The following is a 144179-nucleotide window of genomic DNA, read 5'->3' as shown; positions in this document are numbered from 1 at the left end:
GTACAGGACAGTAACAAAAAATGTATAAATAACACTTACAAATCCAGGAGCAGGACTGCTAGGTCTCCATCCGTTTTGCAACCCGTTGCCTGTTGCTGCTCGCGCCACCGAGTGTAAGCCCGTCCGATATTGATTCGTGACCGGCCTCATGTCCGATCACTCTCTCGCTTTCTTTTCTTTGCTTCCTCCGACAAAACCTTCGTTTCGTCTTACTGTTAGCTCTGCTGTTGGCTAACTTCTCCCAGGCTACGAGTAAAACGTGATGCATGCCGTAAAGCAGGGGATAGGCGGGGCTTGTACCGGCCGAACACCAAAGTTACAAGTGCAATTTCAGCCGATAGGAGGCTGCTTAGGTAGCAACGGCAGTAAAATTCGTCCAGTTAAAAGTTGACCTAGCACTAAAATCATTTTAGAGACATTATTTTAAGGTCAAAAAGTTGCTCGTTGTCGCTTTAAATTTCAGCATTAATTGCGGGCACAAAAGTGATATTGATTCAATGCAATTAACATTGACAAATCAACTATTTTTAACACGGATTCAATAGTTTTCGTCCTCTATCAGAGAGTCCCTCTATTTTTAGGGGATAAAATACAATTGGATAAATTATAATAACCATAAAAAATATTAATTTTTGTATTTAGCTGTGAATAATTTACTTTCAAAAGTTTTTCAGAAACGTTTGTGGTATATGTTTGGGTCACTTATCCCTCTGTACTAAGAAACACCATCCAATCAACTTGCAGCATTTGGCTGGGCAGACAATATATTCCTATACACTTCAGAATGCATCCAGCTGCTTCTGTCTTTTGTTACGTCATCAATATGCCAAGCCCATGCCAATACACTGCCTGTGTTTTCCTGATGACATGGTATGCTTTGGATCATAAAATGTTCCAAGCTTACGTATTTAAGGGCTGTAAGTCCTAAATCCGTCCTCGAGTCTGGATATACCCCGAATTCCCCTTAAATTAAAGCAGAGAGTGCGTACTTTAAGCACATGTTCAATATATAAATGTAGCTTGAATATGTATTGATAAACAGATAAAATATTGTGCCTGCTTCCAAAAATAAATGGACCAAACTTTATGGTAACACAATTAAAAAGAAAAAAATGAAGACAGATGATATAACCATTCTGTTTATTTATATTTTCCTTTTTTTAACGTTCTTTTAGTATTTGTGGGATTTTTTAATTTTTGTTTCCTTGGAGTCCTGTGGCCCTCGCTAATTGTATTCACCAGTATTTTGTTAGCACTGATTAGCCTTTGTAAAGTATAGCCCTTTTGTTTGGTTGTTTGGAGATTCAGGGCCTGAATCTCTAAATTACTTAAACAATACTTTAGTGATATATCACGATGCAATGTACCTAATGCAGTTATACTTGCTTACATTTTTTGGAGTCCTCACCACTTATTGTAGACAAATAGTGCATACTCTGTGGTCTGAAAATATTAAATCTGACTGTTTCATACTGCTGCAGGTGTTCTTTTCTGGATGATATGGCTCTTTCAGTAGAGCAAGGAGGAGAAAAAAGAGGAAAAGCAGCACACAGACCATTTAATTGAAACAATTTGCTGTTTGTTTTCATACATGTACCACATATTACCAAATAAATTCATTTGTTAAAGATTCATTTTTATGTGAATTAAATTCCTTTAAAATTATTTTTTATAGAGCTTTTAACCATTTTGCATTGTTACAAATAGCTTTACAGAAAACACATTATGGAACACATAGAAATAAGGAAAGAGAAATAATGAAATATTATAGAATACACAGCATTATTGCAAGACTTTCATAAGATGTAGATTAGCAATACTATCTGTATAAATAATGGTCTATAGGATTTGTTAAAGTGCCATCACCCTTCCCTTAACTCACTGTAAGAAATTAAATCCACAGTTTTAACGGAAAATGCTGGCAGCTGTGGTTGCCAGGAAAATTCAGGAAAAGCAAAGGGAAACATAAACAGCTTGATGTTTTAAAATTCAGGGCAAAAACAAAAACAGATTGGACAGGGCTTTCCTGTATTTTCCAAGTGAGAGATGTCCTTTGGGGCAACATCATCTTGACCCTGGGCCAACATTTTAATCAACCAATCAGATTTAAGAGCTACGTTTACAGTTCATGTGAAGTTTAATCTTACAAACAGGGTTAGGGGCTTGCACACCTATCATTTCCCTCCCTCCAGCCCCAAGTATACATCTCTCACTTGGCAGAGTTGGAGCAAAGCTGTGCAGAGCTGTGGCTCTCCAGGAATTGAGTTTAACACCCCTAATGTAATGTATCAAATTTATCATCCTGGCTGGCTGGCATGAAAATGCCCTCATCACATTCAAATATATAAATCAGTCAATTAAAACTTTAGAGCTTTAAAACCAGCAGATGCGTGTAATGGCCAATAATAGGTTTAGATGAGTTGCCGGTATTTCGGTGCAGTGCAAGCTCTTTGGCTTTGTTAAAAACAACATATATAATGTAAGTCATACTCATTTATTATATCCTTGGTTTAACACAATCAGCTTTATTTATTATTGTATTCGCAAGATTGTTTAAAGAGTAATTATTACAAGTCCTTAAAGTTACATTGCAGTTTGTAATGTTGCTGTGTGTGCATGTAAGCAGTCTGCCAAGTTGTAAAGCCAAAATTGAACGATTTGGAAAAAATGAGTCGATTTACGTCACTCCGTGAAACGCCCGCCTACGTTCCATTTGCGACGCTGCACGCGGTAGACCAATCACAGCAGACTAGACCATCTGACCAATCAGATCAGTGTAGGCTGACAGAAAGGATGGGATTAGACAGATGAATCGTTGAACGAGTCAATTAAGAAGTGAGGTAATAACATCTGCCTATTATTAGAAAATGAAAGTGTTTTTACACCGTTCATAACACCGTTGGGTTCTTCTCCTCGCTGCCACACCCACATCCCCCCCCCCCGTCGTGACAGATCGTGACAGAGCCACACCCGAACCTAGTAGGCAGCATGAATGCTGGACGAACCCACCTAGCTCGCCTCCTCTGCGGACTTCGCCAGGGGAGCGAGAGTGTCGACGAGTACGTGGAGAGGTTCCTAGATGTCGCCGAGAATGGCGTCTTCGGGGAGGAGGAACTCGCGGTGCTGTTTAACTCCGGTCTCAGGGACCCACTTTCGCGGGCGGAGATGAGAGCGTTGAGGCCGCTGGACTTCGACGCCGTGTGGCTGTCCGCCGCGGAGCGATCGGAGTCCACGGCCTCAGCACATACCAGCTACCCATCTCCACTGGTCACGATCCCTGAGGGTGGTTCCCTGCAGATCGGGGTTGTGGGCACCGCCACGCCATCCTCCTCATTCTCTGCAGCCTCTCCACCGTCCTCCAGCCTCGTTGGCAAGCGGGGGAGGCGAGCATCCTGGGGGTCCACCTCCAAGGAGTCCCAGCCAGAGCCAGCTGTGCCTTTTGCCTCTTTTCTTCAGCCGACCTCCAGGCGGGTGGCTCAGCTGAAGAAAAAGATGCAGCGGTGGGCAGCACGGGCTCCATCCCAGCCGGTGTCCCAGCCGGTGCAGCAGCCGGCGTCCAGTCCAGTGTCCAGTCGTGTGCCCAGCCCGGTGCTGCCGGGATCCAGTCTGGTGTCTAGTCCGATGTCCAGTCCGGTGTCCAGTTCAGTGCAGCCGGTGTCCTGTCCTGTCCAGCCGGTGATCCAGCCGGCGTCCCAGCCGGTGCAGCAGCCGGCGTCCAGTCCGGTATCCAACCCGGTGTTCAGTGTCCAGCCGGCGACCAGTCCGGTGCAGCCGGTGTTCCCACCGGCCTTCCAGCCGGTGACTCAGCTGGCGACTCAGCCGGTCTTCCAGCCAGCAACTCAGCTGGCGACTCAGCCGGCCTTCCAGCCGGTAACGCAACCGGTCCCCAGCCTTGTGCAGATCGTAATTTACATATCACGCCACTATAAATTCAGGGTGTAGACGCCTCCCCCAAGACTTTGCGACATGGTGAAACGTAATCCGGCCAAAAAGAGGAACTGTTACGATTTAGATATGTAAACTTTATATTGTAAACTTTAACCTAGAAAAGCGAAATCAGAAGAAGTGAAAAACAGTTTATAAAGAGATCACTGCTGCGGGCAACAGCGAACCGAGCTCCAGCTGAGGTTTGTATTTTTTATCGGACATTTACTGGATATTTATGTTTTGTAAAATGACCGCAATGATTAATTATTTTTACACTGAAAGTATTGTTGTTGCTTTAAATTACTTTGGTTGTAAAATGCATTTAAATTTAAACAAAATTAATCTGACTTCAGTCTTCAAGAACTGTGTTTGAGTTACATTAAAGTGTTAATGTAAAAACGATTGTAGGCGTAAATTCCCTACTGATCATTTCTGTGGCGCAATTAAATTTGTAAGAGTTTTTTTATACAATTTTCTTTCATTTAGGTGAAGAGAAAATGGTCTGTGGTGAAGGAGACAGATGCATGTTTCTAAACGTTATCTAATGCTGCAAATCTTGCATTCCAGGCTGCTTAAATGAAGCACACGCTGTTTTATGTTTACTTAACATACATGGTTTTATGTTTACTTTATGTTTTTCTCTCTCTTTCAGATGTTTCAGAGGCAAGAACCAAAACAGCGGTCCTCTACCCCCACAAACCTGGAGCCTGCCACACAAAGCCAGGCAATCCCGAGCTTTGACCCAGTGCGCATCTTCCACCCCCAAGCGAACGTCACACAAATACAAAAACATTAAATCATGCGTTTTGTCTGTTATTATTAGAATGCACATTTGTCAAACAAAGAAGCTATGGTCTTGCAAATAGGTAAACTAACCCATTGCATAACAATATATTGATTAGGCCTATTGTAGTTTTTTAAATGTTTTACTTTTACCTAAAATTTAATTAAAGTTTTGTTCAGTCAAGACAGGGTGCCCTTTTTGCCCTTATAGTCCGAAGTGCCCTTTTATGGTGGTGTATTTTTTCATTAAATCAGTGCTAATGGTAACCCTTTATGTCTGTCTGCCTGTTTTAGAAATATTTAGCCAATGAAAGGTTAAAAAGAGCTTGTGACTAAATCTTGTTGGATACATTCAAACTGTCAGTAAAACTTCATGGCTCCAACCCCCTCTGTCTTGACTGAACTTCAGTTCTTTCCACAGCAGCTGAACGTCTTGCATGTTGTCATTAAACAAGGGTCTCGTTGTTTGAACAAGTACAGCGCTTTCTTTACGCAAGAAACATTACAGTATGTCTAAAATGTTCATTTTTATGTATTTGAGGACTGAGACATTTGGGACCGGAGAGAGAGGGCTATCATTTGCGTACGCAATAGCCTGTTCACACAGTAGCATTTCATCTTTTATAAATTAGATTTTGGCCAAATGTATTTTACAACAGGAAAACTGAGCACCCATACACAACAACGTTGTAACCTGTTGATTAAAACGGTGATGTCGGTGTTTTTTATGATGATGGACAAAAAGCACATTTGGACACATTTGCTGGTCAAAAACCCTGTAACGTTAACCGCATTTGAGTTTGACGAGTGATCCTCATCACCTTGTTAAAATATAAGACATTTATTTTTTAATTTATGATTGATGATACACTGTATTCCCGAATAGTACAATCTACTCAATAAAAACGAGGTAACAGTACTAAAAACTGAAATAGTTCCATTAAATTAAAACTTTAAAGTGTCCCAGATAGCAAGCAACCATTGAATTAAAATTTTAAAAAGCTTCAAATTTAACCAGACTACCATTATTGTGTGTTTATTATAAAGTTACCATTATTATAAGTGTTTGCTTTAGTTGGGCTCTTGACTCTTGTGTTTTACTACTAACATTTACTTAGTTCCCTTTCTGTCAGTCTCTCGACGTTGTGTTGAGCCGACAGATGGGGTTCGTCCCTGAGAACCAATCGCTTCCGACTTCTTAGAAAAGGCCAATGAAATTGGCGAATGAAATTTGCATGCCGGACTCCGCCCCTGGATATCCAGGTATAAAAGGGTGACGGCGTGCCTCATTCATTCACCTTTTGTTCTTCGGAGCCTTCGCTCATGATCAACAGACTTCGCTACAAATAGCAACTACAAGACTGCCGGTTCTACGATGTGGTGCAGCGGACTTGTCCCTTCCTGCGGCGACTTCTCCTGGGCGTCTCGGCGGTTCCAGAAGTGTTCGAGTTTTTTCTCTAAAAGATCAAATTTCTCCAGCGTGGCATGTCCCGCTGTTCTCGTGGGTGCAACACACTCATTGAGGAGGGGGACGGACACGATGTCTGCTTCCAGTACGCTGGGGCAGATGTTGTGGATACGTCCTGCCCGCACTGCGGGCAGATGACGATTCAGACGTTGCGTCACAGGTGGCTGTGTTCCCACGGGACTCAGCCACCACCTCGTCTGCTTCCCGTTCCGTGACGGCAGGACTACGGCCCTGCCGCCCGCTACGGCGAGCAGCGAGGGTGATATGAGGATTACTGTGAGCGCTAATCCGTCAGCCACTGGCTAACGGACCGTTCGCACCTCGTCTCACTCGTCTGACCGTTCCCCATGAGATGGTGCCACCGTCTTGTTCCTCAACCACGTATCGGAAATGATACGTGATGATGAGCTGTTGCAGCATCGAAGGGTGACTTAATGGCTTCAGACTCAGATGATTCGTTTAAGCTCCCTCCCTCGGAGGGTCGAGCTCAGGAAGAAGCGGACGTCGAAGTGTCAGCCATGCTTTCCCGGGCCGCCGGCATTGGGTTGCAGTGCACCGCACTGCCTCTCCCAACGCTTGCGGCTGGATACACGGTACCTCGGGCTTGAGAGCGGCTCCAAGCCGCACTTGCCCCCAGTGCCATGTTCCCCCGGAAGTGCATGAGGAACTTAGTACGACCTGGAACGCCCCCCTTCGGCGCGTACACGTCAACTAGTTCCATCACCCTTTCTTCCCTCGATGGTGGGGCAGCTAGAGAATACGTCGATGTCCTCCAGGGGCTCGACCTAGACTCCCGTCCAAAGCACGTAGGCTTTACGGCATCTGAGGTGTCGAGAGCTTACTCTGCTGCGGGCCAAGCTGTCCCCTCTCTCCACGCCATGGACATCCTGCAGGTCCATCAGGCCAAAGCGCTGAGAGAGCTCCTCCAAGGTGACCGCTCGGGCCCTGGGTCGGGGGATGTCCACACTTGTGGTCCAGGAGAGACACCTCTGGCTGAAACTTGCACAGATGAGTAATGCCGAGAAAGTCCGCTTTCTCGACGCACCCATCTCGCAAGGGGGGGCTGTTTGGTGATACGGTCGAGCCGCAGCTCGACAGTAAAGGAGCAGACAGAGGATATCAAGTATATCCTCCCCAGCCTCGACTCGACCGCCCTCTGGCCGCCGAGATCCTGGGAGACCACCACCCCATCAGCAGCCGCGGTGGAAGCCAAAGCGGCCCTCATGGGAAGACCCCAGGGAGATCGAGAATACCTTCGGGCCCGACCCCAGCCATTCCTTCGCTGGTTGGTCGATCCGGGACGGTTCCTGCCCCATTCCAACAGCCCACTTCTAAGAGTTTTCTCTCTCTCTGGGCGTTTATCACAGCCGCTCTCACCTTCTACACGACGGTGTTCGGCAACTCGACGTTGCGACACGGCGACACCCAATGTCGAGGATAATTAGCAGCCTAAGCACTCTCAATCGACGGTGCGTTGTGCCACATCATCTTCTGGGTATTATCACAGCTGCTCTCACCCTCTACACGACAGTGTTCGGCAACTCGACGTTGCGGCAAGACCCAATGTTGAGGATAATCATCAGCCTAAGCACTCTCATTTGATGGTGCGTTGTGCTACATCATCGCCAGGCAGGTAAAACTGCAGAGCCGATCTCCTCTCTGGGGGCCCCTCCACGGCGAGGGATCTGCACTGCCAGCCATCGAACCACCCCCGGGAGGTTGATGAAGCAGAACGTACCCCTAGCCTCCCTGTCTCGGTCCCTGGGAGCCTGATAAGAGCTTCCCAAACCGTCACGGTGACTACGGGATATGGTCCGTCTCGGCTACGCGATCCAACTCCCCAGACGCCCGCCCAAGTTTCGGGGCATCCTCTCAACCTCAGTCAGAGGCAAGGATGCTGCCGTGCTTCGGGCCGAGGTCGCCACCCCTCTGGAGAGGAACATCTCTAGCCGAGACGTTCAATGGGTTTTACAGCCCGTACTTCATCGTCCCCAAAAAAGCGGGGGTCGCTAGATCTGCATACCCTGAAAAGGCACCTACTCAAGCTGCCATTCAGGATGCTCACGCAGAAGCACATCCTGGCATCTATCAGATGTCAAGATGGATTCATGGCAATCGACCTGAAGGACGCTTACTCTCATGTCTCGATTCTCCCTCGTCATCGCCCGTTCCTACGGTTCGCTTTCGAGGGTCAGGCATATTAGTACAGAGTCCTCCCTTTTGGTCTGTCCCTGTCCCCACGAGTCTTCACGAAGATCGTGGAAGCCGCCCTCACTCCTCTCAGGGAGAGAGGTGTGCGGGTGCTAAACTATCTCGACGACTGGCTCATTTGACACACTCGCGAGATTTGTTATGTACACACAGGGACCTAGTGCTTCGGCACCTAGATCGATTGGGACCACAGGTCAACCGAGAAAAGAGCAGGCTCTCCCCTGTGCAGAGAATCCTCTTTTTTGGTAAGGAACTCAATTACAGCGCGACTGACTACAGGAAGCGCTCAGTCAGTGTTGAACTGCCTGGGATATTTCAAGCAGTCAGCAGTCCCCCTGAAACAAATTCAGAGGCTCCTGGGCACATGGCATCCTCGACAGTGGTGATACCCCTCGGACTGATGCACATGAGACCGCTCCAACACTGGCTACAGAGTCGAGTTCCCTGGAGAGCGTGGCACACCGGCAGCAGGCGGATGGTGATTATGCCTCTCTGCCGACGCACCCTAACCCCTTGGTCTTCAATGACCCTTCTACGGATGGGGGTCCCTCTCGGGCAGGTCACAAGGCGCGTCATGGTGACGACAGATGCCTCCCTGCAGGGTTGAGGTGCCATGTGCAACGGGAACGCAGTGTCGGGGCGATGGACGGGCCCCCGCCTGCAATGGCATATCAACTGCCTAGAGTTGTTGGATGTGCTACTTGCACTGAAGGGGCTACAACCTCTCGTGCAGGACAAGCACGTGCGGGTCCGGTCGGACAGCACAACTGACATAGAGTATATCAACCGCCAGGGTGGCGTTCGCTCACGGCAGCTAACACGACTCGCCGAATGCCTCCTCCTGTGGAGTCCGCAGGCGAGCAGATTCCTGCGAGCCACAGATATCCCAGGCGACCTGAACCAGACAGCCGATGCGCTCTCTCATCAGTTGATGCCTCGCGGAGAGTGGCGACTCCACCCCCGTGCAGTCCAGCTCATTGGGTACAGTTCGGGTGGGCTCAGGTAGTCCTGTTCTCCTCCCTGGACACCACCCATTGCCTGCTAGGGTACTCCCATCCGAGGCCCCCCTTGGCACGGATGCTCTAGCGCACAGCTGGCTGTGGGACAAGCGGAAGTACGCCTTCCCCCCAGTGAGCCTCATTGCACAGACTCTGTGCAAGGTCAGGGAAGAGGAGCATCAAGTGTACTAGTTGCGCCATACTGGCCCAACCCGACTTGGTTCTCGGAGCTAATACTCTTGACGACAGCTCCACCCTGGCCGATTCCCCTGACGAAGGACCTGCTTTCCCAGGGGAAGGGCACGTTATGGCATCCCAGGCCAGACCTCATTAACCTCCATGTCTGGCCCCTGGACGAGGCGGTTAGGACCATCACTCAGGCTAGGGCCCTGGCCACTAGGCGGCTATACGCCTGTAAGTGGTGCCTCTTCTCATCCTGGTGCTCTTCTCGAAGAGAAGACTCGCGGAGTTGCTCGTTTGGGAACGTGCTGTCCTTCCAGAGACTCGAGAGTAATCTCTCTCCTTCCACACTGAACGTGTATGTAGCCGCTATTGCCGCTCATCATGACCCAGTTGCTGGTAAGTCTCTAGAACAGCACAACCTGATAAATTGGTTCCTAAGGGGTGTGGGAAGGCACTGCCTCACCCGCGCTCCGTAACCTCTTGCGACCTTGATGCGGTCCTGGAGCCCCTCGGAGATGCCGCTCTTTCTCACCTCATGATGAAGACGGCTCTCCGGATGGCGCTCAAGAGGGTAGCGGACCTAAAAGCATTCTCCGTGTCCACAAATTGCCTAGAACTCGGGCCAGATGATTCTCACGCTATCCTGAGACCCTGGCCCGGCTACGTGCCCAAAGTTCCCACCACTCCCCCTACACCAGGTGGTGAACTTACAGGTGCTCCCCAGCGGGGAGGAAGACCCAACCCCATCCGTGTTGTGTCCAGTACGCGAATTGTGCCTCTGCTTGGACCGCACGCAGAGCCACAGGAGCTCTGAGCAGCTCTTTTTCTGTTTTGGAGATCAGCAGGGAGGGCTGTCTCAAACAGAGATTGGCACACTGGATCATGGACGCCATACTGCGGTGTACCTGTCCTAAGATCATCCGCGCCCACTGGGTGAGAGCTCTCTCCACACGGAGTACAGCCTCCTCGTGGGCACTGGCTCGAGGCGCCTCTCTGGCAGACATCTGCAGAGCTCCGGGTTGGGCTACACCCATCACCTTCACGAGGTCCTACAGCCTCCGCGTAAAACCGGTATCAGCTCGAGTCTTGCAGGCATCAGGCAAGACTGGCGGCCGGTAGGGTGTATGCCTATGACAGTACCTTGCCCCCTTTCTCCTAAGGGGGTCAGCGTACTAAACTAGCCTCCCTTCTTCCCCCACTGGGTGAAGAACAGGCACTCCATCCATCACTAAGCAAGCACCTCCTGCGGGCGGGCTGGGCAGAGCAGCCCTGCCCCTTAGGCCGGGTACCAACTGAGTTATCCACAACATAGCTCTAACCGGATCTAGTGCTACCGGACGTTGTAACCCCCCAGCAGGGCGGTTCCCTCTGATGTATCTCATGATTGGTTCCCACCTTGGTAACCCATGACCTTCCCTAGGTGGACCTCCACCTCTGCGGTTAACTCCTTCAGTCCGCACATTCTTCCCATGAGTTCTCCCCCATCGGTGAGACCATGTTGGTATCTCCTATTGTTTTGACATAGGAAACCCCATTCTGTCGGTTCGACACAACCTCGAGAGACCACAGAAAGGGAAGCTTATAATTAACTCAACTCAACTCAACTTTATTTATATAGCGCTTTTACAATTTTCATTGTTACAAAGCAGCTGACATGAGACACATTGACTACAAGCAAAACAATCAAAGTTGTACCTGCAAAAACAAGAAAAGGTTGAAAACACAGAAGACAGACACACCCACACACAAAACACTCCACACACACAACACGCACACGCACCAACACACACAGACACAGAGACACACACACACACACACACACACACACACACACGTACGTACACAGACAAGTACGCACACACACACACGCTCAGTGAGAGCACACATTTAGGATAAAGGAGAGAGAAGCACAGGTCAAATATAACAGATAATAAATTCCTATATGCAATATTAATTAAGTAAAACTTTAAGATTCTAAAGCAGCCCCCCCGGTCAGGCAGATAGTGCAAAAACAGTATGCAAACGGTGGCGAGGAACCCAAAACTCTAATCGAGAAAAAAAACCTCAGGAGAACCCAGGCCCAACCAGGGGATTCCAGTTCCCCTCTGGCAAAAGCTGCTGCCTCTGCACAAGCTCCAGAGAACTTGCACAACAAGGCTAAATAAAATAAATAAACTTAATAATAAAATAAATTATAGTTTAAGATTATCATTAATAATCTAATAGCATTTGAAGTTTTGTGGTGAAGACATGTCAAGAGACCGCGTCCTTCTTTATCCAGCTCTATCATCTCAGCTCTTGTCAGGTCCCCACTTCCCATTCTCCGCTCTACCATCAGTCAGGCCATGAACTGCATCCTCTCGCTGTGGTAACCTTGGAACAATGAGACAAGACTGGCTGAGAGTAGAGTACTGTTCTGTACTCTTTGATGCAACAAGTACATCAGTTGTGTTTTTGGTCCGGTTGATCTAACTAATGCAGCCTAAACCCTCTGAAGATTTATATTATGGAAGAGTAGTGTATGCAAGATTAAAAAGATGCGTCTTTAGTCTAGATTTAAACTGACAGAGTGTGTCTGCCTCCCGGACAGTGCAGGGAAGACTATTCCAAAGTTTAGGCGCTAGATAGGAAAAGGATCTACCACCTGCACTTGATTTTGAAATTCTAGGTATTACCAACTGACAGGACGCCTGAGAGCGTAATGCACGTGAAGGACTGTAATACAAAAGGAGTTCATTCAAGTACTGAGGAGCTAAACCATGTAAGGCTTTATAGGTAATAAGCAAGATTTTAAAGTTAACGCGATGCTTTATAGGTAACCAGTGCAAGGTTGACAGAACCGGGCTAATATGTTCATACTTTTTTGTACGTGTAAGAACTCGAGCTGCCGCGTTTTGGACCAATTGGAGTTTTTGTAATAAGCCTGCAGGGCAACCACCTAACAGTGCATTACAGTAATCTAGTCTTGATGTCATGAATGCATGAATTAACTTCTCTGCATCTGGATTGACAGCATATGACGTAGTTTAGATATATTCTTAAAATGGAAAAACGCAATTTTACAGGTGTTGGCGACGTGGCTCTCAAATGACAGATACTATCGAATAGAACGCCAAGATTCTTTGCTGACGACGAGGGTTTTATGGAACATCCGTCAATAGTTAAACAGTATTCTTGGTTGTTACTTATAGCAGTTTTCGGTCCAATAAGTAACACTTCCGTTTTGTCCGAGTTCAGTAATAAAAAGTTGTTACTCATCCAGTTTTTTATATCGACTATGCATTCCATTATTCGATGGAACTGCTGTGTTTCATGAGGCTTCGAGGAAATATAAAGTTGAGTATCATCAGCATAACAGTGAAAGCTAACTCCGTGTCGCTTTATTATATCTCCTAGAGGTAGCATGTATAATGCGAAGAGCAGAGGCCCTAAGACTGAGCCCTGTGGTACACCGTACTGGACTTGCGATTTGCGTGACACCTCATTGTTTATTGCTACAAATTGAAAACGGTCGGATAAATAAGATTTAAACCATTTCAAAGCTATTCCCTTAATGCCGACATAATTTTCGAGTCTATGTAGGAGTGTGCTGTGGTCAATGGTATCGAATGCAGCACTAAGGTCTAGCAGCACCAATAACGAGATACAACCTCGGTCAGACGCCAATAGCAGATCATTTGTAACTCTGATCAAAGCAGTCTCTGTACTGTGACATGCTCTAAATCCAGACTGGAATTCTTCATTGATGTCATTCCTTTGGAGGAAGGAGCATAATTGAGTTGAAACTACTTTTTCCAGAATTTAGATATGAAAGGTAGATTCGATATAGGCCTGTAGTTCCTTAGTTCTCTAGGGTCGAGTTGGGGTTTTTTGACAAGGGGCCTTATAACAGCCACCTTATATGCTTTAGGCACATGTCCTAATGTCAGAGATGAGTTAATAATACCAAGAAGAGGATCTATAATTCTGGGAGCATCTCTTTCAGTAGATTTGTAGGTATAGGGTCTAGGATGCATGTTGTTGATTTAGATGATCTAATATTTTAGACAGCTCATCTTGATCTACGGTATAAAATAATTGCATTTTCTCCTTAAGGGCGCTGTAGTTAGTTTGTTCAGCGGGTTTCACTTCTGATTGCATTGTTATAATTTTTTCTCTAATATCTTGGATTTTATATGTGAAGTAGTTCATAAATTCATCACTGTATGCTGATATACAGGATCAGAAGTCACTGACGATTTATTTTTTGTTAATTTAGCCACCGTGTTAAATAAAAACCTAGGGTTGTGCTGGTTTTCTTCTATTAGTGATGAAAAGTAGGCGGATCTAGAAGTTATTAGGGCTTTCCTGTATTTTCGAATACTATCCTTCCATGCTGTACGAAATACCTCTAATTTAGTTTTCTTAAAGTTGCGCTCCATTTTTCGGGCCGCTTTCTTTAGAGCCTGAGTGTGTTCATTATACCACGGTGTGGGGCTGCCATTTTTAATCTTCTTTAAACGTAGTGGAGCAACTTTGTCTAGCGTTACCGAGAAGGTGGAATTAAAATTTTCAGTGGTAATGTCAAGATCTTCAACGTTATTTCTCATGATTTGAGACAATTCGGGCAGATTATCGAGAAACGCATCTTTGGTAGTTGAAGTTATTGTTCTACCATATTTGTAACAATGAGTTTTATTTGCAGCCGTAGGCCAGTGAAGCAAACATAATACCAGATAATGATCCGAAATGTCTTCACTCTGCTGAAGGATTTTAACGTCGTCCACATTTATACCGTAAGACAGTATTAAATCTAAAGTATGATTACGAAGGTGAGTGGGTCCTGACACATGTTGACTAATGCCCATGGAGTTAAGAGTGTCTTTGAAAGCCATTCCTAAGGCATCTGTAACGTTATCTACGTGGATGTTAAAGTCACCAACGACAAGGAGTCTATCTGCGGCCAGTACTAGTTCTGATAAGAACCCACCAAATTCTTTAATAAAATCTGTGTGGTGCCCTGGAGGCCTATATACAATAGCTAGAATCAATTTAAAAAGTGTTTTATCTTTAGTATTAGGTGTTGAAACATGAAGAACCATGACTTCAAAAGAATTATATTTAGAGTTCGACTTCTGGGAAATGCTAAGAGAGTTATTGTAAAGTGCTGCGACACCTCCCCCTCTGCCTTTTAGACGAGGCTCGTGTTTATAATAATAATCTTGGGTTATTATTATAAACGTAACCTCGTAACCTCAGTTCCCTGATGGAGGGAACGAGACATTGTGTCCTTCTTGCCACAACACGTACTGCCCACTGCAGCAGTCGTGAGAGGTCTCAAGCTCCTCAGAACTAAAGGTGAATGAATGAGGCACGCCGTCTCCCTTTTATACCCGATATCCGGGGGTGGAGTCCGGCATGCAAATGTCATTCGCCAATTTCATTGGCCTTTTCTAAGAAATCGGAAGCGATTGGTTCTCAGGGACGAACCCCATCTGTCGGCTCGACACAACGTCTCGTTCCCTCCATCAGGGAACTGAGGTTACATCCGTAACCAAGACGTATCTCGTTAACCGCTGAAACTGTGAGTTAAAACCCGTTTGTTTGGGGTAAAAAGCAAAGAAATCTGGTTGCTGTTTTCAATTGGTGATTTAATCTTTATGAATCACTGGTTAAGAGTGTGTTGTGTTTATTACTTTGCGAAGTGCTTTCATATTACACATTAGTGTTATGACTGTCATATCCTCAGAGACAAATTAAATATGCTAAAAAAACATTTAACTAATAAATCAATTAGACATGAATAATCAGTGTATGAAACTCAACAATGGTGACAATCAACAAAATAAAACTTCATGCTGCAATGCATGCTGGGTAACATCATAATACAAAACTCATTCATAATTCCCAGCATGCGTTGCAGTTGATCTGTTTATCTGAATTTGTTTGATGATTGTCACCATTGTTGAGGTTTGTATGTTGAGTGTCGTTTGTCTAAGTGTGTCAGTAAATCATCCTTTAATTTGACACAACCCAATCATTTGTAAACTGAAACATTTTCATCAGTAAGAAAAGGATCAAACTCATTACTATTTACAACAGCTTCTGTACTTTATTAAAAATTGACACCTATTATGAAATCTACTCCAAACTGACCTTTTTAAAGATTGACCTACTCCAAAAGACCTTTTTTGTTGGATGAGCTAAACATTTTAAGTTCACTTTACTCAAATATCAAATACACATTACTTAACTTTTTTAAGGCAACCAGTTTCCACAAAATGTTGAAGTACACTCAACTTATCTGGGTTTACAGTGTAGCTGCGATGCAACGCTACAACGGTCCCGTCTGGTGTAGCCTATACACCTTATATATACACGGGCTAAAGGATGCGTCACTGATCTCTTTCAGAATGTGTCAGACAGCGCACCAGTATTACGTTCTCCTTCGTGCATGAATGAACAAAAATACACAAGATTATGCCTTAAAGCACATTTTGTTTAGTTTTTTTGTAAGCACAAAGCAACGGTTAACGTCTAAATGATGCGACCGCGCGGTTCTTTGCAGAACAGAAAAGGTGCGTGCACCTGTTTAACAGCTGTCAGAAATCGGATTTATTGCATTCGTCTTGACATTATAACAGATTTTACTCCAATCATAAATTTTCCACACAAAAACATAATAAATAGAAATGACCAGATTCATTAATCAAATGACCAGTGTCCAGGTTATCTGAAGACAAGTACATCACGTCGCTACAAAGTTCTCCATGGGATTAATTCACGACGTTATTTGAGGACGTGGCTAGGACGTTTCTGGAACGTTAGCAAAAATGACCAAATTCATTAATCAAATGACCAGTGTCCAGGTTATCTGAAGACCAGTACATCACGTCGCTACAACGTTATCCATGGGATTAATTCATGACGTTATTTGAGGACGTGGCTAGGACATTTCTGGAACATAAGCAAAAATTCTAAGAAACGTAACGTTGCAAAGACGTTCTCAGAACATATAGTCACAAAGTAATGTCACGGTGACCAAATGAAGACGAACTGGCGACGTCATCAGAACGTACTGTATTAGCTGGGTAGGGTCACTAATAATTACAAAGCATTGCAGCATGCATTGCAGCTGATCTATTCATCTTAATTAGTCTGTTGATTGTCACCATTATTTAGATTCATACACAGATTCTTGATGTCTGTGTGCATCTAAACGAGTTTACAGGTGTATTTGCTTCCAGTTTCCACAAATCTTTATAGACATTATAATGCAATCAAACTACGCTATAATTTTCTTTCAGCAACACAGCACGCAACCAAGATGATCAGTGATTCAAACTACACGGCGATGCCATTTTAACTTCTAACACCACTTGTTTTGATTCACATTTGCATTGTCATAACAAGTGTACATTAAAAGCACACAGTTACAGCATGGCAATAAATTTTGCATATAAAAGTCAAAGAAACACTGATCACCATAATGATGACTTCCAACAAAACTGTTTCCATTAAATTATGAACTGGAGCCAAATCTGTAAATTTTCAGTTATTTTCAGTTGATTTCAGGTATTTTGTATTTGTGGGGAAAGCATTGATTGTTCTTCATATTTCTAAATAATTCTGTTGGTAAAGATCAGGTTTCATCACTATTGACTCAATCATCACTTCATTAAAAAGATAATAACACAAATTCACTTAAACAGGATTAGGGAAAGGTGCTGGTCAGGGTTGAATCTGGTTCAGAATTAAAAATAAAAGTTTTTCTCATATTTGGGTCAGTTCTGCTTCATTTGTTTTGTTTTTGGCTGACATGCGGCATTGCTTTGGCTTGCTTGTGGCCCAAACCTGGCAAACAGGAGTGGACCACCCAAGTGCCATCATCCATGCCATATGTGGGCCAGATGAGGGGGTATGGGGTGTAAGAAGGTGTGGGCGGGATTTTGGCCACAAATATTTGCTATCTGGGTATGCAGAAACTATTTTGATGCATTCTATTATTTGGTATTAATTTCCAAGAGCAATAATATCAAATCTAAACATATCTTAATCTTGCGATGCTCTGAAAAGCTCTGATATTCTTCAGTTTCATATTCAGTTTAAAAACTATTGCATCAACCTTAAACTTTTTGTCCTTTTATTATTTTTTTATTATGTACACTCAAAAAAATATATTTTTTGATGCTGTTCACTTTACTTGAACAAATCACTTTCATTTAACACAATTGTATAGGTTTCTAGCTCAAACTTGCACTAAAAAAGAAGCTCTTTGGTTTAACATAATTCAATCATGGACAGTGGTTCCACATGTTTGAGTAATGTTTTCTTAACATGAAATTAACATGTAGAGAGAACATGAATGAATCAAGTAACTCAACATGAAATTAACATATTGCAAGAACATGACTGAATCAAGCAAACCCAACAATATACTCTTCTCCACAACTCCTAAAACAGACATCACTAAAACTCTTTAAAATGCCAACACAACAGAATACTAAACTGTAATACCCTGATAGCAAGCAACCATTAAATCAATGTTAAAAAATATTGATTCTGTTCTCTTTTATTGCTTATGAATTTGTTTAATGAAAGCACATGTAAAGTATAGAAAAAGTGATGCGTCACAAGAGGACTGTTATAGTTGTTTGCTTTTTTGGTGTGTTATAAAATAAAGAAGCTGCTTTAAATTTACAGTAAGATTGATGAATAATAGATGTGTTTTGGTCCCAAATGCAACATGTCTGGGGCAAAATAAGCAAAGATTTACGGACACATTTAAACATCACTACTCATCATGCATACCTCAACAATGGTGACGATCATCAAACTAATTCAGATAAACAGATCAACTGCTATGCATGCTGGTAGTCATGAATAAGTTTTGTACTATGATGTAACCCAGCATGACGCTTTCTTTAATTGATTGTCACCATTGTTGAATTTCATACACTGATAATTGATGTCTAATTGATCCAGCAGTGTAACAACTTTCGAGCCTGCTTTGATCATTCTTAGGAATATGTCAAACTGTGATTTCACTCACATTATACATGATAATATGATAATAACACAATACACTCAAGAGCAACACATTAACCCCAGTTACTTCACAACAACAGCACATGGTTCTGCAGGACCCTCTTTTCTTTGCCACAACAAATGTATAGCAACACACTTTCAATAAGCAAAGAAAATTGAACATTATAAGACGAATCAAGAGCCCAACTAAAGCAAACACGGAGCACAATAATGGTGATTTGTTCTTGCTACATGTTAATTTCATGTTGGGTTTACTTGATTCATTCATGTTATCTTTACATGTTAATTTCAAGTTAAGAAAACTTGACTCAAACATGTGGAACCACTGTAAACAGAGGCTGGAAACAGAGACGCGCAGCGTCAGCATTGAACTTTGATTTATTTGTTAATAAAACATACTTCTCTCTCTGCAGTAGTCAACCTGTCCCCGATCTCTTCCTTCTCACCCACACGAACTTTGTTACAGTGGTGCTGAAACCCGGGTGAAGGAAGTAGGAAGCCGTGGCCAGATGCAGGCTCCGCCGGCAACCCCGTTTGCGGACGTCATCTCGTCCCTCGCGGTCCTCCACCGTGAGCAACACCAGGCGCTTCTGCAGCTGAGGGCAGACCAGGAGGCCCGCTTCCAGGCTATCCTCCAGGCCCAGAAAGAGGACCGCGAGGCGTTCCGGAGCTGGGTGGACCGGGAGGTTCAGGCTGGGGGCCGTACGGAGGCGGCATCGGGTTCCCACCTGTGGCTGACAAAGATGGGACCCCAGGATGAGCCGGAGGCGTTCCGTGGGCAATCCGGCTCCTCCCCCTCTTGTCCGGAGAGTCACAGGTGGCGGCACAACAACTGCCCCCAGAGAGCCTCCTGGTTTACGATGAGCTGAGGAGGGCCATTCTACAGCGGGTCGGCCGGAGCCCAGAGGAGCATCGCCAGCGTTTCCGGACGCTGGGCTTGGCAGAAACCGGCCGACCCTTCGCCCTCGCTCAACAGCTCCGGGACTCATGCCGCAGATGGCTGAGGGCCGAGGAAGGCGACGTGGAGAAGATCGTCGACCGGGTGGTGCTGGAGCAGTTTGCCACCAGTCTTCCCCGGCAGACAGCTGCGTGGGTCCAGTGCCACCGGCCGTCGTCGCTGGAATAGGCCATCCAGCTGGCGGAGGACCATTTGGTCACGTGCCCCGGGGTCGGGGAGGCAATTCAATCGGCCTCGCTCTCACACACCCCCACACCTCCTCCAAGTCGACCAGTGCCGGCTCCTCGAACCCGGCCACCGGGTCCACCGCGGTTCCCGCCTCGGGGGCGAGGGGGGACTGTTCCTCGGCCCGATGATGGGTCCAGCGGGATGCAAGGACGCTCCGGTGGATCGGCGCTGGAGGAACACCACCCCATGTCTCCATCCTCCCCACACCAAGCACCGCCCCCATTTTCTGCCGCCCGGGCGGCGGGTAGGCCTGGGCCGGACTGTTGGCGCTGCGGGGACCCGGACCATTTCCTCGACCGATGTCCCATGATGGATGTGGGGTTAATGGTCCGGGTCCCGGACGCACCTCAGGCTGCCCCCGGTCAGGCTGGCGAGTACCAGATACCAGTGAGTATTGGGGGGGTACCTATCGGGCTCTGGTGGATTCGGTTGCAACCAGACCTCGATCCACCAAAGCCTGATTCGATCCGTGGCATGGGATAAAGGCCGCGCGGTTAAGGTACGGTGTGTGTACGGGGATGTGGTTCAATATCCCCTCATGTCACTGCCAATAAAATTTAAAGGGAAAGAGTTGAGGTGGTTGAGGTAATCCGCACCTCCGACATCCGTTAATTCTAGGGACGAATTGGCCTGCTTTTCCAGAATTATTAAGGGTTTTATGCACGGATGTTGCTTGGGGAAAGAGAAATCGGGGAAGGCGAGGGCTCGTGCAGGCGGGCAGTGCAGAACCCGGCTCGCAGAGGTCTGACTCCGGGGGAGGAGAAAGCGGGATCGAGAGGCTGATCCTCTCGGACCGCGATGACTTTCACATGGAGCAGGACCAGGACGAGACCTTAAAACGGGCTTTTGAGCATGTCTCGTCCATTGACGGGCAGCCGGTGCAGCCTGCCCGACCTCTCGCCTACCCCTATTTTGCACTTCGGAACAATCGGTTATATCGAGTGGCCCAGGACACTCAGACCAAGGAGGATATAACCCAATTATTAGTTCCAAAGAGCCGCCGGGAAATGCTTTTTCAGGCGGCTCATTGTAATCCAATGGCAGGACATCTGGGGCAAACTAACACATTAAATCATCTCATGGCCCGGTTTTTTTGGCCGGGCATTCACAACAACGTGCGCAGGTGGTGCGCGTCTTGCCGTGAATGTCAGTTGGTGAATCCACCGGCCACACCAAAAGCGCCATTGCGCCCTCTTCCGTTGATGCAGGTCCCCTTCGAACGAATTGGGATGGACCTCATCGGGCCATTGGAACGATCGGCATGGGGACATCGGTTTGCTTTAGTCGTAGTGGACTATGCAACCCGATATCCCGAGGCAGTAGCCTTGCGCAACATTTCGGCAAAGTGTGTTGCGGAGGCTCTGTTTCGTATCATCTCCCGGGTGGGGATCCCCCGCGAGGTCCTCACGGATCAAGGCACGGCGTTCATGTCACGCACACTGCGCGAACTATACGAATTATTGGGCATTAAATCGATCCGGACCAGCGTCTTTCACCCACAAACAGACGGCCTGGTGGAGCGGTTTAATCGCACATTAAAGACCATGATTCGTAAGTTCGTACACGAGGACGCCAAAAATTGGGATAAGTGGTTGGAACCCCTATTGTTCGCGGTACGGGAGGTCCCGCAAGCCTCCACAGGGTTTTCCCCGTTTGAGCTTCTTTACGGGCGGCAACCTCGAGGGGTGCTGGACGTATTGAAGGAAACCTGGGAGGACGGGCCGTCCACGAGCAAAAATGAAATTCAGTATGTCATGGACCTGAGAACAAAACTCCATACACTGGGGCGGCTATCTATGGAGAATTTGTTACAGGCCCAGGACAAGCAAAGCCGCGGGTATAATAGGGGAACCAACTTGCGAAAATTCACTCCGGGAGAGAAGGTACTTGTATTACTCCCTACTTCCAGTTCAAAATTACTTGCAAAGTGGCAAGGACCCTTTGAGGTTACACGGCAGGTAGGGGATCTCGATTATGAGGTCGTACGAACAGACAGGCGGGGAGCACGGCAAATTTACCACCTCAACCTCCTTAAAAAATGGAGTGAGGAGGAGTCCGTGATGTTGGCGACGGTGGTAACGGGAGAGGATGATCTCGGGCCGGAGGCGAATGTTAAACATCAATCCCTCGCCCTGGCCCCGGGGGGAGATCACCTCTCACCCTCGCAGCTCACGGATGTGGCCCGCCTGCAGGCGGAATTTGCGGATGTGTTCTCCCCCCTGCCTGGTCGCACGAACCTTATTCAGCACCACATTGAGACCGAGCCGGGGATAGTGGTACGAAGTAGACCCTACCGGTTACCTGAACACAAGAAAAAGGTGGTTCAGGGGGAATTAGACGCGATGTTGAAGTTGGGGGTAATAGAAGAGTCTAACAGTGACTGGGCGAGCCCGATAGTTTTAGTCCCTAAAACGGACGGCTCGATACGGTTCTGTGTAGACTATCGCAAGGTGAATGCCGTGTCGAAATTTGACGCGTATCCCATGCCGAGGATTGACGAGTTGTTAGATCGGCTAGGCACCGCTCGTTTTTTTTCGACACTGGATTTGACGAAGGGATACTGGCAGATCCCCCTTTCCCCAGTGTCTAAAGAGAAGACAGCCTTTACCACGCCGTTCGGATTGCACCAATTTGTCACCCTTCCGTTCGGCTTGTTCGGAGCTCCGGCCACCTTCCAGCGCCTCATGGACCGCATCCTCCGGCCACATGCAACATATGCGGCTGCCTATCTGGATGATATTATCATCTACAGCAACGATTGGCAGCGGCATATGGAGCACCTGAGGGCGGTCCTGGGGATGCTGAGGGAGACCGGGCTCACGGCCAACCCGAAGAAGTGTGCGGTTGGGCGGGTGGAGGTCAGGTATCTGGGCTTCCACTTGGGTCATGGGCAGGTGCGTCCCCAAATTAACAAGACGGCAGCGGTTGCGACCTGCCCGAGGCCTAAGACCAAAAAGGAGGTGAGACAGTTTCTGGGGCTGGCGGGATATTACAGGAGGTTTGTGCCCAATTATTCGGAGCTTGCCAGCCCGCTGACTGATCTCACTAAAAAGGAGGCACCAGATCCGGTCCAGTGGACGGAGCGGTGCCAGCAGGCTTTTACCCAAGTTAAGGCTGCCCTGTGCGGCGGGCCGCTCCTACACTCGCCTAATTTTTCTCTTCCCTTTTTTCTGCAGACCGACGCGTCGGACAGAGGGCTGGGGGCTGTCCTGTCCCAGGAGATGGGGGGAGAGGAACGGCCGGTGCTGTATATCAGCCGCAAGCTCTCAAAGAGGGAGGCGAAGTACAGCACCATCGAGAAAGAGTGTCTGGCGATCCGGTGGGCCGTTCTCACCCTCCGGTATTATCTCCTGGGGCGGGAATTCACCCTCTGGTCGGATCACGCTCCCCTCCAATGGCTCCACCACATGAAAGATACCAACACGCGGATCACCCGTTGGTATCTGGCTCTACAACCGTTTAAATTTAAGGTGATCCACAGGCCGGGGGCACAGATGACTGTGGCCGACTTCCTCGCCAGGCGAAGGGGGAGGGGGGAGGCTGCAGGCCGGAGGGCTCCCCGGCCTGAGTCGGGCGGTGGGGGTATGTGGCAAGGGGGGTGTGATTTAGCGAGGTCTGCAGCGGGAGAGAAGGCTGAGAGAAGAGTGGTGAGTAAATGGGGTGCGAAGTGCAAATGATGATCAGCTGTCCTCTATTCCAGTAATTGGTGTGGGGATGCATATAAACAGCTCGGAGACAAGAGCCGGGTGTGTGAGAGCCAGCAGAGTCTACTGCGGAGACGGAGAGAGAGAGAGAAAGCTCGAGAGAGGAGTGCTTCACGAGAGGATCGTCAGCTCCAGTGGAACACGGAGGCTGGAAACAGAGACGCGCAGCGTCAGCATTGAACTTTGATTTATTTGTTAATAAAACATACTTCTCTTTCTGCAGTAGTCAACCTGTCCCCGATCTCTTCCTTCTCACCTACACGAACTTTGTTACAACAACATTTAATAAGATAATTATAAAAATTGTCCTCATGGAGAAAATATAATGCCCCTGGAAATCACTTCCTAGAGGCAAATTTTTCTCAATAATGAAAAAGTTAATTTCTCAACTCATCTTTTATTTATATAGTGCTTTTTACAATTTTCATTGTTACGAAGCAGCTGTACATGAAACATGTTAACTATAAGCAATAAATTAAATTTATAAAAAATAGAAAAAGTATCAAGAGCTAAAAATTAAATAGATACACTCTCATTTACACATGACACAGAAGCACAGACACAAGCACGCACTTACACACGTTCACACAGCGCAAATGCACGAAACACATGCACACAAACACACACTCAGCGAACACAAACAATCGCACACAGAACACAGACACACATGCAGATACATACAGACACACAACCCATATGCTTGAAACATAGACACTCAAACCCGTGCACACCGAACATAGCACACGCACTGACACACACACTTATGAACGCCAAACACATAACATGCCAGACACATAACCATGCACACACAGCAATGTATCACAAAAAAGCACAGAAGACACAAACGCAGACAATGTTGCATCTCTGAACAGCTGCATCTCTACAAGCTCAACAGTGCTTGCACAACCAGGTTAAATAAATGAAAAAAATAGTAGATGATAGATTTAGTAGTATGTTAATGTTCTACTAGTTAATTGCAGCTGCAGTTTTATAATGTAATGGGGACATGTCAGGTTGCCGTCTCCCTCTTTCATCTCCACCATCTGGACTGGTTACGGACTGCATCCTGCTAAACCATGGTAACATCAGACCAACGAGAATAGACAAACTGAGAGCAGAATTTCATTCTACATCCTTTGATGCAACAAGTACATCCGTTGTTATAGGAAGTGTTCTGGTTCTGACTGATATAATGCAGCCTGTCGCTTAGGGGATTTGTATTGGTCTTGTGTATACAAGGTTGAAGAGATGTGTCTTTTAAACTGACAGAGTGCCTCCCGCACATTCCTCGAAAGACTGTTACAAAGTTTAGGCACTAGATAGGAAAAGGATCTACCACCTTCACTTAATTTTGAAATTCTAGGTATCACCAACTGTCCAGAGGCCAGTTAACGTATTAAACACGAAGGACCGTTGATGTAATAAAAGCTCACTCAGGTACGGTGGAGCTAAAACATGTACCTTTGTCGAATCTACATTTGATTTCTAAAGTGCTTGAAAACATTGTTTTATCACAGCTATGTTCCTCCTCCAAAATAATGACATCTGTGAAGAAGTCCAGTTAGGATTTAGAGCACATCACAGTACAGAGACTGCTCTGATCAGAGTAACAAACAATTTGCTTTTGGCGTCTGACCGTTAGGTGGCAGTTGTGTCACAATCACTGATTGTGCAGCTGTAAAGAACAAAAGACGTGGCTGCTTGCATCAGAATGAAGGGCCATTTATCACTTTACCTTATTTTACAAATACATTCGACAGCTAAATGAATACTATATGAGAACCCCACACTCAACTGCCTATTTACACAACACTGTAAACAAATCAATTTATTGATGTTATTTAAAAGCTAAGTGTGGCAGGAAGAGAGGCGACACGCAGACAGAACAGAGTTAACAAGCCCGGAGGGGAATTTATTTAAATAAGCCGTTTGTGGTGTGGGGAAAACAGGTCAACAAAGGGCTCCGGGTGCGAGTGTAGCTCTGTGAGGAAGTGCTCCGTGTTCGGTGAGTCTTTCGTGGGTGTGTGGTTTTAGGAGTCAGCAGCCGGTCGTCAGTTGTCTGAGCCTCAGCCTGAGAGGGAGAAGAACAAATGAAGGTTAGCGATCTCTGACATTGGAGTCGTAGCTCACCGTGTTTTCTCTATGGCTGGCTCTTATGCCAACCAGAACGAGGTGCTGACGACCGGCAGCTGTGTATCGTTGGTTTCCATGGCGATGCTGATAGCGCGAGGGGAGACTCGCCACCCTAACGCTCAGATATTGGACGAATGTTTTATTGTAAAAGTTTTTATAAAGTTCATAACTTCGTTGAACTGTAATGGAGGCCAGCTGGTGCATTACAATATTGGCCTACTGTACTGTACACTGTATGTGGTTAACACAGAGGCTTCCTATCAGTTGGCATTGGTTCGATACCCTCCCGAGTCAAAGCAAAAAGACAACTTACAAATCATTTTTTACAGTGTAGGCTAAACACTCAAGTGATTATGATGTTAAGATTATTTTAGATGTTCTTGTTGAGGAAATGCAAGCATTATGCTCGGATGAAGGTTGGCTCAATGTTTGAGAACAATAACTCAGTCCGAGGAATCTGAGCAAACTCTGCAAGGACACTCATTTTTTTGTGATAAACATTAATCAAAGAATCTTCAAAGTTATGTGAATCTAGAAGCTGAGGCATTCCGCTCAAGGTGTGCTCAAGATGCATTCACCGCATTTACAGCTCAATCTGCCATCAAATAATGTCAATCCGTCTTGATGCATTGAATTTTAAATATTAAAATATTGAAATCATAATTAAGTAATTGTTAACATAACTGAATGTAGCTTTAGATCACTGTAGCAAAGCTCAATAAAAGGGAAGGGAGGAGGAAGAAACCGGTGCACATTCAAAAGACTCAAAACAAACAAACAAAAATCCAGCAGTAAAAAAGGCCACACAAACATAAACAAAACTTAACGTATGTCCGGGCCGGTCCTCTCTCGCCGTATCCTCCTGTCGCTTGGCCTTTTATGCTTCCGATCTCCTCCATGAGAGATACGAGGCCGGTGTGGCACCCAGCTGACACTCATTATCGCTCGCGCCACCGGCCCCGCTTACGCCTCCCACGGCTCTCGTCACGCCTCCCTCATCACATACCCCCATCGCCCCTCACAGGCCGGGGGGTACCCACGAGACTGTGCTTACTCCCCCCCCGGGAGGCCAGTCTCAATGGCCCCAGCACCTGGGGGTATGGACAGACGAGATGAGAGAAGGGAGACGGAAGCACCAGGGGCGACAGGGGCAGGAGAGGGGAGAGAGGGAAAAAAAATTGGTCAGGCTCCCCGACACGCTGTCGCTCGGTCCTCAGCCAGCCGAGAGGCTCTTCCTCACAGTGCCATGCGGTGGTACTGGACGCTCCCTCGCTCCTCCTCCGCCCCCTGGTGGCCGGCGATGGCTTCTCCGGCTGAGGGCAGCTGGCAGCAAGTCCCCCGCTTCCTGCTCCTCCCCTGCATGGCGGACGGCAGCAGGCTCCGGCCCACGGCCAGCGGGGCTGATTCCTCCACTCCCTCCTGGATGGCAGCCACCCCACCTCGGACCCAGGGGCACGTCAGGGAGGTCCTCTCTTGCCGTATCCTCCTGTCACTCTGCCTTTTATGCTTCCAGTGTGGCGCCCAGCTGACACTCATTATCGCTAGCGCCACCGGCCACGCTTCCTCCTCCCACGGCTCTCATCACGCCTCCCTCGTCACAATCATTATCTACATTTCCGTTTTATGTCTGCATTCCGCGCTTCTGTCCACGTTTTCCGCATTGTGGCAATAAGAAACCAATACAGTATGGTTTCGTATGGGTCCAGTGGAATTATTATTATGCCACTTTGATATGACATAGTTTGCATAAAACCTACTATTTTCTTAACTTTATCTTATGACGCGAAAAATATCAGCGCAGACAGAAGAACCCAGCTAAAAGTCGGACGTTTCTTGCCTTGCACCGAACTGACCTGATTATGGTCTGTTTTTAACTTTATGGTGGTAAAACAGTTGTTTCTAAAATGTAGAGACCAGCTCATTCGAGTCAGAGTCAAGACTGAATCCAGAGAGGGTTGAGTCCGAGTCAAGACTGAGACCAGAGAGGGTTGAGTCCAAGTCAAGTCCGAGTCCACATAAGGTTGTGTCTGAGAAAGGACCTAAAAAATCTTTAAGAATATTTTAAATGTTTGGTGGAAACAATAAAACTGGCACCAAACTCATAGAGTACATTAAATATACCATGGCATGTACACTGTGTTTTATTTACTCAGACGGATATTAGCTGAGGGTAAAAAAGGCCACATAGTAAGTGGTGTAAAGGTAATTTTATTACAATAATGACTTGTCAATATTAAGTGCTCCACATAACATTATGGTACCACTACATAAGTCCACATACCATTACTTCCCCCCCCCCTATACAGTATAAATCCACTCCACATAACAATTCTAGTCCATATAACATACTATCTCAATTTTTAAGTCCACATAACATTACTTTCTCCCTATACAGTATAAGTCCACAACATTTCCAGTGCAAATAACATTACTGAACCATTAACTGTAACAACTTTTAACCTTAATTAATGACTGCTGATATGCACATATCCTTACAATGTCTTGCATTATGTGCAGTTATAGAAGTTTTGAAAATTACACATGGGCATAATTACTTTTCAAATATATAAGGGAGGAGACCATCCTGTTACCTAAACGAGCATGATGTGGTCTCATTATTCCACCCCAACTAAAAATTCTCTCTACTGCTGCAGAGGACGCGGGGACTGACAACAGTTCCCTTTCTGTCGGTCTCTCGACGTTGTGTTGAACCAACAGAATGGGGTTTGTCTTGAGAACCTGTTATCTTCTGAGTATTTAGAAAAGGCCAATGAAAATTGGCGAATGAAATTTGCATGCCGGGCTCCTCCCCGGATGTCTGGGTATAAGAGGGAAGCCGGCGTGCTCATTCATTCACCTTTTGTTCTTCAGAGCCTACGCATCTGATGAGCTTCTCTACGATCTTGGTGATCATTCTTTCTGCTGGAATCTACGACGTGGACAGCGGACGGTCCCTTTCTGCAGTGACTCTCCCCTGGGCGTCTCGGCAGTTCCGGAGGTGTTCGAGCAAATTTCCTTTTCTACAAGAGCAAATTTCTCCAGCGTGGCTTGTCCCGCTGTTCTCATGGGTGCAACACACTCATCGAGGAAGGGACGGACACAATGCCTGCTTCCAGTACGCTGGGGCAGACGTTGTGGATACGTCCTGCCCGCACTGCGGGCGGTGACGATTCAGACGTTGCGTCACAGGTGGCTGTGTTCCCACGGGACTCAGCCACCACCTCGTTTGCTCCCCGTTCCGTGGCGGCAGGACTACGGCCCTGCCATCCGCTACGGCAAGCAGCGAGGGTGATATGAGGATTACTGTGAGCGATAATCCGCCAGCCACGGGCTCACGGACCGTTCACACCTCATCTCGCTCGTCTGACCGTTCCCCAGGACACGGTCCGCCGTCTTATTCCTCAATCACGTATTCGGACACGATGCGTGATGATGAGATGTCTGTTGCAGCCTCGGGGGGTGACGTACTGCCATCCGACTCCGACGATTCCTCGGGCTCCCTCCCTCGGGGGGTCGAGCCCAGGAAAAAGCGGACATCGAGATGTCGGCCATGCTTTCCCGGGCCGCCGTGAGTGTTGGGTTGCAGTGCCCGCACTGCCTCTCCCGGCGCTCGCGGCTGGCTACATGGCACCTCGGGTTTGAGCGCGGCTCCAAGCCGCGCCCGCCCCCAGTGCCGTGTTTACCGGAAGTGCATGAGGAACTTTGTAAGACCTGGAACGCCCCTTCCCGGCACATTTCACGTCAAACAAAGTTCTGTCACCCTCTCTTCCCTCGAGGTTGAGACAGCTGGAGGATACGTCAGTGTCCCCCAGGTGGAGTATGCCGCCGCGGTGCACTTGTGCCGGGGGCTCGACCTAGACTCCCGTCCAAAGCATGTGGTGTCTCGGCATCTCTGGTGTCTCGCTTACATTGCGGCGGACCAAGCTGCCTCCTCTCTCCACGCCAGGCCAGGGCATTGAGAGAGCTCCACGAGGGTAAGACCGACCCAGCGCTTATGCAGGAACTCCGCGCCGCCACCGACCTCGCTCTACGGGCGACCAAGGTGACCACGCGGGCTCTGGGTCGGACGATGTCCACACTTGTGGTCCATGAGAAACTCCTCTGGCCGATCCTTGCGCAGATGAGTAACGCTGAGAAGGTCCGCTTTCTCGACGCACCCATCTCGCAAGGGGGGGCTGGTTGGTGTTACTGTCGAGCCGCAGCAGCCCCGCTCACTCCCCGCCCGTCGGGGGGGCGCGAGACACGCACGCGGCCTCCCCCGGAGGGTTCTCGACATTAAAGAAGCAGTCCTCCGTGCTGCGACTCGCGCCTCGGCCGTCGAGTCCCGTGCACCGTCTGCTTCCCAGCAGCCCTGGTCCTCTTCGACGCCCTCCAGCTCTGGTGCCCCCACTCAGGCGGCCCCCCCTGGAGGAGACAGCGAAGAGGAGACCATCGCCCCATCAGCAGCCGCAGCGAAGCGGCCCTCATGGGAAGTCCTCAGGGGGATCAAGGCTACCATTGGGCCCGACCCCAGCCACATCGCTGGGAAATCGGATAGGGACGGATCCTGCCCCGTCTCTCCATCTGCTGGCCCCCTCCGGGGGGCTAGCACCCACTTATTCTCAAAAAGGAGAGTTTCCCCTCTCTCTGGGTTATCACAGCCGCTCCCACCCTCTGCACGACGGTGAACGGCAAATTCGACGTTGCGTCACGGCGAAGCGCAATGTCGAGTATAAACACCAGCCCTCACCACTCTCAGTCAGTGCGTTGAGCTGCGCAGTCTCCAGGCAGGAAAAGCAGCAGAGCCGATCTCCTCCCCGGGGGACCTCCCCTGGCAAGGAATCCGTACTGCTAGCCATTGAACCACCCCCCGGGGGACGATGAAAAAGATCGAACCTTTAGTCCCCCTGTTACATTTCTGGGAGCCTGGGCTTCCCAGACTGTCAGGCTGGCTAGGGAAGACGATCCGTCTCGGCTACGCGATCCAGTTCGCCTCACGCCCGCCAAGTTTCAGGGCATCCGTTATACCTCAGTCAGAGGCTAGGATGCTCCTGTACTTCGGGCCGAGGCGCCACCCTTCTGGCGAAGGGAGTGATCGAGCCCGTCTCACCAGCCGAGATGTTCAATGGGTTTTACAGCCTGTACTTCATTGTCCCCAAGAAAGCGGGGGGCTGCGCCCTATCTTGGGTCTGTGTGTTCTGAACAGGCACCTACACTATAGCTGCCTTTCAGGTTTATCGTGCAGAAGCGCATCCTGACGTCTGTCAGGTGTCAGGACCGGTTCATGGCAATCGACCTGAAGGACGCGTACTTCATATCTCTATCCTCCCTCGACTTCGGCCATTCCTACGGTTCTCGTTCGAGGGACGGGCATATCACTACAGGGTCCTCCCCTTCGGTCTGTCCCTGTCTCCATGACTAAGGTCGTGGATGCCGCCCTCCTTCCCCTCAGGGAAAGAGGTGTGCGGGTACTAAACTATCTCGACGACTGGCTCATTTTGGCACTCTCGAGATCTGTTGTGTACACACAGGGACCTGGTGCTCCGGCACCTAGATCGGTTGGGGCTACAGGTCAACTGAGAAAAGAGCAAGCTCTCCCCAGTGCAGAGCATCCTCTTTCTCGGTATGGAACTCGACTCTGTCCTCATGAAGCAGCGCGACTGACTTCAGAGTGCGCCCAGTCAGTGTTGAACTGCCTGAAGCCTGAAACTTTTTCAGAGGCTCCTGGGATACATGGCATCCTCGGTGGGGGTGGTCCCCCTCGGGTCGATGCACATGCGACCGCTCCACTGGCTACAGAGTCAGGTTCCTTAGAGAGCGTGGCACACCGGCAGCAGGCGTATGGTCATCACGCTTTTCTGCCGACACACCCGAACCCCCTGGTCTCCCATGACCTACTTGCAGACAGGGGTCCCCTTAGGGATGCCTCCCTGCAGGTTTGGGGTGCCATGTGCAGCGGGCACGCAATGTCGGGGCGGTGGACGGGCCCCCGACTGCGTTGGCATTTCAACTGCCTAGAGTTGTTGGTTGTGCTACTTGCATTGAGGAGGCTACTACCTCTCGTGCAGGGCAAGCACATGCTGGTCCGGTCAGACAGCACAGCTGCTGTGGCGTATATCATTTGGTGGCATTCGCTGCTAGACATGACTCGCCCGGCGTCTCCTTCTCTGAAGTCAGCAGGTGATCAGTTCCCTGCGAGCCACACACATCCCAGATGTCCTGAACCAGACAGCCGATGTGCTCTCTCGTCAGTCGGCGCCTCGCGGAGAGTGGCGACTCCATCCCCACACAGTCCGGCTCATTTGGGAGCAGTTCGGTCAGGCACAGGTGGTCCTGTTGCCTCCCCGGACTCCACCCATTGTCCGCTTTGGTACTCCCTGTCCGAGGCAACCCTTGGCACGGGTGCCCTTGCACACAGCTGGCCGCGGGACAAGTGGAAGTACGCCTTCCCCCCAGTGAGCCTCATTGCACAGGTGCAAGGCCAGGGAAGAGCAGCATCAAGTGGTACTAGTTACGCCCCATTGGCCTAACCAGGACTTGGTTCTCGGAGCTAAGGCTCTGACAACAACTCCCCCCCTGGCAGCTCCTGGCTGAAGGGGCACGTTACGGCATCCCAGGCAGAACCTGGTCTCCATGTCTGGATGGGACGAGGAGATCCTGAGTGACCCACCCCCGGTCTGGTTGGGACGTCACTCAGGCTAGGGCCTCGGCCTCTTCTCGTCCTGGTGCTCTTCTCGGCGAGAAGACCTGCAGAGTTGCTCATTCGGGTACGAGCTGTCCCTTCCTCAAGAGAGACTGGGGAGTAACCTCTCCCCCTCCACACTGGGAGTGTATGTAGCCGCTACAGCCGCTCATCATGACCCAGTTGCTGGGTAGCCTCTGGGACAGCACGACCTGGTCATTAGGTTCCTAAGGGGCGTGAGAAGGTGACCAGCTTATCAGCGCTCCGTACCCTCTTGTGACCTAGGTGGCGGGCCTCAAGAGGCCCCACCCCCTTCGAGCCTCTCGGAGTTGCCGCTCTTTCTCACTCTTGATAAAGATGGCTTTCCTGATGGCGCTCACCTCCAAGAGGGTAGGGGATCTGCAAGCACCTTCCATGTCCACAGATTGCCTAGAACTCGGGGCCGGAATTCTCACGTTATCTTGAGACCCCGCCTCGGCTACGTGCCCAAAGTTCCCACCACTCTCCCGAGAGACCAGGTGGCGAACCTGCAGGCGCTCCCCACAGGGGAGGAAGACCCAACCTATCCGTGTTGTGACCAGTGCACTGCGCCTCTACTTGGACCGCACGCGGAGCCCAGAAGCTCTGAGCAGCTCTTTGTCTGTTTCGGAGGTCAGCAGAAGGGAGGGCTGTCTCCAAACAGAGGCTGGCGCACTGGATCGTGGATGCCATCGTTATGGCATACCGATCTCAATTCGCCCCTGCCCGCTGGGAGTGAGGCACACCCCTCATGGGCACTGGCCAGGGCGCCTTTCTGGCAGACATCTGCAGAGCTGCGGGTTGGGCTATGCCCAACAACTCCGTGAGGTTCTAATACCTACGCGCGGAACCGGTGTCAGCCCGCATCCTGCAGGGCAGTGTGTAGGATCGGCAGCCGGTAGGTCATACGCCTGCGAAAGCCCTTCCCCCTTCCCCTAGGGGGCTATTACGCCTCCCCTCTTTCCCCCACTGGGTAAAGAACAGGCATTTTATCCATCACTAGCACCTTCCTCGGGGCAGGCTGGGCAGAGCAGCCCTGCCCCCTTAGGCCGGGGAACAGTTGAGTTATCCCACATAGCTCTAACCGGACCTAGTGCTCCAGATGTGGTAACCCCCCCTCCGTGGGCTGTTCCCACCTCGGCAACCCATGACCTCCCTAGGTGGACTCCCACCTTGCGGTTAACTCTAGTCCGCACATTTTCCCATGAGTTATCCCCTGATGGTGAGACCATGTGGTGTCCCTACGGTAGGTAGTGGTTTCTGCAGCGTTTTTCCCCCGGGGGGAATAATGCTTACCCAGTGGCCCTTACGGTGCCGGGCGGCTTCTCGCCGTTAGAGAACTAGACCTCCGCCCGTGACGGCCGGTGGCAGGGGCTTCCCAACTTTGTGGTAAAGCTCTGGGGCCCCCTTCCTCTCCACTGGATGGTCATAATTTCGCGTTAGCGCCTACGTCTGACTCGCCCAGGCCATTCAACGTCGCTCCGCAGAGATTGTGATGCGGCTCAGTGCTGTGGTGTCTTACATAGGAACCCCATTCTGTCGGTTCGACACAACGTCGAGAGACCGACAGAAAGGGAATGTCTTGGTTACGGATGTAACCTCGGTTCCTTGATGGAAGGAATGAGACGTTGTGTCCCTCATGCCACAACACTGGCCGCCCACCACAGTGGTCGGGGGAGGATGCTTAAGGCTCCTCAGACCAAAGGTAAATGAATGAGCACGCCGGCTTCCCTCTAATACCCGGACATCCGGGGAGGAGTCCGGCATGCAAATTTCATTCGCCAATTTTCATTGGCCTTTTCTAAATACTCAGAAGATGATAGGTTCTCAAGACAAACCCCATTCTGTCGGTTCGACACAACGTCTCGTTCCCTCCATCAGGGAACCGAGGTTACATCCAGAATCCACCAAAGCCTGATATGTATCCCCCTTTGTACTCACAGGTATTTGATACAGGCCGGCTGGATCGGGGGCAACCTGTGGGGCGTCGGGGATCCGGATAACTGTACCGACCTCCATCACGGGACAGCGGTTGATAGAGTGCCCCGCCTCCCCGCCAACAGATCAGCCCAGACTTCCCCGCTGCCCCAGTGGCAGGAAGTATGCCAAAGGATTGGTGAGGAGAGGCTGGAGCCTTGTTGTATCATCCCGGTCCTCGAAAGGGGAACCTCGCAGCTCCTGCTGATTCCTGGGTCTGAGGAGCTGGTCTGGGGACGAAGCCCGTCTGGGACCTGGGAAAGGGAACAGGTTTGGGGGGAGGGGGGAGACATAGAGGAAGAGAGAGAGATAGATGGTCGGGGTACGCCGACCCCGGGGCACGCTACCATCTGGTCCTCCACCAACTGGATTGCCTGACTCAGCCTGCCAGTGACACTGGACCCACTGGCCGGTCTTCGGCGGTAGCCGCCCCACAAACTGCTCCAGTGTCACCTTATCAATGATTCCCTCGACGTCGCTTCCATCTGCCATCAGCCATTTGCGGCAGGCGTCCCGGAGCTGTTGGGCCATCGAGAAGGGCTGGCCACACTCCCCAAGCTCCAATGAGCGGAACCGCTGCCGTTGTTGCTCTGGGCTCAGGCCGACACGCTGGAGGATGGCCTTCTTGAGGTCCGCGTATACGAGCAGATTTTGGACTGGCAGTTGCTGGGTGGCCAGTTGGGCTTCCCCCATTAACAGGGGGATGAGCGTCGCTGACCAAACGTCCAGCGGCCAACCCGAAAGCTCCGCTGACCTCTCGAAAAGCTCCAGGAAAGCCTCAGGGTCATCCTGAGCTCCCATCTTGTGGAGTGGAAAGCAAGCGGCTGGGGGTGCGGCTGATGACTCCCTCACGGCTCCTTCCCAAATCAGCCAGCTCCGGAACGACTCGCGGTCTTCCTGCGCTTGGTGTTGCTCGCGATGAAGACCGGCGAGCGTCTTTCTCTCGCCTCCTCCCCTCGGTGCAGACCTCGCTAAACCACACCCCCTCTCCACAATGAGAAAAACTGTCATTAATACACACTGAATTCATGGGAATGAGTTAACACAAGCGCTTTCATTATGATTTAATGTATTGTTAAAAGAATAGTTCACCCAAAAATGAACATTCTGTCATCATTTACTTACCCTCAGATTGTTCCAAACCTGTATACATTACTTTGTTCTGCTAAACACAAAGTAAGATATTTGGAAGAATGTCAGTAGCCGAGCAGATCTCGTCCACCATTGACTCCCATAGTATTTTGTCATGAAAACATAAAACATTTTCGTCATAAAAACGTTCATTCTGGCTCCTCAGGGAATGTCTTTTCAACATCCTCAACAACATAGAAAATACGTCTTTTAGACATGTTTTTGTTTGGTGGGTGTTCTTTTTTCCTTGTTTGTCACATACAGTTAGTAGAAAATACGTCTTTTGGGCATGTTTTTGTTTGGTGGGTGTTCTGTTTTCCTTTTTTTGTCACATACACAGTTATATAGAGAATTTACAACCAGCAGTGAAATGTAGGTCAGGTATGAAGGTATTTCAGTAGCAAAACTTGAGAGCTTGTACATCTTAAATTGAAAACTTGTAAATTAAGTATTTGTACTTGTATGCTAAAATGTACACTCGCAGCCCCAATGTGAAAACCCGTAAAGTAAATATCTGAAGTTGAATGTCGAGATTTGCACCCGTAAACAATAATCACAAACCTGTGTTCTGAGTTTAAAGCTGAAGACAAATAGACCCAAATGTATAAAATGGCATTTGCAAAAATAAATCGACAAGCACAAATGTGTAGTGCACATTTGTACTTACTCATAGATTCAGATTCGCAGTGCAACCACAAATAGGCACCTACAACTTCTCAAATCTGTCACTGCAGTTTCAAATCTTCCCGCCTTGACTTTTGCTACTACTTTCGCGATAAACCCGTTGCAAAACTAACTTGTGCACTTGAAAGCTCAGAGGCGAGAGAAAGAACGGCATTTGATGACGTCATGCGGCTGAGCCACACCGCCCCCTAATGGCAGGAAAAACCACTATTTAAATCACTAATACAGTATTTAATTTAAGATGAAACTCTAAATCAATAAATACATTTTCCTTAACAAAAATACTACTTACGGCCACTTTTTTACTATAAATTAACTTTTCTATTTTATTCTCTTTTATATTTACTGCAGTATATCTTTGTTCTATGTTTGTCCTTTATTATATATTTATTGCTTTTCTACCCCATCTGCAAAATATAATTTTTTTACAGGTACATACTGTATGACAATAAAGATCTTGAATCTGATAAGGGTGATGTATAAATTAGCAACCTAATTAACAACCTAACTTAGCTGAAGCAAGTTCGCTGACGATAATGATCAAAATTAAAAACAGAAAATGTACAGTCAGCCTGTCATTGTGTAAGGCTCCTATATCAGAATGATCAGAATCAGTTCTTGTATAACACTGAAGAGGTTTATTCGGCAATAACAACCGACTGGATGCATTATCCTACGGCTAGTAATTATCACATGAGAAAATAATTGTACACTAAATATTGATTAAATATGTTTAAGCTCATCTGTTAAAAATCCAAACCTTCCATGAGAAAAAAAACTTCCAGGTAAACCCACAACCCCAATACTGTATATGGTGGCATTGCACAGTCCTGCATACAATTTATGTTCATTTTCAATGTCTTTAAATATTGAAAATAACAAAAAATATAAAAAAGTAGAAATATCTTAAAAGTGCAATAATGGTCAATAATACATTATAACTAAAGAAATAATAATTCTCAAGGGTTAGGCTATAGAATCATGTTGAACTGTGTAAATGTACATTTTTATATAGTATATCAATGAACATTATAGTATACATAACGGAAAATGTAGTCAGCCTGTCATTATATCTTAAAACAAACAATAGTACACAACGGATTATCGATGGTATACAGAATGATATCATTAAAATACATTACGAAATGATATATATACAAGATAGTATAAGTCATGGAATAGTTATACATGATAGTATACATAAGTGTGATGGTTTCGCTTTAGTTGAAAACTGTTTTATTTAAACATTATTTAAACGATTATTTGCTAGATCCTTTCATTGTGATTTTCCAGCCATTAGGGGGCGGTGTGGCTCAGCCACATGACGTCATCAAATGCCGTTCTTTCTCTCGCCTCTGAGCTTTCAAGTGCACAAGTTAGTTTTGCAACGGGTTTATCGCGAAAGTAGTAGCAAAAGTAAAGGCGGGAAGATTTGAAACTGCAGTGACAGATTTGAGAAGTTGTAGAAGCCTATTTGTGGTTGCACTGCGAATCTGAATCTATGAGTAAGTACAAATGTGCACTACACATTTGTGCCTGTCGATTTATTTTTGCAAATGCCATTTTATACATTTGGGTCTATTTGTCTGCAGCTTTAAACTCAGAACACAGGTTTGTGATTATTGTTTACGGGTGCAAATCTCGACATTCAACTTCAGATATTTACTTTACGGGTTTTCACATTGGGGCTGCGAGTGTACATTTTAGCATACAAGTACAAATACTTAATTTACAAGTTTTCAATTTAAGATGTACAAGCTCTCAAGTTTTGCTACTGAAATACCTTCACAGTCAGGTCAGCTCCAAAGACACTGCAATTATTATAAAAAAATACAACACAAAAGGAAAATATAAATAATATAAAGTTAAAAGTATATATAGTCTATGATAAACTTTAAATATTTACACGAGCAGCAATGTGACTGAGTTTAGGATATGCTTAGCTCTATATAATGGTGCTTGGTGTGCGTGCGTGCGTGCGTGGTTTGTAGATATAGTACAGTGTGTAGCTTACAAAACAATAATTTCACAAGGCAAGTATATAACAACACAACTGGAGTTGAAAACATAAACATTTATTTATTGATTAAGAGGTTATACGTACATTTTATGATAAACATTGTTTTATTGTATTATTGGCAAATATACTATGATTCAAATTTCATTTCTATACATAAATAGAAAATCTGAGGTAGGGCCTCAAGGATGAATGACATTTTAAATAAAATATGCCTTATCATATTTGTTTATTTTCTCTTTTTATATTTCAGTTGTTTTTTGTCTTGCACACAATTTATCATATACTGTATATATATACTTTTTTTTATAATTATACTCTATAATTCAAATCAAAGTATGCCATTTTGGAGGTACACATCTGTGTACATAGGCAGATTTACCTCATGTAAAACACAGCGATACATGACATTATCCAAATAATAAGAAATTTGACCTATGCTATGATAGGTCCACAGTGAAGTGCCAAATGACACAACATACATTGTAATATAGAGTAACCACATAATGACTGATTGGAAGCTACTCTGTGTCATTATTCTAAAATACATACAATAGTTTATTACCAGAGGACATCTATAAGGCCAAAGGCTACCTGAAGATGTCATATATTGACACACATAAAAAATGACCACTAAATGAAGGATGAGTGGCAGTATCTCTCCTAAGTCTCCTAAGTACAAAGAATAATATTTTAACTCCCATATGTGTATATATATATATATATATATGTATACGTGTATGTGTATATATGTATATAATTATTAAAGGTTTTTTAGAACCTTTGAGAAGTTCTCCTTCTTTGGTTGGCTACTGCCCAGTGTCGCCTGTAGGTAGGAAAAGGTGGTAAACTCTAAGTGTGGGGCAGATACACAGGAATAGGAGTGTAGAGGGGGTACGTTTACATGGACAAATGATCCACAGCAACACAAACACTACATGCAAGACTTGTTTTTCACTGAATGTTTGTTAGATAAAGTGTTTGTAGTAATATCTCTCGAACAGATGTACAGCAACACAGACTAATGAAATGACCACGCAGAACTTTAAATATTGCAACAATAATCACATAATCACAGATCATCCAGACATTGTCTACTCATACTCAGACGTTAATATGTGCTTTGTATATTGTTGTGCTACAAAACCCCTATTACATTGGGACATTCTGTTTGCATAAGAGGCAGTAATGCTTCTCGTGTCTTGTGTATTTTTTTGTAATGGTTGATATAAATTGAAGCAATTAGCGCTGCACAATATTCCACACATTCTCAAAAGCAAATACATATAGTACACAGAGAGACTGACTAAACAATTAACAACATCTCTTTTGTGGCAATGTTATATTGAAGAATATATATTTTTTCTGTGTAACTGCTTATAAATAAGTGTATGATTAGTGTAGTATACTGTATTACTATAACTGCAAATTACATGGCTTTTAAAACACTTTACTCAGTTATCCCAGGCAAAGTAGTTATTCTTAGTATCAATAGTACTGGATTACAGGCATTGCCTGAGCAGTGTGTCTCTCAGGCTTTACTTGTAGTAATAAATCAGATGAATACACATTTTGCTAATCATTTAGCTGAAAACTACAATTAGCCTTTTTACCAGCGTTTATGTATAATTGTGGTTGAAAAGCCCTACATATTTTGTATGATGATCGAGCAATGTGCTTTTAATATTTTATATGTTTCGTCAACTTTGACTGATCAGCTCAACAAAAATACTGCAAGAGTAACCATATTTACATTTCAGATGTCTTGCAATGTTTCTAAATGTGGGATGTCAACATACATTATGGTATAATATTCAAGGCATTATTTGCACTTTTACACATTGTATAAGGGATTTGTCTATATATTTAATCACAAAATACATATGATGCTTCTATACACTCTAATTAAACATCTAATAAGGTTGATGAAACTGAGTAATTCCTGAGACCCTGTTTCATGACGACAAACAGCAATGGAAAATGTTGAAGGAGCATGATCCCCAAACACATATCATAGGATGAACAAAGTTTGCTTTTTTCTATTCTTCTATTCTATTTGTCCTCTGGAAGAAATTGTTAAAATATTACAGAGGGTCAACAATACTAACAGTTATTTTCTAAAATTTCACAATATTACATGAAACAGTACTTCTTTCACCTCATGTTTGGCCAGGCATATCACACGTCTGTCTTTATCCTCTATTTTTCATATGTATACTCCACCATAAATGTGCCCTTCATAAAAATATGAACAGATTATAACACACTTGAAAGAATACTCTAAATATTACTTTTCTGTGTTTAGAGTAGTACTCAACAACCAATGTATTGTTCCAGTTTTGCATGGCTAACCTTTTTGACTTCACTAAAGAATGACACAAATCTGACCTGCAGGAACATACGAGTTTGACTTCTGTAACTTTGTAGAGAAAGTTCTGCAAGATTAGTAAATTGTTAGAAAGAGTAGAATATCTTATAATTTACAAAGGTGCTTACGTCCCTCCACAATGTAGTATGATTTGTTTAATTAGCACTGTACTATGGAATACTTTATTGACAGAGAAAGTCTGAGGCACAAGGTATGGCTATAAGTAGACACAGATAGAAAGCCCAGGAAATATACCAGAAAAGTTCATTGAGGACTACACAGCAGTTGTTGCTACATTTAGAGATGACAAGCAACTAGACAATAAATAAAGTTAAGTCTCCTATTCAATTGTTTTTTTTTTATCAGCAGTTACTTTGTCATGGAAAAAATAACAACCACTGCGTAATGCATAAGCAGTCAAATATTGCATCAACAGCATCATCATATTGCCTCTGAGAAAAAGGTTGAGCTGTGACTGGTGTATCAGAATGTGCAAGAAACCTCCACTGTCACACTGAATACTAATTCTTATTCAGGAAAAAAGACACAGCAACACAAATCATTGGAAGTTGTCTGTGCTTTCCACCTGAAAAAAACCCTCCAAAGTGCCAGAAGAAGGGGACCATGGCTAAAAGAAAACATTAAGGAAAAAGGGGCGTGTAGAATGGGGAAAAGTTTTACGTGTGCACAGGTCTCACCCTCGTAGGCTGTGGGAGATTTTGCACTCGCAGGGAAGTAAGGGACTACTGATATTGGGCTGATAGCTGGAAATCTTTGGGGGGGAGTTTGAGGCCGAGGGAGTTTGTACCAAGTGGGTCAATCATGTTCTTGTAGCGTTCACCTCGATGTTTCATCAGGAACGGACCCCAGTCGGGCTGAGGAGAGCATACTAACTTCAAGCGCTACAGCAAAAAAATAATAATTCTTAAATCAATTCTAAAATACATGTTCAAAATATAATGCTCTTATTATAGTCACTGGAATCAAAGCAAAGCTGAGTTCTTTTCAACAATGTACAAAAATAAGTGCAAAATAAAACAGTCTGCTCTTTACCTCAACGAATGATCCGGGTGCAAGGTGCATCTTGATAACAAACATAATCGGAATCCATATAACAGAGCAAATGACCATAAGCCAGCCCAGTACCATAGACCAAGTTGGATATGTGTAATTCTCATAAGTCATCACCTTCCACTGGTACAGACTAATTATCAAAATGAACTAGGAGAAAGAAAGAGTTAAGGGGTATTACATGTGCAGCAATATGTATGTTGTTCTCTAGTAGTGTTTCTCAACTGGTGGGTTGCGAGACCGTTCTAAGTCGGTAACAGAGTGTACAGTCAAAGAAAGAAACAACATCAAAACATAAATGAACATTAGAATAAGAGGAGACATTTATTTTGAAAGACTTGCGTGAAAGCTGTTGACAGAAGCCGTAAGTGTGAGAGTGCCTGTGTAAAACGTGCTATCCCCGTTGTATCCCCTTATTATACAGTATATACATATATATAAGATATATATAAGAATAGGGATAACATGTGTTTCACAGGCACTCTCACACTTACTTAAACGGCATCTGTCAACAGCTTTCATAAATATATCCATATATACAGTGAGGGAAATAATTATTTGATCCCCTGCTGATTTTGTAAGTTTGCCTGCTTACAAAGAAATGAAGGGTCTATAATTTTTATGGTAGGTTTATTTTAACTGATAGAGACAGTTATCAGTTTACAGTTTTCCTCAATAATCTGAGGAAAAAATGTTATATAAAGTTATATAAAGGTTATAAATTGGATTGCATTTCAGTCTGTGAAATAAGTATTTGATCCCCTACCAACCAGCAGTAAGCAGGTAACCTTTGTAAGCAGGTAAACTTACAAAATCATCAGGGGATCGAATAATTATCTATAGAGAGAGAGAGGGGGGGGGGGGGGGGGGGGGGGGGGGGGTCGCGTTTGATGACCATGGGAGAATGTGGGTCCCTTGGTCAAACCAGTTGACAACCACTGCTCTATTAGTAGACTTGGTATGTATAGTGTATAAATCTAAGTGTCTGGTAGGTACAGGAACATACTGTAAGAATTGTAGGTGTAACAAAGGCCCAGCAGATTCTCCAAAACCTGTTTGGCTGGAACCCAATCATCATCTCAATGTCCTCACAAAACCTTTTTAGACCTGTATTACACATTAACAGAGGAAATGGAGTTTGATTAGCATGCACTTTGGAATCTCAATAAACTGCAATAGAATACAAAAATAAAGAAAAAGAAAAATCATTACAAAGATGCTTGAATTTAAAGATTGAAATATTTCTTGTTTTTAACTTTTTTGCTCGCAAATTTTATTTTGCGACAGGATTTAAAACTCAAAATATATAATATGTACTTTCTGGGCTGTGTTTCAGTTAACCGTATTTGTTGCTAATTGTAATTTACTTTATCTTTCTAAAATAATTATAAAAATTGGAATGATCTGAAGAAATATTACCGTCATGATAAACTCACCATAAATGTACGAGACTCCAATCAGTTCAAATATTGCAATGATGACCAAAGAATAAGAGGCTGCATATGTGTCCACCAGCTGAAGCATGTACATTCCACTCTGTAGATAAAAGGAGAATTGTAAGAATGTTACCTGTCATATTAATCTATTTTACTGTTTGTTTTCCAGAGATCCAATTTAATTAGGTCCTACTATTCGCTTGTTAAATCTGACGTCACGTACCACTGCTTCCACATTCAATTGATCCATCAGAAGCCATAGGCAAACAACGAAAATCTACAACAATAATGTCACATGACATGCTTTGTCTTGGTTTAGTTCTGTGTTTCTATTCTCCTGCCTCATTAGTTTCCATAGTTGTTAATTAGTCCCACACCTCTTTCTGTTCTGCCTGATTTTGTTCTCTTCCCTGTATTTATACTTCATGTCCTCCTTAGTTCATTGTCCGGTTTTGAAGATTGTTACTGTGCATGTTGTTCTTCTTTGGATTAATTAAAAGACACCTCTTGTGGATTACCTTCTTCGTTGTGCGCTTATTATACTACAGCATTCCGTGACAAATAGCCTTTATTTAATATTTATTTCTTTATTAACGAAATCCTGGATGTCCAGACGGTTCATTTTTGCAGTTTATTAAAATATTGATGTTCTGTGAGAGCTTATCAAAGTTGCGTGTAAATATGTCATATGAATAAAAATGCTCATAATTGACTATTTAAAGGGTTGCCTCCAGTGTTCGAATAGTGTTAAAGCTCTTGGAGGGTCATCTAACCAGCCCCCAATACAAAAATTGATGGAGCTGCCAGTAAAAAAGAAAATCACATTATAGTTTGGATCACAGTAATTTGATCACATTAAACGCAATAAATGTTCTAAACATGTTGACAATCCATTAAAATATTTCACTTCATATGAGCGAGAGATTGAAAGATATATTTCTTTATTTTTTTCGCTGCAATCTGGCTGCAAAATTTTGTAATAACATTGTATTTTTTATTTGCAAAAACAAATTTCATGTTTGAAAAAAAACATGTTTGCTTATTGTAAAATCTCCTAAACTTACGGATAACAAAAGTTATGATAACATTTTTCTTACTAATTGACATATTGTTTTTTTTTTTTTTTTCTTGTCCTTTGACTCTTGTTATTTATATTATTGTAATGAGGTGCTGTTCCTTTTTTTGGAATATTAATTTAAAAGAGAAAGAGCAGGAGAGGACACGTCAAAGTCAAAGACAGCGAAAGTGGCTGTCTGTACAGTGCTGCCAAACCAGCGAGTCATCATTTGAGCTTTTATAAGGTCAACAATCTTCTGATAATATTGCTCAAGTATATAAAAATAATCCATATGAACCAATGCAGAATATGAAAAACTAATGTCATTCATTTGGGCGAGAGCAGGAGGGTAGCCTTCTCGTCAAAGTCAGAGCTCGTGTTTGCAAGGGAGAGCAAAATAATCTCAAGGGAATGCGAAAGTTTTCTGAGGGAATGAAAAATACTCTTAGGGAATCACAAAAGTTTTGCAAAGAAACGCAATATTCTCGGGGAGAGCAAAAGCTTGAAAATGTTTTCGCTCTCTTTCATTTTTTTTTCCACCACCTATGTCGTGGCTCAGAACCGCGTCACATTTGGTTTGACAGTGTGAGATTACGTCGTAGATAAAGAAATATTACAATTATAGTAACTGTTGAGTTTTAAGATAAACGCTTTTGATATGAGAGGATGTGCACGCTGCCAGTGTTTATTGAACTGTGTGACCCGCTTGAGCATGCATGGATTTTTCAGATAAAATTGTCATTTTAATTAATGTCTTATGTAATTTGGACAAATAACAGACAATAGTGTTCTGTTTTAGCATGATAATTTGACAAAAAATAATTAAGGGTTTTTAGTAGTCTATTTTGAAGGAAAAACCAGGCAATCCACGAAGTTCATTATTTTAGATTTTATGGGGGTCCAGGAAACCCCCAGTCCCCATCAATTTGAACCCTCGTCGCCTCAATTGAAATGAGTGGAGTCTTGGACCTGGAAAAAGTATTCCTTACGTCACAATTTAACAAGCGGATGGTGTTTCATCTTGGAATAAAAGTACAGTTTGTACCTCAGTGATCATGGGGAAGCCCAGCACAAAAAAGGACAAACAGCAAACCAAAGTGAACAGAGGCTTGTGTTTGCGCAGGTACTTGGGGAACTCATCAGAAACCGAAGTCACTATAGTTTCTATGGTGGCAAACTAATCAGGAAGAAATAGGATACACACAAAAAAATTAGTCATTGTATCTTCAGTATTTAGTGTGAATACTTAAATCCAAAGATTCTAAATTAATTATTGCAAAAGAAATGAAACTGAAATCACTGCCATTACCATAGTGTCCAGGCCAAGTGTAAGCAGCATGAGAAAGAAGATAATTGCCCAGAATGGTGACAAGGGCAGTCTGGTCAGAGCCTCTGGGTACACCACAAATGCTATGCCTGGACCTACAAAAAGACAGTATTTACAAAATATAGTTTAATATACAGTATTCCTACTATAGCACCAACAATCCACTCATTTGATAGTTATTCATAGTCACACACACACACATGTCTGGTTTACTATCTCCGTGGGGACAGTCCATAGGCGTAATGAGTTGTATACTGTACAAACTGTATATTTTATCCCCTACCCCTAACGCAACCCCTAAACCTAAAGATCATAGAAAACTTTTTGCATTTTTAGATTTTTAAAAAATATTGTTCTGTACAATTTATAAGCTTTTTTGCCCATGGGGACCTCAATTTTGGTCCCCACAGTGACATGAGTCCCCTTTGAGTTGGTGTGCATTCAGGTTTAGGTCCCCACCGGGATATACAAACATGAACACACATACACACACACACGCGCACACACACACACACACACACACACACACACACAAACTCTACCTTCGTCTGCCACCTTCTCAATTGGAACTTTGAGCTCATGAGCCATGAAGCCAATTACTGAAAAAATGACAAAACCAGCAAATATACTGGTTGCACTGTTAGTACACGTGACAATGAGAGTATCCCTGCAAAGCAAGAGACAAGAAACATGATTTAATATTATTTCTATACAATTCTTTATTAAGAAATTTTAATAAATTTAAGAGTTAGAGTTGTTTTTTGCATTGTGTTCCCAATTACATTTTAAATAAATGTAATAACACACAACAAAACACATTTTTTACATTGTTAACCTCCGAAATTACTTAATTCATTTGAATATAAAATTAGCATTTTTATGTAATTTTGACTTAAACATATTTACATAAATATTTACACAAACATGTTAATTCCACTAATTACACCACAAGGAAATCTAAAAAAAACGAAGTCATCTGGATTACGTAATCAGACTTTAAAAAACAAATATTTGTAATTAAATTACATGACATTATCAGAGTACAATTACTATTTAATTGTTATAGACCACATTAGATTACAATACATATTACTTTTTTATTTTGGTAAGCCTATCCACGACATGCTGCTGTGAGCATGTAAGAATACTGCTGCTGCACATGTAACATATATGAATACCCCCCAACATAGCAGGAAATACAGAAACAGAATATACAAGCCAGCATATGCATGCCGCTGAGTGCAATAATTTACATACTACAGTACATAAGCAGACATGCACACGCGCATGAAAGATGAAAAGACAGATAGAAGCAAAACAGCAGATCTACCGCCAACATATACTGTATGTACTGCTGCTGCCATATGAATTGCATGTATTACTATCTACTGTATGTGCATATACATGCTGACTGGCTTAACGCTAATGGTATGACTATGTGAGCCTTGGCTTCCATGCCGACCGGCTTAAGGATAGTGCTTATGACTATGTGAGCTTGGGCTATGATGCTGACCAGCTTAACGCTAATGGCCTATGACTATGTGAGCCTTGGCTAGAATGCCGAACAATTGTGCAGACATTCCTAATGTGATAAGACAAATAAACTGCACCAGAAGACTTCGTACACTTTGAAATAATAAGAACATCTTTATTACATATTTATGTCTATTATATACCGCTATTTCATACTATTTATTGCAATATTATTTGTTTTACCATATCAAATATATGTTTTACTGCTGTAACTGTTTTACCAGATCCATAAAACCAGATCCGGGGCTGAGCTCTGACACGTAGGTCTCGCTCTGCTCCGTGTCAGTGTGCTCCTCTTCTAATGCATGTTAAGCTGTTTCCTTATAATGGACTTCTATGGGGGAGAAAACGCTTAACGTGATATTCACTTTATCCGCGGAACAAGAGCTCGTTCTTTTGACAGCAGCAAGTGTTTAATACAAGGAAGGTTTGACAGAAATTTGGTTTTCCTTGATCGCTGTTTAGGTACGTTAAGCTACGTTAAGCGTTTTTCACGTTAAGCGTTTTAGAATGTCCCACATTTAGTTGTGAATGAGGCCTTCCACACTGCTTGATCAACGTCCGGCATTTCTCCCCTTGGGTATTAGGTTTCGGGAAGGGAAAAAATTCCACCACCCCATCCAAACTTTTAGGATACTAGCTATCAGATTTACACAATCCATACGCACAACGCTTCGGCATGTTTCCCTCGCTCGAAAGCTTGACAGACCTCCCGCGCCTAGTTACGGTTGCTAAACCACGATTGGCCTGTGGCGGTTTTCGGGCGTGGCTTAGCGAAGGGTCAATTCAGGTTTGTAACAGATTAATTGTATGTGCGCGCCTGTTTCCTTCCTGTAGCGCCCAGCCCCGAACTGCCTATTTATTGCTTAAAGTTTAAGAGCCACATGTTTTTTTTAACTAAAAATGATAAAAAATAAGGTTAAATCCGGCCCATCCTGCATCAGAAGTGGACACTGAACTTGAGCTTGTCCATTGCACGTAGTGATGGGAATTATGATTCATTTGAGTGATTCGTTCTTTTTGAGTTCGTTCATCAAAACGATTCGTTCAGATTCGTTCACTGATTCGTTAAGTGACCAGTTCTATAATACGCCAGCAGGTGGCGTGAAGGAGTTGTGTTATGTCAAATAATGGACGTATAAACTGATTACAGGCTTTATCTAAATGTGTCTCTGATCTACTCATTAAATAAATAAAATAAGTCTAAATAAGTGGTTCAGATGACCAACGCACAAGGTTTTTCTGCATAATTAAAAAGCTAATTGTTTGGTCATTTACACATTCATAAATCTGGGATTATGTTAAACGTAAGTGTATGTATTTTAAATAAACAAGCGTGCAAAGTAGCCTACTTGTATCTGCGCCCCATGCAACCGCTTTCTGCTGATTGCTGAACGAGACTCACATGCTAAATGACCGACCTACAGTGTACACTCTCGTTCATTTCGTTCATGAACGACATGTGCCAGTTCGTTCAATTCGTTCACGAACGAGATCTCTCGTTCAGACTCAACAGCGACTTGGTCAGTGTGTGCGTATTCGTTCAGTGGAGATCTAACCAATTACATGTCCCTTCACAGCCGGAACTGGAATGCTATTTGCTGACGTGACGCGAATGAGAGCTAACCAATACTTTTTTGTTTTACAGTTTTTAGAGTGCATGACATGAATTAAACGTAATGAAGTCGTTTTTATTTGAAAGAACAGTAAATGATACAAAATGCACACAAAACACCTGTGCTTGCAGTACAATAACTGAGTAAACAGGGCTTGACATTTTCCATGCAATAAAAATGACAATGTTAATTTGTCTTTGTTACATTTAACCACCCTGCAAATAAACCTGCAAAGAGCCGCATGCTCGCATCATTTAAACGTTAACGGTCATTTCTTTTTTCGTCACTGCCTGATATTCCTTTAGCAGTTTATTAATGTTCTTTCTATACTTTATGCCTTACAGATGTGAGAGTAAACACATATTTTAGTGATTTTCGATCGATTTGGCGCGTTTAAATGAACGGACTCTGATGTTTGTGAATGTCACTAAGAAGCTTTTGATTGTTGTTTTTAAAAAGGACAACCTGCTAAAGGTATGTGGCAAGACAACAATACAATGTTAATCTTAAACAATGTTTATTCATCTCTTTCAGTAAATATCTGCTTTAAATCCTCTATATTGTGCTGAAGTCTTTGATTATTTATGTCATCTACTACAGTATAAATCAAATATCTGATTGTGATGTACAGTGCTGCGTTGAGTTTTATAATCGTTATACTGTGCTTTATACATATTTGAATAGAGAATTACTCCAATTATGCATAAATTTTCATCTTTAACGCACAGATTAAATCACAAATTAATTTAATCCTCCATGTGAGGGATGATAATTGTTTAAATTAAATAAATAAAAAAGATTTTAACAACGTGACTGTTTGGTCATTAGGACGTGCTCATCACGACCCAGAAATGTTATTTGGTACGTAGCTGCGACGAATATGGTACGTTCCAGGTATGTCTTCAGGCGGTAATCACCATGTCCCAACAACATCCAATGTTCTGTCCTCAGGACGAATATGGGAATCACAAAGTTACGTCGCTGGAACTGTGTTAGCTGAGATTCAACCAATCATATGCTCTGTCAAAGCTCACTCTCAAACGCCACTGGCTTGTGCTTTAGAAACTATTTTAAGCAAAGACATTCTGTGCTCGAGGGAGAGATTTTAGTGAACGAGAAATATAAGTTATTGCATTTCGTGAACGAGAATGATTCATTCACTTAAAAGATTAGTTCAAAAAGAACGATTCGTTCACGAACGAAACATCACTAATTGCACATTACTTGCGAGTTGTAGATGTGACACGCAGCGCTGTGCATTTAATCCAGTGCCCACTGCCATTTTTATAATTTATCATTCATAATGAGCTGTTTGTGAAGAAAGTCTTGACTTTCAAATTATGTTATTTTAATAAAATTCAAGCATTAAATGCGTTTTTGTTCATGGTGTGTGCAGGAATGATACACAAGGTGATAGATCATCGTAGTCAGGGCAAATGTTGTATGATGTTTTGACAGAAAATAACTGAAAATTCACAGGTCATACATAAAATTCTGTATATGTGTGATGGAGACTCCGAGCCGTCAGACTCCTGATTCTGAATACTGATTCACAACACCTGCACTCGGTAATCAGCACCCTATAAAACTCTCTCCACTCCTTCACGCCAGCGTCTGATCTCAAGTTTGCTACCTAGGCACTTACCGGACCCTCTTACCTGTTGTCCTCTTCATTTTTGGAAACATCCGTCTTCTCGTCTGTGTTCGCCAGTGTACCTGGAAAGGAAAATGAAGGACAAGTACCGCCAGCTAAGTCATCTGAACTCTTTAATACAAATACTTACCTGTGCTTATACTGCTGTTGTTCCACGTTTTCATTCCTGTAATAAAAACCCTGCTCTTACCTGTTGTCCACCTGTGGTCCTCTTCTGTGTGCTAGACACAGCATGGAACAAACAAACCCTACCTTATTCACGGATTTTGTCAGAGCACTACAAGCTGCACTCTCCACCTGATCTCTCTGTTGCCGGGCCCGGCTCTTCGCTTCGCAGAATCCCTCTGGAATTCCAACAGTTCCGTCTTCCAGTCACTAGATGATTTCATGCTCACTCACTGCCTCACTCACGTCTTTACTCAAACACAAATCCAAAGCCCTCATCTGGAATCTTGAAGCCTGCTTAAGGAAGTCTTTTGCACTGCTCCCACTAAGGTACTTCCAGATCCCCAGCGGCCATTCATCGCCGAAGTCGACACCTATAACATCAGTATGGGAGCAGTGCTGAGGTGTGGCAAGATGGTGCCGGTGTATGTGGCATGCTGTCGACCTGTGGCTTTGTCTATGTTTTAACAGTTTACTTCTGATAACATGTTTTTTTTTTAAATACCTCCCCATTGTTGGTTTATGATCGCTCTCAGCTTTTAACCATTCAAGCAACGGTTGAAGCTTTTTTCAAGAATTACTCTAATGGATTGCATTTCCCTCCACCACCTCTGTTGGAAAATATTCCCATGTACCTGTGTCGCCCTCCCTTAACCTTTGAACGGAGCAGAAGCAGTTGGAAGCAAGGGAAGCATGGTGGAGTCATTACTAGATTCAAGCAGGGCTTTGGAGCTTGGAATTACGGGATGTCAACATGCAGGATTCTGAATTCTATCGAGGGCAGAATCATCGCTCCGCGGTCGCTGGAAGCATCAGGTGGATGGATCCTGCTGGTTGTTCCTGAAGGTGTTGCCATTCCTGGCCACACTGGTGTGTCTCTGATTTACTCAAGAAGGGTTGACCAGCAAAATCTTGAGCAGCTGACGACCAGCAGTGAAGCTCGAATGCATATGGCGTTACTAAATGTTCAGGCTGTTGGAAACAAAACTTTTCTTCTGAATGATTTCATTGTGAAGAACAAGGTGGATTTCTAGTTTCTGTCTATGACGTGGCTGAAGGTAGGAGACTTTTCCCTGATGTCAGAACTTTTGCCACAGGTATATTCTTGACTCTTGACTTGCAGTGTTGATCAACATCGCTTGGCTTGTATGACAGTTTTGAACTTCAGTTGTTTCAGATATGTTTGATTAATCCTGTTCAGGTTGCACTTGTATATTGCCCTCCAAAGGTAAACAAAGACTTTAATTTATTAACTCTTTGGCAGACTGGCCACGCAGTTCGATCGCTTTCTAATCCTTGGGGACTTTAATGTGCATTTATGCTGTGGCCACGATGCAGTTTCGAAAGAGTTTTTGAACTTGATTGATTCGATTGATTTGAGACAATGGGTAAATGGGCCAATTCACAGACTGGGCCATATGCTAGATCTGGTTTTATCATACAACTTGCCCATCCATGACATTAATGTTGATGAAGTGACATTCTCTGATCACAAGTCAGTGTTTTGGACTGAAAAGGCGCCCGCTGCGGAGAGATTTGTAGAGCTCATTGATACTTATTGAAACAAGCACATTGATACTCAAGACAGCAACATTAAATACAGTGAAAACGACAGAGAAACACCAGATTATTGTTCATTACCCCCCCCCCCCCTCGTAACATCCAACATAAATGACCTTGCTGCTAAAGTGTAACAGCAAAGAAAGTCTTTATCTGAAATCGCGAGCTTTGGTCATTCATACAACACAAGTGCTGTGTGTTTAAAAGTTCACAAAGCAGACACAGGGAGCCAGGTGTCACCGAAACGGCTATATTATGAGGTAAAACAGTCCATCTCTCTCCATCATGCGATTCTTATGCTCTCAGTTTCTCAATGAATTACGGTTAAATGCCACCACATACGAAATCCAGAGGGCACTCTTGCACAGAAACTCTGAATATGGGAGACAGAAGAATGATTACAGGAAATGCCAATGATCATATTCTATCGCTGTTCTTCAAACCTTTTCAGGTATTTTCATAATAAAGTATATTTATGGTGATGATGTTTGACGAGTGTTGTTTTTTTAAATGCATGTTATAAATGACTCGATCTTGTAGTTATTTTAGATCGAGCAGTACTTCCTACTGATCAAACAGCCGTAGTTCACGGAAGAGCTGTGCATAAAACACAGAATCGATTTCAGAATCGATTTAGACATATATAATTAGTGTGAATCGCGATATATATCACCCAGCCCTAGTGTCACGTGACCGGTTGCATGTGAGTGTCCTCCGGTTCAGAGACACGATAGCACCGAGGTGATCGTATCCGCCGATCATAGGCGCAAATCCACAAAACGTATCTGACTCATTTCAATTCTACTGTAGAGTCTGGTATTGCCAAATGTTGGATCATGTCATGTCATAAAACTTCCCCCTCACCAGAGTTTTGCAGAACTCGCTTGGGGGTCGCCTGGATCACAGAGAAGTCGGCTCCAAATAGCCTGATACCTGGTGCTTCTCCAAAGTTATATGACCATCATCTCTCCAGGGGTTCCAGAGGTTTTTTGTTAGCAGTACGTGTCATGGTTTGGTGGAGACAGAACCCAAGTGCAGGCAGTGAAAGGGTTAAACAAAGATTTATTGTAAATAAAAAAGGGAAACAAAACCCACGATGGGAAAACACGATATAAATCAAAACAAGAGAACAAACCAAACAATAAGTCCACAATGACAGGGCACGGGAAACAGGAACAGGGTAAACCAAAACACCAGGGAGGGTAACGCAGGGCGAGACTAGATACAACAATGAACCGACAAGGACTGGGAATAAAGACAGGACTTATAAAGGGGAAAACTAACGAAGGATAATAGGACAGGGATGGTGAAGGACAGGTGACAAGACTTAACATAATGGGAACTGGCGGGAAGATGATTGGGACAGGTGAGGGAGATCAAACACTGATGGGAGACTAACGGAGAAACAAGGGGGCGGAGCTAAACGAAAGACAGGAGGACACGCGGCGAAATGTCAAAACAAACCGCCACGTGTCGCCACACAAGACGAAACACACACACAAGACATGGTACTGTCACGACCCTGTCCACAAGACACGAAAACTGCGAATAGGAAGAACAGGACCCTGACAGTACCCCCGCTCCAAGGGCCGAACCCTGAACGGCCCAAGGGGAAAACATTCAGCGGGACAAAACAGACAGGAACGAAGAAAGACACCACACAGACAAAACAGAACATACTAGGGGCAGGGCCGACAGAACAACGGGTTGGACAATAAGAAAAACATTAACGGGAAGGGAGGGGGGGAATGGGCTGCAAAAAACTGGGAACACTAAACTGGGGTGGGACAGGGGGTGGGGACCTTGGAGGGACATGGGTGTGTTTCCTAGGGCGGGGAGGGGACTTGGGAGGGGCAGGACAGGAAGGGACAGACATGGCAGGGGAAGGCTGGGACAATAATGGCTGGACAGGGTTGGACGCCGGCTGGAAGGCCGGCTGGAAGGCCGGCTGGACTCGACTGGACGCCGGCTGGAGGGCCGGCTGGATGGGACAGGACGCCGGCTGGAAGGCCGGCTGGACGGGACTGGACTGGACACCGGCTGCACCGGCTGGACTGCCGGCTGAAGCACCAGACTAGACGCCGGACTGGACGCCGGCTGCACCGGACTGGACGCCGGCTGGAAGACTGGCTAGGACGCCGGCTGGATCGCCAGCTGGGACGCCGGCTGGATCGCCAGCTGGGACGCCAGCTGCATCGCCGGCTGGATAACCGGCTGGGACGCCAAATAATAAGTCCACAATGACAGGGCACAGGAAACAGGAACAGGGTAATCCAAAACACCAGGGAGGGTAACGCAGGGCGAGACTAGATACAACAATGAACCGACAAGGACTGGGAATAAAGACAGTACTTATAAAGGGGAAAACTAATGAAGGATAATAGGACAGGGATGGTGAAGGATAATAGGACAGGGATGGTGAAGGACAGGTGACAAGACTTAACATAATGGGAACTGGTGGGAAGATGTTTGGGACAGGTGAGGGAGATCAAACACTGATGGGAGACTAACGGAGAAACAAGGGGGTGGAGCTAAACGAAAGACAGGAGGACACGCGGCGAAATGTCAAAACAAACCGCCACGTGTCTCCACACAAGATGAAACACACACACAAGACATGGTACTGTCACGACCCTGTCCACAAGACACGGAAACTCTGAATAGGAAGGACAGGACCCTGACAGTGTCGTTAAAGACCATATCACCTCTTTCCCCTTCTGATGCTAGCCAGAGGAACTTCTGTGACAAAACTACACTACACTGTCCTTTTCTATAAATATATGTAAATATCCTTGTTGTATGTTGGCACTCATGTCATCTTAAGTTACATGTAACCAGTAATTATTCAAGTTTTGATATAGGCTTCGTTGTATTCATACAATTGGATGATTCACAACTTAACATAGTTCAAGGCATAGTATGTTTACTATGTAACTACTCTTCTCCTAATTCCCTATCTGATGAGCTATGTTATAATACTATAGCATTCATCATACTATGTCCATAACTAAGTTCAGTTATTAGGTGCAATTAACCATACTGTCATAGCTATGCAAATAAGGCGACATGAGAAACAAAGGAACTTCTCTGGCACTTATTGTCCTCATGGCATTGGCCTGGAGGCCACCTAGGGGCAGGGCCTGTATGCACCAAAAAACTCCATCACCCATACATTCTGGGCAGTAGAGAGTCCAACAGACACCTGGGCTTACGGCTCCCAGCTGGGAAGGTCACTTAGGCCCTGCAAGGTTCGGACAACTGGGCTATATCCTAAACTCAGCGTTTCAGCAGGACTGGATTCTGAAACCATTGAAGAATTCCATCTCCACGTGCATAAGGGACATTGTTCAGCACAGAGCTTGCAAGTATCTGATTCTATAATCATATAATATGTAGTGCCTGAGACCGATCAGACACGCAATAACTAGTTATATTTCTTAAATATAACAACAACACCCCTCACCCAACCAGCAAGCTAGTCGCCAGGGGGTCTACCGCCAATCTGCAACTAACACAAGGCGCAGGACCAGATCTCTGGTGACCATAGCAACCCACACCAAACCATCAAGATAAGACTATTTTACGACTGAATGGAATGTAGGGAGATGAACTCTCTTTACACACTTTGGGGACAGATATACAATCCTAAATACATCTCTATAGAAATGTACATGTATTCATTTATAACCTTTCCATGTATTGATGTTCTTGTTTTTATGTCTTAAACATTAATCCAAAGTAGTTTGAATGAATGTGTGTACAACTACTAGAATTATATTAGATTTGTAGTAACTCATTTAACCAAGATGATATGTAGATCATGTTTGGTGTCTATGAGGCGCATTTGTGATTTCTTTAATGTTAATGTTTGTGTCTTGGTAACTCTTTTCATATTAGTTTTATTAAACTCTTAGAAGTTTTCTTAGCGAACATCCAATCAGCTTCCACATGCAAAACACCATGTGGAAGACAAAGACAATTAACTTTCCCTCCGAAGGTGCCATCTCCTGATTGGGTCAGTCACGTCTGTAGGAAGTAACATCCTTACAGTCTAAAGGAGACCACAAGAAGAGTCCCTTAGTGTTCGAGGTGTTCGTTCTTTCTCTTCTCTCTCTCCTTGCATTTTGCTTTTCTTTTTGTCCGGGTACTGTCCGTGCCACATCTACAAGGTGTAGGGTATGGCCAGATCAAAGTTTACCATCTGTGATCATAAAACACAGTAACCTCTCAGCAGGACTTCGAGCAGGCACTGACGAGTCTGGGCAAATGGGCCTGTCTAAACACCCCCCCCCGGACTTCAAAGGAGGTTCGGGGGGGGGAGGACAGGGCTGTTCACCAAAGTGACAAAAACCATGTTGCCCACAAGCTGAGAGCCTCGGTTTATTCCAAAAGAATCTCTCTTTCTCTCTATTTAGCAACAAAATACTGGTTTAAAGTGCATATCCATATACCCCCACGTTGTATGTTTGTCTCCCCGTTATTCACCTTCAATATATATCCTCCAATGCATGTGTGCTTCGTGGTATTTCTGTTTATATTTACATTCTTGTACAAACTACAGGTCAATGTGATTGTAACCCTTTCATGGGTCATATCAAAATGTTCCTCTTTTCATTTCTTAGAATATGGTGTATAGCACAGTAATGTATTTTTATACCATGTTCACTTTATTTTATTCTAAGACTATCTACTGCTCCAAACTCCCAGGCAACCATAAATGCAAATGAGCTGGCGTGCCGGACAAAGAAACATGTTTTCGCGCCCAAAACTATCTCATCACATTGGATCGCCCACATCGGAGGGGCGTGATGCCCTCGGGGTTAAAACATCTGTCCGCTCGCTTGTGTTCGGTCGCTCGTGTTCTTTCTACCTCTCGAGACCTGTCTCTCCTCGGAGACAGCTTCTTCTAAATCCGACGGACTCACAGCTTGCCCTGAACACACCAGGACCCTTTGATACGTGCCAACACGTGTCCCGAGAAACAAAGAAGCATGCAAGTATCTGAACTATTGCTAACTAGTTGCGTATAAGCTTTGCCCCTTTTAAATAAGGAGATTGTCCTCGATGGTTCATGCAGATGTGAATAGCTGATTTAATACTGCCATTTTCTTTGCTTTATCTATTTCTTTCATTCTCTACTGTTTTACGTTTTTATGTTTGTTTGTTAATGTTTGATTTGTGTTAGCTAGTTGATTTTAGTTCCCCCGTAGTGTAGATAAATAAACCGCATGTGTATCCACGCTTGAATTGTTTCTGTTTATTTATCACATATCAACGTCACTTAAACTGCTTGATTTCGTTAAGATTTCTGTAGTGGTACTGTACTACAGTAAGAATATAGTTTTTCCAGGCCAGGGGAGTAATATTTCTTAGAGTTAATATACGATCTGCTGATCACTTGGTGGACGAGTGTATTTAGTTTGTCGCTGTTATTGGCTCTGCTGCATCAGGTAAAGTGTCATGGCTCTGCTTCCTTAGTCATGTTTTTCTTGGTCCTGTAGCAGAGCCATGGCAAAGCCTTAGGTTTTATGTGAGAAGACCATGAGATGTTTGTTTTTTGACATCTCATGTGTTTTCTCCAGTGTCTCGTCATTGGCCCCGCTCCTCTCGTTTCCTTGTGATCTTTCCCTGAGTGTTTAATTAACCACACCTGCCCCATGTCGTTATCCCTCGTTTGTGTTCCCCTATAAATGCCTTCATGTTACTTTGTCTTGTGCTCGTGGATTGTACTGTTTACCCGGTTTGTTATGTCGTGTTATGTGAGTACTTTGCCTTGCCCGTGTTTTTCCCTTTCTATGTTTATTTGAGACGTTGTTTTCTAGTTTAGGTTTTGTTTTTACCCAGCCTGTTTTTGCCCCCTCGTGGGAAGTACTTTTGTTTCTGTCTTTATATTTAGTTCAGTCCTCGTTACCCCATTGTGGGTCTTTGTTTTCTGTTTTGTTGTTTTATAAATAAATACCCTTTGTTAACCCCTTCACGTCTGCCTGCGCTTGGGTTCTTCTGCCACAGTCGTGACAGAATCCACGAGCCATAACGAACCCAGCAGGCATGAACGGAATTCGCGGGGTCAGAGACTTCGCCCGGGAGTTTGTGGCTGCTGCGGGGGAGACTGAGTTCGGTGAGGCAGAGCTCAAGGTTATTTTTAACAGCTGCCTCACCGAGCCTCTCAAGTGGGCCGAGGTGGAGATGTTGAGCTCCCCGTGGTTGGGTGACATGATCAGGTACGTGGTCAACCGGGATGATCCCTGGCCTTTAGTGCCAGACTGGGTATCCACTCCCTTGGCTACCGTCCCGGAGGATCGCGTCCTGGCCACCCTTACCCTGGGGAACTCTGCACCTCCACCCGCCTCACCCCCCGCAGTCTCTCGACCACCTGCTAGCTTCCGTGGTAGGCGTGGACGGAGGGAGTCGTGGGACTCCCCGTCCGACTCCTCCAACACGGAGCTAGTCGTATCCCCCACCACTTCCCTGCAGCCGGCCACACGTTCTGTGGGCCGGTCGAAGAAGAAGAAGCCGAGGAGGGGGGCACCATCCAGTCCGGTGGTGCTGCCGATGTCCTGTCCAGTGTCCAGTCCGGTGATCCAGCCGGCGTCCAGTCCAGTGATCCAACCGGCGTCCAGTCCGGTGGTGCTGCCGATGTCCTGCCCAGCGTCCAGTCCGGTGAAGCCGGCGTCCAGTCCTGTGTCCAGTCCTGTGTCCAGTCTTGTGTCCAGTCATGTGTCCAGGCCGGTGATCCGGCCGGCGTCCAGGCAGGTGATCCGGCCGGCGTCCAGGCTGGTGATCCTGCCGGCGTCCAGGCTGGTGATCCTGCCGGCGTCCAGTCCGGTGCAGCCGGCGTCAAGCCCTGCTCAGCCGGCCTTCCAGCCGGCGTCAAGCCCTGCTCAGCCGGCCTTCCAGCCGGCGTCAAGCCCTGTCCAGCCGGCCTTCCAGCCGGCGTCAAGCCCTGTCCAGCCGGCCTTCCAGCCGGCGTCAAGCCCTGTCCAGCCGGCCTTCCAGCCGGCCTTCCAGCCGGCCCCTATCCCGGCAGCCAATCCGGCCCTGGGGAGACCCCCAGGGTCAAGGACTGTTCCCCCCAGGACGCCTCCTAAGTCCCCTTGGACTACGCACCCTCAGGTGCAGCCGGGGACTGGGACTTCTCCCCACCCCCATGGACTGCCCCCTATGGGCTCTGGTTTGGCCCCTCCTCGCCCCCTTCAGTGCAGCCGGGGACTGCAGGCACTTCTCACCGCGCACTCCCTCCACTGACTCGCCCCACCCTTATGGGCCTCTGGCCTCCCGGTGACCCCCTCCACTCCCCTCCCGTGCTTTTGTTCGTTACCATTTGAGCTCGTCTCCCCACTAGAACTCCAATCCCTTTCAGCTTACATATCTGTCGTCTTGTCTCGCCCCCTTGAGTTTTTTTCCCTCTCTTCGCTTTTGTCTCTGTCCGTAGTCTTGTCTTGTACTCTCATCGTCCGTCTACCCCTTGGTGAGCACCTGGAGGTGCTCATTAAAGGGGGGGCTTCTGTCATGGCTCTGCTTCCTTAGTCATGTTTTTCTTGGTCCTGTAGCAGAGCCATGGCAAAGCCTTAGGTTTTATGTGAGAAGACCATGAGATGTTTGTTTTTTGACATCTCATGTGTTTTCTCCAGTGTCTCGTCATTGACCCCGCTCCTCTCGTTTCCTTGTGCAGCCGGCGTCCAGTCCGGTGATCCAGCCGGCGTCAAGCCCTGTCCAGCCGGTCTTCCAGCCGGTCTTCCAGCCGGCGTCAAGCCCTACTCAGCCGGCCTTCCAGCCGGCGTCAAGTCCTGCCCAGCCGGCCTTCCAGCCGGCCTTCCAGCCCTGTCCAGCCGGCCTTCCAGCCGGCGTCAAGCCCTGTCCAGCCAGTCTTCCAGCCAGCCCCTAGTCCGGCAGCCAATCCGGCCCTGGGGAGACCCCCAGGGTCAAGGACTGTTCCCCCCAGGACTCCTCCTAAGTCCCCTTGGACTACGCACCCTCAGGTGCAGCCGGGGACTGGGACTTCTCCCCACCCCCATGGACTGCCCCCTTTAGTTCAGTCCTCGTTACCCCATTGTGGGTCTTTGTTTTCTGTTTTGTTGTTTTATAAATAAATACCCTTTGTTAACCCCTTCACGTCTGCCTGCGCTTGGGTTCTTCTGCCTCAGTCGTGACAGTAAAGTGTATAAAATAATTAATGGTTAATCACCATTAAATATTTGTAGGTTACTGTGTTTAAACTCATAGGCCCGGTTTCACAGACAAGGTTTAAGGCTAGTCCCAGACTTAAATTAATGTTTGAGCTGTCTCAACTGAAAATAACTTGCCCTAACATATCGTAAAATAGGTCAGTTCCATTGTTTTGTCTAAAGATGCACATAGGTAATGTTTCTTTCTAAAGCATTTTTCAAAAACTGACTCAAATATCCTAATCCAACTAAGGCTTAGTCCTGGTTTAAGATAAACCTTGTCTGTGAAACCGGGCCATAGTTTCCCCGAAATACACTACAAGGTAGAACTATCTCTAAAGGATGGACTAGAAGACGACTTCACCTTTGACCCCTAAGTTTGTGCCAGGCTGCGGCCTCGTCTTTCCAGATACAGATCCCATGCATAAAACTGGTTCTCTCTGATCACTTCCAGCCAAGATCCACTGGAGCCTCAACAAACTGCATCAGGACACTTTCTTTCTTTTGATGGGCCAGACATGCAAGTATCATACTTGGTCTTATTAATAGATGCATAGAGCATCATTAATCCATTTAACAAAGGTGCTTTACAAGAAGAAACTGATGTTTTGTTCAGGCCATTGGTCTTCTGAATATCAAATACTGCCATAAATCCATGCTCTGTTCTTCTCTCTGCTTCAACTTCAGCCTTCTTCCAATGCTAAACTGTAAGTGTGTGTATGTTAGATTAGTATGTGTCTAGTGTCTAGGTAATAAAGTCCTGTTTTATTTCACACTTGACGTTGTGTGTAGTTCATGCTCATAATCCGGAGTCCCTAAACATGCAGATTCTTGCTACCTGCTCGCAGAGATGGCAAAAGTACACACATCCTTTACTTAAGTAGAAGTACAGATACTCATGTTTAAAAGTACTCAAGTAAAAGTTGAAGTACTGACTAAACTTGTTTACTCAAGTAAAAGTATAAAGTATGGGCTCTAAAATGTACTTAAGTAAAAAGTAGCCAATACTACTACCTGTTTTAGAGTCACGCTCGTACCTCACAACTGAACTACCATTATGTAGAACACAAGCATAAAAAAGACTGATGGAATAAATCTATTTGCCACTACCTAGGTAGTGGAAAAAAACACAAATGTATAATACAATTATGATGTAAGATAAGAGTGTAAAGGACAAGCGTATTGATAATAATTGTGACAGAATTCCCTTTGTCTCAAGTTCTCAACCATAATTTTAGCTATTCTTTGTGTTGCCTTCAGCCTTGGTCCGTGGCAGCTTCTTAGACTACTAGCCTATGTCTGCGATGCGTAATAGCCAGGAAATGACTGTTTGGTACTGTGATTGTCAAAACATTTTATAACAGAATTTCACCGCATTCAATTTTAGATTAACTGTCCCTTTAAATTTTAAGCACAGACCATTCATGGACATATCATTATACAAAGGTTGTAGACACTTGGGAGATCTTGTCAAAAAGAGAAAACTGAGAAATAAAGAGATAATTAATTAGGCAAGTCAATTTACTTGGTAACCATTACTGTATTTCTCGATTGGTTAAACACATTTCTTGAAATTATGCCTCGCTTTAAAATATTAAATGTTTAGCCTCTTACATTGTACGTTACACTCGTTCAACATTAAAACTGATGTCAGTGTTGCTAGATTAGGTGGATGATTTCCAGCCCAAAGGCTCACTAAAGCCTACTCACTCCAACAAAAACCAGCCCAAAATTTTAACTGCCAAAATAATGTGATAGTATTTTATTGCAATGTCAATCAACGTTGATAAGGATCGTTTTTTATTTCCTTATAATTTTAATCATGACAAGATGAAAGAATATAATAAAAATCAGGAAAATAGATCAAACAGATCAAACAAGGCAAATGCATTAAGAAAATTAGAAAATAAGACTAATAGGATATGTCCAGAAACCACTTCAAATGGCAATCAGGAAATTAGCGCATTTTTGTGCAAAAGTGCCCACTATAATTAGTTCATCGAAAGCAACGCAATGAGCAGGTATTTTTCACTCGTTCATGAACTTAACGCACACACCACGATAGCAAAAAATATGCAATTAATACATACTAATGAACAACAATAATGCGCTTACCTTAACGAGCTGCCTTAACTTCTGACAGAGCTACAGTACATCTTTCGTGAAGTATATGTTTGTAGAACATGCGAATAGCTAAATTACATATTTAAAATCTGGTCCTTTCGCGCTAAAAACCCTACCATTCACGAGTCACCACATGATGCAGAATATCACGCTCGAGATCTGAGAACAGTTACTCTGTCTTCTTTGATTTGATTGGTCACCGCTTTGCTCTGTAAACAGTAACTCCCACCTTCTTACATTTGATTGGCTAGTGGCCACCTCACACAGAGCTTCGGCTTTTAGGCAGACATATCATTAGATTGAAAAAGTCACGCAATGACAAGAAATAATATTGATTGTGCATCAAATACAGATTAAAACTAAAGTAACGAGCCTGGTTTGAAAATGTAAGAAGTAGAAAGTACAGGTATTTGCGTAAAAATGTAAGAAGTGAAAGTAAAAAGTCGTCAGAAAAATAAATAGTGGAGTAAAGTACAGATACCAGAAAAATCTACTTAAGTACAGTAACGAAGTATTTGTACTTCGTTACTTCCCATCTCTGCCTGCTCGTAATGCTAAGTGATTTCCCCAAATCATGAATTTGATCCAGATAAATATAGCTGATCATAATCAATTAAATTCATCCCAATTTGGGCTGATATTTGTTTCCCTTACAAAGGGTGGTGGAGAATATATTACTTATAATTGTGATCAAAGCTCGTGATAATTCTTACAAATTTGGTGAAGAATAGTGTTTAAAGCTGTGTTTAAAGTTTGTGCCTCTTTGTTAAAGATGATTTTACTGGTGTTCAGAATGTTTTACCTGCCTTGCTGATATGCACCCCCCCGCCCCACCCCCTTCTCTCTCCCTCTCTCTCTCTCTCTCTCTCCACGTTTCCCTAGCATGTTTGTGTTTCATGTATGTATTGTTTGTGTTTATACGATCGAAATTATGTTCACCATGTAGAGTAGTTTTAATAAACAACCATATATTCACTTATGATGGGTCTTCTGTGCTCAACGCTCACATACTCGGTCTCTTAAATTGTGTTTTCAATCTATGCTACAGCTCTAAATCCTGTTTGGTAAACTCGTGTTACTTATGGCCATGAGATAACGTTAAAGTGTATAGTATCATGCATTTGCTGGACAAATACATATAAGTCGATATTGTTATCACTACTGCTAATCAGAGACTGATTATTATACGTATTTTCCTTTGAGCTCAATTAATTCCCTGACTTAAATTGATGTTTTAAATAACTTGTTTCATGGATGTGATCTTCAGTGTTGGGGAGTAGCTAACTACAAAGTAGCGACGCTACTAACTTAACATTTTTTTCAGTAGCTTGGCTGTAGCTCAAATACTTTTAAAACAGTGTAGCTTTTCCAGTAGTTAATTACTTTTTTAAGAAAGTAACGGTGTAGCGCGACCAAAAGCTACATTCCATTCTGCCTTCAGAGCAGCGCTGTGTCACGTCTTCTTCTTATTACTGTATCACAAAATGAAGTGGTTCATTATCGCCATCTACTGCAGTAATTATGTATTGCAGCTTTACGCATCACTGAGAAGAGATCGCAAAGGACATACATGAGTGGGTAAATATTTAAAGTTCGAAACACCCATCCTATTAAGTATTAAATATGAATCTTATGTATTGAAAATAATAAATAAACAATACAATGATAATGGTATTGTATTTCATTGTTTTAAACTTCTCTTTTTATTTAAAATAGTCAATAACATGTGTCACACATCACAAAATATAGTATTTACTATAGTAAATTGTAGTATATTACAGATGTCGAATAACATATACTACAGTATTTTGTAGTATCTAGCTATAGTAAAAACATACACTTTATAAATTCTGTAGTATACTTTAATATTTACTAAAGTAAAATAAATGGTACTGTACCTAGGAAATGTACTATACAGTTTGCTATAATAAATATTACACTCCTGTATTTTATTAATGTGAGAAAAGGTTAAAAAGTAGTTTCAAAGAAGCTAGCTACTTTTTTATAGTAACTTGTAGTGTAGGTAACTACTTTTTCAGATGGGTAGCTAGGCTGTAACTTAACTACTTTTATTCATGAGTAGCTTGAAGCTTATCTAACTACAATTTCAAAGTAGCTTCCCCAACACTGGTGATCTTGATCGATCTGGTGGAGAATCATATTTGGTGAGCTAAGTTCATCACTATTTTAACAAGAGCTAAAACCGCTACACTACACAGAATATTGAATGCAGAACTACAGACCTTAAAGGATAAGGTCTGGTCACAAATGCAAAACTTCTGGCTCAAAATGTACAAAAATGTCTTGACACATTTAGACATCAACGCTCGTCGTACAAACCTCAACATTGGTGACAATCTTCAAACTACATCAGATGTATAACAAGACGATTTCAATAGGCAAAGAAAATCTAATGTTAAAATATGAATCAAGAGCCCAACTAAAGCAAACACTGATCTCAATAATGGTGATTTGTTCTTGCTACATGTTAATTTCATGTTGAGAAAACATAACTCAAACATGTGGAACCATTGTACATGATTGAATCATGTTCAACCAAAGTGCCATTTTTTGAGTGTGTGTTAATTATTCTGTTCGTACTCTCAGAAGACATACTAGGCAAGGAGATGGAAAAAAATAGACTTCAAGTGCGCTATGACACCTTTAGAGAATCTTTGGTAACATTTCAGAAGGCGTCGAAAGATGCAAAACATCAATTCTACTCATAGGTCATTTCTGGAAATGCAAACAATCCCAAAACATTTTTTGCCATGATAAATGTGGTTATAAATGTGGTTCTAAACTTCCACCTGGATCCCTCAGTTATTAGCTGTGAGGACTTCCAACTAGTTTTTAAGGGGAAAATTGTGATCCTGCGCTCAGAAATACCACAGCCACTGGTTGCTATTTTAACTCCGCCAATTCACAATAATTCCACAGAGTGTAGGGATTTTCAACTACTACTCTACCAGATTTTGCTGACATTGTTGCTCACCTCAAGCCTTCCTCTTCCAAGGATGATGTTATGCCATCCCTTCTTTTTAAGCATTTTTGGGTGGGTTTTCAATATTCAGAATTTAATTAACAAATGCCTCAGTCAGGGCATCTGCCCAACTGATTTTATACATGCTGTTATTTTTCCACTGTTAAAGGGACTTAATCTACCTGTGGATGATCAGAATAATTTTAGCCCCATTTCAAATTTGCCTCTTTTAGCTAAGATTTTAGAAAGAGTGGTCCTTAAATACCTGCAAGCCCACCTAATATCTGACTCTATAACCAATAGATTCCATCTAGATCCTTGAGATCACAAAAACAAAGCCTACTATTTTAAGAACAAACTATAAACGAAAGGGCGACAAAGCTTTCTCCCAAACCGGTCCCAAACTTTGGAACGATCTCCCTCCTCGGCAAAGTCCTTGCCTATGTTTAACGCCATACTAAAAGCCCACTTATTAAACTTATCCTAGGGGTCTGTATGATGGGGGTGGGCCAGTTGTCAGTTGTTGGATAGCTTTTATGATGTCTTGTTTGTTTTTACAGTTTTTTTTGTGTGATTGTTTGCTTCGTATTATTATTTTAAAGCACCTTGGGCAACAAATGTTGTATTATGTGTGCTATATAAATAAAGACGAAGAAAGAACGTGCTGTCCCAATACTCCGGAGAGCCTCCTACTCTTCACCCATGCGCCTACTTCTCCCGCAAACTGTCCCTGCAGACGTACGAAATTGGGAACAGGGAATTGCTGGCCATTAAATTTGCCCTCAAAGAGTGGATGCACTGGCTGGAGGGAGGGCTATACCCTTTCCAAGTCATCACTGATCATCACAACTTAGAATACCTGCAGAACGCCAAATGCCTTAACCCCCGACAGTCACACTGGGCACTCTTCTTCACCCGCTTCAATTTTGTGGTAACTTACTGTCCAGGACCCAAAAACACTCGATCCGATGCCCTCTGCCATTTATACCAGCCAGACGAATAACCTTCTCCACCTGAGAATATCCTTCCTCCAGCCGTGGTTGTAAGTCCCATAAAATGGTCTCTGGATGATGAAATCCGACATGATACTCTCACTGAGCCTGCTCCGCCGGGAGGTCCAGAAGGGAAAATCTTCATCCCATCTAGGGCTGCACGATTAATCGCGATCTTGACCATATATCATGTAAATCAACCGGGCGATTGTGACTATGATATTGCAATGATTACGATTGTGTATATGCACAGATTGTCCTTGAAGTAGGGCTGGAATGATTGCTTGAGTAACTCGAGTAATTTGAATACAAAAAATCATCTAAGCAAATTTTTTGCTTTGTTTAATATCCCTTTAAGTGCAGTACACACGGAGCACTGCGTTTCCACACGGACCATTATTACTGACGCACAGCCGACTAAACTCTGGACATGTTATGTAAACACAGAAGATGCTGCAGAATAAATTACAGAAAAATATACAGAGGGCAGAGGTTTTCATCTCTGCTCTGACAACCGTGTGTGTGTGTGTGTGTGTATGTGTGTGAGAGAACTTTTAGGACTTCAGCCGGCGAAGTTTATCCTGTCTGACTAGTGCACGTCCCATAATGTTTACAGTACGTATTATGTCCAAAGGCTGAAAGTGGTCTTTGTGGCTGTTTAAACACATGCGCGCCTAACACGGCTAAACAGTGCGGCATATACGTATTTACAATACATTTACATTTTACATTTATTCATTTGGCAGATGCTTTTATCAAAGCGACTTACAAGTAGGTGAGCATATAAACGTTTTGTCAACACGCTAAACAGTACCGTTAGTTTACAAGGCCATGTAACTAGGAGAATTAAAGCTGGACTAAGCGAGAGAATGAACAAACAGTTTTTTTTTTTTTTTCGACAAACAGACATACAGAGTTATTGGTTAGTCAAATAAATGCAGAACATGTAAATTTTGAGCTGTTTTTTGAAACTCGTGAAGGATGCTGCAGTTCAGATGGAGACTGGTAGTTCATTCCTCCAAAGGAGAACCGATAAGTAAAGGTTTTTGCAAGTGATTTGTTTTTTTCCCTCGATTTGGTGATGGAACAACCAGGCGTCGCTCATTTTCAGACCGAAGACGACGGGAGGGGATGTAGACCTGGAGCACTGAGTTAAGTAGAGAATTGCAGTATTCCAGTCTTGATACGACCAGAGCTTGGACAAGCAGCTGAGAGGCATGCTCCGACAGGAACAGCCTGATTTTCCTGATGTTGTAGAGCACATACCTGCACGTTCGAGAGTTTGCTGCGATGTGGGAGGTGAATTTCAACTGGTCGTTGAACATCAACCCCAGGTTCCTCGCAGACTTGGTTGGTGTTATAGTTGAGGATCCGAGCTGAACAGTAAGGTGATGTTCAATTGATGGCTGGGCCGGTATAACCAGGAGTTCTGTTTTGGAGAGGTTGAGTTGTAGGTGATGCTCTTTCATCCAAGAAGAGATGTCCAGAAGGAAGGCAGAGACACAGGCAGAGATGGTGGGGTCATCTGGCTGAAAAGAGAAATAAAGCTGCATGTCATCTTCATAAAAATGGTATGAGAACCCATGTGCCTTAATTATTGGACCCAGGGAAGTGGTGTATATAGAAAAGAAGAGAGGAGCAAGAACTGATCCCTGAGGAACTTCAGTTGTCAGCTGGTGAGATCTGGATGTCTCGCCTCTCCAGGATACCTTAAAGGATCTGCCTGTGAGATAAGAGTTGAACCAGTTGAGTGCAGTTCCAGAGACGCGCAGTTTGGAGAGAGTGGACAGCAGGATCTGGTGGTTCACAGTGTCAAATGCAGCAGAGAGATCATGCAGAATAAGGACAGATGACAAGGATTTAGCCCTTGCCTGCCGTAGGTTTTCAACGACAGACAGAAGAGCGGTCTCCATGGAATGTCCTTTCTTAAAGCCAGATTTCTGACTGTCCAGAAGGTCGTGCTGTGACAGATAGGCAGAGAGTTGGTTAAATACTACCCTTTCGAGGGCCTTGGAAAGGAAAGGCAGGAGTGAGATTGGTCTGTAGTTGCTGATCACTGACTGGTCGAGTGTTGGTTTCTTGAGTAAAGGTATTACCAGGGCTTGCTTACTTGAGGTGGGGACAGCACCATTGTTGATGGAGGTGTTTATGATGTGTGTGAGTTGAGGCAGTAGAGACGGAGAGATAGCCTGTTGGAGGTGGGAAGGGATCGGTTCGAGGGGACATGTAGTAGGCCAGGTGGAAAGGAGAATTTAGGAGACATCAGTCTCCGAGAGGGGTGAGAAAGAAGGGAGTTGAGGATAGCAAGGGGTAAGAGAGAGATCAGGGATGCATTGAGTAGAGAATTGCCTACTCCGCATCACTCTTCTAGACTGCATTCTTCTCCGGGCTCTGGACACCCAGGCAGCCAACGAAACCTCTCTCTCCTTCAAGATCGATACTCGTGGCCCAACATGGCCTGGGATACCAAATTCGTCCTGGGATACCAAATTCGTCCGTGCATGCTCAGTCTGTACCATCTCCAAAACCCCACGGCAAACTAGTTCCATTACCCGTTCCCCGATGGCCCTGGTCCCACATCGGAACAGATTTCGTCACAGACCTGCCTCCATTCAACTCCCATACCTGTATTCTCGTAGTAGTCTACCGATCCTCTAAAGCAGAGGTGGGCAAACTACGGCCCGTGGGCCACATCTGGCCCCTTAAGCAATTTCATCCGTCCGGGAGGCGGTTTTTAAATGTATTCAATAACATTGAGTTTTAGTTAGGATTTTGGTGAAAATTACTAATTTGATGTAATACAAACAAAATCCATTAGGTGGCGCGAGTCTGCAATGCAGCATACGTTAGTAAAAATGAAAAGAGAGGGAGACATGAGCTATTGCGCTAGCTAGACGGACGGATTTTATCGCTGCGTTCACGTCTTGTGTCTTTTGAAGTGCCTCGCGCTGAGGCGGGGCGAGTGTTGTGAGCTTTGGTTTGCTAGCATCACATGGCAATTTCTGTTTTCAATTGCGCGTCTCGAGACACTTGCATCCTGAGTGCTGAGAAAGAGATACAGCTGTGACGTATGGTTCTGCTGTTCTGCAATCGGTCACTATTGCTGTGAAATGCTATTAGAGAGACTGCTTTTACTTTAACTTCTTATAAATCCGACTTGTGAAATGGTTACCGTCATAAATATACTGTATACAGTTCCCGTAGTGATACTGGTGAAATATGGCATGGCTCTCAGCCAATCAGATTTGAGAACCAGAGTAATTGTAAATATGGCTCACAATGGATAGGCCTACAGTATGAATTAAATTGAGATTTGCAATGCCAATGTTTAACTCGTATTGTAATATTACAATGTTTTATTTTTAAAACTGAATATTACACATCTGATTTCTAGTATGTACATGTATAACCCGTGATATGCACAAAGGGTAGAGGTGCAGAAACGTATAAGTGGTGGTGGTTTTTTCTTTTTAAATATAAAAGAGTTAGATCAGATCAGATATTTACTGCATTTTAAAAGCCATAAATTCAATATTGAGCAGAATTAAGAATTAACAGTCCCATTTATCATGTGGCCCCTTGGGATTAATTGCACACCCCTGAATTAGAGGAATATTTGAAAAAATGTCAAGAATAAAAATTATGTATACTGTAAATTATTATAATAATGTGTCTTATGACAGTGTGTAAATGTCTTGCCATTTTTTTCAATACAAAAGTGTTTATAAAACACAGGCTAGAAGGAATTGCATGCACATACACTACAGTAGTTATGAAATTTCAGTTGGGAGTAAATAAAAAAGATTTAATTTAATGTGCGAATAATATGCGGCCCTTAACAAGGATTCGAAAACTTGATGTGGCCCTCGAGGTAAAAAGTTTGCCCACCCCTGCTCTAAAGCCTGCAGACTCATTCCCCTCAGAGGCTAACCAACCTCTATGCAAACCGCTGAGCCGCTCTTTCATCATGTGTTCTTCAATTTTGGGCTGCCAAAAGACTGACAGGGGCACCTAGTTCATCTCCAGGTTCTGGCAAGCCTTCTTCCGCCTAATAGGGGTGTCAGTCAGCCTCACCTCATCAGTCCAACGGCCAGACTGAGTGGAAGATACAATATTTTGGGAGGTACCTTTGCAGCTACTGCCACAACCACCAGGACCGCTGGATCCGCTTCCTCCCCTGGGCCGAGTATGCCCAGAATTCCCTCAGGCAGAGCCCTACAGGACTCACACCATTTCCATGCGTACTCAGGTTCCAACCAACTATGTTCTCCTGGATGGGAGAACCGTCTGAGGTTCCAGAGTACGATTATTGGTTCTGAGAGAGCGAGAGGGTCTTGGACTCAGCGCACACACACCTCCAGCAGGCAGTTTGAAAACAGAAGAGGCATGCAGATGTCCGTCACCTACGAGCCCCCGCATACCAACCTGGTGACAAAGTCTGGCTCTCTGACTGCACTGTTGCAAGCTGAGTCCCTGCTTCATTGGTCCTTTTCCCATCAGGGGGCAGATCAGCGAGGTTAACTACGAGCTCAGCTTACCACCCCAATACCGCATTGTACCCACCTTCCATGACTCTTTGTTAAAACCATACACTGACACATAGTCTCTTTCTCCCACAGAGTCTGATGGTCAAGACATGCCTCCTTCTCCAGAAATCCCAGGAGACGAATCCAACTACAGGGTTAGCTTCATCCTAGATTCTTGGCGACGAGGCGGCCACCTTGACTATCTCACTGACTGGGAGGGGCGCGGACCCAAAGAGCAGTCATGGGTGAGTCGAGACAATGTCCTAGATCCGTCTCTTCTGGAATATTTCCACCGAGAAGACACCCAGAACATCCAGGACCCCGGGTTGCGGCCGTCCTTGGCGCTGCCAGCGGGCATCTGGAGCTGCCTGTGGAGGAGGAGGTACTGACACAGAGACTCTTAGCTGTTGTCAACTTCTAAGTGCTTTCAGGATGGTAATAAATGAAGATGACTTATTTAGACAAATGTGTCAAAAGCAGGCTTTCTAGAAAAAAGCGAGGCAAAAGGAGGCAAATTTAGGAAAAGTAGTCCAGTCTTCTACTGCTCAGTTTAAATAAACTCTTGAACGTGTTGTATGTAACTAGCTCTAATCCTTTCTCACCCAGAACAACCTCCTGGACAGCAACCAGTCTGGTTTCAAGAGCGGTCATTCCACTGAGACAGCATTGCTTTCTGTCATTGAAGCCCTGAGACTGGCAAGAGCCGCCTCTAACTCATCTGTACTTATCCTACTGGATCTATCTGCTGCCTTTGACACCGTTAACCACCACATACTCCTGTCGACCCTCAAGGCTATGGGTGTCTCTGGAGTGGTGCTACAATGGTTCAGGTCTTACCTCACAAGTAGGTCATTTAGAGTATCCTGGAGAGGTGAGGTCTCTGAGTCCCAACATCTTGACACAGGGGTGCCTCAGGGCTTGGTACGTTGCTATTTTCTGTATACATGACATCCCTAGGCTCTGTCATTCGTAAACATGGCTTTTCCTATCACTGCTATGCGGATGATAAACAACTCCACCTGTCATTTCAGCCTGACGATCCGACTGTTTCTGCACGCATTTAAGCATGCCTAGCCGAAATTTCGCTCTGGATGAACGACCATCACCTGCAGCTGAACCTTGCAAAAACAGAACTGCTTGTAATCCCGGCCGACACAAAGATTCATCACAACTTCTCCATCCAACTAGGCTCATCAACCATCACATCTTCCAGAACGGCCAGAAACCTGGGAGTGGTGATCGACAATCAGCTTAACTTCACAGATCAGGTTTCCAGCACCACCTGGTCCTGTTGATTCATCCTCTACAACAGTGGTTCTTAACCTTGTTGGAGGTACTGAACCCCACCAGTTTCATATGCGCATTCACCGAACCCTTCTTAATTGGAAAAATAAAATATGATTTTTTTCAAATTCAAAACATAGGTATATATTTTACTGGTGCACAAAATGAACCGTGCATCAACATCACTGTGTTCAAAGAACAAAACCATTAAAACATGATTTTCACACAAAAACAAAAACATAATAATGAATATTTACTGCAAATCAGTGTGACTTCTGCTGTTGCCTTTCAGAGACCAGTTCAGAAATGCGCGGCTTCACCTTGGCAAGTACCACTCTCATGTCATTTTCACAACAAAGTCTGTTCCTTTACTTCGTTTTTATGTCCAGCATCCTCGAAAAGGATTGCTCGCAAAGATATGTTGTAACAAACGGTATGAAAATCTCCAGAGCTTTCTTAGCAATAACAGGGTACGTTACCATTTGCTGACACCAAAACGTTGAGAGCGTTGTTGTTCTGAAGAGTTGCTGTTGAACCTGACTCTGCTGAATTTCAATGATTTCATCGAGGTATTCATCATTGACATCTGTTGTCTCAACACTAAACGTGAACGGCTGTCTCACCCATGCTGGATATGACTCTCTTGTAGGGAAGTATCCGTCGAGAGACTTTGCAAGCTCATCTAAGTGCGTGGCAATTGCTTGCTTCAGTTCCACGGGCACAGAAATGTCTCCGATTCCAGATACATCTTCGATCTTACTTACACAGTCGTCTAGCAGGGGAAAGTTTGCGAAGTTATCGTTCTCTGTTCGTCGTTTCCATAACGGTAGCTTTTTTTGAAAAGCCTTCAGGTTTTCTTCCGCTTCGATGATGTTGACTCCACCGCCCTTCATCTGTTGATTGAGATGATTGAGAGCTGCGAAGATATCAGCCATGTACGCTAAAATGAGAATGAACTCAGAATTTTTGAAGCAATCTGCATGACAATGTTGGTGCTCTTGCAAAAACAGGGCTAATTCCACACGCACGGCAAAAACACGATTCAGCACCTGTCCCCGGGATAACCACCGAACGTTAGAATGGTACAGAAGTACCTAGAATTCAAAACCCATTACTTTACACAGCTCACTGAAGATGCGGTGCCTCAGAGCACTATTACGCACATAGTTCACGCATTCCACTACAATTTTTAATACTTCTGCCAGTTTTGGAGGCAAGGTTTTTGTTGCCAACGCATGCCTGTGCAGAATACAATGCGTAACAATGATGTGTGGTGCATCGGCTTTCACTAGCGCACCAAAACCAGACTTTCTTCCCAGCATGACTGGAGCTCCGTCCGAAGAAACTGCAGAAACCATATCCCACGAAAGATTGTTGTCTTTGAAGAAGTCATCTACAAGTTTCTTCACATCGGCTGCCTTAGTTGTTGTTGTAAGAGGCTTACAAAATAAAACATTTCCTTTATCACGTCGTCTTTCACATAGCGCACGAATACAGCAAGCTGGCTTAGATTGGAAACATCTGTGGTCTCGTCGAGTTGAAGGCTGAATTTTGCCGGGCTTGAAATCAGATCTGCAACTACTTGAGCCAAGATGTCTTTGCTCATGTCCTCTATTCTGTCGCTGATGGTGTCATTTGAAAGAGGAATTTGGGATAACTTAACTTCAGCCGCTTTTCCCAGCATGATATTCGCCATCTTCAACACAGCTGGTTTTATGAGTGTTTCACCAATGGTGTGTGGTTTGCCCTGCTTTGCGATCAGGTAAGCAACTTTATACGATGCTTTGAGGATCGGTTTGTTGATGGGTACAAAGCCGAGAACAGGCAGAGTAGCCTTTTCATCGAATCTGGCTCTCTGCACCTTGAATTCAGCGAGCGTTGTGTTCTTGTATTTTCCATCTCCATGCAGCTTAAGGAAGTGTTCTCTCAGTTTTGACGGTGCTAGACTAGAATTGCTCAACTTGGCATTGCAAATCATGCAGTTAGGACGCTGACTCCCATCACGTTCCGTTATACATGTGAATCCATATTGTACATATTCGTCCGACCACTTTCTTTTTTTGCTCGACATAGTTAGTATGAAGGGATTAAAATATTAAGAAAGAAATCACACGACGTACCATCACGACAGTCACAAGTCGACTACTGGGCGCACCAAATTCCCTGCAGCACAGATAGGCCAAGCGATGTTGCATGATCACCTGCAGCCAATGATGGCCAAGCAGGGCGTGTCATCACGAATCATATGAGTCGGGTGTGTGTCTTGACCTCCGCCGAACCCCTGAGACTGACTCACCGTACCCCTGGGGTTCGATCGAACCCAGGTTAAGAACCACTGCTCTACAATATTAGGAAAATTAGACCTTTTCTATCCGAGCATGCTACGCAAGTCCTAGTCCAGGCTCTTGTTCTGTCCAGACTGGACTACTGCAATGCGCTACTGGCTGGACTTCCAGCTTGCACAATCAAACCTCTACAGATGATCCAGAATGCAGCAGCAAGAGTGGTCTTCAATGAACTGAAGATGGCGCACGTCACTCCTCTCTTCATTAAGTTACATTGGCTCCCTATAGTCGCTCGAATCAAATTTAAGTCTCTAATCCTGGCCTACAAGACCACTACTGATTTGGCACCCCCTTATCTTCACTCGCTAATGCAGACTTATGTACCCGCCAGATCCCTACGCTCTACAAACGAACAACGTCTTGTAGTGCCATCCCAAAAAGGTAAAAAATCTATCTCACGTACCTTCTCTGGATCGGTTCCACATTTATGGAATGATCTGCCCACTGCTACAAGATCAGCATATTCTGTAGCCATCTTTAAGAATCGTCTGAAAACAAATCTCTTCCGTCAACACCTGACCAATCAGTTCTGACTTCTATCTCTTTTCTACTCTTTCAAAAAAAAAACTTAGCTCTGTTTACTGTGGTAGGCTATATGAGACCAGTTTGTTTTTATTGCACTTATGCTTTTTGTTGTCCTTATGTTGTTCCAATTGCTTCCATTGTTTCCCTCATCTGTAAGTCGCTTTGGATAAAAGCGTCTGCTAAATAACTAAATGTAAATGTAAACTATTCTCATTATAAATAGTATACCCTAAAGCCTAGCTCAGACTACAGGATTCTCTGCCATATTATACCCCGATTTTACACTCCCAAGAAACTTTAAAAAAATCGTGTCCATGGCCTCGATCAGGTCAGATGTTTGGTCCAGATTATCGTGTAATGTGAGGCATTCACAGGTCAAATCTTACGCCTCGGGTAAGCCCGGATCATATCAAACATGTTTGATATTTAGGATTTTCAATCGGGATGATGACGTCGGTACCATCACAACAGCCAATATGAAACAAGACTGCAAGATGACGGAGGTGACTGGCAGAACTTTAAAAATGTCAACAGCTGCTGCAGTGAGATGGAGAGCGGAGATGTAGGAACATCTTGTTAAAATGCAAACAAAACAAATAACTCTATAATGCATCCTTTGAGCTGTCCTTTCACTATGTCCATTGTGTTCTGTATTTTACATAAACATTAACACAAGCTGCTGCTGCTTCTTGTTCTTGTGGACATACCCCCCCAAAAATGTATTCTCTCAATCAATAATAAAACAAACTATCCGTTCCAACTGTAATTATATTCTTTAGGTTTATTTCTTGCACTCCAATCTTCCTTAGTTCCCTCTTCAAAATGTCCTGCTCTTCATAATACTCATGACAGGCATAGACATAATAAATACACGCCACATTGGCCGCTTTTCTCCGCTGCTGTGATACGTCAATGGCGCCGCCACATTGGTAAGGGCAAAAGCCCACTAAACTCATAGCAGTAAATGGGAGAGTTGAGCTTTTTTGCCATTAAACGCACAATCACGTTGACATTTCCTAACACATTTCAATGGTTTACGATTTATGTAGTAGAATGCAAATTTATCATGTCTTTAGTTACTTAATATAAATTAATCTTAATAAAGAATTGTGAAATCTCCATTATTTGTGCCTGTTATTCAGGAGAATCCACTATTCAATTCAATTCAATTTTATTTATATAGCGCTTTTCACAGTGTGCATTGTTCCAAAGCAGCTTTACAGGAGCAAATAAGAAAAACACAGAAAGGTAAAACACAGCACAGTGCATGGTGTTTATAGACCAAGCAAGATCATTATAATAAATAATATCTAATAAATAAATGAATAAATAAATAAATGCAGTCTCCCTGTGAGCAAGCCAACACTGCACTGCTGTGGCGAGGAACCCAAACTCCAATGATGTATAAATGGAGAAAAAAAAACCTCGGGAGAAACCAGGCTCAGCCGGGCGGGCCAGATCTCCTCTGACGTGTCATAGCTGCACTCAGTGACCCCGACCAAAGCCACCGAGCAACGTCCACGAAGAACAGGGAGAGCCCACGAGCCGCGACCCAGGAAGCCCCACCCGCCGAAACCGTGCAGGTCCATCCCGGTCCCATTCCGCGATCAACAACAGACAACAGATGAACAACCAGGGAAAAATAGTAATGGCATAATTAACTAGATGGTACCATGTTCTGTGATATGTTAGGGATATGCAGGACAAGCAACAGAATAAAATAACCACACTTTTAAGTATTAGCCTTGTCGTATTTCATCTACCTTACATTATAACACATTAGCGATGTGTACACAATTATTAAGCCTAAATGAATGCTTGACAAGCTTGAGTTTTGTTTGAGAATAAATAATGTTTCAAGGCTGACCATCTTTAACCAGAGCCAAAACGTTTCTGTACTCCACATAAATAGTAAAGTATTGAAATTAGTTGAGAAATGAAAACGTTAAAATGTTTTTTTTATGCAGAAAACCGCATCTCCGCCATTCACTTACATGTGCTCCAGAAACAAAATATCCCTGGCCTGCATGGCCACCAGTTGACATAACGCCATGCTACCACTAGATGTCCTCATGTCACAACATACACATTACACAGGCTGAATCCGAAATGGCATACTTCCTTACTGTATAGCAGGCAAAAAGCAGTAGGCGAACGAATAGTATGCCCGAATCGTCAGTATTCACAAAAAAGTAGGCGAGAAATACCCTGGTGGTGGACTATTTCTCGCGAGATTTGGACGTGCGTATACTAATGTTGCGTCCGAATACGCCTACTTACCTACTATGTAGTAGAAGAAAACAGCATTTGAACAGAGTAGTATGTCCGAATCGTCAGTATTCATAAAAGAGTAGGTGAGAAATTCCCGGATGGCTTACTGGTTACGCCCAGATTTTGAAGTACTCAGCGTAGGGATGGGCATTTCTGATCATATTTCATTTCGAGTACTGGACAGGTTTGAAAAACGAGTACTCGATTAATTGGGGGCGGGGCATTAGAGGGGGCGGGGCGTGTCCCCCATACCATGGTGACAATGAAAATATTTTAATTACAACACTGATACGAAAATTTATGTTAATAAAACTATAAGATTGAGTAAATAATTAAATCGACACAGTGAATTTTTAATAATCTAACAATCAATGTTTTTGAAAACAAAGTAAACATTTAAAAGAAATATCAGCGTGAGATGAAACGTCATCTCTGCCCTGTCACATTTCTGTCTGTCAGTGTCTGACGGTAAAGTCTCTTATGCTCGTCTGACAAGTCTGTCTGATAGTAGTGGTCTCACCTGACATTTTGTCTCCAAATATACTGGTGCGGAGCAGGGTGAGCGTTTTTAATCCATTCAATTTCTTATGAACTTCAGCGCACGTTCACGTGGCGCTCGCGGAGAAGAGGAATACTCGCTTTGCTCCGTGAGTGCAACGCGAGCTCAGCTTCCATGGGAATGGATTGAAAACGCTCGCCCTGCCCGCGAGCGGCGAGAATACAACAAACAGAAATTCTGTGCAGACTGGATGCAGCGCAAAGAGACGCAACAAACGTCCAGTTTCTTTTTGCTTTCGCCATGTTGCATCGCGCCGCTCGCGTGCGGTGTAACGTTAGACAGAGTGTAAGATGATAACAGATCAAACTTGTAGTAGATTTGTATGTTTTGTATGCTGCTTGGCGCCGTACATTTTGCACTAGACTGTATTTTCGTCAGGTTTATCAAAGTGAAACCAAGCATCGCTGTGCGCTATCAAAATGCCCTTCTGTGCTCCGGACTTGACTCTGGACCGCAAACTCTCGCAACGCAACAATCAAATTTCTGGGCACAACCCGAAATGCCAGCATAACCAATCAGAAAGAAAGAAAATAATTAAAAACTGTATTTAAACCCCCAATCGATCATCGTTTTCACTATCGATAGTCGCTGTCGCGTTCGAGTAATCGAGTACTCGTGCCCATCCCTAACTCAGCGACAGATACTTGAGATGCTCTATACCTCATGAGCCCACGGGACAGAATACAACGAACAGCCTAAACAGTCTCAGCCGACTTTCATGTTCAGTTAAACATGTTGTTAATTATTGTAAAGCTAATGTAAAATTAATAATGACCTTGCATTGTTCTTAAATGGACCGTGTTTTATATTTTGCATAGTTTTAATTCATATAGAATTTAAATACGAGGCATTAATATTGAGCTTATTTTCAGCAGTTTATTTACGTTTGTGTTTTATATGTATATTCGCTCTTTAAAATATTATATATTGCTTAAATGTTTTTTTAACTCACAGATATAACAAAATACATGATAATTAATTATTCATAGGATCATTTTAATCAAGTGGTTTTAAGCAAATTTCAACTTTTAAATCACCTTTCATAAGCAAATAATAACTAAATACAAATAACCCCTAAACCAATTAATTACTAAAATTAAATTACTTTCTTATCCAAATGAAAAATGAAGAAACGTGTAAAAATTGTGTAATTTTATGGACAAGGAAAGAAAAGATGAGGAGAAAGTGAGAGTTAAACGAGAGCGTGGTCGAATAACATTTGGATAACGTCCAAACATACTTAGCACATAAAAACATCACAGAAGATATTTACTAAGGTTGTTCTTAATATTACAATAGAATGCATATTGGAGCAACGTATCTACGTGAGAGACATCAACCAATAGGCAGAATACAGACAACATAATAATTTGCAGCAGTTTACAGTCAAGCATGTGTCACATGATCACGTCAATATGGTGTACGACGGCCGATTACATTCATACTACACAATTTCAGGCAAAACAGTACGTACCCATTTAGCCCTCGTTAAGTAGTTACTTTCTGAAATTGAGTACCTACTCATTGAGTATGCCATTTCGAATGCAGCCACAATGTCTACATCAACTAGGTGAGCGGATCACGTGATGAGTACAGCGTCCACTGGTACGATAATTGTAATATTCTCCTGTAGTGTGTGATGCGGAAAGAGTTTTAAATCTTTTAGTATGAGCATCCCACCTAACAAAGGCATGTCCGAAAGACGTCCCCTGAGGAGCCAGAATGAACTTTTTTTATGACGTCTTCTGAAAGTCTGATATGGAATGATTCTGCGGACTATATTAAAAAGGAATTGCAAACTGCATTTGCAAATGCGTTTTCTATTTGTTCGTGTCAAAATTGTGACATAATTCAAACGCAACTGCAAACCGTTTGCATTTGCATTTACGCGAACGTACGATGTCTGCCAAATTTCAAACGGAAAAGCAAAGTCTATTTGCAAATGAATTACCTGTGTCTTACGAGTTACGACCCTGCCAAATTTAAATCGCAATAGCAATTCCCCATATGCTATTTCACTTCCTCTGGCGTCGCGTATTAAGCCTGCCAAAACTCAAATGAAATCGCAAATTCCTTTGCATTTGCATTTCCTCTGACTTGTACAGAAACCTGTCAATCAATGGCTGGGGTGGGCTTATTCAACGGGGTGTGTTTGTATCGGGAAGTGACATCATTCACCGTCGACTAGAACTTAAGTAGATACATACATGTGATACAGCTAAACACATTAGGAGTGAAGTTACAACTGCACTCACAATCGGCGTTGAAAACAGTGCAGTTTTCAGTTTTTTTGTTTGGAAATAACTCGCGCTGGAACTCTGAGCTCAGAGCGGCATCACTTGGCATGTGAAACTTCGGTGCAGGGTGGATAATCATCACCCTCTGCAACATTCCTCTAAACATGTTTGTTTATGATATTCGTTTTCACAGTACTCCGAGGACATGACATTTCTTGACAACACTGTGACCGTATTTTGCATCATGATTAATACGTGTTGTAAACCATAACAAAACATGTTCACTTTGTATGAATAAACAGCATCCTGCATTATCATTGTTGTTCATTATGCATATAACAAGTTAATAATAAATTACAAAAGTACGTGAATGCTACATCTTTTTATTTGTCTATCATAACATAGTGAGACAAAGACAAACTTGTGCTCCAGTGTTTTAGTGAGTTTGCTGGACACAGAAGTAGCTGTCATCTACAAATTACTGGATGGAGTTGTTGCTGTATTTAAAATTTAATTTCCGAACAGCCTTTTCAACAACATGTGCTGTAAATGAGCCCATCAGCTGATGCAACAACCTGAGAAATTCAAGTAATTATGATGAATCCACACTGCTTCAATATGACTTTTATTGAGATCACCAGACCACTGTTTGTGTTCATCTGTTTATCGAGCCCGTTGAACTTCTTTAAATTATACTTGTTAAATACCGCAATTGTGATTCATTGTAAAGATTTTCTCTATATGAAACTTTGCATCTGATCCACATTTGTTCCATTATTGTTATTTTGGCTTTTAGCTGTAGCTGAATCCCTTTTAGCCACAACCGGTGTCGCCCTGACAGTGTCACCTTAGTGTTGGACTGACTGCCACGGTGCCACCACTGTGAAAACGAATATCATAAACAAACATGTTTAGAGGAATGTTGCAGAGGGTGATGATTATCCATCCTGCACCGAAGTTTCACATGCCAAGTGATGCCGCTCTGAGCCCAGAGTTCCAGCGCGAGTTATTTCCAAACAAAAAAACTGAAAACTGCACTGTTTTCAACGCCGATTGTGAGTGCAGTTGTAACTTCACTCCTAATGTGTTTAGCTGTATCACATGTATGTATCTACTTAAGTTCAGTGACGGTGAATGACGTCACTTCCCGATACAAACACGCCCCATTGAATAAGCCCACCCCAGCCATTGATTGACAGGTTTCTGTACAAGTCAGAGGAAACGCAAATGCAAATGGATTTGCGATTTCATTTGAGTTTTGGCAGGCTTAATACGCGACGCCAGAGGAAGTGACATGGCATATGGGGAATTGCTATTGCGATTTAAATATGGCAGGGTCATAACTCGTAAGACACAGGTAATTCATTTGCAAATAGACTTTGCTTTTCCTTTTGAAATTTGGCAGACATTGTACGTTCACGTAAATGCAAAGAAAACGGTTTGCATTTGCGTTTGAATTGTGTCAATTACGACAAATAGAAAACGCATTTGCAAATGCAGTTTGCAATTCCTTTTTAATATAGTCCGCAGAATAACACCATAGTCTGACATTGATGTCCAGGTGATCTCTATAATTTCACTGGACCAATATCACTTTTACACCTCCAATTAATGCTGAAATTTTATTAAACCACCAATATTGTGATCAGTATTTGCTTTAGTTGGGCTCTTGATACTTGACCTTCATTTCATGAGATCTCTTTCAATATTGACAAGTGTTTCAAAAACTCTTTTGTCAATAAAGAAAGAGATGGTGATAAGAATTAAGTAAAAGTTGCGTTTGTGATAGTTGTTAAGCCATAATAAAATGTTTACGTTTGAATTGGATAAAATCGGGCCATTCATGACTGAAAAGAGTGCTGTGGCTAGCAAATACACGAGCACTCAATCAAAATAAACATCCCTGACATACTTTGACATCATCACTCATCATAAAAACCTCAACAATGGTGACAATCATCAAACTAATTCAGATAAACAGATCAACTGCAATGCATGCATTGCATCATGAAGTTTTGTTGTTGTTGTTGATTGTTACCATTGTTGAGTTTCATATACTGATTCTTCATGTATTTTTGCATCTAATTCATCAACTTGTTCAATATGTTTGTGAATAATTCCTAAGAAAATCTTTTTTATTCATTTATATTTATATTACTTTCAGATATTAGGATACATTAAAACTTTTTACTTGCGACAAATCAAGCTGAGAAGCGTTTATGAATCATTTAAACGCCTCTGATTGGCCAGTATATTCATACCATGAACTTGATTGGCTGTAATGCTCAAAGCTGTAGCAGAGCAAGAACGCTGTCATCCACATTCGTTCATTTTCACCTAATCTTATTTAAATCGCGACTGTCGTAGCTAGTTTTTATTATGCAGGGACTGTTTTTCCTCATTTGTCTTGAATTTTCAGAGCAGTTTTGCTCACCTTGTTGTCATATTTTTTCGAAAGCCTCTGTTAATTTCCGTCCGTGATGTAAACAAAGTATGTTGGGAACCGATTTACTATCTGTTAATGGAGCCTAACATTAACTTACACAATGAAAAGTTGTTTAGGAATCCTAAAGCCAAGGCTACAGAGTGAAACTTACCTAAAACACGATGCTTCCTTTGTATGAAGTACACCTGCTTAGAATGTTAAAAGAAATAGGGGATCTCTCCCAACACTGTTTATAATTATCTAAGGTTAGAAAACGCTGGGAAAACTTTACATTGACGCAGCATTTAAAAGTGTAACGTTAGAAAGTAGGTAGATAACACTATAATGGTATGGTTCAACAAAACAACTTAACGTTACCTTGCTGGGTCCGACTTGAAATGGCTAGCAAGCAAGCGTGTACTTTTTAATATTACATTTGTTTAGAAAATTGCAGCGATCCCTTTGCTTCTTTTCTATCTTTCGTCAGTCTTTAAAAATAAATCTCAGATTTCGCGCTGTGCAATCCATCGCACACAACTTTTTTTCCGTTCTAAACTATATGGCGCCATAAAACTAGACTCGCTTCCCTTTCGTGTGCGGTGATGTCACGTGTAAGCACGGCCACCAAACATCAAAATAAAAGCTTTGTTCAACGATAGGTGAAATCAGATGTCAATCAACATAAGTAGCAAATAAAATTTTGGGTTGGCACCCAGGGTGGCCAATTGGATGTCAGGGGTGTTCAGTGCCACCTTGGACCCCCCTCTGGCTCCGCCACTGTTTTGGACATGCCTTTGTTTGGTGGGATGTTTAAGATTTTATATAAGAGAATCAAGATTCTCCTTATGTGTGTGCTGCTACCAGATTTCTTAATCGGTCAGGATTTTTAAAACGTCACAAAGTTACATTGTGGCAATGAATCCAGGAATTTCACTTTTCCAGTTGTCACAACATAACTACTTATGTTGCCACAACGAATCAAATCATATGGTCTGGGCGCGAATGCTGTGCCACATGATGCTGTTCACCTGTACCTTCTTGTAAAATCCAACTCAAATCTTAAATAAAAATTAATTCTAAATATTTAATCAGCGCTGTCTCACCATTACACTATGAGCGCATGAGGAGGAGATGATCCGACTGAATAGGGACATCATCAAATACGATAACTGCAGAACACAGTGTAAATAAATACTAAATATATTTTCCTTAAATACTTTGCATAATCATCAAATGTCAAAGTCTGAAAATTTAGCCATTAAGCTCTCGCAGAATTGTTTTCTCTTTATGTCCTCGTCATCAGTCCTAATATGTTCATAAAACCAGAATGAACATTCGTTTTTACAATTATGTCTTCAAAATTTAATCTCAGGTGAAGGACACCACTAATTAATCATGTGATTTTAATGAGGTGTTAATGATCAGTCTAAATGCTGTAAACATATGAATTCTTTGGCTTTAATCTAATTATAATAATAATAATGATTAATAATTACACAGCGGCAAACAAATTTGAATATGAAAGTCAGGGGTCAAGAGCTCAACTCAAGGAAATACTGATCACCATGATGGTGACTTTTCGTAGATAAGGAAATTTAAGTTGGACCAACTTAATTTTTCTAAGTGTTACCAATTGAAGTAATTTTTTAAGTTGATCCAACTGATCATTTTTTACACTTTTGTCAGCTGTGAAATTTAAATTGAACCAACTTTACATTTTTAGGTTTTACCATTTGGAATAATTTTTTTTAAATTTGATCCAACTCATAATTTCTTACAGTTTTTTAAATGGGAAATCTAAATTGGTCCAACTTAACATTTTTAAGTTTTACCATTTGTACTCATTTTTTTAAGTTGATCCAACTGTTCAATTTTTACAGTGTAGTGAATCTCATGTGTGGCCCTTTGTGATTTCGTTACGGAGATGAAGGCAGTTTTACATATTTTTTGTTATTTTCCTATGGCATCTGGTAGCAGTTGGACCCGAAAACGGCATACCTCCATTAATGTACCTTCAGGCTTAACAAGCGGATTGGATGCCAGTCTGATTAATATACAAATCAGTATTCATGAGGTGCTTTGCATTGATTATTTATGGGTAAAAATGGGCGTATACAGGGCGGGATATGATGCTGATTCACGTACGCACACTTGCAGGTGATCTATGATTTACAAAGCGAATATTGCATATGCGTATGCACGGTTTTGACTAAAAAAGCATTTTTTTGTGAATAATTTTGGCAATACTAAATAAAATATGACCAAAATGTACACTGTTGTTCACACTAGCCTACTTTCATGTTTTACCAGAAAGTTTATTTTAAAATGCTTTTATTTCATATAATATGGGACAGAATCACACTTGTGGTGTTCCCAGGTCAAAATGACCCACCTACCATAGATCATTTATAAATCACTCAATATGCTATATTATCACCAAACATTGGATTCAATCTTTTTTTCCAACTTATTTTCTCGCATTTAGGACTGGTTTTGTGATTATTTTTCAAACTGATTAATCGTAGGCCTAGTTAATCTGAGTTTAGGCACCTCAGTCTTTGACTAAAAAGAAATGAATAATTTTGACAATATTAAATAAAATATAACCAAAATCTACATTGTGTTTCACACTAGCCTACTTTAATCTAGACTTATTTGTTTATCCAGGAAGTTTGTTTTGAAATGCTTTAATTGTGTACAAAATGGCACAGAATCACACTTGTGGTGTTCCCAGGTCAAAATGACCTGCCTACGAAAGAGAGTACAAATATTGGATTCAGTCTTTTTGACAACTTGTTTTCTTTCAGTTAATACTGGTTTTGTGTCTCTTTTTTAACTGATTAATCGTAGGCTTCAATGATCTGAGCTAAGGCAATTTAAAAATGACCGGCCATTGAAAGTGAGTGTGGAAGATCACAAAAGTCAGGACCTTTATTTTGAAATCATTTTATTTTCTGAATAAAGATGTGAAGTAACAATTGTGCTGTTTCTGTGTCAAATCTGACCATTGTTACATACAATACAGAACAAATTAATGCTATCATATAGAGAACATCTCATGGAACATTTCATAGACAATAACAATACTGTCATTCCAGTAAGATATATTTTTTTGACTTGAGAGCAAAAGTTTGAAAAATCAATGACCACGTGGATGTGTCTGTCAAATCTGGCCATTGTGACAAACAAAAAAGAACAGACTTACACTGTCATACAAAGAAAATTTCACAGAGCAACAAAATCTGTACATATTCTTTATGCACACTGTGGGCCCCAAAAGATGTTCCATGTAATATATATATACAGTATATATGTTTGTATGACAGCATTAATGTGTTTCGAGCTAATGTTTTCAAGTCTATTTGTGAAATTTGAAAGGGTGTAGCAGATAACTTTAGACCCCTTTTCAGAAAATAGAAGCATTTCCAAATAAAGGTCCTGTTTTGTGATCTTTCACTTTGGCTTTCAAAGGCCAGTCATTTTTAACCAGGAACACCACAAGTGTCAGCTTGTGCGAGTTTGAACAAAACAAGAGCATTTCAGCCTAAACTTCCTAATTAAACATTTCAGTACACTAGTGTTATAGTGTGAAACAAAGATTTTTTTCACTCATAACTAAGGTGCGTAAGCTCAGATCAAAAAAGAAACACAAAACCAATATTAACTGAAAGTAGACAAAATGATTGAATCCAATATTTAGTGATAATATACCATACCAAGTGACTTATAAACTCTCTTTGAGAGGCGGGTCATTTAATTTGCACAATTAAAACATACTTCCTGGATAAACAAATTAGTCTAGATTAAAGTAGGCTGGTGTGAAAATCAGTGCAAATTATTGTCATAGTTAATGTAATATTGCCAAAATTATTCACAAAAAAATGCTTTTTTTCAGTCAAAACTGAGGAGCCTAAACTAAGATAACCTAGGCCTACAATTAATATATTTGAAAAAGAAACAAAACCAGTCCTAAATTAAAGAAAACAAGTTGAAAAAAAGATTGAATTCAATATTTGGTGATAAAATTGCATTACAGGAACATCACAAGTGTAACAAATTGGGGAAAAAATACTAAAAAGCAACAAAAAGTACTTTCTTTTGTGAGAGGTTGTTATAGTATTTGTGAACAAAGTCACCAAATTTAAGTCCAATCCAATAACATTAACTAGTAATTTGGGGTAAAAGATTTTTCTTCAGGTCAAAATGACCCAAACACAACATGAGGGTTAAGTTCCTCGTTCTATGAAGTCCCTCCTTCTGAAACAGTCTGATTGGTTAAGCTGACCCAGTAGATTCTGGAATGGCATTAAGAAATGAATGAATGAATAAATAAATAAAACATTTATTCTTTAAGTATCCTCAAATTGTTTCTTACAGCTTCCTTAAATTCCATATTGATAGGCCCATTAGGGGGGTAGGTGGTTATCTGTTGTGAAACACATCAACATTAATGGCCTTTGACACTCCCTTGCATATGGTCTTTCCACAACAACAAAAAATATTTCAAAAGTTAAATTCCTAAATTGTTTTATGTGAACGATTGAGAAGAATGGTGTTCACATTATTGTTTTCTGTCCTCATTTTAGTGACATTTATTTTGTGACGTCTTCTCAAAAATGCAAGTATGTGCATACATGTTGCTTGCATATTATTATACTGTAGCTAAGTTTGTGCGGAAGATAGTGCAATAAGACTTTAGCCATTAATATATTTATAAACTACTGATAAGAACACAAATGTCAGGGATGTAAAAACTTCGTAAGGGCACCAAAACACCCCCAGTAATACCCCAAAGTAAAAATACTAATAAGAACATTAAATAAATTTGTCAACTGGTCTGTGCTATGAATTTGTTTTCTCTATGATTCCAAAGGTTTTGATCAGTTTTATAAAAAAACGCTGAATTTAAACAATTCCTGTTGAAATACATGGAATAAATGTGAGGTGCAGTAGCAACGAGGTTAGCCTCACTCTGAAGTTGTCAGTGCCACACCAGCCGTAAACCTCACTGCACATAACTGCAATCGCAACAGAAAGATCAGAAAACTTCATGAACATGAGTGTTACCACGTGACCAAGTGGAATGTAAATAAAATTTAAAGACAGCTTTGTCATAGCTCTGACTACTACATTCTGCACCTAATTTAATGATTATAATAGCAATTGTGTTGGTTTTAATTAAAACGATATTGTTGTCTACTAATATGCAAGGCAGGACTTACCATTGGACTTAACTCGGCTCCAGCCCCGTCTGCTCTCGTTAATTTGATTTGTTTAGTATTATGCCAGTCATTTTATTTTTCATTTTAAGTTTGTTCATTGGTCCATCATGATTCAATAGCACTACCTTATGTAAGGAATGTTGTCATTTAATTGTTGTCATTCATGTTGGTGTTTCCTGATTGGTTATTGGTGGATCCTGTCCGTCAAGTTTACCGCTGTTGAAACCTGTCTGCATTAATATGCTGATATAATGGCTGACAAGCACTATTGCAGTGCCACGCTAAAAAGAAAACAAAAAAAACCCCGAAAGACAAGAACGCAAAAGAAAAGCATTTAAAAGCAATGAAACGAATTACTAGATTTTTTTACACCTGTGGCACCCCAGCCAGTTCAGGCAGAAATTTGTAGAGGACAACCACCTGCTGGAGGAAACCACTGGAGCTGTGCAAGACATTTAAGTGATGTTTATATACTGCTTAGATGGCAATAAATATTAACGATTTTGTTTTAATAGTTTTACATGCTTGTTATGCGTGTTTAATTATTACTGTAGAGTTTATCTTCTATTCCACAGTACATGTATTATATATTGTCTAAAACACACTTTTAACTATGGAGCAATGTTACATTAAATTTTGGTGTGTACTTATATTAAGTGCTAAAATCCCGTCTTGATAAATCCCTGAATAATGACAATATCTATCATTAACTAACAATAAACAAGATTAATACATGCTGAAAACTGTATTGCTCATTGTTTGCTTCATGTTAATACACAGATTCCTAAATGTTCCATCCAAGAACTCTGAAGATCCACCAATTTTTTACATAGAAATACAGGGAAAACACACACACATTTGTTTATTTTAGTCGTTTTCTTCTTATTGGGAATGATTACGTTTATTTGCAATATTAAAATAGTTTACGGTAGGGCTGTATGATTACGGAAAAAAACAAACATGGAAAATTATGGAAAAATCGAAATTATTGATATTAATATTGTAATATTGATTATTAATGTTAATTAGATTTTACCTTTACGAATGTTTGAAAATGAAAATTGAAACTCATATGTTCTATAAATGTGCAACTTGCGCCTCCACTGTCAAAGCAAGCGCAATAAACACGTAAACCAATGAACAAGTGTCATTGTTAGACATCGGAAAAAACATTTACAAATGTTAACAAATACATTTTAACAAATTATTCTATTTAAACAGTAGTTTTCTTCTTAATAGGAATGATAATGTTTATTTGCAATATTAAAATAGTTTATGGTAGGGCTGTATCATTATGGCAAAATGATCTTAAGCCCAGGGTCCCCCATCCCCAGACTCTAGCCCTGCAGGTATGTGATGGATTTTATTGGTGGGATGGGAACCAATAATAATAATAATGCCCAAAACACAATACAAAAAATGAACAGGTCTTGACATGGAAGCCCTAGTTCTCTGTAATGCTATATATCTTTACAAATAAAAAAGGCAATTGCGTCAGTTATTGCCTTGGAACAAGCCAGCGGGGAGTGAAAAAAGTTTTAATAGTTTGCTCACTCGGGGTCCTGCTAGCGGTAGAGCAGAACCTACAGCTAAATAATAGAGGGCAAGATCAGTTTCGTTATAAGCATTCTTTCAAATATCTTTCTCTGTGTTCATCTGAACAAAGAAATGTATTCAGATTTGTAACAACTCGAAGGTGAGTAAATGATGACAGAATTCCCACAAACAGTATCCCTTTAACACAAGACGACTGAACTCCACTTAGAACAACGTCTGACAAAGCACAAGGAAAACACAAGGGCTTTATATACAGAGGTTAACGAACGTCATAACAAGGAACACCTGAAACTAATGAACCAACAACCAATAGAAAATGGAGCTACAAAGAACTACAACACTAGACAGGAAACAAACTAAAAGTCCACAATAATCTGGGAAACACAACCAGAAACTGGGAAGTGTAGTGTGTTGGCAGTCTGGGTGATAGGGGAGTGCCTTCTAATGGACTTAAGAGGGCACTCCAGCTGGTGACTGTGTACAATACATGGTACAACAACTACTTCTGCCTTTTTTCCATGAGACTCCCCTGCAGAAAAAGAGCACGCCCATCAATGTGCTCCTTCGTTCGCGAAGTTCAGCTGTGTTTGTTTGTTCACTGCATTTCGGTGAGGAATGTGATATAAATGGTGGCTATAACACTGGATTTGTAGATCATTTGAAACTGACAGATGGAGCAGTCCCAGCGTTAATAGATACCGGTCATAAACCACATACGGAAAGTGAAATTGAGTCATATGTCTGCGTTTTGTTGGCAATCGGTGGGTATGTGCATATTGTACACCACATGAACTTATTGTGAATCAACAGTTATGCAGGGATAATGCATGATGCTTCTAACCAAACCCCATCCCCCCCAACCACACGCGTTCAGGAGGTCGTCTGTTTTCAGAAATAATCGTACAGCTGTATCTGTCTTTTAAAAATGTGATCAAACTAAAGACTCTTCGAAGATACAAAGTATGCAATACTACTCTATAGGTACTCAGTTGTGAAACTGCGTGTGTTACATCCGCTTCAAGTGCAAAATTCTCACATATTGTGTGTTAACAACACAGCAACCGCATCACTACAAGACATATCAGAACCAGCCAATCTGAAGCATCAAGCTCTTTCCAATACTGCTGATTTACCATTAGATTATAACTCCCCTGTTTCTGGTTGGGACTACAGACTCAGTGCCACCTCCGCATTTTAAGAAATGTGAACTGTTGATGGCTGTGGTAAAGAATATGTCCAATGTAAATGCTGCATAACAGTATGCTTAGGTGCTTTTATAATTTCAAAGCTCTTCGCCTATGACTCCACCTTTCCCCGTCCGCCCTTTGTCTCCAACTTGGCTCTACACTATCTCGGACCCATTGTGGTCCATCATCAATCAGGCTCCATCATCCTTCCGTGTCCACCTTGATCAGTCGTTGCTCTATTCTGCTCCGGACTTCCAGCCCTTCAGCAGTTCCTCTGTCTTCCTCCCCTTCTGCTCAGCTGGGCTCCTCCTTCCCTCCGGTTCTACCCTGGTCTAACCTGGTCCCACTGCTGTTGCCCTGGTCTGCCAGGCCCCCGTCTCCACCTCGTCCCCTCAAGTCTGCGGCTCCCCTATAGAGTGTAACCCTGGTTTGTCTATGTATCAGCTCCGCCATGGTTTTCCACCTTTACCACCTCCGTCGTTCAGCTCCCTTGCCTTGCCTGGAAGTCCCACTAAAGCTCCACCTGGCCTCTACTTTTCCATGTCCCTTGCCAGCTCTTCACCATCCTCCCATAATTCCTCTAATTTTTGGACTTTGTTACTGTTACCCCAATTCCCCCAACACTACGGTGTTAATAATTTTTGTCCTTTGTGCCTTTATTACTTTAAAAGTGCAGTGTAAGAGAGGACAGGAAGCAAAGTGGGAGAGAGAAGAGGGTGGGGTCGAAAAAGGACTTCAAGTCTGGACTTGAACTCAGGTCGCTCAATGTGCAACTGCACCACATGTCAGCGCACTAACCACAAGGCCATTATCAACAGTGCAGTTTTTATTGGAGGTGCTTCAGAGTTTGGTTTAGATTTTGGTCTTTTCTGGTCAAAGTTTGTCGTGTGTTACTGCTTTGTCATTAATAGTTCTTATTTAGGCAAATAAGTTCCTCCCCTGTTTTCTTGATTGTACATTAGATTATGTTTTCATTAGCCCCAAATGTGTCTGGTTTCATATCCTTACTCTCTCTGTGTATTTCTATTCCCTGTTTGGTTCTGTACATTTTAAGTACTTGTTTTGGCTAATGTGTGTGAATTTTATTTTATTTTTTTCTTGCATTCCTGAGTTTTCTTATTAAACATGCATTTAAAGTTTCACACAACTGTAAATAAAATCTTATTTGTGCACTTTTTTGATTACATACAACAGGAACAGTAGTTGAGGTGGACTGTATTAGTATTGATACATTATCAATATTATTGATAACGCGATTATTGTCAATACTGGTATATTGCGACACCCTCTGGATACATTTGTGGTGGTCTAATTTATTTGTTAAAAAAATGTCTGTCTCTTTGTCCTCTTTTGTTGTTTACAGTGTTGTTTACATGACATAATTACTTGTTTTTACTCATTAAACTGATGTTTGGGTTGTTAAATGAATTAAAATATGCTACACCGAAACAAAAAAGAAATACTCTCAGTTCAGTGGTCTAAAAATAAAGCACATTGAGGTGGTTTCCAGGACAGGGCTGTGTACCTATTCTACACGATCAAAAATGATGTGTTAAATATTAACACATTGTGTTGATTTTGTTTTAAATAAATGAAAGATACAGCACAGTTAAGATACAGTAAAGATACAGTTGTGTTAAAAGTAACAAAAAATGTGTTAAGGACAACACATTAATCTAAACACAAAAACTGATTTTAGAGTGTAGACTAAAATGCATTTTGAGCTGTCTTAAATGAAAACACCTTGCACTGATATATCATAAAAGAAATGATTGTGCCATTGTTTTATGTCAAGGTGCACACCAGTAGTTTTAGTGCCAGACATGTTTGGAAAAACTACTTACAGTAAATGCTCTAATTTATCTAAGGCCTAGTCCTAGCTTAATTGAATCCCTGTCTGGGAAACTACCCCGTCATTGAAGGAGGAGAAGGTGTAGGGGGTGAAAATGCTGGTTACCTGTAACAATTGTTATGAAACTTGTTGTAAGATGAGAGGGTTATTAGACCACCCCAACCTGCAGACAGAGAGAAGAAAATCTGTGTAGCAGCATCTTTCCACACCTGGATTGAAAAACAGACAGGAACACAAAGAACAATATATACAGTACATATACATACTGTATACACACACACACAATCAAAATTTTAAAGCATAAAAGCATTCTTTGTGTTACCTTTGCATCACTGAGTTTTTCCCATTTGGGTGTTATGAAGTAAAGAATACCAGAACTGGCCCCAGGTAGAGTGACCCCTCTGATCAACAGGATGACCAACACCACATAAGGAAAAGTGGCAGTAAAATACACCACCTGAAAACATGAAATTTTATGACCAGTTGTCACAATATATTTTGTCAAAGAGTGAAGAATAACTTATTGCTTGATAACAGCCTGGAAAGCATTATCTACCAAACTAGGCATATTTATTTTGTGAATTAGCTACTAGTTAAAGTATTGTACTGTACAATTAAGACTTTCTAATATAAAATGATTGGCCATGTGTCATGGCTGGCTGTAAAAACCACATGGATTTAAATTTTTGAAAAGCAAAATCATATATATTTTTTGTTATACAATAATAACACCCAGTCAGAGGCGTATCTCTGACACACTTGCTCTTAAGTGTTCATGGACCAGCTTGGCAGTTTTACCAGATCTGCATAACAAAATAATGTCCTTAACGTAATGTCCCTTGTTTAAACAACAGAAATTAACTTTAATAAATAAACTAATCTTAAAATTGACAGCTAAACAAAGTTATTCCACCTTTAACCCCCCCCAAAAAAACAACAACAACAACAACACAGCAACAGTCCAATTTCACAGGAAAATCTAGATCACAGACCGGCTTCCACACTGTTCCAATGTACACGATGACCACGTTTATTGGCACATTAAAAACCCTTATTATTAGCGACTCCAGTGGCCGGTAATTGAACGGAATTCCTGGAACGTCTTGAGGCCTTCAAATAAAAATCTACATGCTTTCATAGACAACCTACAAGTTATGTACCAATAAGAGAATGTCTTGTTTTTACGTTTTCTCTAAGTCGCTCTCTGTAAAGATTTTGCCAAATACATAAATATACACTAGCAGTCAAAAGTAAGCCACTTATTCATTCTTTATGAATACTTTTATATTTTGGGAAAGTAATCACATCAAGACTATATTTAACAAAAATGTAACTGGGAATTATGTTGTGATCACAGAAAATTTAAAATACGTCAGATTATGTTACATTTTAGCGACTTCAAAGTAGCCACTCTTTGCCTAGAATTTGTAAAAATATACGCTTTGCATTTCATCAACCTTACTGCTAACTCATCCTGGGATGCTTATTTAACAGTATTGAAGAATGGCATAGCCCAGGTATGCTGGGCTCTCAGTGGCTGTTTTTCCTTGTTATTCAATCCAAGTCATAACTCAAGAACATTTTGCATTGCACTAGAAGGAGGCCTAATAAAGCCGCCTTGAAAAACAAATGAGAGAAATTACATACAAAGTGAAATGTCTTTTATACCTTCCCTGAAGACTTGATCCCTTTAGCCAAAGAGGCATAGACAATAAGCCATGCCAGAAAAAGGCAAGCTGCCAAGGGCCAACGGATGTCTCCTGGGTATTCAATACCCTTTGAAAAATGCAACACATTATATCTGTGAATTAAGCAGAGAAATGTATTTATAAAATGACATTAAACAACAGTGAGACTAACTGATAGATGAACAGACGGCATACTCACTTGAAATACTCCTCACTAGGGCTGACATAGGTTTTATTTTCTGTTGTGGCATTCAATAGTTTACTTAAATTCCCGACAGCATTTGCAGATAAACAAAATGTTGTGTTCTTGATTGATGTAATGTTTCTTTCCCTTAGTATACACGAGTCTGAAAAGAAAAGACAACGACAGAACTTGAAATGAACTTGGAATTAAAATAAAGGTATTTTTGCTCTGCTGTAATGTTGCAAAACATGCCAAGCCCAAAATTAAATCAGCTAAAAATATACACGCACACACAACTGTAAAACATGGTTACAAGTCAGCTTGATTCATCTGATTTGGTAGCACTATGCAAGCAAGCCACAAGATGGCAGTGGCTGTCACTGCGGCACTGCACCAACGCTTACAGTAAATCTGTCAAGCAAGCAGTTTTTCTGCTGAATCTACCAGCAATAATGTGAAACAAATATTTTAACTCGAAAGAAAAGCAAAATATGCTATTTTAAACAAGTTAAGCTGGTAATAAAACAGTATGTCTCTTATTTAAACTACTTTTGACACACAGCACACAATTTCTTCCAATTTTGCGATTTTAAAATAGTAAAACATTAAATCCATTTGTATCTATTGCTTATTTACTGCAATGCACTTTAAAACGGATCACTCCAAACAACATAAAAGTTGTAGCTTATTTTGTGGAATCAGGTTGCGCATTGCGCATTTTAGTTAGAAAAAGAAGAGGAATGATGGGTTGGAGGGAGAGAGAGGGGGGGGGGTTGAGGAGGGGATAGAGAGAGAGACGCTCGTCTTTACCCAAAAGCAGCATGTCTTTGTCTTTGCACCCGATGGTGTTCCATTCATTTGTACAGGTGGCCCATGGAAGTGTCTCCTTCAACGAAGCGAACAGGTAGTACAATGTCCAGCACATAATAATATTATAGTATATGGCTATCAAGACAGATATTATCAGCATGGCAATCCCGCAACCTATAACAGCAAAATGAAACCAGATAATAGAAATTACATTTAAAGCAAACGAAAAGCCGATTACCAATTCACTGAAAACACTTATTTACAACATTAGCATAAGCACTGCTCATTACACATTAGAATTTTACACAACTAACAATTATTACCTTGTAGAGCCGGAATGGCTTTCCATACTGAAACAGGACCTTGGCTGGCAAACTGACCCAGCGACACCTCCAGCAAAAATATAGGTATACCGGCGAGGCCTAACATTATCAAGTAAGGAATCAAAAACGCACCTAAAAAAGAACAAACGCATCATCAAACATTGGTACAGATTTATATAAACACGAAATATTTAACAGAGTTTACTAGCAGTATCTGTATAAATATAATGTTTAAATCATTTTATCAACATAAAATTAAAATCTGTGGGCCTATTATGTAGAATGTGAATGAACAACACCAATTCCAATCCTAATACCATAAAAACCATTAAGAAAATCAGCCATCTTTTTTTATAGTAAAAGTATAGTATACATTTTTTTTTTGTTAAAGCTCAAGTAAAATTGTTAATGTTCGTAGGCCTACGTGAAATCCGAGTCATCATAAAAACGAACATTTTACAACAATATATTGATTAGATTATTTCGAACTTTCATGCGACCCAAATTTATATATATATATATATATCGGTCTGCTAAGGCACTCGTTTGTCTCACCTCCACCATTCTGAAAAGCAAGATATGGAAATCTCCATACGTTCCCCAATCCTACGGCATATCCCACCATAGACAAAATGAAATCCAGTTTGTTGGACCAGTTTCCCCGGGCCTTATTTTCATCGCCCCCCTCATCATCATCGTCATCCTGGAGGAAAATAAACTTAATATTAGGCTATAGGTTATAGGCTCATTCAAGAATTCTAAATGACTATCAAAATTATACACTAACAGTTTATATCTGAAGCAACAAAAAGGAAAAAAAGGCGAAGGCTGGCTTAACAACTTTCGTTGATACAAGGTAAAAGCAGATATCTATGTAACACACGAACTTGCAAAACTGCACCCATCAGAAACTTCTGGGACAAGCCCCGTACTTCATATAAGCACACGCGAAACTTCATTGCCGTTTAAATTATAATGATTTTGTTTTTTTGTGTGTTTTAGTGGTAATGCAATAGTGATGCAATAGCCTACTTTATGTTTTCAAATGGGCTTCTTCTATAGACTACTTGCCAAATTGTCTTTACCTAACCTAAAAGCGAAAACGCTTGTAATTACTGTTGTCAAAAATAATCACTATCCCCAAAGAGACCAAGTTAATTACAATAGTTTTTGTATTGGGAACAGATTTCGTTTCGCGCATCTCTTATAAGCGACAGAAGAACAATCTGTCGAAAGCACGTTGGGACAAGAATATGAGTTCTCTTTGGATTCTACATTACATTACATTACTTGCACGGTAGTCCTAAAAATCGTTTTTCAGTTCTTAAATTTTTAATTATGTAAATAATGTAATTATTTATTTTTTAAATACAGCATACAGGTCTCGTGACCTGCCATACAAAGGTATATAGATTTGCTCAAGAAGCTTTAAACCCAGGGGTAATTGACTGACTGTATAGGAATTAAAATGTTCATTTGTAACCACTTACCCCGGTCACCGTGCCAGGCAGAACAGATGTATTACCATCTGCGCCCAGTAAGATGGTGGTCTGGCTCATGGAGGTCCATTCACTAGTGGTGTTATTATGCTCCGCCGAGATCCTTACAGCACCTTGGTCATTAGACATCGCGTCCGAGGTGGCTTTACCGTGAGTGGTCGAACCATCCATTCTACCTACGGATTCCTTGCGCACAGCAGACGAAGCAAACGTGGGTCCAGGGGTTACGTTTTTAAACGTCCCATAGGCTTTACTGGAATCCAACTCACAAGGTTTGTTTTCGGGAGGACAGAAAGTTTTCCGTTCGTTTGCAGACTGCTGTGGCACCACGTTGCCATTCTCTGGTTTGTTAGTGGTAGCTCCAACCGAAGATTGAGGCAGATTATTGTTCGGTGGCTGTTTTAACATTTCTCCTTGCTCAGAAAAATCCTGCAACGGAATAAATGTGGAATATAAATTGCGGTATGTGACAAACCTGCAAGTCGGCAGCACAGAAAATCATACGAGAGCAGGCAGATTCGTTTCTGGACATACTTTATCCACTTTGGTTTTCAGCTCACGGACGATCGCTGTTTGGTTCTTGCTTTTACCATTAGAGAAAAATTCTTTAATTTTACGCCTCATTTGCTTCCTGTCATTCAAGCCCTGCACAACCCTTGGTTTTATGGGCAATAGACAAGCTGCCAAGCTCAGCCGAGACTTCCCCCCTGCGGCTTCCACCAGTCCTGATGTAAGTGTGCAGTGCAAACGCGAGTGAAAGCATGGAACGTTACACCAACAATTACACTGCACCATAGGACAACACTCTCTTAAAATGTCCAAAGGTTACAGTTTTCTCAGTTCTTTTTATATCCGACGAACGAAAAAACAACACGGTTCAATTGCACTGTTCTACTGGCTTTTGTGCATCTTCAATTTTATAACGTAATCGGGTTTTTGATTAAGAAGTCATTGTCTTTGTATGCTGACTTTATATGTGTAAGTAAATACGTATAATATAGCCTAAGTATGCAGCACGAAGGTTCAGTCATTTAAAAAAGTTTCAGCACCATGGAAAGAGACTTCTCCGTTGACAGCACATTTCAGTTACTAACTTTTCTCCATCAATATTGTTCCAATTTGTAAACGAAAAAAGTGTGAAAAATGAATGTGCTATACTCACCATTTGTGCAGAGTCAACAAACGTGGGGTATAAACAGCTGAAAGAACGGCAGGCAGGCAGACTGAATTTGGTCGTGCAAAGCTTCCTATATCTCGGTGGCAAAAATCGGGTCTCTGCGTCAGTGGATAGCACTGTACCCTTCCCGTGACATTTTCCTTATAATGGGGTTGATAAATCATTGGCTTTGAATTCTGATTTTAAAGGGGCAACACGCGAAAACGTGAGCTCGTGACACACACAAGGCAGCGCGAGATTACGTTTTGGGACGGACTAGCTCGTGACTGATTAATAAACTTGTCCCCCAGGACTTTGTAAAGATGTTCATCTGACGCAGGGTGTAGAAGATTCTGCAGACGCAGGCTGGTTGTGCATAGCTGACCAAGTCAAAGCAGCATATCTCTACTTATTGAACAGGTAATCAGAACACAATAGCCTATGTAAAAGCATTTTAGGCATTTGAATAAAGGAATATTTAATTCTGCAAGAACGTTAGCAATGGCAAGCATTTATTGACTATTTTAATTTTATCTGACATTTCTGGCCATGTTAAAAAATGACTACAAAATTGTGAAAAATAATTCTATAGAATAATTTGTATAGAAGTTGTTTTGATATTGTTAAAGTTTTTACGTCAAACGAACACTTACGTTCCTTTACACGCATACAAAAAGGAATTCACGTACCTTTTGCGTCACTGTTACATATATTGCCCAAGTGTAAAAAGTGGGTTTGGAGGTACTAATTTAACGTTTACCCAATATTTTTACGCAATAATAATTATCGGGTATGTTTCCAGTGAAACTACACTGCATTAAGCGTACAGACATCATTTTAACAATTCGCAACTTTAACACACATTCGAATAACCAATAGTTAATTATCAATGCACAGAAAACGTTATGCATATGCGCAATTACTACTGATCTGTTCACCCCAAACAGTTTATTAATAACAGTTTATTAAAATAACAGTGCTGACTTGAAAATATAAATATTTAGCCTGTTCACTTCCTTGTCTTTATATCACCCTATGCACACTGTTGCAGTGACCATAATAAATCTGCGGCTGCGTGTGATAAGCCTCTATACGGCTGGATTAGCTCTTATCTCGAGGTTTAATTAATTTGTCAACAGAGAATAATTGTAATTGATTTCTGATTTTCTCGCCGTGTTACCTTTATTCGTAGCCTACACTTATAAAGAAAAACAGGTTGTGCGTTAAGGAAAGACGCAGAAGAAATACGTGGTCTTTCAGTGCTAGTAAACATTTATCTGTACAGTTCAAACAAGTAACTTAATTTCACCAGGTATTTTGTGCAATTTCAAATCAGGGACCTTTTGTTTAACTGAACGTGTAGTTACGATGGTATTCGGGTATTTATTTTACAAAAAATGACAGAAAATTACAGTGAACAGCATTTTTGATTAACGAATATATTGCCTCTATTAAAACAAATCAGTTTCTGTTACCCGAAAATTAATTACATACGATTAGCCGAAAGATCAGCAGATAAAGTCATTTGTCTTAATAGTTTCTGTTGTTGAAACACAAAAACTTGCCTGATAAGGTCCAGAATATTAAGGTGCCTTTAACAAAATAATGTATGTAGGCCGATTCAACTCTTAAAACCTGCAGAGGGCTGCAAAAATCCCTTTAGTTTAAGAACGCTGTTAGTGACAATATAGGCTACTTAATTCCAACTCAGGGGTTTTTAGAGGATTATTTACACTGGGCCAAATTATTAATTTCTCTTTTTGTCATGTGCAATTTTCAAAATACAATACATTCGCAAAAAAATGTAATACACTATCAGTGACTTAAACAAAAGCATTAATACAATATTTCATATACAGCCGATTTTATTATATTCAGAAATAGCACGATAATAAGACATTGACAAATAATTCACATCATTCACATAAAGGGTTAAAACGTTAACAAACCTCCAGCATTAAATGGTTATTTTAACTTTTGCTTACTCAGTCATTATAGAAAAACATTAGAATTTCTTGGTATAAAAAAAAAATGCACTAACATTTAAATCAGGGGGTTTCCAACTTTTTGTCAGCTGAAGTCCTTTTTTTCTTAATGATTTACTTCATGAGATTTAAAAAATATATTTTAAGAACACTTTTATGTACAAATTTGCATGTTTATCTAAAAAAAACATTTATTTTTATCACTTTTAAAGTTTTAATTTTACAGTAGTATTTACATAACTATTATTTTTTAACATGTTACATTCCTTTGCAATTTACCTTATTTTCAAAGTAATGGAAACAACACTGGTATAAATACAGTGTGCCGTATCAACTCACGAACCCCCTGCAATTCCTTCATGAACCACCAGGGGTTCGCGAACGACAGTTTGAGAAACCCTCTGTTCTACATCAAGAAATTATACTTTTTAATAGCATGTTTCACTCCAAATAAAATGTGTATTCTCACTGGAGGCTGTAGGTTTGCTTCCGACCTGAGTTCTATTCCTGTGCAACAAAAAGGAGAGAGGGGAAAGAGGAGGATTTAACACTGGCCAATTAAATACACATGAATAGTCTATATAATAGCATGAAGCAAAGTTATTACATTTTATAGTTGCAGTCAAAATGTTGTCACCTTGCATCACTTTTCTGTCAAATCTCAGGGCTTTATTTTCCAAAGTGACATAAACAAAAAATCTCTGCCTCTTATTGTGCCGTATTGAAACAGTGCAGAACAGAAGCTGAGAGAATCGAAGGGAGGCTGACGAGCCGACTGGATCCAGATGGCAGCTAAAGCTGCTGCTCCTCACTACAGTATGATTACAGTATGAATATAGGCGGCACGCTTTATCAGGATGGCCTGAAGACAATGGCGATGATTACACTAGATAATCACTTTGATTAACTTCACGTTTCACTGCCAGGCGTAAATGAATGTTTACCCATTTGGCAAACAAGCCCTCCCCCTGTTATTTCTTTTATTGCTGCAGGTTACATTGAAGAAAAATGCTGACTGTAGCATTTGATGTAAGGTAATGAAGAGCAGTCAGACATGGCCATCGCACTGCACTGCAACTGTCACATTTGTACTGTACTCTCATAATGTCAATTGATCATACCTCCACCAAAAGAATGACAGGTAGAGAAAGTAAGGACAGAAAGACCTACCCCAACCAACTCTTACACAAAAATACAGACTGAAAAACTCAGAAAAACTACTGAAATGTTTTGAAAGAAGCCCTATATATCATACTGCAACAACACAAGTTTTAAGTTACATTATTTATTATTCATTACCACCAGTTAAATAAAAAGTAAGATGAAAAGTAAAATACATAAATAAGCAATTTAGTAATTCGTTTTTTTTCTCCCTGGTCTGTAATGTTTGAGTTCACATTTGCTTAAAAATACTGAAAAAAGATTGCTGATATTTGTCTAGGAATTGTAGAGGGAAAATATATTGGTGTATGCTAATTAAAGAAGACAAAGACGGCTCCAAAGGGTGTGATACATAACAGTATTATTTGAATTCAAAACACTATTGCCACCAAGGGTGACTTAGGCAAACTGAGATATCAATGTATCTAATATTAAATCATTATTGCAGTTTTAGGAAGCCCAAATACTGCAACACTGAATAAAAAAGCTGAATTTTAAAACAGACTCTCTCTGCAGCACATCACCATGTAAATTTGCTGTACCCTTAAAGATGCATAAAATAGGCCTTCAGAATCACCAACACACTGCAGTAGCCCATCTGTCAAACGACTGCACCTCCCTCTAACAGAACTTTACTCTGACACCTCAAGGATCTTTTCACACTGCAGACGGGTTGCGGTTTCTACAAGTTTTTGGTACTTTGGCAGAACTATGTAAGACATGCCACAGAATAGTAGATTTATTTATATAAATCATATCAGTGCATTATCAATATTTCAGCATCAAATTTCCTTACTTGAAGACGTGCAATGAACTTGGAAAGCTCAGAACATCCCAGGACTACTCAAGGGGGACCTTTGTTAATAGCTTAAATAGTAGTGAACTTAAGATACCATGTTGCTATACATTCCATGTTTCTTATTATTCATTGTTACTACCATTTATATTGATATGCCAATTAAAATATACAACTTAAACACCATATATCGCATTCACATGCAATACTTCAAATAATAGCACAGTACACCATAATACATTTCTCAAAAACATGGTAATAATGATGATGCTATCATGCTAATTAGAAAAGGTATTACATTTTTTTTTGTACTTTTGCTTCAGATTCATGTCTGTTGTATGGTATAGTGTCATATCATATTGTCTTCTATGCATTTGTACATATGGTTTTGGATCTAAAACCATAAGGGGTTAAGCCTGAGGAGAAAGGAAATGCAAAAAAATCAAGGTCAGGGACTATAAATCATCAGGGACCTCAAGGTGAATTAAGGGACACAGCTTATAGATTTTAAGCATGTTTTCACATCTAGTTTCTTTTTTAAAAGCAACTTCTAACTTGCAAATAGCCAAATGTGCCACACAAAATTGTCACACAACTTTTATCTGATTCAGATATCAGCAAATGCAGAAGTATTGTTAGCTGATCTACACTCTTATCATTAAACAGCTCCTGGAGGGACTGAGTGTGGTGCTGCCCATTGACAGCTACAGTTTGCCACAGTCATTTATAATAGTGTGTTGCATTGGAGAAAGTGGCTGAAGCACCATCCAACCATGCATCAAATGACATTTTTTCGATAGCCATTGTGATAAGACACGCTTCATCTGTTAGAGGGGCCACGGCACTGCCTCATATCTATGAATAGTTGGAGATTCTGCATTACTCTTATAACTTTACACGAGGCAAGCTGCTTTTTAAAGCATTTCATTTTCTTGTTCCCTACCCATTTTTTTTAAACCTTTTTGCATTAGATGACTGGATAGTAGAAATTGGAAAGTGTTGGGTCAGTGGATAGATGAACAGGATCAGCAAAGGACCTCAGGTCGGGATGCGAACCCGGGTCAGACGGAAGTGCAGTTGTGTGATTTGTCAGTGCACTAACCACTAGGCTAGGAACATTCCCTACTCAAGTTTTAATCACTTTTTGCTACTATCACTGGTCATATTTTGTGCAAATAAAACAACGTGCTACACATCAGTTTGTAGTTGAAAAATAATATTACACTACAAATTGCAACATATTCAATATCACACATAAATACATTTAAAAATTAAACACATAAAACATTCAAAATGGCTTGAATTTGTTTGAATATGTAACTTTGAGAGTTGCACACACACACATATCATCATTGACAGACAAGGAAACCATTGAGACATCAACGTCCTCATTAGCCAATGTAACTGTTGCATGAAAAAACTAGTGCTTTGACAAACTGCTTTACAGCTAAGATTTTATTAATCTTTTAGCATTAAAAAAGATATTTTAGCAATTAGACCAGCAAAATATAATAATATATTCTTTGTAGTCTCTATAATATGAGGTCATGAAAGTGCATGTGCTTCATAATAATTCCAAGAAAAATTACTTGTATAAAAATAACTATTGATTACATATAGTGGGTCAAGCCAGAGGTCTCTGTTGTTAGTGCTTGAAATTTTACTTAATAATTAACTGCTAATTATGTATGTGTCTTTAATTTCTGAACTGCATTTGTTTTAAACCTCTGGTTCCTGTCTGCATCGCTGCCGGCGGTTTGTTTGTATCCCCACACTTCGCTCTAATATTAGTGTATTTTTTTATCGTTACTTATCATTGTTGTTGCTAACTTATCCTGATATCTCAATAACCCTGCTTTTGTTATTTACTTGAAGATTCTAAACCAGAAGTGATAATTAACTTAACGCCGTTAGCATAGCATTAACGTGTTAGCTTGCTTTCCGTTTACACTGTGGAATATCATCTTGCCTCTGGTTTGTCTTGTGTGCTAACTGTTTCTCTTTTTAAGCGAGTATACTACTATTCACCGAGAAACCTTGGTAAGTTGGAATTGCACTTCAAACCCGGTGAGTTATGGCTTCTATTCCTATTATTGTTACTTGCACCTCATGTCATATGTTTAGCTTAGCCTTCTCTGTCAGCTGCGAGGGTTTTATATGCGATAATTGCAGGGAAATAGTTAGGCTGACAGAGAAGATCTTAGAATTAGAGTCTCGCATCCGATCGTTATCTGAGGATAGTAAGAGTGTAGGGACCATAGAAAACACTTTGGATGCGAGCAACATTACTCGGTTCCAGTTGAAAATCCCCCGCAGCTGGGAAACTTTGTGACTGTGAGACGGCGTAGTCGCAGGACAAAACATCACTCAACCATTCTGACTACAGTCTCGAACAGGTTTGCCCTGCTCAGTGATGCGCTGACTGAGAAACCTCCTGAAAGTGCCCTAGTTATCGGTGATTCTATTGTTCGGAACGTTAACATAGAGGCACCAGCCACCATAGTCAAATGTTTACCGGGAGCCAGAGCACCTGACATCAAGTCAAATTTAAATGCGCTGTCTAAGGCTAATCGTAAATTCAGTAAGATTGTTATTCACGTCGGCACAAATGATGTTCCACTCCGTCAATCGGAGATCACAAAAGATAACATTAAAGAGGTGTGTGAGCTCGTAAGCACGATGTCAGACACTGTAATATTCTCTGGCCCCCTCACTGCTTATCGTGGTGATGAAATTTATAGAAGATTATCATCACTAAACGGCTGGTTGTCTGAGTTGTGCCTGCAGAATGATATCGTTTTTATAAATAACTGGAAGAGTTTTGAGGGAAGACCTGACCTGTTGAAACGAGATGGTCTCCATCCCTCCTGGGCTGGGGCTTCCATCCTGTCTAGAAATATGGCAAAAAGTCTTAATAATGCTACTGCTAAAGCTTGACTCGCTGGGGCCCAGGTCAGGGAGCAGACAGAATGGTTTAACCAACTGTCTGCTTGCCGTCTCTTGTCGCAGAATACACAAAATGTACAACATGTAATAATCCGTTCTCCCAAACATCACAAAATGGAGACTGTGTCTGTCCCCCGGATTAGCAAACATAAAATAATGCGTAAATCTCTTGAAAGTAATTTAATAATCGTTAAACAAATTAAAAATGAACAAAATACAGATAATCAACTATTACGACTCGGATATTAACGATTATATCGATATTACGACTTGGATATCGACTATTAACTCATCTCTGACATTAGGACATGTGCCTAAAGCATATAAGGTGGCTGTTATAAGGCCCCTTGTCAAAAAACCCCAACTCGACCCTAGAGAACTAAGGAACTACAGGCCTATATCGAATCTACTTTTCATATCTAAAGTTCTGGAAAAAGTAGTTTCAACTCAATTATGCTCCTTCCTCCAAAGGAATGACATCAATGAAGAATTCCAGTCTGGATTCAGAGCATGTCACAGTACAGAGACTGCTTTGATCAGAGTTACAAATGATCTGCTTTTGGCGTCTGACCAAGGTTGTGTCTCGTTATTGATGCTTCTAGACCTGCATTCGACACCATTGACCACAGCACACTCCCACATAGACTCGAAAATTATGTTGGCATTAAAGGAATGGCTTTGAAATGGTTTAAATCTTATTTATCCGACCGTTTTCAATTTGCAGCAATACACAATGAGGTGTCACGCAAATCGCAAGTCCAGTACGGTGTACCACAGGGTTCAGTCTTAGGGCCTCTGCTCTTCGCATTATACATGCTACCTCTAGGAGATATAATAAAGCGACACGGAGTTAGCTTTCACTGTTATGCTGATGATAATCAACTTTATATTTCCTCGAAGCCTCATGAAACACAGCAGTTCCATCGAATAATGGACTGCATAGTCGATATAAAAAACTGGATGAGTAACAACTTTTTATTACTGAACTCGGACAAAACAGAAGTGTTACTTATTGGACCGAAAACTGCTATAAGTAACAACCAAGAATACTGCTTAACTATTGACGGATGTTCCATAAAACCCTCGTCGTCAGCAAAGAATCTTGGCGTTCTATTCGATAGTAATCTGTCATTTGAGAGCCACGTCGCCAACACCTGTAAAATTGCGTTTTTCCATTTTAAGAATATATCTAAACTACGTCATATGCTGTCAATGTCAGATGCAGAGAAGTTAATTCATGCATTCATGACATCAAGACTAGACTACTGTAATGCACTGTTAGGTGGTTGCCCTGCAGGCTTATTACAAAAACTCCAATTGGTCCAAAACGCGGCAGCTCGAGTTCTTACACGTACAAAAAAGTATGAACATATTAGCCCGGTTCTGTCAACCTTGCACTGGTTACCTATAAAGCATCGCGTTAACTTTAAAATCTTGCTTATTACCTATAAAGCCTTACATGGTTTAGCTCCTCAGTACTTGAATGAACTCCTTTTGTATTACAGTCCTTCACGTGCATTACGCTCTCAGGCGTCCTGTCAGTTGGTAATACCTAGAATTTCAAAATCAAGTGCAGGTGGTAGATCCTTTTCCTATCTAGCGCCTAAACTTTGGAATAGTCTTCCCTGCACTGTCCGGGAGGCAGACACACTCTGTCAGTTTAAATCTAGACTAAAGACGCATCTTTTTAATCTTGCATACACTACACTTCCATAATATAAATCCTCTGAGGGTTTAGGCTGCATTAGTTGATCAACCGGCAGTGTTGAAGTCTCGAGACTCGGACTCGGTCTTGAACTCGGTCTCGAGACCCTATTTTAATGGTCTTGGTCTTGTCATGGACTTGTGTGCATTTTGACTCGGTCTCGACTCGTACTCGAACATGTTCGGAATTGGACTTATGCCCGAGTCCACTCGAGTCCCAGCAACAGTGTTAATTTAACGAAAACTATGACGAAAAGTATTCGTTAACGACATGTTTTCACTGACGAAAACGAGACGATAACTAAATAAAAATGAATGCATTATAACGAAAACTGTAATAAAAATATACTGACATTTTCGTCAACTAATAAAAACGAGAGTAAAACATTCTTGTCCCACCTGGCGGACATCAGTTTGCGCGCATGTGCTATCTCATATAAACGGTAGAGAGAAGTCTCTGGGAGAAGGGGAAGCACACACATGTATTCTGTGTCTCCACGCGGTTAACAAAGCGTCTTATTTTCTTCACGATCGCCAGTAAAACGCCGCAAACTTGAAGCGCGACTGCAGGCGAGTCACCCCGAAACACATTACGAAGGCAGCTCAAAGGTTTTTATATGCCAATGTTAACTTATCCGCTAACACGAGCTGCTGCATATCATGAAATGCAACATAAGTCAGCCAAAAGAAACCAGCGCTGTCCTCTACTGATTATAGAAGTGATGAAGTGAGTCAAACTGTACATTCCAACCAAATATGTAACATGTTTGCATGACTAAAGAAATGTAATGCAATTTATATAATATGTCTTTTTGAAAGCTATTTCTCATTCATTGCTGTCTCAAGCAAAGACAGTGCAGCGCTTACTTCAAAGAGGCATGCCATGAGCCAATAGCCTTTGAGTGTGAGCCCTGTCAGAGCGTTTCATTGGTTGAATGAACTGAATGAATACGCCCTACTTAACGAGTCATTTGAGTCAAATGGATTGAATGAACTGGAACATGTCGTTCATGGTCTAATATCTGTGTTCCAACAATGCAAATCTAGTTACTGAACTTTTCTGAAAAATAAAGGTAATGACCTGGTTTAATTTCATTCTAAGGTGAAGTAAATTATGTCAAAACAGTTGAATCTTTGTATGGAACATTTAATTACACCAAGTAAATGATTTAAACCATTTAGATTTTAGTAGACTAAATATAATGTATATTTATTCGACTAAAATGTTTTTCATATTTCGTCGACTAAAACTAGACTAAAACTAAATCAAAATTTGCTGCCAAAATTAACACTGCCCAGCAAAAATATTAAATACATTGAAAAGACGTCCCTTTATGGGCCAAAAATGAAAGTTGTTTCTATAGCTTTTCATGGCGTCTCCTGATTGTGTAATATTGATGTCCAGTCTGTACAAAGTAAAAACTGGTTGAAATTTTGAGTTTACACATGGAAATAAATTAAGTGAGACTCTTTGAAATAAACTGAGCTGAATGATTTGAGTGCAGTAAGATAGCAAGCAACCATTAAATCAAGGTTAAAAATTGATGATTTGTCAATGTTCATTGCATTGAATCAGTGTCACTTTTGTACCTGCAAAAATCACCATTATTGTGATCTTTTTTAGCTTTAGTTGAGCTCTTGGCTCTTCTATTTTAATGTTAAATTAGGTTTCCTTCAGCCATAACTGTGTGTTAAAATAAATTAGTTGTGGCAAAGAGATGACTACTTCTGAATGGTAATGCATGCATTTTGAAATTGTTTAGATCACTGTTAATAATTGGGTTTGGTTTATTAATGTGTCAGCTCTGTGGATCTGTAGTTTGATATACTGTGATTTTTTTAGGAATTAACATTCACAATCTGTTAAACCACTTTTACACACAACTTGACTCGGACTCGACCCTCTCTGGACTCGGTCTTGACTCGAACTCGACCTACTCTGGACTCGGTCTTGACTCGAACTCGACCTACTCTGGACTCGGACTTGACTCGGACTCAAATGAGCTGGTCTCGACTACAACACTGTCAACCGGAACCAAAAACACAACTGATGTACTTGTTGCATCAAAGAGTGCAGAACAGTACTCTACTCTCAGCCAGTCTTGTCTCATTGTTCCAAGGTTACCACAGCGAGCAGGATGCAGTTCATGGCATGACCTGTTGGTAGAGCGGAGAATGGGAAGCGGCGACCTGACAAGAGCTGAGATGATAGAGCTGGATAAAGAAGGACGCGGTCACCTGACACGTCTTCATGGCCTGACCTGATGGTAGAGCGGAGAATGGGAAGCGGCGACCTGACAAGAGCTGAGATGATAGAGCTGGATAAAGAAGGACGCGGTCACCTGACACGTCTTCACCACAAAATTTCAAATGCTATTAGATTATTAATGATAATCTTAAATCTATAATTGACCTTATTAGTAAGTTTATTTATTTTTATTTAGCCTTGTTGTGCAAGCTCTCTGGAGCTTGTGCAGAGGCAGCAGCTTTTGCCAGAGGGGAACTGGAATCCCCTGGTTGGGCCTGGGTTCTCCTGAGGTTTTTTTTCTCGATTAGAGTTTTGGGTTCCTCGCCACCGTTTGCATACTGTTTTGCATCTGCCTGGCCGGGGGGCTGCTTTAGAATTTTAAAGTTTTAATTAATTAATATTGCATATAGGAATTTATTGTCTGTTATATTTGACCTGTGCTTCTCTCTCCATTATCTTAAATGTGTGCTCTCACTGTGCGTGTGTGTGTGTGTGCGCGTGCGTCTTTGTGTGTGCGCGTACTTGTCTGTGTACGTGTGTGTGTGTGTGCGCGTCCGTGTGTGTGTGACTGTGTGTATGTGTGTTAGTACGTGTGCATATTGTGTGTGTGGAGTGTTTTGTATGTGGATATGTCTGTCTTCTTTGTTTTCACCTTTTTCTTGTTTTTGCAGGTACAACTTTAATTGGTTTGCTTATAGTCAATATGTCTTATGTACAGCTGCTTTGTAACAATGAAAATTGGAAAAAGCGCTATATAAATAAAGTTGAGTTGAATTAAATTCATATTTTAGCTTTAAGGGCTACAAAACTTCTATACTTAAACACAATGCTGCTGTATGCAGTGCAAGCACATTAAAAATGTTTTAAATAGCAACATTACTCTAGGAATAAAAAATATATTACTTGTTACAAACATAATCAGCATGTAAGAAGGGGTGTTCACACTATGACGATAACTAAAACGATAGCTACTATATTTGTGTCCACACCAGCGGACGATGATGATGGCATTGTGTTAATTCTAAGCTTGCATGCTACAGTGTTCATTAAAATGAATCTAGATGACCTGTTGCTGCTTTACGTTTATAATGTCGAACATCTTCTCTCCAAAATATGACTACAAAGACTGCATGATCTCTGAAAAATGTGCTCGTGGCCAGTATTGTAAAGCATATCATAATTTTGTCATTATAAGGTTCTATCTAACATTTTCTTGTAAAAATATTCTTATTATGTGATATTTCTATTTAGATTATGTGATTTTTTTTCTTTACACTGTGTACATCTTAGAAAACAAAAAGGTTCTATCTACAAAGTCAATTGGAATGCAAAATGCTGAAAACTACTCAGAGTGCATATAGTATGGTAAAAGTTTTACTAGTATAGTAAAACTATAGCTTTTAATTTTTTTAATTTGGGGTTAATGTGCTTTACTGAAAAACTATAGGTGAACTACGGTTACTACAGTTAAAACATACATTTTAATAAAGGCTTTTAATGAGATATCAGCAGATCACAAGTTATACTAACTATAATGATAGCTACTATATTTGTGTCCACACCAGCGGACGATGATGATGGCATTGTGTTAATTCTAAGATCGCAAGCTGCAGTGTTACAGTCATCACAAGTTAACACGCACATTTCTGTCCAAAAATGTGCATGATGGAACGGTTAAGAGGAACCGATATGTTCATTTTATATAAAATATCTGATTCATCACCTTAAGGATCCGATTCAAGAAATGGCTGCATACCCACATGCCAGATAAACCCATTTGCAATGTAAAAGACATAACTACACAAAGAAACATCACACTGGTGTGAATACAATTACACCAAATAAAGAGTGTTTGTGAAAAGGGTAAAAAACTGCTTTGATAGAGATTGGAGTCTCCAGTATGAACACTATTTGTTTCTCTTAGTGCAGTTTGGAGATGTGGAGAACTCGACCTAAATTTTTAAATACAACAGTTTAAAAACAATTTATGCCAAGTAACAGCATAATGTAATAAGTATGCTCTCGAAGGGCAGCATACTCATTTAGCTTGAAAGCTAAGGGTAAACAAATATTACAAGGGGAACTAATAAACATTTCCCATCATGGTGGCTGCCATACTGTATTACTACCCATGTTAAGTCTTTATGTACATAATATGAAAGTATTTTTATGAACAGAAATTATGAATGTTTTACTAATCTCATTTAAAATAACACAAAATATGCAAAGGTTGTCCACTTGCTCATTTAAAGCAAACCGATGTTAAAACACCCACAGCCAAACCCTCTACATATTACTGTTTAAAGGCTATTGTCACAATCCAGCATACGATCGCTTGTAGTTGATGGGTTTTAGATTATTTCATTGCTTGTTCCAGTTGGTCACTGGAGAAAGGCAAATGCTTATTTCAGCATTTAGGTATGAGAGGCTCGTGACTGCATTGCAATTGCCTCGGGCCTAAAAGACAGCAAAGCGTGACCGCAATTGCTCAATGTTAAACAGCACAGCACTACTGCTTACCTTGTTTCCGCAGCGTATGTCGAAGAAATGTCAAAATAGCCCACAATTGCCTGGAATGAAATATGAGGAAAAGGTTAGAACATGACATTCTAGTAAATGCTGACACTTGTTTGGACTATGTGGCAGTAATCAGCAAAACACAGTAAGGGGAATTTATTGTCAAGCAATTTAAAAAACATGCAAAGGAGTTTAGGAAATGCTGTCCTACAAATTTCTTCAATAATGATTAAATAATAAACAAATAAAATAAAAAAATGGATCGGGTTTTCTGTTTAAATACACAAATTCCATTTAATTCCACAGTACTAGGGAAGTAAAAACGACCCTTTTTGTCCCAACCTGCCCCCAATGACAGTAGTGCAGCTCTATCAATCTCAGGAGCATACTTGTAGTGGCAATGAAGCAGAACTAATAGCTTTTAATCCTGACGCAGCTGACAACACAAGGGTCTTCTCGCTCACACAAAGCACAATCAATGAAAGAGAGAGAACACACGCTAATAAAAGAAAAAGGCAAGGTAAGGAAGACAACAGAAAAATTGTATGTGTACATAAATATATATATATATATATATATTACACATATAATACACATTACTTTTAGTTTGCTGCAATACATTTTGTCCAAATATGCCTTAATAACTCTTAGATGAAAACAGAAAAAAAAACATTCAAATTGGCTAAGATCAGCACTACCATTTAAAATTACCATTTTTTTGAAACTGTGGTGCTTGATGATGCCACACGCTAATTAACATATTTGTGACGTCATCACGTAGTTTTAAAACTGCATTCATGACACCTCTGAAGTGTGATATTTCCCACCACAAACGCTGAAGTAACATCTAGATTTACTAGCATTAAAGTATTTAGTAACATTAGTGGGCAATTCCAGCGTTATGGATGTGACATTTTGTGTTATGGATGTGACATAAAAATATGTGTTACCAATACTGAACCATTTGTTTATATTTTACTAAACCCTTGTTGATAGAGTATAAACATCAGAAAAATGTCAGTCTATGCACAAGTTTTATGCTTTAAAAAAGAGAAATAAACATGCGTTATGGATGTGACCAGGAATTTTTTTTGGGAAACAACAAACTTTGTAGGATTTCTGTAAATTAAACTGCGCAAACCTGAAGCTATTATAGCCAACAAATGGAGAAGGGATGCCTTTTTATAGAACATGAAATAGTTACTTTATTTTCATTTTCACGTGCCCATTTATGAGGAATATGTACCGTTATGGATGTGACAATCCTGAAAAGGGCATTAACCTGACTAAGAAAAGCACGCGTTGAGCGACCCAGCACACCTCACCCCGAAGTCCTCCACCAGAGATGAGAGCCGCAGTAATCCGGGGTTCTCAGAGCCTGTGCCTCGTCGTTCACCAGAGCCTGCTCCTCGACGTGGGGGGAATATGGAATGCCAAAAGGGCCAAAAATCCTCCGACCTGATGGACTTCTCCATTCCTGAGCTTCCCAGCCCCTCGGTTTGCGAGCTACCAAGACTCACTGCCCCCGAGCTCAGCCTGGTGGACCGGCTGTTGCTGCTGGACTTTTCCGCGCCGCCGCCGCCCGCTGCCCAGCCGCCGGAGCCCGCTGCCCAGACTCCCAGAATGTCCCGAGCCGGTCCCGTCCGGCCTCCCAGAATGTCCCGTCCGGCCTCCCAGAATGTCCCGAAGCCTTCCCAGAATCTCCAAGAAAGCCTGAACTCCCACCCAGCCTCCCTCTCCCACCTCCTCATTCCCTGTCAGCATCACCACGTGCCGCTGCATCCTGCCAATCCCTCTGCTCACCTCAGCCAACCATCGGTAGTGTGGGATCGCCATGGGGCTGTCAGTCTCCATCAGCTTTGTGGCTGGAGGATCCCTCGTCTCCGTCATCAGCCTCTGAGGCCCTGATTCCGTCTCGGCTCATCGACCCCTTGGCTCCACCTCAACTCAAAGCTTCCTCATCTACACCGTCGTCCACCATCTTCACTGGGCTCCTTCGTTCCACCTTGGTCGGTCGTCGAACCGTTATCGCCTCTGGACTCCACTCCTCTGGCTGTGCCTCGTCGCTCTGTCCCACCGGCTCTGTTGGGCTCCTCCCTCCAGCTACACCTTGGTCCTCAGTCGCTCCGGCTCCACCGCAGACTCCCTGATCTCCGTCTCCGCCTCGGTCGCCTGAGCCGTCGGTGCCATCCGGGCCCTCTGGATCCTCACCGTCACTCTGGCTCTTCGGCTCTCCGTCTCCGCCTCAGGCTCCACCTCCACCTGCGTCACCTCAGGCTCCACCTCCACCTGCGTCGCCCCCGTCAGTCAATCCCCTGAAGTCGTCTGCTCCTCCTCCTCCATGTCTTCGCACTCCATCGGCTCCTCCGTGGGTCCCCCTTCGGGCTGTGGCCTGGGTCCCAACTGGCTCCTCCTGCTCCGGTTCCCTTCTGTCTCCACCCTGGCTCCTTCCACCTTCATCACCACCTTGGTCATCTGCCTACCTTCATCACCTGTCGTCACCTGAGGTCCGTCCCCCTCCTGAACCCCCACCCACCCTCCTCTGTTGGATCTGTTAAGGCGCGAGGTCTCGCCTTTTTGAGAGGGGGCGTACTGTCACCATCCACTGTCTGCCCTCATTTTACACTGGACTGCACTCCCCATAATCCTTTGCACCCGTCTCACCTGATCCCCAACATTTGGACATTATTAGTTAATCACTGTCATCTGTTTACTCCTCGTTATCTGTGCTATTTAAGTTCTCTCCTTAGTTCAGTCCTTTGTCTGGTATTGTTTATGTAATGGTGGTGTGCTTGTCTGTGTCTTCATCGTCCTGGATATTATTAAAGATATATTGGAGTATCTACATCTCAAGTGTTCTCTACACGAACCGTTACATCCCCTCAGCCTCAGTCATTTTAGTCCATAGGCTTTGTTTAGCCTACATATTCATTTCTAAGTACTTGGAAAGAAAACAGATCAAATATGGCGTCTTTACACAGGCGAGTTAAGACGTCTCTGTGGCGGATTAAATTTCTGTGTAAAGACGCAATGCCGCACGAAAGCCGATCTAAAATATGCCGCCTCTGACCCTCCTCAGACCCTAGTATCAAAGGCGACTCTGATGCGGCTCAGGTTTAGTGTAAATGAAGGCGCATTAAAGCCGCTCTAAACGACGTCATTGTCATGTCAGCAGAAAGTGAGAGAGTGAAGATGAAGCCCAAAACACACAGCCACATTTGTTTTAGGCTAATAATAACAAATGTTTTCTAAATAATTCAAACAAATTTTTCGTTTAATTTCTTCATAAAATTATTTAATGAGGAAAAATGTTTGGAGTATTTTTGTTTACTCAGGCAGGCTGTGGCACAGTTTGAATGCAGGATGTAAATTTTGAGACCGTTTTCAGCCATTAAAATAGTTTAGATTAGTTTTTAATGGCAAATTACATTTATTTCGTTTCGTTTCTTTTTAAAGTTAATTTAGAAAAATGTTTGGAGTATGATTGTTTGTGACTCAGGCCCGGCATGCAGATTTTTTTATTTGAACTCATGACATTGTTTAAATTCCTCTTAAGCTCCTCTCCTTCGTGGAAAAAAACTTCCGGTATACGTGTGACACGATCACATGCAGACATGTTTTACTGTGCGTCTCAAACTGCTTCAAATATTAGGTTTGTCGGACATTATGCAGTGTCGCAGAATTATTTGAAAAGCTCTCGTGTTACTTAAGCAGATGGGTCTCCGCAACACACGCATGAAGTCGAACACATAATAAATCACAAACTTAACATTGTGTTGTGATGAAAGAGTGTGTGCTTTTCTTACCGTTTACCTCAAAACAGTCGCATCATAATAATGTAAGTGTGCTTCAGTCCAGATCGTAAAGTGAGGACAGTAGCGCTTGTGCACAGATGCTCGGCCCTAGGAGCGTAAATTAGTTGGTTCTTCTCGGGCTAGGATTGAAATTCAGGATTTTGTCATTATATTTCCAGACGCATCTCATTGAGGACAATATTTCATACACGAAAACGATCTGGTAACATTTGCTGTAACATCGGAACTGTTCATTTACCTGGTCGACAGTGACTTTGTGGCTCTTTAAAACAACTTTTGGCGTCTTTCAATATGCGGTGAGGTGCCCGAGAGTGTTTGTTAGCTAGGAAAATCATTTAAAATGTTGCATTTATAGCCTATTATTGCTTTTATCCTAAAGTATGGATTGTTATTATTAGTGTCAGTATATATATATTTTGAGTTTATATTGTTTAATTTAAGATATTATTTTATCAGCATATTGTTAGAACTGTGCTTTTGTGGTTATGTTCAGCATTATTTCGCATTATTTTAATTCCTGTGTAAATGCATTTATGCCGCTTTAGAGCTGCATTAACGCTCTGTGTTTTTGTGGTTATGTTCAGCATTATTTCGCATTATTTTAATTCCTGTGTAAATGCATTTATGCCGGTTTAGAGCCGCATTAACGCTCTGTGTAAATGCTCATTTTCGTGGTTTTAAGCCGCTTCAGACTTGGTTTCTGTGCCGCCTTTGCTATGTAAAGACGACAATAGAGACCTATATGCCTCTAAAAAGACTAAATTAATCCACTTAGGCTACAACAACCAGAGAGATAGCTATTTGCTCTTTGAAACTATAGAACTAGACACACTTTTTAAGAATACAAAAATGAACTTAAAGTGCTTGGGCCTACAAGGCCTAACAGGAAATATGGCTCAGTCATTTAAGTCATATTTAAGTTATACAAGAAAAAAATGGAAATAAAAAGTTTTAGAAATACAAAACTGAAATTAAGGTGTTTGGGCCCACAAGGCCTGACAGCAAATATGGTTCAATAATCAAACTCAAAAAACTTCAGTAATGGTCAGACGTAGCCTTAAAGTTCTGTTTCCTGCCAAATATAAAACAGAGGTAGTGTGCAGCTGAACATGGCTGAAAGTAAAGGGAAATCGAGGCTGTGCTTACGGCTATGGTGGGGGCTAGCCTATTCCATTATACCCCCTTGACTAAAATACCCGTTGAAGCGCATCAGAATAAGGTGCTGAAAGCGTCCGTCACAAAGACGTTGCGTTTTGGGGTGAGAACCAGACTCCCAAGACTGAAAAGTATTTCGACCGGTGCACTGGATGGTGTTGGTGCATTATAGCGTAGTGCAATTTTTTTTTATTCTCGGAAACTGATGCAGGCTTTCCATTACCAGATCAAAATTGAAATGTTACCTCTGTTTCTACTGACATAGGTGCATCAGCTATGGCATTGGGCTGTTCATCAAATGAAAAGAAGTCATCCTCACGGGAGATGACTACATCAGGTTGAGGAGCATCAATCATTGGGGTTGCAGGCTCTTCTGCAGTTAGGGAGTGGCACTCAGTGGTGAGGAGGTACTTGATGTGATCTTGTCTGGTTTCTTCTTTTACCCAGCGCAGTTTAAACTTGGGAAGCGAGACAGCGGCCAGTAGGGCTTCCTTCGAGTCAATTATTGTGGCAAAGCGAGTTTTAATTGCTCCCACAGTTATTTCAGGCAACCCAGTGGTCATTTGTGAAAGGCCATTTTGCATTGCTAAAGTTTTGGCCAGTAGAATTTCAAGTGTTGGTTGAAGTGTCCCATAAAAACAAGTTTCCTCACCCTGTAGGATGTCCAGTGCAATGCTGAAAGGCTTCATAATGGAGCAGTATTCCTTCAGAAACTGGTATTCCCTGTCATTCATACATTTCATCTGAAGCTGTGAGCATAGCTTGTTAATGTCAGTGAGTGGCATTTCTATGATCCGAACATAGGCGTCATAAAATGAGTTCCACCGGGTTACTGAAGGCACAATCATCTTCCTTTCACTGATCTCTGGGTTTGATGCCAACCATTTACAAATCTCATTGTTGGCAATGAGGTTAAGCGTGTGAGCTGCACATCTGTAATGTGCAGGCAGCACACACAGCCCTTGCTGGGAGTCCTCATCATATCCTCCAGTGAGAACGCTGTGGAGGTCGGTGAAGGCCACTTCCCCATCATCCTCCTCCTCCTCTTTTTCTTCTTTGTCCTCCTCAGGTTCGACTTGTTTGTATTCCTTAAAAGCTTTAATGAAGTTGCTGCCATTGTCTGTCACACATGCTGTCACTTTTTCAGCAGTTAATCCATACTGGGAAAAAATATCCTTGAGTTCAGATGCAATTGCATCATATGTGTACCTCTGAACCTACGACAAGCGATAGCAGCCTTCTTCCGTTGCAGTGTCTCCGAATCGATCCAATGGACCGTCACCCCCAACAAACTCTTGTTGTACGCAGTCCAAATGTCTGCAGTTGTTGACACGTACTGCTGTTCATCAATTGTTTTCTTTAGCTCTATTTCCATGGCAGTATAGTTCCTATCCAGTTCTTTGGCGAACATTGTTCTGCATGGTAGTACATGCTAAAAAATAAGTAAAATACACAGATATTAAAACTCCAGTTCATGATCACGCTATGAAAATTACACATTTGCATATTTATTGTCTGTTCCAATCGGATGCAAGAGCATACATTCACATTATGCTGCTGTATATAGGTCTATTGATGGCTACAATATTTTGACTATACATTTTGACCCGGTGACCTAGAATCATGGGTGCCCAACCCTGTTCCTGGAGATCTACCTTCCTGAAAAGTTCAGCTCCAACCCTGATCAAACACATTTGAACCAACTAATTAGGATCTGAAGGAGCACTTGATAATTAACAGGTGTGTTTGATCCGGGTTGGAACTGAACTCTGCAGGAAGGTAGATCTCCAGGAACAGGGCAGGGCACCCCTGATCTATATGAAGGCACTATTTCAAATGCATGTATTTGAAATACAAAATACTAGTTTGTATTTCAAATACATTTAATCTTTGTATTGTCAAAATACAATCAACCTCTTTATAAGACTGCTGATTTCTTGAATTAACTAGGCTATACAAACAAAATACTATGATTAAATGCATTCAAATACAAAATACTATTACAAAATATAAATAATAGTATTTTGTATTTCAAATGGATGTATTTTAAACACTGTTCATCCATGCAGTCTAATAAGGAGTTGATTGGCGAAAAGTATTTTAGTTTGAAAATACAAAAATACTAAGATCAAACACATTTAAATTCAAAATAGTCCCATCCCATCACTGTACTAGATTATATAGAATTCTAGCTAGTCATCATGTAAATGTTAGCTTACCTTGTCGTTGCTGCTGGTCACAGGGATCTTGCTAACTAGTTTCTTAAAAGCAGAAGATTCCACCGTTGACAACGGTAACATGTCTTCGAACGACATACTCTGCCAGAAGTCTTCTGACTTCTCGAGGTTCAAGTGGCATGATGGCAGACTGAGAGAAACTTAATTTCTGTTGCTTTGGCTTATCACTCTTGTCCTCCGTTTTCTTTCTCTTCTCAGTAAGTGGAGTGGTCCCATGGCACCGCTCAAGATGTTTTTTTTAAATTGCTAGTGCTATTTCTCGACATCGATAGTTCTCTCGGTTTTGGAAAAAGGTTGCATTTGACAATAACGTTCTTCTTGTCCTTATGTCTGACAAATTCGAAGTAATGTGCATACGTCCATCTCGTGAATGTACTGTCTTCTGCCATTTTCAACCATTTGCCACTTTTCCACTGGCCACTGAGTGCGCGGCGCTAGGGCTTACAGCGAACTGGGCGGGGCCAATAGCCTCGGACCTCGAGCTCAGAGGCTGAAATCATGACGCGTTATGAAATACAAAGTTCCACCAGCCAGAGGGAGATGATTGACACCACACGCGTCTATTCACGAACAGGAAATAGAACTTGCGGGATTTTTGATTCATTAATGTCTCGCGGGCTAAAAGTTTGTTGTAACGCAAGCGTCGCTGAACATGTACCGAGTAAAATTTTATTGAAAATTGATTAGTAATGCCTTACACTACTGCATTACAGCAAACAGCAATATGTTACTGTAATACATTACTTTTGTAACGCATTACTCCAAACACTGTACTTGGGATTATATCATTGTTCTTCCAGAAGAAAATTATATTCGTTTAGGATGCCTTGAGGGTGAGTAAAACATGGGGAAATTTTGGATTTTGCCTGAAATATCGCTTAAATAGGCAGCCAGTGCAATGATAACAGAATTGGGCTTATATGGTATAATTCCTTTGATCTAGTGAGCACTCTGGCTGCTGCATTTTGAAGCCGTTGGAGTTTATTTAGAAGTGTTGCAGGAGATCCCCCAACAATGAATTACAATAATCTATTCATGAGGTCATAAATGCATGAGTAAGTTTCTCTTCGTCTAAAGCAGAAAGCATTGACTGCAGTTTAGAGATGTTTCTAAAATGGAAGAATGTTGTACGACACAAATTTGAGATATGACTATCAAACAACAGACTGCTATCTAGCAACACACCCAGGTTCTTAACTGTGGATGACTACACAACCGAAAAACCATCAAAGGAAATGCTGCACTCTACTTTTTTATGTTTACTTGCATTTGGTGTAATAATTAATACCTCTGTCTTGTTAGAGTTAAGCATACGAAAGTTGTTGGCCATCCAGTTTTTGATGTCATTAACACATCACCCAGGTATCACCCAGTTTTGAGGAAATGTAAAGCTGGGTATCATCAGCATAGCAATGGCAATTTACAAAAATAATCACTCTCACGCACTTTCTCCGGATGTGTTCCACAACTCTGGGACGATCTCCCACTTGCCACACGATCAGCAGATTCTGTAGCGGTCTTTAAGAATCAGCTAAAACACATCTCTTCCGTCAACATCTGACCCATTAGTACAGTCTTCTACTTCTTTTCTACTTTCCTACCCCCCCCCAAAAATAATTCTTAGCTTCGTATACTGTGATAGACAGACAGAGACCAGTTGTACTACACCTATGCATTGTTGTTCTTTTGTTGCACAAATTGCTTCTACTGTTTTTCCCCTACTTTGTACGTCGCTTTCGATAAAAGCATCTGCTAAATGACTAAATGCATGTAAATAATATCTCCTAAGGGAAGCATGTAAAGTGAAAAAAGGATGGGCCCTAAAACTGTTCCCTGTGGCACTCCGAATTTAACCCGAGATTCATTTGATATTTCATAATTTACATAAACAAAGTGGTAGCGGTTGGATACATATGATTTAAACCAGGCTAATGCCTGACCACAAATGCCAACATAGTTTTCTAGTCTATCTATTAGAATGGCATGGTCTGTAGTATCAAAAGCGGCACTCAGGTCCAGTAGGACAAAAAAAGAGATGGTGCTGCGATCAGATGCTACGAGAAGATAATTTGTCACTCATAGTAGTGCTGTCTCCTTGATGTGGTTGGGCCTAAATCCTGACTGAAATTTTTCATATTAGATACTATCCTGCAGGAATGTGCATAGTTGGCCTAAGACTACTTTTTAGAATATTATACAAAATGTAGGTTTGAGATTGGTCTAAACTTAGCTAATTCTACCGGATCGAGTTGTGCCTTTTTATAAGGGGCCTGATGACTGCTAGGTTGAAAGCTTCTGTGACATATCCTAATGCAAGTGATGAGTTTATAATATTGAGCAGAGGTTCAGTTACAGCAGGAAAAACCTCTACTGGGAATTAGGGTCTAACATGCACGATTATGATTTAGCTGCTTTTATCACTTTTGTGAGCTCTTCCTGACCGATTGCAGTGATAACTGAAGCTGTTCACTTGGGGTTATGTTACTAAGTGTATTAGTGAATGCTTCATTTATGTTATTAAGTATCTTTTAACATCGAAAGATGTCCATAAATTATTTCCGGGTTGAAGTGGGAATTATCAAATTTCCGAGAGCACGTGAAGGCCGGCCTCACAGCTGAAATATTTTCTCTAATGATCTCAATTTTATTCGAGAAAAAGTTCATAAAATCATTGCTACTGTGCGGTAATTTAACATCTAAATCTGTTGAGGATCTACTTTTTGTCAGTTTCGAAACTGTGTTGAATAGGTATCTAGGATTATTAGGATTTTCTTCTTTTTTTTCTCTGCTAAGATATGCAGTCCTAGCAGTTTTCAGAGACTTTCTCTATATATGCGTACACTCTCCTTCCATGTATCACAAAATACTTTTAATTTTGTAGTTTTCCATCTACGTTCCATTTTTCATGTAGCTTTTTTAAGGGAAGATGTGTTATGGTCATACCATGGTGCCAGGGCTTTTACTTCTTACTCTTCTTCAACCATCAAGGTCTTCTAGGTTGTTTACAACATGACATATTTGAGACAGGTCTGGGAGATTATTGATAAAGCTTTTCTTCGTTGTTGAAATAATAGTTCTACCCAGTCGAGAGCATGGAGTACATCGAGAGGTTTTTGCTAGATTAATCGTATAGGCAACGAGGCAGTGGTCCGAGATATCATCGCTCTGGAGCAGGATTTCTATATTATTAACATAGAGACCATATGACAGAATTAAGTCTAAAGAATGATCATGGTTGTGTGTGGGTCCAGTCACATTTTGTTTAACAGCAGCAGAGTTAAGAATATCTATAAAATCTAGTCCTGAAGGATCCTTTTGATTATCGATGTGGATGTGTACATAACTAGGGGTTTTTAAGGTCCTACTTGGGTTTATGGAGTGTCCAACAACAAGCTAATGTACATAGAAGATGTAAAAACACTATTATTTCGTAACAATAGCCAGTTATTTTTACCTTATTTCTTGACTGACTCTCAAATGATTCGTTCCACGATTCATCTGTCTAATCCCCTTCTTTCCACTAGCCTAGTCTGATGTGATAGGTCAGATGGTCTAGTCTGCTGTGATTGGTCTACCGCGAATGAGGCTCACGAGCTTCAGTGTTTGGGGGAGAATAGTGAAGTTTTTGCGGGCATTCCCTGCAAAACATAGGCGGGGACTATATGTGACCCTGGACAACAAAACCAGTCTTATGGGTCAATTTTTCAAAATTGAGATTTTTACATAATCTGAAAGATGAATAAATAAGCTTTCTATTGATGTATGAGTTGTTAGAATAAGACAATATCTGGCTCAGATACAACCGTTTAAAACTCCGGAATCTGAGAGTGCAAAAAAATCTAAATATTGAGAAAATCTCCTTTGAAGTTGTTAATCAGGGGCACTGTGGCAGACCATCTACTCACAAAAATAAAGTTTTTATATAATTAAGGTAGGAAATTTACAAAATATCTTCATGGAACATGATCTTTACTTAATATCCTAATGATTTTTGACATAAAAGAAAAATCGATCATTTTGACCCACACAATGTATTTTTGTCTTTTACTAAAAATGTTCCCGTGCTACTTAAGACTGGTTTTGTGATCCAGGGTCACATATGTAGTGACGTACATCCGCGGCGGTTCGCGACTTGGACTAGGGACGACTTGTTTGCGTGATTCAGAGAGTCGAACATTGTTATTCAATTACCTTTGGATTTACAACTTGGCAGACTGCTTACTTTTAAACACGGCAACATTACACTGCATGGAATGTCATTTTCATGATCTCATGTTATGTACTCTTTAAAGTCACCAACGATTCAGGCTCTATCTACTGTAACTACCAATTCAGATGAAAATTCTCAGAATTATTTTATGAAGTCTGTATGATGAGCTGGTGGTCTGTAAATACACTGCGTTCCAAATTATTATGCAAATTGGATTTAAGTGTCGTAAACATTTAATTTTATATTGTTCAATTAAACTTATGGATGGTATTGTGTCTCAGTGCTCTTTGGATCACTGAAATCAATCTCAGACACCTGTGATAAGTAGTTTGCCAGGTGAGCCCAATTAAAGGAAAACTACTTAAGAAGGACGTTCCACATTATTAAGCAGGCCACAGGTTTAAAGCAATATGGGAAAGAAAAAGGATCTGTCTGCTGCCGAAAAGCGTCAAATAGTGCAATGTCTTGGACAAGGTATGAAAACATTAGATATTTCACGAAAACTTAAGCGAGATCATCGTACTGTGAAGAGATTTGTGGCTGATTCAGAGCACAGAAGCGTTCGTGCAGATAAAGGCAGAATGAGGAAGGTTTCTTCCAGACAAATTCATCGGATTAAGAGAGCAGCTGCAAAAATGCCATTGCAAAGCAGCAAACAGGTATTTGAAGCTGCTGGTGCCTCGGGAGTCCCGAAAACCTCAAGGTGTAGGATCCTCCAGATGCTTGCAGTTGTGCATAAACCTACTATTCGGCCACCCCTAACCAATGCTCACAAGCAGAAACGGTTGCAGTGGGCCCACACATACATGAAGACTAATTTTCAAACAGTCTTGTTTACTGATGAGTGCCGTGCAACCCTGGATGGTCCAGATGGATGGAGTAGTGGATGGTTGGTGGATGGCCACCATGTCCCAACAAGGCTGCGACGTCAGCAAGGAGGTGGCGGAGTCATGTTTTGGGCTGGAATCATGGGGAGACAGCTGGTGGGCCCCTTTAGGGTCCCTGAAGGTGTGAAAATGAACTCTGCAAGGTATGTAGAGTTTCTGACTGAGCACTTTCTTCCATGGTACAAAAAGAAGAACCATGCCTTCCGTAGCAAAATCATCTTCATGCATGACAATGCACCATCTCATGCTGCAAAGAATACCTCTGTGTCATTGGCTGCTATGGGCATAAAAGGAGAGAAACTCATGGTGTGGCCACCATCCTCCCCTGACCTCAACCCTATTGAGAACCTTTGGAGCATCCTCAAGCGAAAGATCTATGATGGTGGGAGGCAGTTAGCATCAAAACAGCAGCTCTGGGAGGCTATTCTGACATCCTGCAAAGAAATTCAATCAGAAACTATCCAAAAACTCACAAGTTCAATGGATGCAAGAATTGTGAAGGTGATATCAAAGAAGGGGTCCTATGTTAACATGTAACTTGCCCTGTTAGGATGTTTTTGATTGAAATAGCTTTTGATTTCAGTAAATATGACCTCCTAATGCTGCAAATTCAACAATTGACCATTTTCAGTTTTTTACAACCTATGAAATGTTTTCAGACTCTGTTGTGCATAATAATTTGGAACAGTGCATTTTGAGTTTTTCATTTTTTAAATAAATACTGTTGTCAGTGGGAGGTTTGTTCAATAAAATTCCAAATGTACCCTAACTGTTGATTACTTGAAAATTATACTGACTGTCATTTGCATCGACAAATTAGGAAAACCAGAGAAAGATATCATTTGCATAATAATTTGGAACGCAGTGTAGTAGCCAGAATAAATGAGAGAACTATTTTTTTGAATTTGACAGCATCATGTTAAGCACAGTTACTTCAAATCATTTAAAATGAAGACCAGATTTATAATTTGCTTCAAATATTTTGTTATAAATAGTAGCAAACGCCCCCCCCCCAACCTTTCAGCTGAGGCTCATGCTTGTAGAGATAACCGTGGGGTGTAGATTCATTCAAACTAATATAGTCATCCAGTCTGAGCCAGGTTTCTGTTAAACAGAGTGCATCCAGATTATGATCAGTAATAATATCGCTAACGATTAGTTCCTTTCGCAGAAGGGATCTGATGTTAAACAACCCAAATTTTAGCTTTTGAATCTCCTCCGCTACAGATATGACATTATGTAATTTAATATTGATAAGATTGGTTTGTGATGATTTCTAATGTTATTATATTTGTTGGGGAACAGACACATTCGCTATATTATAAATCGATGATACAGAGTGATGGGTTTTGAGTGAGCTAATCGAGCTAAGTTAGCTAGGTGACATGTCATGGCAGCTAGCAGACGGTTGGTTAACCCCAGTTAATCAAACATCTGAACTATAAAGACTATTGGTCAAATTTCTAGAAAGGAGAGCGGCTCCTTCCCAGGAGGGATGAAGACAGTCTCTATTTAACAGGCCAGGTCTCCTCCAAAAACATTTCCAATTGTCTATAAAACCTATGTTATTCTGTTGGCACCACTCAGACATCCTGCTATGCAACAATAATAATCTTCTGTATGTCTCATCACCCCGATAAGCAGGGAGGGGACCAGAGCATATTACAGTGTCTGACATTGTTTTTGCGAGCATTATCTTTAGTGATCTCCAACTGACGAAGTCAAACATCATTAGTGCCGACGTGAATAACAATATGAGAGTATTTACGTTTAGCATTAGCCAGCACTTTTAGCTTTGATCTAATACATTAGATTAGTATTAGAATGTATATTAGATCTATACATTCAGCTATGGTGGCTGGAGCCTCTATATCCACGTTCCGTAAAATAGAATCAACGATAACTAGTGATGGGAAGTTCGGATCATTTTACTGACTGGGATCTTTGAGTCTCGTTCAGCAAAATGAATGAATCTTTTTTCGAGGCATATCGTTCATTTCGTTGATTTTAGCTAAATATAATTAAAATGTTACATGTTACTTTCCTAACACATCTACTACTTATGCAAACGTTGATCACATTACAAGCAATACAAAACTGTAATGCTATAAGAAACAGAAAAGATTAATTCATTGTTTACCTGGGTCTTTAGTCTATGATTAGCTCACCACACCTCTTATCTGACAAGTCCTCGGGTTTGACTCCTTCTTTCATCACGTGACAGCGTCGTAAGCTAAACCAATGCAGTCAGAGCCGGAAAGAGAATTGATTAGTTCACCTCTCGAGTCTTCGGGTTTGACTCCTTCGTTCTTCTTGAATTCCAGTACAGGACCCATAGAATGTGAGTCTTGGATGGAGGGAGCGCCAAGATGGCGGCTGAGTAACATCCATGTGCTGAAGCTCTGCACTTGTTTTGTAGTTAACACATGTAAAAAGGATCGTAATGGAAGAAGATATGCCTGTTCGAGCTGCCATGCATTCATACGCAAAGAAATCTCTGGATGCCGCGTTAAAGGGGAATGACACAGCGAATACCTCTGGATCGAAAATTCCCCTGCCTGAAAGTCCTAAACCACCTTGAAAATGGTCGACAATGTGGCGTTGGAAAATCAGGCGGTCTCCAATCTACACCTGATGAAAGTTTTGGAGCGAGTTGAAAAAATGCAAGTGGAATTTCTGAATCGCATGCAATCCCTCGAGACAACAGTGAAAGAGAATACGAATTCGTTAAATAGTGTGACTGAGGCACTTGAGTTTGTGAATAGTCAAGTAGAAGAGGTGACAAGCAAGGTTAGTTTATTACAGAACAGGGTGGAATCACTGGAAAAAGATAACCGTGTGCTGCGTGAGAAATGCAACGAACTGGATGCTTACAAGCGGAGGTGGAATCTACTAGTGTCCGATATTCAGGAACAGCGTGGAGAAGATGTCCGGAAGATACTAATCGACTTATTTAGCAAAGTTTCTCCTGAAATAGCAGATCAGCTCCCCCACACGCTTGACGTTGCCCATAGACTGGGTCCTCACGCTGAAGGAGCGCGCGTCAGTCGCCGCATCATCGTGCAGTTTCTTTTACGCAACGTCCGAGATCAGATCTGGAGGGATGCCAGAACCGCCACCGTCCTCAAAGAAAGGAAAATCAGGATCGTCGAAGACCTGTCGCAAGGCATCAAAGACGCCAGGAACAAACTTTGGCCAGTAGTAGAACGAGCGAGAAAGGAGGGAAAGAGAGCAGGCTTCAGGGGGGCCTTCGCTTATATTGATGGTAAAAGGATTTCGGCAAAGGATCAGTTAGGCTGAATGATACTGTGGCGTCCTCATTTAAGTTTCAGCATACCAAATGACTTTTTCTGATTCTAACGGGTAAGCACGAACTGTGTTGTTATATCTTTGTTTTTTTCCGCCTCTCATTTCAGACATGGACATGGACAGACTGTTGTATTCAGATAATTGCTTTAAAGGAATTACTCATTTAGGACATTGGTCATAAATATGGAATATTTTCTTTTGAATCCATCCTTTGCTGTTTATGCTGAGTGCCCGCTTTAGAATAAGATAAGCATATTACATTTCAATAACTGAAAGATGATTGAGAGAACTCAGAAAAGAAAAAAGAAAGAAAAGTTCTTTATTCAAGCCCTTATACTCATTATATTCCTTGTGTTGCAGAGTTAGGCAAACTATTGTATTTTTTGTGTTATTCTAGTGAAGTTTCTTCTGTTCTAATTGTTATCTTGTTCAAGTTCTTCGGGTTATTGTTTCACCTTTATGTCCTTGTCTTTGTTTTCTTTAAATGCCAGGGGTTTGAAAAATAACGTTAAAAGGAAAGCTTTATTTTTGTTTTCTAAAAAGCACAAAGTAGATTTCTGTTTTTTCCAGGAAAGTCACTCTACATCTAAAGACACTAAATTTTGGAGGTCACAATGGGGCAATGAAATATGGTTGTCACATGGGTCGGAATATTCTGCTGGAGTAGGTATAATGAAGTATAATTTCAATGGTAGTATTCTTGAAACCAGTATTGATCCTTCGGGTCATTTTCTGCTAATGGTAGTTGTCATTAATCAATTTACAGTAATTATTATCAACATCTATGGATACAACTCTGTTGCAGAAAACTGCACTCTCTTTAACATTCTTGATCAAAAACTTTCATCTACATTAAGGAAATATCCCACTGCGTTTCTGATTTTAGGTGGTGATTTTAACATAGTAATGAATAACATGCTAGATCGACACCCTCCAAGGAGGGAAGCTTCTCCAAACACTAATCTTATAGCATTCATGGATAAATTTGATTTAGTTGACATCTGGAGAGAGATGTATCCGAACGTAACACAGTATACCTGGAGTAATAAAGACCGGTCAAGGCGTTAGGAAATAATAATGTCTCTATTAATATTAGCAACAGTCCACTGACTGACCATAATGCAACTTATATTTCAGTGAATTTATCACAAAATACTACAACTCATACTCCTAATGCATTACTTTGGAAATTAAACAATTCCCTTCTTAAATATGCAAAGGTCAAGCAGCAGATTGATGAGTTAACTCAAATTTACAGGGAAAGGGCTGAATCAGAAAAAGTTTATGGAAGTAACTGGGAGCTTCTAAAATATGAATTAGGGAAATTTTTAAGAAAATTTGGAAGTAATATAGCAAAACAAAATAGATTAATAGAAGATGAAGTTCTTTCACAGCTGTCTGCTTTGTCTTTTAAGGAGCCATTGACGGTTACTCAAAACACTGAATACTCTAAATTACAGAATAAATTAGATGAGCTGTACAGAACCAAAGCTAAGGGAGCCTATGTTAGATCTAGAAAGAAATGGTTAGAAGAAGGAGAACAAAATTCAGCCTATTTCTTCAGGTTGGAAAAATCCAATGCTGTGAATGTTTCTATTGATCGTCTTCAGTCAAATGATAGAGTTTTTGATAATCCTAGGGAAATAGCTGCTTTTTGCTCCAAATTCTATGAAAACTTATATACATCAAGATATTGTGATAATTCAGCCAAGTCCTTTTTGACTGTATTGACCGAAACAAAGCTATTTCATTAGAAGATAAAGAAGCTTGTGATGGTGATATATCTCAAACTGAAATTCTACAGGCAATTAAGAGTTTAAAAAATAACAAAAGTCCGGGCAGTGATGGCCTAACCGCTGAGCTATACAAGATGTTTGACAAAAAACTATCATCTTTCTTACTAAAAGTGTTTAAAGAAAGTGTTGAATTAGAAGTACTTCCACCAACCATGAGGAGTCATTACCTTGATACCCAAACCCAATAAAGATAAAGAGTGTCTAGACAATTGGAGACCAAGTACCCTATTAAATAATGATTATAAAATTTTCGCTATAATTTTAGCAAGAAGAACTAAAGATGTCCTTAACATTATTATTGATGAATCGCAATCAGGTTTTATGGGAAAACGTCATATTACGAATAATATAAGATTAGTTTTAGATCTCTTAGATTATGAGGATCTCATCCCTAATGACAGTTACATGCTATTTTTAGACTTTTACAAAGCCTTTGATTCGCTCGAGCACAAGTTCATATTTCAAGCTCTTGCCAAATTTGGATTTGGAGATTATTTTTGTAGAGCCATCAGGACATTATATAGAAACAATAATAGTGCTATTAAATTAAAATTCGGAACCTCACCAAGATTCTATTTGTCACGCGGAGTAAGACAAGGCTGTCCTATATCTCCATATTTATTCTTACTTGCCTCTCAACTTTTAGCTCTTCATATTTCCAGTAGTAATTTGCAAGGTATTACAATTGACAACAGACAAATTATAATTAGCCAGCTGGCTCACGACACCACTTTATTTCTAAATGACGCCTCCCAAATCCCTTTAGCTTTGAGATTGATTGAGTCCTTTTCCAGAGCTTCTGGGCTCTGTTTAAATATAAAAAAATGTGAGTTAATGTCAATCAAGCGCTGTGATGTCCCATCTATATGCAACATTCCTGTGAAAGAACAAGTTACATACTTAGGAACTGTAATTAATAAAGAACAAAAAACGAGATGTAAACTAAATTTTGACTCTTTATTAGTGAAAACTCAAAGAAAGTTCAATTCATGGTTGCAGAGAGACTTATCAATAAGAGGAAGAATTCTGCTCTCTAAAGCCGAAGAATTGTCTCAACTGACCTATGCAGCTCTTTCCTTGGAGGTTGATAAAGGAACGTTAAAAAAGGTTGCTAGCATGTTAAATAACTTCACTTGGAAAAATAAAACCCACTACATCAGCAAGTCAGTAATAATGAATACAACAAAGCAGGGGGGACTGGATTTTTTAGATTTTACTACTTTAAACAATACTTTTAAAATTAATTGGCTAAAGAATTTTCTTAAAAATCCCTTTTCACTTTGGAATATTATCCCTAATTATATTTTCTCTAAAGTTGGTGGCTTGAATTTTCTCCTGCTTTGTTATTATAACGTTACTAAGATCCCAATCAAACTTTCTAATTTTCATAAGCAGATGCTCTTGGCCTGGTCCACAACTTTTCTCCGCACCGGTATTATTTATGGAATAATAAGGATATTCTTTATAAGAATAAATCACTTTTTTTGACAACTGGTTTGAAAACAACCTTCTTTTAGTTGGACAGTTATTTAACTCGCAAGGCAGACTTTATAACTATTCAGAATTCTTGCAGAAATACAATATTCCTGTATCTGCTAAGGAATACGCTGTTGTTTTCAATGCCATTCCTTCTGGTGTGTCTTTTCTTTTGCAAGGCACCACATTTCCATGGCCAAGTACTTATTCTCTCTCTTTAACTGACATAAGCATCGGAAGTGTGTGCTTTTCTCTAGACCAACAAAAGAATAACTATAAAATCAGAACTCTCTTTCAGAAAGAGGTAACAACAATACCTTATGTAATACCATATTGGAATAATATTGTGGAGAATATATCCTGGGAGAAAGTATGGACTTTACCTCATAAGTATCTGCTTACCAATAAAATAAAAGAAATAACATTTAAACTGATTCATAAATGTTACCCGACTAAAGCCTTTCTCAGGAAATTTAAGTCAGACATTGAAGTGAACTGCAGCTTTTGTCAATCTGACGAAGAAGACTTCATTCATTTGTTTTGGCAATGCCAATTAGTGTTTATCCAATCTTATTTTGTAAGTGACTTTTCTTTTTGTTTTAAAGATGTTTTCTTTGGATTGTTTGACTATTCAAAAGAAAATACAAGAGAATTTTACATAATTAATTTATGTCTTTTGTTAGCTAAATTTCACATTCATAAACAAAAGTTTCCTGGCTCGAAACCTCTATTTTCTTTGTTCAAAGTTGACTTAAATGAATATGTGGAAACTATCCGAAGGTCTACTAATTTGAAAGCTATGAAAACTGTATCTCTGTATTCATCCTTTGTGTCTTCTTAAGATGTAATTGTATTGTCTTATTTTTTTGTTAACCCTGGCAAGTCTGTGTGATTTTATTTATTTTATTTGTTCTTTTTAATATTCTTATTTTATTGTTTTTTTTATTGTGGTTAATTATACGTGAATGCTTGAAAAGTAAAAAAAAAGAAAACATAGAATGTTGCGCAATGCGCATGCGCGACTGAAAAATCACTCCCTAAGTTCTTCCCGAGTCACATTAAATATTCGTTCAAAATGAACGAATCGTTCAAGAACGACCCATCACTAACGATAACCAGGGCGCTTGTGACAGGTGTCTCAACCAGCGTGTTGTTGAGAGAGGAGAACCTGTTCGAAATGATAACAGGAGCAGGAATGTGGTGCCGCGTTTCCTTATGGCCGTGCCGCCTGACGGTCACCCAGCTGTCCCGCTGAATCGAGTCTAATCTCGGAACCGCGCCATGTTCGTGACTCGCCGTTACGGGCGCATCCGAAGCAGTATCGAATACATTAGCCCGCATACTGTACTCAACTAGCGATCGGATGCGTGTCTCTTATTCTGTGATCTTCTCCGTCAGCCTGACTACTTCCTTACATTTAGCACATGTAAAACCTATACATGTACATGTGGCATGAGTTGCAGAACACAATAACAGGAGAGAAAGCCATGACTTACCGCAGTCAGTATCTAATGTTATTAAGTATCTTTTAACATTGAAGGAGCATCGTTCCATAAATTATTTACGGGTTGAAGTGGGAATTATCGAATTTCAGAGAGTGTGTGAAGGCAGCAAAAGTTGCAACTTCAGACCGGTTTAGTTTTTACTCTCTGAAAATTATGTAGCCGAGTCAGTAGGGGGTGCTGTTGGTCTGTTGCCACATGCGATAGCAGTTGCAGAAGGAGCGTTGGGCCTGTTATATACGCAACCTCCGTGGCTGTACGCCGTGCCATAGTCAAATTGTTTGGCGTGCAGGTGGTGGTTGTAGGGTTGTCACGGTACCATAAACATGTCTTACGATACTATACCAGCTGAAGTATCTCGATACCAAGTAGTATCACGATGCTGAGCCATACATTTTGTATTTACTATAGTAAACTGTATTATACTTTGCACTAGAATATGTTGTTGTATTAACTGTAGTAATTGGATAAATTGTAGCAAATACATTTACATTTAGTCATTTGTAAATACTATAAATACTGTAGTATACTTAAATATTTACTATGATAAGACTCAAAAACACTAGTATCTATGAGTTTTAGTAGTTTACTGTAGTAAATACTAAAGTACACTAGATCATTTTTCACATAGGAACTAATTCAAATGTTGGACAAATTTAATTGATACTGCAGTCTTTATAAAGGGAAATATTAGGCTTACTTTAAATGCAGAACTAAAACGGCCAGTAGGTGGCGTCAATTTTCCACTGAGTTAGTGAATCATTTAACCAACTCGTTCAAATCGCCAATTTGAATCATTAACTCGTCCGAGACATTCAAAACACACATTCATTTTGGAGATAAACACCGAAAAAATGCAGATGTAAGTGTTCAAATAAATATGAATGCGCATATGCAACATTACCTACGATACTACCGTTTCAAAAATAGAGAGGCATCGCGGGTATTTTGAAGCTTTAGCATCGCGATGCTACCGTAGCACCGGTACACCGTGCAACCCTAGGTGGTTGGTCGCTGGAAGAAGCCGGCGTCGGTAGGTCTTTTAAAAGAGCCTGATTGTTTGGTTCACATTCATGATGTTCCATGGTTGGTTTTATGATTATTTGTTTGTGTTAGTTATCTAGCCTATCTGGGTGTGTGTAGGCTACAAGTGGTGGACTGCTTATACAGCTATTGGACAAGCAGTGGACATTAAAATGGATTAGTGACTATTTTGTATATGTAATGATATCGATGATTTCGTCCGCTTATACTATTGAATCGACGAGTGATTGAAAGATTGGTTCAGCGCGTGGCAGGGAACGCCAGACCGCTGTACTTTCTCTCTTCGGAATTGCGTATGCCTTTACGAGCATGAAGGTATTTATTAAGCCCTATTAAGCATTATTTTAATATTTGTTTTGTAATAAAGAAATGAATGTTTAATTATTTAATTGGAAAAATGTTATGAGATGTGCTGGTATGATGGTGTTGTGGAGCATGGGTTTACTTTATTGTAATGTTCTTTTTCTTTTCAGAGCTATGCGTGCTTTTAACTGTTGATCACTGTTTTTTTGTTATGTTTACTTTGATATTTGTTTATTGCTTTAGTTTGATGTTTTGTTTTCTTTTTGTTTGATTATTGGCCCATGACTGCTTCATTATTCTACCTCTTTACTGGATGGGTTGGTGCACTGATTAAGCCATAATTAATATCTGCCTTGCATATAGTGATTGAGAGAGACATTTATTTCTATTTATTTGAGTGTGACGTGGTAGTAATATGTATACATGGAATTGTGTTTGTGTTTTGGTGTGACGCGAGACACTGGATTTGGTTAATTTTGCTTTATTTTGTTCTGTTCTTCTCTGGAAACACTGTATTTGCGTAGGCAATTGAGGCCAGTACTTGTGCAAGATCACACCAACCTAACACCGATTAAATAAAGAAGAGTAATGCATGACTATAATACTCTGCTCTGTGTGCATTCATTTGAGTGATTGTGTGGGGAACTCACTTGGGAACTCCTACCCAAATTGGAGTGGCGTAGTCACGGCGGTTGTGTATAACATCCCGCTTTGTTACATTACATACAGCTTATTGCCCAATAAAGCCGTTGTCATTTACATATTTTCTATTTATGTTGTCAGTTCTATTTTACTACCAAGACACATCGTCTGATAAAGTCACCTCACACCTTAAAGAGCAGAGATTTTGGCTATATTCTGTCAGGCAGCGCATGCACAGCCTCTGTCACTGTAACCTGTGCTTATTTACAGACACACTGTGTTTGTGCTTATATATATCCAGACATTAAATATTTCAGATTTTAGAAACGCTGCTTTCATTCACAAGCCAGCCGCCGTACGGTGAACTGAATGTGCTGCTTCACCAGAGGTACTCATTATAGGGAGATGGGGGGGGTCTGTAATACTCCCAATTGGAGAAACCATAATAGCTAACAAAACAAATTGACATCCGTAAAAAAAAATTGCATATGGAATCCTTTCCTACATTCCGTTGAAGCCAGGGCGTTAGCATTAGTCGTTACGCTTTTTTCGCTAAAGGTTGTAGGCTTTCCATCTAGTGTCTCTGGCTTCTCCCTGCCGCACAAATTTTAACACAATACTCCAATCTACTGGCAACTTTTCTAGGAATAAGACAATTGAGAGCAAAATAAACAAAGGTGTAATACAGGAAAAAAAATTCCAGGCATGTGTCAGCAGATTGTAATGTGTCAGGAATAGTAGGCTGAACCCAGGCACAGAGAGTAAGTTAGCAGACTTTATTAAACACAAACAAAGAAAACAAAACCCACGAGGGGGTGAAATTTAAGTAGAGAGGTAGACAGGAAACAATAACTGAACAACTAGACTCAAAAACAATAAACTAGACTGACACCAAACTAGACAGGACTTGACTTTTCAGGAGCTTCAAAATGACATAAGGCAGTACTCTGGAACGAATTAACACAAAGTTACAAAATGAACCGGCAAAAGACAGCAAACACAAGGGCATTAAATATGGAGCAAATGATGAGAGCAACAGGTGAGGGGCATGAAACAATAGCAAGATAATTAATGAGGAAACGAGGGGGCGGGGTCAGGAGACTAGACATGAGAGCATGTGGCATATCACAACAAATGATGGCCATGTGCTTCCTCACAAAACATGTGGGACTGTCACGATCCTTACACAAGACATTTACTCACAACTTAAGTTGTTCCAAACCTATACATTTCTTTGTTCTAATGAACACAAAGAAAGGTCTTTGGAAAAATGTTAGCAACTTTCTGGGGCATCATTGACTACCAGAGTATAAAAAAAATTGTATAATTTTTTGTTGTTGTTGTTCTATTGAACACAAAATTAGATATTTTGAAGAATTTAGGAAAGCAAAAAGTTCTGGGGCACCTTATTCCATATTAGTTTTTCCTACTAGTCAATGATGTCCCAGACATATCATCAGTTGAAAACATTTTTCCATTTTTTTTCTTTGTGTTCAACAGAACAAAGAAATGTGTACAGGTTTGGAACAACTTGAGGGTGAGTAAATGATGACAAAATTTTAAGGTGGAGTATCCCTTTAAAGAGAGAATATTTTGTGAATATTTAAGGTCCTACTTTGGTTAATGGAGTGTCCAACAACAAGTTTACGTACATACAAGGTGTAAAACACTTTCATCGTCTAATAATAGACAGTTATTATTACCTTACTTCTTGACTGACTCCCAAATGATTAGATCAGCGATTCATCTGTCTAAGCCCCTCCTTTCTGTCAGCTTACTCTGATCTGATTGGTCAGAAGGTATAGTCTGCTGTAATTGGTTTACCGCGTACACCCTCGCAGTGTCCCAAATGGAATGTAGGCAGGCAGGCATTACACTGCGACACAAATCTGACGCGGAAATTAAATTAGAATGACAGGCGACTGGATCGAGTGATTCAGAGTTGACTCCTTTTTTCCCAAGCCAATAATTTTGTTATTTGTTCACTTTCAGTTTTACAACTTGGCAGACTGCTTACATTCACACACAGCAACATAATACATAACATGTAATAGTTACTATTTAAGTAGTTTGAAAAAACATGCCATTACAAAAACATTACTTGTGTGCATTTTGAGACAAAACAATGGCACTGATGTATTTCAAGATGTCACTGCAAGCTATTTTCAGTTTAGACAGCTCTAACATTTATTTTAGTCCAGGGGCCAGTTGCATACATCTGTTTTAGACTAGTCTTACAAGTCAGTCCTCTAATTTTTTTCTGTTAAGACTGCAGTTTATTTTTTTAAGTCAGTTGCATACAATCTTAAATCCGTCTTATTTAAGACAAAAAAGTAAGACTGATGGACCCCTGGCTAACTTTTCTATGATCATTGTTGTTATGGAAACCAATAAACTGTCAACTGCTCTAGATTCCAAAAGTGGCCTGCTTTTTTTGCTATAGCAAATTGTTTTTTATAAATGGACAGTAAAAAGAGGACCAATACAATTCACTGGAAGTCTTATGAAAAATAAATGCTGGAGAAATGTTTTTCTTCTTTGCTTCATTTATGTGAACATCTTTGACGGTTTATGAAACTGACCTACTTACACTATTAATTTTCTCAGTAACTGGAGTCCAAGCTTTTTTTTATTTTCATTTGCTGTGTAATCGCTAGATTTGTTAAGTTAAATTGTTTTGGCAGCACTGTATTTCTATTTTTACTGTCCCTTTAAGTTACATGTATATTTTGAAGAGGACCCAATGACTAACCAGTTTCATTGCACTCCACACACCTTCTCATATATGCATGCGCGCACACGCACGCACGCACACACACGCTTTGGTTGACTATCCCCGTGGGGACAGTCCATAGGCGTAATGTTTTTTATACTGTACAAACTGTATATTCTATCCCCTATCCCTAACCCTATCCCTAAACCTAAAGATCATAGAACACTTTTTGCATTTTTAGATTTGTAAAAAATATTGTTCTGTACAATTTATTAGCTTTTTTGCCCATGAGGACCTCAATTTTGGTCCCCACGGTGACACGAGTCCCCATGTGTTGGTGTGTATTCAGGTTTAGGTCCCCACCGGGATATACAAACATGAACGCGCACACACACACACACACGTCTGGTTTACTATCTCCGTGGGGACAGTCCATAGGCATAATGAGTAATGAGAATTACCTATCCCTAACCCTACCCCTAAACCTAAAGATCATAGAACACTTTTTGCATTTTTAGATTTAAAAATAAAATTGGTCCCCACGGTGACACGAGTCCCCATGTGTTGGTGTGCATTCAGGTTTAGCTCCCCACCTGGATATACAAACATGAACACACACACACACACACACACACACACACACACACACACACACACACACACACACACACACACACACACACACACACACACACACACACACACACGCACACACACACGCACACACACACGCACACACACGCGCACGCACGCGCGCGCACGCACGCAAGCACGCACACACGAACAGAGCAGTCACCCTGTGAACTCTCAGGGGACCCTGCAGTGATAATGTGAGCCATTGTCTCTGAAGTATATACAGCTCTAGCTTAATGTCTATGTTGTACACTCTCAACACCCACCTATTAATCCTCCTCTTTCTTTAGTTATAATGGCTTTTAAGGAACAGTTCCCCCCCAAAAAATATTTAAACCATAATTTAACACCCATTGCTATCCTAGCATGTGACATCCTTTTTTTATCTTTTCTTAGGGATGTATACAATTTTTTGAGCTTCAAAAATGGGGCAATGCAGTTTTATTTTATATTAATTAAATTACTGAGATTGTTTTGGATAGCAATATTGGCTAAAATTTTTACCGCAAAAAAGAGCAACATAATCAAGAGTCTAACACAATATCTGCCAAGATTATCTGTTCTACTTTACAGCAAAGTAAACAATAACAGCCAATTTGCCAAATGGTTGAATATAACATTCAACATTGTTACAACAGCATTACGTGGTAACACTTTACAATAAGATTGTATTTGTAAACTTTTAGCTGAAGCATTAGCTAACTTTACTAGCAAGAAACAATTCTGAGCCATTTATTAATATGTTTTTAAATCCAAAAGTTGTAATGGTTTTTCTTTTTGGAATTGTCAAACATTTTAGCTTTCAATTATTGTTTTCCATACGTAATAAACTGGTAGAAAATACTTTTTATACATCAGAGAACCAATTTAAAAAATAACAAACATATACTAAATCAAATCCGTTTTGTCCACATAAATTGTCCAGAAATGTCAACATTAATCGGGGAGAGAGAGCGTGAACTGAAAACATGGTGTCAGTGCCAAGCAACTTTTCTGCCAGAAATAAAACACCCCGTTTACGCCCCAGGGAGCAGCTAGACAAAAGCCATAGATACATGTGTGTGAGAGAGATCTGGGGGGGGGGGGGGTTGGTGGTTGGCTTTTTATTTTTATCAAAGAATTCACACCAGGGGGATGTCGGGGATAAGTGATGCGAGCGAGCTGTTCCCAGCCCAGGAGGCGGCACAAGCAGCCTCTCAGCAAGGCTACCTGGAGTACAGGTCGGGGGGAAATTAATAATGATCATCATCACTAACATCAACGGGGAGCAATTCATCATCAAGCCCTTTCTAGCGATATCATGTCGGAGCAGCACGTGGTGCAGCCAGATACAATTATGCGGCGAGCTGCGGAGGGGGGAGAGCTAATGCGCTTTTGATGGGGTTTATTCACGCGTTCAAAGCGTCACACTCGACCACCTCGAGCTCTCCCTTTACTCCCCCACCCAACGTTTCCCTTATTCTGTGCACAACTACCACCGACGCCAGAAAAAATCCCATTCTGATTTTTTCTCTGCAGTTAGACGTTGTGCCGGACTAAAGATTAAATGCGAATGAAATTAAATTGAAAGGAAACTACTGCTGGTGCACAAACAGTCACGACTACACCTGTAAACATAAGCTAACACCGTGTTTACACCTTACGCAGCGCAGCACAATGCGACGCGACAAAGGACAATAGAACGCATTAGAACCCATTATAATTTTAATTTTTTTCCACACTGAATGCGGTGCGACGCGGCAATTAGAAGAAGCCTTGTGTCATGTCGCGTTGCGCCAGTCGCGTCCGGATGTAGACATGGTGTAAGGGTAACGTAAGCGTAGTGGGGGCCCCCCCAAAATCTTATTTGTGATGTGAATAAATAGGACTTTTATTTTGGTGTTAATTTTGCCTACCGCTGTTGGTGATCACAGTATCTTCTGTCCTCGTCTTTGTTGTAGTAGACAAGAAATAACTACACTGTAAAAAAATTCCCTGTTAAATTACAGTAAACAACTGGCAGCTATATTTGCCAGCACATAGATGTAATTTTACAGCATACCTACTGTAATCTGCAACAACAGTTTATTACTGTAAAAGACATTATAATTTGCACAATATAATACTGTTATTTAACAATTACATTTGGCAGACACTTTTATCCAAAGTGACTTAAATTTCATTATCCTATACATTTATACATAGTGTAACGGGCGCGTACTCGGCCCGCCTTGTAGGGGAAATTGCTAGGTTACTTTGGAAGACTCAAAGAGGAAAGGATCTGGGTCCCCCTCCCTAGTACTTTTAGTCTCAGTGTATTTTGCGTACACGGTTTACCTTACTCTGCAGTATAAAATACCAAAGGGACCGATGTGTATGGCTTCAGGTAAGTTAAAATGTCTGTGTCAATACGGTGGCTATCTGAAGTGTAAATATGTGAAGCAATACTACAAGTTTAAGTCACATTCCCAACCCACCGATACCTAACAGAGCAAGTGAGACGCCCCTACTCCAAAGTAAGTTCCACAACAAAACTTCTTGTAAGATTTTCTGTAACATTTAATCATTGACTTTGCTTTTCTTGCAGGATGTCAGATTTGGTTTTAGCAAAAGACAAATGATCAACAACATATGAAAAATAAAAAAACAAATAAACAATGTTATTCCAACAACTTTGTCTCTGTACATTACCTCGTGGGGCACCACAACCTTGTTTATAACACCCTCTGGAATGAATACACGACTTACAGTGGAATGAACTTAAATGATCAATATCACTTCAACATAAGCGTTTCAAACACGTGTACAAACCTCGTTAAGGTGACCCTCACAATTCACATACGGTTATCTCAACAATACAACTTTCATTTACTCAACAATCACATCCGGACTTACGTTTCGGTTCAGTAAATTCAGTCTATACCAACAAAACTGTCAAAAGTGTTTTTGTACGGAAAGACGAATAATACCAGTTCGTTGCAACAATGATGCGATGCCTTGCGTTGAACGTTGAGTGCGTAGACTTACGTAGAGAGCGTTGAGTTGCGTAGAGTGCGTTGAGTGCAATATACCAACTTTTCATCGATAATAATACTTTAATTCACATCTGAGCCAAGACAACGTAGAGACATCACTTGGATGGCAGGGTAAACGTGAAAAACAACATCCATACGAGCTTGCTCGGATGCAGGAAAAATCTCAGAGAACAAAGGTTGGCACATGTGGAGGAAACGAATCCTTCTCAAAACACATTAACACTCAAAATAAAGTGGCAGTGGTGTCTGTAAGTGAAGGTGGATATATTGTTTGTGGAGTTGAAAATTACGGTTGCCAGAAAATTTATTGTAAAAACGACGGCATTTCAATGAGAGTTTTACAGTGAGTGGCAGGGTTTTTCCGTAAAAACTACAAAATTTCACTGTTAATTTCACTGACAGTTTTACAGTGTGTGGCAGGGTTTTTTCGTAAGAACTACGGAATTTCACTGTTAATTTCACAGACAATTTTACAGTGTTTTGCCGTATTTTTTACGGACATTTTCTGACAACAGTTTTTTCTGTGAAAACTACATAATTTCACTGTTAATTTCACAGACATTTTTTACAGTGTCCAGTCAGTAACAATGACAGGTGCTTGTAAACGCTGTTGTGTAATCATACATTCACTTACAAGTCACTTTAAGATGCTGTTTGGTTATGAATGTGCTGCTTGCCGCTCACTGAACGGAAAAGACGCAGAGAGACATTTTTCCACTGACTTAAAGTTAAGGTTTATCCAAAATATGTCGCTCTCTGAAGGAAAAAAGTCTGTAAACACTGCACCACTATGCGCTCCTGTGTGTATGTGTGGTGAGCACGCATCGCGGGGGTCTGATTAAGTGACAGATGCATGCATTGCAGAATTAGATCCAGAAACAACGCCTCAAACGTTATCGTTGTGTTATTATGAAAAGTGTAAAAACATTTTCAGTTCATTTTGAAACTAGGGCGAAACAAATTAGAAGGTGTGGTGAGCCGTCATAGTCTAATGCCTTGTTTATACATGCGCCTGGCTCCGAACCGCGAGTCTCCACTGATCCCGCATGGGTTTTCCTGAATGTGCGAGGCGTTTATTAGTAATGAATGGGAAACATGCGCCCTTTCTTCCGGTCACTTATGATCACATTCTGATGAAAGGAAATGATTGGATGCTACCAATTTGATATAAAGGGCAATTACAAATTGCCCTAATTGTAATCCGTCAAAATGACAGACGGCCATTAGATTTTTCCATCACTGGTAAAAATTTTTCGGTTAACCCGACCTCTGCATTAGGGGTGTCTGCACAATAAAAATAAAAATAAGCCAAATGATGGCCTGTCAAGAGTGAGTTTTAACCATTCCTTATGATAATAAATGTGTTTTTTAATGTCTAACCGTCGATACCTGAAGATGAAACATTTCCGTATTCCGTTCAAGTCCGTAATATTGAAATCGGTTGATCAATGTGTTTATATCCATAAAAAATGAAGCTCCGCCATACACTTGCATGTGCTTGGAAATATTGCCACGACCAATATGGCGGCGCCGTTGTGGCTACGCTATGAAGTTTTATTTAACCATCCCTGTCACCATGGAAGTGGCGATCGAGATGTCGTTTTCTAAATTAATGGAGTCATTCCCCGGAAGTACATGTTTTTCTTTGTCTTTTGTGTGTTATAAGTTGCCCATGCATGTATTAGACACTTGAAATTGCAAAAATTTAAGTGTCGGAACAAAATATGTATTTTATCTAGAAGCGAATGCTCACCCAGACCTGCCTGAAACGCCTCGTGTAACCACACCCCCACAACTTGACGTCAGCTCGTGGAGTGATTTGACTAAAACTGCCCAAATCTACACGCAAGTAATGCCGGAGCAGCCATGTCGTGGAGACGCTGTGTGTACCGTTGCCAAAAGAAAGCCTCTTTGTTTTTTCTGCCAAAAGATGAGTCAACAAAAAACAAATGGTTACATTTTACTTTCAACACTGTTCCAGAGAAGTACAATGAAAAAGTGCTAGTTTGTGCAGAGCATTTTAACGACGATCGCTTCACTAATCTGGGAGCGATCAAGACCGGCTCCCCTAATACATCCGTCCACCGAATGATCAGTGGGGCCGTATTCTAACTCTTAAGAGGGACACTATCCTGGCCTCGGATAGTGACTCTCTTTGCACGGTATTACTTTAGAGCCGGTAACAAGATGAGCAGTAGAAGGGACGTGTTCGTGTGCAGTTACACAGAATCAGACACAAGTAAACATTTATTATCTAAAAACTAAGGTGCACTCAAAACATAAAACTAACATATAACTAAACAAAAACATACACACTTAAATATTTGTACATTAAGATAGGAAAGTATGGGAAAGACAAGAAGAATAAAGAATGGCAATATTAAATTACTCCTGCACAAAACATCACCTTAACAAATTAACGGGAAAACTTAAGTGCCATTTAGAATGGTTAATTGGATACTTGCGTTGACCCATTTTGCCAACGAGAACTCCGGTGCGCGTTAAGAGAGGGTGCTGATGGATCACAGTGTGATGTAATTCACAGAGTTCTTCCGGAGATCGGAGTGTTCAATGGAGATTGACGAAATTTGCCGAAGTAAATTGCCGGAAAGTCGATCTCAAAGAGATGAGATCGTCCCAGGGGAGTTGAACTGCCTAGCTGAGCAAAGAATGAGTCGAAGGATGCTGGAGAGAATGAGGAGGAGCTTCTTCCCTCATGCTATCCGGGCCCTCAACCAGAACTCTCCTGCTTAACATACAATCATACGACAACAGGACTGTTCTTGCACACACATACACTGTAAAAAGTAATACCTTAGATCTACTCAATAAAATTATGGCAACAGATTACAATCAATTGTATTGCTTAAAAGTTACACAATAAAATTGAGTAAATGCAAATTGTGACATAATACAATTGACTTATGGTTCCAATGTCTACTTAATTAAATATTAATAACAAATAATCAAAAAGAATAATTCAACTTTAAATATTATTTAGAGAAGGTAGAATTTACCTAAAAATTATCATACACAAAAGGTTCTGAGGTGAATTTATCTTGATCAAAACTTTTGGAAGAAAAAAGTCGGAAACACAGACATTAAATGAAAGAAGCAAAACACACATATAACTCCGTAAATAATAATAATAATAAATCAATTCCTTCCTTTCTAACACTGTGGCCTAACCAGATGATACAAGAAGCCACAACATTTAAAAAAGCGATTTCCCCGAAGCGGCTAGTAATTTGGCTTTAAACAGCACGGAAAACATATACCCAGCCAACAAAAGATTGTTATAAGAACTTTCCTTAGAGGTTTTTCAAATAAAAAATAAACTTGAACTTTACTTAAGAATACTTAACAAAATGAACTAAGTATACTTCATTTTGATAAGGGTGGCCATGCTGCCAGATTTAACAGAACCAATGGGCTGCACGTTAAGAGCTTCATGACTGAACTGAACTATGGATTCTAATGAGAACCTAGCTCTAGAATGTCCAGGAATGTACAGTATGTGAGTGCTCTCATGGACAGTGCAAGTGCAGTCAAAGTCCGTTTACGGAAGTCTTGCCACTCAGCGGACATGTTTGCAACACCTCTGGGCAGCTATTTACATCATAGCAAGTCCACAGTCCTATTTACTTGAATAGGGGAAGGCATACAGTGAGGGAAATAATTATTTGATCCCCTGCTGATTTTGTAAGTTTGCCTGCTTACAAAGAAATGAAGCGTCTATAATTTTTATGCTAGGTTTATTTTAACTGATAGAGACAAAATATGAAAAAATCTGGGAATTTTTTAATATAAATGTTATAAATTGATTTGCATTTCAGTCAGTGAAATAAGTATTTGATCCCCGAGCAAAACATAACTCTGTACTTGGTGGAGAAACCCTTGTTGGCAAGCACAGAGGTAAAACATTTCTGATAGTTGGTCACCAGGTTTGCACATGTGTCAGGATACAATTTAGTCCACTCCTCTGTAAATCTTTAAGGTTTCTTGGCTGTCGCTCAGCAAATTTTAGTTTTAGCCCCCTTCACAGATTTTCTATAGGACTAGGGTCTAGAGTCTGGTTCTTTGGTTGTCTTTGCAATATGTTTTGGGTCTTTGTCATGTTAAAGGCTCATCCATGACCCATCTTCAGTGACCTAGTTAAGGGGAGGAGGTTCTCGTCCAAGATATTACGGTACACTGGCCCATCCAATGCCGTAAAGTTATCCTGTACCCGTAGCAGAGAAAAAGTATGTAATGTAATGTTTCCAACACTGTGTTTC

General features: G+C 41.5%; 1 protein-coding gene across 1 annotated transcript; it reads right to left on the bottom strand.

Annotated features, from left to right (window-relative positions):
* Nucleotides 1-38434: 38434 nt before the first annotated feature.
* On the bottom strand, nt 38435-98042 carry slc6a5 (solute carrier family 6 member 5). The gene is made up of 16 exons (XM_057330625.1): nt 97816-98042; nt 96645-97082; nt 95710-95857; nt 95155-95286; nt 94832-95005; nt 94037-94184; nt 93818-93950; nt 92472-92606; nt 92255-92358; nt 45910-46034; nt 45350-45462; nt 45086-45217; nt 42984-43083; nt 42554-42654; nt 41530-41697; nt 38435-41378 (listed from the first exon to the last, which is right to left on the bottom strand). Exons 1-16 carry the CDS (start codon nt 97816-97818, stop codon nt 41220-41222), a joined length of 2313 nt encoding a protein of 770 aa, XP_057186608.1. The 5' UTR covers nt 97819-98042; the 3' UTR covers nt 38435-41219.
* Between the last annotated feature and the right edge of the window lie 46137 nt (nt 98043-144179).

The sequence above is a fragment of the Triplophysa rosa genome, linkage group LG1 (assembly GCF_024868665.1).
Source record: "Triplophysa rosa linkage group LG1, Trosa_1v2, whole genome shotgun sequence".
Taxonomy (NCBI): domain Eukaryota; kingdom Metazoa; phylum Chordata; class Actinopteri; order Cypriniformes; family Nemacheilidae; genus Triplophysa; species Triplophysa rosa.
This window is presented reverse-complemented; position numbering and strand designations above follow the sequence as displayed.

Coding starts and splice junctions, on each gene's coding strand:
- slc6a5 (XM_057330625.1), bottom strand. Junction 95,006..95,154: donor AGCCATTCCGGCTCTACAAG/GTAATAATTGTT, acceptor TTGCTGTTATAG/GTTGCGGGATTGCCATGCTG. Junction 45,463..45,909: donor TGAGAAGGTGGCAGACGAAG/GTAGAGTTTGTG, acceptor GTCTTTTTGTAG/GTCCAGGCATAGCATTTGTG.